The following is a 121,738-nucleotide window of genomic DNA, read 5'->3' as shown; positions in this document are numbered from 1 at the left end:
TTAGGCTTTTCTCTTCCTTATCTGAGGCGAGAACCGGCCCCAGGCGACTCACACCCCCACTCCCCGCGGTGCAAAAAGGGGCTGCTGATGCTATTAAACACCCTGAAATGGGGATGACATGATGGACGAGGCACTGCTTGGGTCTGGATGGGGAGTTTGGGCACAGTGTTTGAGGACAATGGGTCCTCACTGATTCCTGATGAGCCACCGAATGGCTCCTCTCCCACTTCCCTCCCCGGCCCCCAACGCTTCCTGAGGCTTCCTCCACTCTAAATAAATCTTCCCCCTATTTGTTATTTACATCCTTCAATTACTCGTGATGAACTATCCTGTCTCCTTGGCCTTTGTTCCCACTTGGAAAGGATGCAGGATCATTACTGGGTTCCTTGGGAAGCTTCCCGTTGGGGGTGGAGGGGGGGGTGTGTGTGTGTGGGGGGGCAGCTTGCCGCCACCTTATTTTGGGAGCCGTCCCAGCCAGAGTCACCCCTCCTTGGGGGACAGTCCTTTGTCTTCTCGAAGTAAATAGAGGAGATGGCTGGTGGGGGCTGTGCCTGATTGAACTGCCTGGCACGGGGGTGGGGGTTGGGAGTCTGCTGTGGCTCTTTTCACCCCAGCCAGCGATTTTGGGGCGGTTTCCACATGATTCTGTTTTGGGGTGGCGGGGGTGGGGTGGGGTGGGGGTGGGAAATGTGTTGCATTTGGGGCCACAGCCCAGAGGAAAATTTGGGGGGAGAAGCATGTTTGGATTCCAGGCTCACTTGCCCTGGAGAAACCCTGATACTGCTCTTAGGTCTGTCCATCGATGCATCTGTCCCTGCAGCAATCTGTCCATCCAGCAGTCTGTCTGCCCCTCCCTCCCTCTGCCCATCCCTCCATCCCTCCCTCCTTTTCTCTACCTCTCTCTCCCATCTACTCCTCCATCCCTCCCTCCCTCCATCCCACCACCAGCCCCAGATAACCCATCACTAAAGGGGGTGATGGGCGCCCCGTTTTTCGGCAGGGAGCCGGTGAGGGTGGTTTCCTCCCCGGCGCGGTGTCCGGGCACGGAAATGCCAACAGAGCCGGGAGCCGCCGACTTTCTATCTCTTGGAGATTTCCCTTTCCCTTCCAGGAGGGAAATGTTTAGCTGAGGAGTCTCTGGGGGGAAATGCAGGGACACTTCAGAAATAAAACACGGCTGGAGCCGGGGGAGGGGGAAGGGGCAGCGGGGGCCCGGACCACCCGTCGGAAGGAGATAAGGAAGGTGTTGCCTTCCTGCGGCAGCGCGGCAGAGGAAAGATGAGGAGGGAAGATAGAGGGGGGACAGCCGAAGACTGCGGGACGGGGGGGATGGGGAGCAGGACCCTGCTGAAGCTGGCAGCATCCTTGGAAACTGCTGGGAAGGCCAGGGAGCTGAGGGTGGGCTCCTCTGGGGGTGAATGTGGGACCCTCAGTCCCAAAGGAGCGATGTTTTGGTTACTGCAACCCGCTGTGTGTTTGGGCTTTGCTGGGTCTGTGGGGCATGGCCCGAGGTTCCTAGTTCATGTGGCACGGGGACGTGGTGCTGGGGATGTGGCCGTGGGGACATGGCACGGGGACGTGGTGCTGGAAGGAAGGAGTTTGTTCCACACAGGGACCCAAAGTGTGTGGGCTCCATGGGCAGGCACAGGGTGAGGGGTGAACCAGCATGGGCAGTGGGGATGGGGACTGGGACAAGGAGGGGATGGGGATGAGGACAAGGAGAGGATGGGGATGGGGACAGGGATGGGGATGAGGACAAGGAGGGGATGGGGACAAAGAGAGGGTGGGGATGGGGATGGGGATGGGAATGGGGATGGGGACAAGGAGGGGATGGGGACAAGGAGGGGATGGGGATGGGGATTGGGACAAGGATGGGGTCAGGAACCATCTCCCCCACACCCCAGGGAGCCTCCCAGCCCCAAGTTGCTTTTTCAAGCTACCAAACGGCCAGGCAGGGGGTTGACACTCCCCCACCCTCCCCATCCCGCCCAGGAGTGCTGAAATAGTTTGGCCTTGTGCTGAGCCAGCCGGTGTCCCCTTTGAAGTGATCTCCTGGTTTACAGCCGGGCGCTGGGCATCCTTCACACCTCCCACCCAAAGCAAATGGAGGGGACACGCCACATCCCTGCGCTGTGGTGGCAGGGAGTGGGGGGGGGGGGGGGGGGGGGGGAAAGCTCCCATTTGTGCTGGGAAAATGTGGATTTGGGCAAGTGGCGCTTCCTCACCACGCAGGGGAGTTTCCACAGAGCACTACCCAGGAAACAGCCATGGGGTGTGAGCTGTCAGCTTTTGGAAGCGGTGATGGAGGGGGGATCCCTGTCTCCTGTGTCCCCACCATGCCATGCCAGGAGTGACCCCTCACAAAATTTGGCCCTGATGCCCCATGGGAGCTGATTGTCCCCATGTTGGGGGAAGAAAAAAACTGGGGGGCTGTGGCAAGTGCTGGGGGCTTTGAGTGGTAGGGCCTGGCGGTGCAGCTGAGGGGTGTTGGGTTGGTGAGGGGGATGCAGAGTTGGGGTTCTTGCTCTTGTGGGTCCAGAGGCCAAAGTCCCTCCAGCTGGACAGGGTGAGGGACTGGGGGAGATGGATCCTGAGGGTCCCTGAGGGGGAGTGCAACAGGGAAAGAGGGTGCAAAGGGGGGGTCAGGGAAAATTTGGGTGGCTGGGAGAGGTTTGGGGAGGAGGTGAGCAAAGACTATGTGGAAGGGTGGATGGGTGGATGGATGGATATTGGGAGGAACATTGCACATACAGGGGGATGGAGGGATGGGTGGAAGGACAGATGGACAGACAGACAGCTGGGGGGTGGCTGGGTGGACACTGGGACGGCAGGGTGACGTGTATGTTGTGCCGCAGGATGCAGCGGTGCCAAGGCCAAGGGAAGTGCTGGGGTGCACTGAGCACCCCATGGCTGCTGAGCGGGCTCAGCCCCTGCTGCACGGCTGGCGGGTGGGCAACGGGGGCCACCACTCTCTGCAGCCACCCCCAGCCCCGCTCCCCAGGGCCGTAGGTGCCGGACAGACACAGCGCAGCCGTTGCCTGACCCCTCAGCCCTGGCAAGCCAGAATCGCCCCCACACCCCCCTGCCTGAGCAGCCCTGGGGCGGGAGGGGGGGTCCCGGGGAGCGGGGTGACACAGAGGTGACCTGGCTGCCGGCAGCTGGGCCCCGCGGCGGCCCGGAGACATTGCTGGAGGAATAACAGGAAGCGCCGTGAGGAGAAAAACACGGCTGATGCCTTCTGCAGGTTGTGGGCCACCACCTTCCCCCCCCCCCCAGCCCCGCACTCGTGTGTCCCCGACACACACGTTTGTCCCAGCCACACACGCGTGTCCTCGCCACACACAAGTGTTCCCGCCACACTTGCGTGTTCCCGCCACACACGCGTGTCCCCGCCACACGTGTCCCCACCACACGCGTGTCCCTGCCACTCACGTGTCCCTGCCACACTTGTGTGTCCCCACCACACTCGTGTGTCCCCACCACACACGCGTGTCCCTGCAACACACATCCCTGCCACACTCGCGTGTCCCCACCACACACGTGTGTCCCTGCCACACTTGCGTGTCCCTGCCACACTCGCGTGTCCCCGCCACACTCGTGTGTCCCATCACACACGCATGTCCCTGCCACACTCGCGTGTCCCCACCAAACGTGTCCCCACCACACGCGTCCCCACCACACACGTGTGTCCCTGCCAGACACACGTGTCCCCGCCAAACGTGTTCCCGCCACACTCAAGTGTCTGCACCACACTCACGTATCCCTGCCACACACGCGTGTCCTGCCACACACATGTGTGCCCGCCACACACGCGTGTCCCCGCTACAATCGCGTGTCCCTGCCACACACGCGTGTCCCCACCACACGCGTGTCCCCACCACACGCGTGTCCCCACCACACTCGCGTGTCCCCACCACACACACGTGTCCCTGCCACACATGCGTGTCCCCGCCACACTCGCATGTCCCTGCCACACTTGTGTGTCCCCGCCACACACGCGTGTCCCCGCCACACACGCGTGTCCCTGCCACACATGCATGTCCCTGCCACACTTGTGTGTCCCCGCCACACTCGCATGTCCCCGCCACACACGCGTGTCCCTGCCACACACGCGTGTCCCTGCCACACATGTGTTCCCGCCACACTCGAGTGTCTGCACCACACGCGTGTCCCCGCCACACACACGTGTCCTGCCACACTCGTGTGTCCCCGCCACACACGCGTGTCCCCGCGCTGCGCTGATGCTCTTTATTGTTCGAGGTTTGGCTCTGAAAAAGTGGTCGCCGTTTTACAAAAGTCCGCGGATATAAAATGTGCTCCGTACAAAGACCGGGGGGGGGGGGGACACACGTGGCTTTTCCCCCTCTGCCTTCCCCCCTCCTCCCACACCCCCCCCCCCACCCCCCTGGCCTGGGGGCAGTGTGGGGAGAGGAGGGAAAGGGGGGAGGGAATGGGGGGGAATAGGGTGGGAGAGGGGGAAGGGCTGGAAAGGAGGGGAGAGTTGAGAGGAGAGGAGAGGAGAGGAGAGGAGAGGAGAGGAGAGGAGAGGAGAGGAGAGGAGAGGAGAGGAGAGGAGAGGAGAGGAGAGGAGAGGAAAGGAAAAGGGAGGAAAGGAAAGGGGAGGAAAGGGGAGGAAAGGGGAGGAAAGGAGAGGAAAGGAAAGAAAAGGGGAGGAAAGGAAAGGGGAGGAAAGGAGAGGAAAGGAGAGAAGGAAAGGAAAGGAAAGGAAAGGAAAGGAAAGGAAAGGAAAGGAAAGGAAAGGAAAGGAAAGGAAAGGAAAGGAAAGGAAAGGAAAGGAAAGGAAAGGAAAGGAAAGGAAAGGAAAGGAAAGGAAAGGAAAGGAAAGGAAAGGAAAGGAAAGGAAAGGAAAGGAAAGGAAAGGAAAGGAAAGGAAAGGAAAGGAAAAGAAAGGAAAGGAAAGGAAAGGAGAGGAAAGGGAAAAGGGAAATTAAAAGAGAAACAATAAAAAGACACAGTGAAAAGACAAAGAAAAAAGAGAGAAAGGGGAAAAGCAAGAGCGGAAGAGAGGACAGGAAGACAACAATGAGGATGGGGCAGAGGGAGGGAGCCCAGAGGAAGGCGGGGCAGCCGCCCCCATGCCGAGGCACTCCGGGCTCGCTGCAGGACCGGGGTGGCCGTGCCGCGGGGACACCCATGGCCGGGCACCGGTGCTGGCAGAGTCCGACAGCCAAAGGCAGGTGCCTTCCCCCTGCAGCGGGACGGAGCGAAGCGCGAGGGCCAGGCCATTTTTTGCTTGCAAAAGAGAGAGAAGGGGTTTGGCTGAGAGCTGGGCCAGGGGGTGCTGGGCGGAGGGTGCTTGCTCTTCCTCCGCTGTCCCCACAGAAAGCGGCCAGGGCCTGCCGGTGGGGAGATGGAGCGGTCCTCCCTCTCCAGGGGGTGTTGGGCTGCTGCAGACTCACGAAAAGGGAAGGGGCGGGGGGGGGGGGGGGCGAAAAAGAAGAGGAAAAAGAAAAGACAGACAGAAGAGCTCAAGTGTCCCTGTCCAGGCTGGGGGCTGCCACCCTCCTGTGGGTGCAGGGCTTGGGGGTGCAGCTTTGCTGGGGGTGCGAGGTCTCTGTGGTCCCACAACACCCATCCCGGGACACCCCCCCAGCCAGCAGCTGGGAGCTCGAGCGAGGCCAGGTGCCCATGAGGGTCTCTCCAGCAGCACAGCAATGTGGGGGATGCTGATCTGTGGCCCCAGCCTCCTTTCAGTGCTCTTTCAGTGCTCCTTTCACTGGTCTGGGGGTCCCAACCGGGACCGGTGATGGGTGTGGCATCACGTCTCCCGGTTTCCCAATTCTGCCCCGTTGGTTTGGCTTTAAACTGTACCCCCAACACTGGCATTGGGGGGTGCAGTTGGAAAACAGACCAGCTCCTGGCTGGATCCTTCTTGGGATGTGCCGAGCCCTCTGAGCCCCGCTCCCACGCCTGACTCAGGACTGGCCGTGGAGACACTGCAATCCACGCACACGGGACGGTGGCCCCCCAGCTGGACAGAGGGGATGGGGTGTTTCCCCCTCCCCTCCCCCCTTATTCTTTTTTTCTTTTTTATCTCTTTCTTTCCTGGCATTGCTTTTGCCTTCCCACATTGGCCCAGGGGGGACAAGGCGATGGGGTCCCCCGCTGCGTGTGATGCTCAGCGCCCGGCTCGGCCCAAATCCCAGGCAAGGCTTTGGCAGAGAAAGGCGAGGTCCGGCATGTGGCCAGGACAGCACGGAGCTTGTCCTGCTGCCGGGCACAATGGCCCCAACGCTGTCCTGGCATGTCTCGGCGTCACTGGTGAGATGTGGGCATCCCCCAGGTGCCTCCGACGGGAGTGGTGGTGCCGAGCTGGATGCGGGTACTGGGTCCCCCTGCTTTTCAGGGAGGCTGGAGAGTGTGGGCAGGATTTGGAGGGGGCTCCACTTGTGGGCTGACAGCCGGGGTTTCATTAGTTTTCACCCCTGGACACTTTTGGGGTCTCTTTTCTAAGCAGTGGGGGCTGCTCCCCAGCTGCAGCCTCTGGCCCCCACTGACCGGCACTGTGCAAGATTTCCCATGGGACCCCCAGGGACCCTGCGTCGCTGCCTCCACCGGCCCTGGGGAGTGGGTATGGTGCGGGGGGGGGTCCAAGCTCACGGTGCTGGGGGTGGGGGAGGCAATCCTGGAGGGTGCCCGCTGGGGCAAGACGTCCCTGTTTTGGGGCAAAAGGAAGAGGATCCGTGCCCTGGTCGGCCCCACCATCGCTGGGCTGGTGTCTCGGGGACCGCCCTGGCACGGGGTGGGTGGGGGAGCGGTAGGGGGGGAACGAGGACAAGGCACGGTTAGGCATCCACACCAGGGTGCCCGGTGCGGGGGGCCATCGTCGTCGGTACCTAAACGTCCTCGTCCTCGCTGGCTTTGCTCCAGCGGTGACAGCAGTTGGCAGTGATGCCCAGCAGGAAGTTGGTGGCCACCGAGGCGATGGAGACGACGAAGCCAACAAAGGCGATGAAGAGATAGTCGTCCAGCGTCAGGGTGAGGTGGCAGGCCTGGAAGCTCTCCTCTGTCAGGGAGAGCAGGGGGGCTCCTGCCACCTCGGGGGGTGCCCGGCACTCAGCCATCTGCGAATCTGTCAGGGAGATGGGAGAGTAGCGTCAGGGTGGCTGCCAGTGCCATCTGCCCCGGCTGCGAGGGGGTTTTGGGGACACATGAGCACACACAGACACACAGACACACAGACACAGACACAGACACAGACACATACACACACACACACACACACACACACACGTACCCGACGCGCAGCGCTGGATGCGTCCTCGCAGCCACTTGAGGAAGGGCTCCATGGCGCAGCCACACACCCAGGGGTTGCCCCCCAGGCGCAGGCCCACCAGCCCCGGCAGCCCCTCCAGCGCGTCCAGGCTGATGGCCGACAGCCCCCCGTAGCTGAGGTCCAGCTCCCGCAGCTGCGCCAGCCCGCGGAAGGCCTGGGGGTGCACGCGCCGCAGCCCCGGGTTGTGGCTCAGGTCGAGCCGCAGCAGCCCCCCGGCTTCCAGGAACATGTCGGCCGGCACCAAGCTGAAGTTGTTGTAGCTGAGGTCGAGGTGTGCCAGGCGGTGGGCGCCCACAAAGAGCCCGGCCGGCAGCGCCGCCAGCGAGTTGTTGCGCAGGTCGAGGGCGCGCAGCTGGCCGTAGCAGGCCAGGTAGCCAGGCGGGATGCTGGCGATGCGGTTGTGGGCCAGGCTGAGGTTGCCGGTGTCCAGGGGCAGCTCGGGGGGCACCGAGAAGAGCCGCTGCCCGCTGCAGTCCACCACCTGCCCGCGGCACGTGCACAGCGCCGGGCAGCCCTCCGCGGTGCCCATCGCAACCACCACCGCCACCGCCGCCGCCGCTGCCACCAGCTGGGGGCCCAGCAGCATGGCGGGGCGGTGGCGAACCCCCAGCCGGTGGGTGCTGGTGGGGACCCCCGGACCCTCACGGGGTGGCGGGGGCCATCCCACTGCCGGGAAAGGGCCTCCCACCCACTCACACCAAGGGCTGCAGGCGGTGGCGGTTAGGGCCAGGCTCCGAGCTAGTGTGGTGATGCTCCGGCTGTCCCGGCGGCATTCGGAGGGCACACTAACCCTCCCCCAGGGGAACGGTGGTCTGCAAGCCCTGGGGAGCTGTGAGGGCCAGCCTCAGGCCGTTCTCGACTGCCTGCAGGGAAGAGGGGCAGGAGAAGGCCATGACAGCCCCCTGCACCAGGGATGCCCCACTCCTCTGAGCTTGGCCCCTCCCCACATCCCGAATTTCGGCCCCCCCCAGACCTGCTGACCTTGGTCAGCTCATCCTGGCCAACAATGGGCAGGACTGGGGGTGCCCATGCCCAGCCCCCCTGTTGGACCCTGCCACCACCAGCTCAGCCCTGTGCCGGGGACACCCTCCCTGCGCAGCTTCTGCGGGAACACCCCCCTCCCCGGCACCCACCTGGGTCCCCCCTCCCCCCGGCACGGCATCCCCACACGCGGCCTTGCTCTCATCCCTGCTGCCGAGCCATCCTTACTCCTTCCTCCCTCGCCCTCCCCATCTCCATCCTCCCCCTGCTGCCCCAGCCACCTCCCCCCTTCCCCACAGGCCCCCATCCCTCTGGCACCGCTGGGGGGGGAGTGGGGGGGTGTGGGGGAGTGGGTGTCCCCCGGTTTACTCACGGCTGCCAGGGGATGTGCAGGGCTCAGCTCCCCTCGGTCTCCAGGCCTGGGTGGTGAGACGGGGGTCCCTGGGGTGGCCACCCTCGCCTTGGAGCCGCCAAGTTGGGCGAGCAGCTCCCGCAGCCACGGCCAAGGCTGCTGCCGAGCCTGGTGATGGGAGCAGGTCTTTCCCCACCTCCTTCCTCCCCTCCTCCTCCTCGTCCTCCCTTGTCTCTCTCTTTCTCTGTCTCTCTTTTTTTTTTTTTTTTCTCTTTTTTTTTTCCTTGAGGGCCAGATACTGACGTTTTGGTGTCTCTTAGCAACTGCCTCCACATCTCTGAGCAACAGGAGAGCGGGATGCAGAGCCGCCAGAGTGATGAAGACGGCAGAGGGTAGAAATGCCCCAGCCCTGGGGACACCCTGGCCAGGGGACACACACCAGATGGCCCAGGCATCCAAGCAGGATGGAACGGGAAAGCAAGGGGGGGGAATGTCATTCTGCGCCCCCACCCCATCACAGGCTCAGCCGGTCCCCAGCCCTCCCCGCGGCCCCCGGCCCCGGGAAGCATCCCTCGTGGGATGGGGTGAATCAGGGTTTCCTGGGCTCTGAAAACAGAAACACATTACGTATCAGCAGAGGGGGAAAATAAGGCAGCTGGGATGCAAGCGGGAGCAACGTTACGGGTGGGTTTCACCCCGATGCACCCCCAGGCAGGGTCCCACTGGTGGGGGGGCTGTGGCGGTGGGGGGGCTGCAGCAGGGGTGCCTGCATTTCCCTTGAAAAACCTCCCTAACCTGCCACACAACCCCCCTCCTGCCCGTGAGACACCGGAATGTGGATGGGTTGGGCTTATTTATTTATTTTTTTTTTCTCTTTGTTTGTTTTTTTTTTTTTTCCTGCTCGTGGACCTGGAAAATGCCTGAGCTTGACACGGGTTGTTTTGCGCCACACGGGTTGAAAAATGCTGTTTCTCTTCTCCTCAGGGGCAAGGAGGGGAGGAAGAGGATCGAGCAGGCTGCCCTGCTCCCCGCGGTCGGCTTTTACCACCAACACAACCCCTTCGGATTCGTGGGGATGCCCCCGTGATGTGCTCAGCAAAACGCTGCAACACCATGGCCCTGGCATTTTTTTTTTTTGGAACGGAGGCGCTTTCAAACCCCCAGCCTGGCTGCGTTCAGGGAGGAATTTCCTCCCCCTCGTTTGCTCGGGGTTGCTTCTTTTCCCAGCTGAAACCTCCATCCCAGTGGTGGCATCGCCCGGGGGGGGAGGGGAGCTGCTCGCTCCCCCACGTCCCGCGGGACGGCTCCTCCTCGCCGCGGCGGCTGGCGAAGCAGCCGGCGTGCGGCCGCCTCTCCCCGCGGTGGGTATTAACTGGCGCTGCTCGTAGCCCTGGCTCCCAGCAGGCTGCGAGGGAAACTCCGGGCGCCGAGTACACCCAGACATCCCAGGAGCCAGCTGCAGCTCAGGCAGACACACAATTAGAGATAAGACCCAAGCCTGGCTGCAGATCTCTTCCCAGCATCTATTAGTGCTGAGGGGTTTTTTTCTGCACACATCTTCCCCCCCCCATCCCCCCCAGCCCCTGGCAGCATTTCGGGTACGTTGGCAGCAAGTGAATTAGCAAATGATCCCACCTGGGGTTTGTTCACAACGGCCCCTGGGGCCTCAGCTGACAGCCCCCCCCTTGCATGGGGACGCCGCTGCGGCAGGGCAGCATCCCTGGGGAGGCAGGCGCCTGCTCTGCCCAGGCCAGGGCACGGATGCTTAGCTTTGGGGTGGAAGCCCCCCACCAGCCCTCCTGCAGGTGTCCAGAACCCCTGTGAGAGCCCAGCCCCATCAAAACATCATTTCTGGGACAAGACCACAGCCCAGACAGCGCTGAGCCTTCGGGTCGTTGCTCTGAGATTGCTTCTAGCTGTCCCCTGGTCCATTCTTCTCCCTTCTGAGGGAGGGGCTGGCAGTGGGGCAGCCCCTCTCCCACAGTGCCTCTCTCCAGAGTGTGGTGGTCACCATCTCGATGTCCAGGCGGAGAGGGGTGACACACAGCATCCCTCAGGGATCCATGCTGGGACTAGCACTGTTTAAGATTGTCATCAATGACATAGTGGGATGGAGAGCACCCTCAGCAAGTTTGCAGGTGACACCAAGCTGAGTGGTGGGTCAACATGCCAGAGGGACAGGATGTCACCCAGAGGGACCTGGACTAGCTAGAGAGGTGGGCCCATGCAAACCTCAACAAGGACAAGTGGGTCAGGACAATCCTGGCTACCAGCACAGGCTGGGGGTGATGTGATGAGAGAAGCCCTGTGGAAAAGGACTTGGGGGTGCTGATGGATGCAAGGCTGGACAGGAGCCATCAACATGCACTCGCAGCCCAGAAGACCAATGGCATCCTGGGCTGCATCACACAAAGTGTGGCCAGCAGACTGGGAGAGGGGATTGTCCCCTCTGCTCTGCTCTGCTCTGCTCTGCTCTGCTCTGCTCTGCTCTGGGGAGACCCCCCCCTGCAGTGCTGTGTCCAGTTCTGGAGCCCTCAGCACAAGAAGGACATGGACCTCTTGGAGCAGGTCCAGAGGAGGCCACAGGGATGATCCGTGGGTTGGAGCACCTCTACTATGGAGACAGGCTGAGACAGTTGCTCTGGTTCAGCCTGGAGAAGGGAAGGGTTTAGGGAGACCTCTGAGCCCCTTCCAGTCCCTGAGGGACCTACAGGAAAGCTGGGCAGGGCTGTTTGTAAGGGCAGGGAGCGATGGGACGAGGGGCGATGGTTTAAACTAGAGCAGGGCAGGGTGAGGTGAGACATGAGGATGAAGTTCTTCCCTCTGAGGGTGGTGAGACACTGGCACAGGTTGCCCAGAGAGGTGGAGGTGGAAGCCCCATCTCTGGACACATTCAGGGTCTGGGTGGATGAAGCTCTGAGCACCCTGCTCACTGCAGGGGTGGGACTGGATGGCTTTGAAGGTCCCTGCAAACCCAGCACAGCCTGGGATTTGATGGCATGAGGCTGCAGGCGATGCCAGTGGCCGTACATCCTCTGTGCTGGTAAGCGATGGGGAGAGCCCAAGGAAGAGGGTTTGGGCACATCCCAAGTCCTCTCCAGCACTGCACTGCCAAACTTGCCCACAGGTTTCCCCAGCCGTTGGCTTCTCCTGGAGGGCTGAGGCTGGCTGGAAGCACGGTGTGGGGCTGGTTTTGCATTAGGCTACTGGCAAAGGCCCCATGCCGCTGCGAGCAGCACCTGCCAAACGGGAGCCCGAAGTTTGTGCCGTGGGGCAGGAAGGTCACAGGAAGGGCAGACAGTGAGCGCTGCGGCTGCGGCTGCGCCGAGAGCTGCTGCTTGCTCTGTGTGGCGCTGGGGCCAAGGTGTGGTGCCAGGGGCTGAACCCTTTGCTGGCCCTGCCGGGCTGACCGCAAAGCGCAGAGACCACCCATCCGCCCCACGAAGCCTCGTGACACCCACGACGCGACCAGTATCTGTGCCACCGGCACTTGAGCAATAAAACTGTGCAGGGCAGGACTGGCTTGGACTCTCCCCAGCATCACTCTCAGCACATCAGACCAGCCATCAGCGTTCTTGGCTTTTGGAATTGCTCAGCGACCGTTGAGTTGTCACTGATTTAACCCAACCTGTGCGCTGTGGCTGCGGGACTGGTAACCCTCAGGAAAATAGGAGCGTGCTGGGATCCTGGCAGCAAGAGGGCTTGGATGGCAACACCCAAAGTGCTGCTTCTTTGGCTGGTGCTGCGCAGTTGCAGATGGCGGCTGTGATTCCAGACCCGAAGCAGTGCCCAGGATTGACAGCCAAGGTGGGGTAGTGCAGCCTCAAAGCCCTTGGTGGTCAGCCACACAGGTTTGGCTCTTAAGGGCAGCTGGAGCCTTCCCCAGCTGCACTCCAGTTCATCTCCACGACCCTCGGCTGTGGCGCAGGCGGGAGCCCAGTCCCCGCTCCCCGGTTCCCTTTCGCACCCGGTGCCACTGCCTCCTGCTGAGTCATTTTGGCATTTTCGGTCTCAGAAAGCGCTGGGTTTGTTTGTGCTGTGCCTGCCCCTCGCCCAGGGATGCAGAAGCATTGCCGGGGGGAGAGGGGAAGGCCCTGCAGCCCACCCCACCGTGCCCTCCCTGCAGTGCCAGGTGTGTTTGCACTCTGACCATCGGACCGGCGCGTGTTGACAAAGCCGCATGTGACTGTTTGCTTAAGGCTTGTTTTCGTTGGCAGGGGCGGGCAAATGGTCGTGGGGCGGTTTGCAGCCCGGATTTCACCTTCAAGGTGGCCCCTCGGCCCTGGCAGCAGCTCTGGCAATCCTACTGGATCTTCCGTCTGGTTCTGTGGCAGCTCAAGTCTTTAAGCTTTTTGCTGGACAAACACGCCCGTGCCGTGAGCGGTTCCCATCGCCGGACCCCGCTGCCTGGTTAGGTCCCAGGGACGGTAGGGCCACCTCCACCTTTAAGCCAAGCTGATGGTGAGCCAGTCGACCAGATGCTGCCTTGGACATGGGACACCAGAGCCAACGTTGAGCTCCGTGGCAGGGTGAATTTCAAGGAGATGTGGCCAAAGCCACCCGCTGTACCCCCAGCCTAGCCCAGCCTCGGACATTTTAGGTCACTGGTATGTCCCAAGCTGAGCAGGACTTGATGGCAGCTGAGCTGATGCAGCCGGGTGCCGGCGTGAACTTCCTCTGTGACGTGAGAAAGAAGATGACACTAAGAAGAACAGATAAGAAAAGGTGACAAAAAGTGTAGAGATGTGCATTGTGAAAATTGACCTGGGAGGGAAGTGAAACTGCTTGCGCAGGAAACGGCAAGTGCATTTGCATGTCACCGGATTAGTCCTGTGCAGTTGATTATAAAGTCCCCACCTTCCCACACAGCACTGTGTTGACAGGCACAGTGGCACCACATCAGGGACACAGGTACCCCTGTGAAGTGCTGCTCCGCGGGAAGGGACCCTGCTCTGCCTGGGAGGTATGGTGGTGCTGGGGAGGCTGCGGCTGTGCTGATGAGGTACAGCTGTGCTGGTGTGGGATAGCAGCACTGGTGAGGGTCTGGGTGTCTGGGTGGGATATGGCTGTGCTGGTGAGGGTATGGCTGTGCTGGTGAGGGTATGGCTGTGCTGGTGAGGGTATGGCTTTACTGGTGAAAACAGGCTGCCCGGAGAGGTTGAGGAATCTCCATCTCTGAGGACATTCAAATTCTGTGGTCCTGGGTGCTGTCCTGTGCAGTCTGCTGGAGGTGATCCTGCTCTGGCAGGGGTTGGACTGGTTGTCTCCAAAGGTCCCTGCCAACCCTGACTGTTCAGTGATTCTGTGAGGTATGAATGTGCTGGTCAGGTAAGGCTATCCCAGTGAACATAGCCGGGGGGATATGGTTGTACTGGGGGGATATGGTTGTACCAGGGAGATATGGCTGTGCTGGTGGTATATGGCTGTCCTGGGGCGGGATATGGCTGTGCCCATGTGATATAGCTGTGCTAGGGGGATATTTCTGTGCCTGTGGGATATGGCTGTCCCGAGGGATATGGCTGTCCCGGGGACATATAGCTGTGCCAGGAGGATATGGTTGTGCCAGAGGGATACGGCTGTCCTGGGGGGATATGGTGGCTGTGCCTGTGGGATATGGCTGTGCTGGGGGGTATGGATCTCCCAGGGGGGGTATGGCTTTCCCAGGGGGATATGGCTGTGCTGGTGGGGACGTTTCTCTCCTGGTAGGCCACAGTTCTCCTGGAGGGACCAAGCTCTTCCAGAGAGGACACTGCTAATGTGGTGGGACATGGCTGTAGCGAGTCTTGGGTGGTAAGCGCCTGGCCCCCTCCCCTTGTGCTCCTGTCAGATGGTTTGCTGGGGGAAGCAGGCAGGGGTACAGCAGGCAGCCCCCATGGCCCCCAGGCAGCACAGCAGGGAGGATGAGGCTGGGGGCTGGGGGGGCTTCATCTATCCCGGGACAGAGGCAGCACGAATGGGAGGAGGCTGGGCTAAGGGCCCAGGGAGGGTCCCTGACGGATGGTTCCCTCAAACCTTGTCCCCCATCACAGGCACGGGGCTGTGTGTTAGCCGGGTGTTGGGGGTCTCACCATGGGGGCCTGTGGCAGCCGGCACAGTGCCCTGAGAGGAGAGACCCCCCATGGCACTGCCGGGGATCTGCTGCTCCGCACCCTGGAAGATCTCTCCGAGGTGGATTTTAAAAGGTTCCGGGATATGCTGTCACACGGAGACCTGGGGAACCGGAGACGCATTCCCTGGATGCGGCTGGAGAAGGCCGACCCGCTGGATACAAAGAACCTCATGATGGATTTCTACGGTCCAGAGGATGCCCTGGACATGGCGACAGCTGTCCTGGAGCGTATCCATGTCCGCAACGTCGCCAACCTGCTCCGGGAAAGCAGAGTGAAAGGTGGGAAGGCCGGGTGGCTCCCCAGTGAGTGTCTCATCTGGTGGGGTCCTGGGCATCGTGTCCTGGGGACTGTGTCTGCCACGGCTTGGGTGTGGGGCTGGGGGGATGCTACAGATAGGGAGGTGGGGTGGGAGTCCCCGTGGCAGGGTGAGGGGTAGGCTCTTCCAGGGAGGATGAGATGGAGGAGGATGTGGGGATGTCAGGGCCTCAGCAATGCTGCCTGCTGACACCCCTTTCTCTTACAGCCCTGGGCTCTGCTCCTCTGCTGGGTTCAGCGCCACCAGGTAGGTGCTGGTGGGATGAAGAGTGAGGGGGTCCACTGATGCTCACCCTGCGATCTGCAGACATGTGAGGTGGCCTCCCACCCTTCCAGATTACCAGAGGAGCTACAAAAAAGCCATCTGCCAGGCGTACAGCCAGATAAAAGACCAGAACACCCGGGTGGGCGATAGCGTGAGCCTGAACACCAGGTATTCAAAGCTGGTGATTGTCAACAAGCACCTTGACGAGGATGAACGGGAGCACAAGATCATGGCCATGGGACAGACACACGTGGAGGTCATGAAGGAGCAAGCCAACTCCTCCATCACTGTCAGGGATCTCTTCAAGCCCAGCCCTGATGGCTGGATCCCCAAGGTGGTTGTGCTCCTGGGAGCTGCGGGTGTGGGCAAGACCATGACGGCCATGAAGGTCATGGTGGACTGGGCGTCCGATGTGCTGTTCGCGGAGTTTGACTACGTCTTCTACATCCACTGCCGGGAGGGCAACCTCCTCACCAGCCAGGCCAGCATGGCTGACCTCATCACACAGTGCTGCCCTGGGAGCTCTCCGCCACTCATCCAGATGCTGGGGCAGCCGGAGAAGCTCCTGTTTGTGGTCGACGGCTTCGACGAGCTCCGTTTTTCCTTTGACTGTCCCCAGGATGAGCTGTGCTCCCAGCCCTGGGAGAAGAGGCCGGTGGAAATCATCCTGAGCAGCCTCTTCCGCAGGAGGCTGCTGCCTGAGAGCTCCCTGCTCATCACCACGAGGCCGGCCGCCCTCCAGAAGCTGGGCAGCTGCCTGAAGTGCGAGCGCTACGCGGAAATCCTGGGGTTCTCAGAGACAGGGAGGAAGGAGTACTTCTACAGGTTTTTCGAAAGCATGGAGCAGGCAGCTGCTGCCTTCCAGTTCACCAGAGCTAACGAGACTCTCTTCTCCATGTGCCTGGTACCCATCATGTGCTGGATTGTCTGCACCGTCTTGAAGCAGCAGCTCAGCCGCAGAAGGGGTCTCACCCAAAGCCCAAAGACGACGACGGGGATCTACATCCTCTACCTCTCCGCCCTGCTCCGGTCTTTAAGCAGCCAGCTGAAGCAAGGCATGCCCAGTGTGCTCAGGAGGCTGTGCTGCTTGGCAGCAGAAGGTGTCTGGAAGCAGAAGGTCCTCTTTGAGGAGAAGGAAGTACAGAAGTACACCCTGCACCAGCAAGAAGCCCTCCCACTCCTCCTCAACGAGCACCTCTTCCAGAGGGACATTTCCTGTGTCAGCACCTACAGCTTCATCCACCTCAGCTTCCAGGAGTTTTTTGCTGCGCTCTTCTACCTGCTGAAAGATGAAGGGGAGGCATGGGACCCCCCTGACAGTCCCACCAGGGATGTGAAGGAGCTGCTGGAGAGCTACGACAACTCCAGGAACTATTTCACGCTAACAGTGCGGTTCCTCTTTGGGCTATTAAACAAGGAGCACAGGAGGGAGCTGGAGGAGGAGATGGGGTGTGGAATCACGTCCGGGATCATGCAGGAATTACTGGTTTGGCTGCAAAACAGGCAGAAAACAGCCCTAGCTCTTCTGTTGCGGGAGACAGCTGTGATCCGCGAGCTGGAGGTCTGCCACTGCTTGTATGAGCTCCAGGACGAGCAGTTTGTGGCCACTGCCCTGGATCCTTTCACGGGGCTGTGCCTACGAGGGCTCAACCTTAACCGCTTCGATCAGATGGTCCTTTCCTTCAGCGTGAAGAACTTCTCCAAGCTGGAGTCGCTTGATCTGGGGCACTGCTGCTTTTTGTGGGACAACCCCGAGGACCGTGAGGGCCTGCAGAAGGCCAAGTGTCTGTGCTGGTGCATAAGGTCCGCAAAGCAGTGAATCCCTTAGCGGGGGGGGACCCAAAGAGGAGCCCGCAGCAGGGCTGGTTCTCCCACCACGATGGGCATGTTGGCAAGGGGTACAGGTGGGACCCAAGGATGCAGCCGGTGGCCAAGAAGCGAGGTAGACAAGGACATGGATAGGGATAGGGATAGGAACAGGGACTGGGATGAGGACAGGGATGGGGAACACGGATAGGAATAGGGGTAGAGATAGGGGTAAGGATGGGGATGGGGATGGGGATAGGGATAGGGATAGGAAGGAGTGTGATAGGGATAGGGATGTGAATAGGATAAGAGTAGGAATAGATTTAGGATAGATAGAATAGATTAGGATAGGAATAGATTAGCAGTAAGAATAGGGACAGGAACAGAAACAGAAATAGGAGTAGCAATTGCAATAGCAACAGGATGTCTCTCTCCTTTGTTTTCAGGGAACAACAGCAAGGGGAGGGGAAGCAGTCACCCATCCACCAGCTTTGTGAAGCCTTGGAAAAGTCAGGCTGTAAACTAAAGAGTTTAAGGTAGGCTGCTCCCCTCTGCCAGGCAGAACGGGACACCAAGCCAAGCCTGGGGACAAGAGTGCCCAGGGCTCTGCACAGAGCCATTGAGAGCCCACTGCTGTGGGGACCATGGGCACTGGCTTGGTGGGTGCCAGCCTGGCCACGTTCCTCACTGCCTGGTGAGGGTGATGACGTGTCGCCGTGGCTCGCTACGTGGTGTGACGGGGACCAGCCCTGTTTGTGAGCATCACTGGCAGTGGCTGTCTCAGCAAGGGCTTGGCCGGTGACTCCACGCAGCCGGGCAGCTGTGCTGAGCCCTGTGGCTCCTCTCCACTCCTCTCTCACAGGTTTGAACAGTGCCAGCTCACTGTTGCCTGCTGCGGGGCCCTGGCCCCTGTCCTCAGCGTAAACCCCACCCTGACGGAGCTGGACCTGGGTGGGAACGAAGACCTGCGGGACGGTGGCGTGAAGCTGCTCTGCCAGGGGCTGAGGCGTGGCCAATGCCAACTGCAGACGCTGCGGTAAAGGGATGCCACCGGCTCGGGGAGGCTGCAGGGATGCTGGTCCCGGAGTGCCTGGGAGAGGGAAGGGAAAAGGCTCTTTGGCTGACGCTGCTGTCGCTGATGACAGTGTGAGGCGTTGCAGACCTGCTTGTCATGGCAGCCTGAACCTTATTATTGCCTTTTCCATCAAGTTAATTTAGTTCCACATCTTCAAATGAATGAGCTTCTGCTAAGATGCTGTAGTTAAGTAGGAGATTTTCCAGCACTTTCAGTGCCGAGGCCAGACAGAGAAGCAGGAGGAGAGGTCTGTGCTGTGGTCCCTGCTGTCTGTGGGTGTCCCTGGCACCCTGGGCACATTCTCCCTGGGATCTCACCCTGGAACTGTAGGTGGTTTTGGGTCCCTGTGTTCCCAAGCAGGACAGGGCTGGCCACGCACATACAGGAATGTGGAACTGAGGGAGCAGGTTCACCCTGTGGGCCATTCCTGGGAAGGGGATGAAGTGTCATTTAGTGGTGCCAGCCATTTCCCCTCTGTTGCTTTGGTGGTGTTTACATTTCCCTGGTAGGCATTCAGCCAGAAGAATGGGACCTGAAAGACAGTCCCTGAAATTCCAAAAGCAAGGTGGGGTAATCGCACCCAATCAAGCGATATTACTTGTTTGACCCCAGAGCTTTACTCCCTGGTCTCTTCACCTTGTTGTTCTCACCCTCTGGCACAGTGGGATCACCGGGCTGGCTGTTAGCATTTTTCCCCTTGGGGTTTGAGGATTTGGGGTGCATTTTACACTTTGGAGTGTGTTGGGGCTGCTCCCAGCATCGCTGCACCCAGGGATGCCAAACAAGGAAACTCGGCAGCAGACACTGGTGAACACACTGGCTTTGGGAGAGGGGTGGGGAGGGGGCATGGAGACACTCCCCCCTCTTTTGCAAGGCAGCGTTCCCCCTGAGCCACTGCAGGAGCCACCTGGCAACGCCAGCCAGGTCTCCTCCAGCTGGTGTGACGGGAAGGAGCGCGACAGCGCAGTGGGCAGGCAGCCTCACCACCATCTCTCCGGCAGGTTGGGCTCCTGCAGCATCACAGCCGCTGGCTGCAAGGACCTGGGCGCTGTGCTGGGTGCCATGCCCAGCCTGCTGGTGCTGAACCTGGGTGACAATCCACTGGAGGACGGCGGCGTGCGGGAGCTGTGCGGAGCACTGGCGGGGTCTGGCAGCCAGCTGGAGCAGCTCTGGTATGGGAAAGCGGGGCGCTGGCAGGTCCGGCTTTCCCCCCAGTCTGTTGGGTATGATTGTGGCCAGTGTGCAGGATGCTGTTCCGCCTTGAGCTGCACTGCCTGAACAGCCTGACCACATCCAGGGCTGAAAACAGCTGTGGACACTGTTCTGGGAGCCGGGGCAGCCAGGGCATTGAGCCCGGCTTAGCCACCTCTCTGATCCCCACACAGGCTGTGGGGGTGCCGTCTGACCGACAAGAGCTGCAAGGATCTCGCCAGGGTGCTTCCTGCCACTCCCAGCCTGACAGAGCTGCATCTGGGGAACAACAAGCTGAGGGACAGAGGCGTGCGGCTGCTGAGCCAGGGCCTGCGGGATCCTGCCTGCCGTCTGCAGACGCTGGGGTGAGGGGCTGGTGGGGAGCATTGCTGGGGGGGACACCGAAGGCACTGGGGTGCTGAGTGGCACCTTTGCTTGGATAGTGCTGGAGCCAGAGAGCGAAGATGGGTGCTGCAGCCCATAGCTCTGGCCACTGTTTTACCACCAGCAGCGATGCTGAGACAAAGGGAACGGGCTGCCGTGCCCCCAGACAGGAGACGTGTTGCTGCCAGGGCCGGTGGCCGCTTGTGGGTCCTGAAGCACCTGAGAAACCCCTCGCCACTGCCAGTGCTGTGGGGGCTGTGGGTGCTGCCTGTACCTGTGGGGAGGGGGCATGGACTACAGGACTCAGGGAAAACACCTATGGAATTCAGGAGGGAATACAGGAGCGAGGTGTCTGAGAAAATGGGGGTGGTTCCCAGGGTTCACATGTCCTCCTCCCCATCACCCCTGTGGCAGACCCGAATCCAGAGTGGGTGGGGGCTGTGGGTGTTGGTGCCCGCGGAGCGGCCATGACAACGCTGCTCTCCCCGCCTGCCCCCTGCACAGGCTGTGCCAGTGCCAGCTGACAGAGGCGAGCTGCAAGGATCTCGCCGCGGTGCTCCCCACGAGCCCCAGCCTGACAGAGCTGCATCTGGGGGGCAACAAGCTGGGGGATGGAGGCGTGCAGCTGCTGAGCCGGGGCCTGCAGGATCCCGCCTGCCGGCTGCAGACACTGAGGTGAGGGGCTGGGGGAGGATCCAGGGTTGGGGGGCATTCTGCAGGGACCTTCTGCTGCTCACCCGTGCTGTCCCGGTGAGTGTCCCCATGGCCATCCCTCTCCAGGGCAGTTGGGGCGCCTTCCCGAGGGCTTCTGTAGCCAGGGTCTAACAGCTTAGAGATAGAAGGCTCCGGATTTGTTAGCGAGACGCAACTGATTGTCTGCCCAAGGCAAGATAACAGGATTCAGAGCTGTCCCTGCTCACTGCCGTGGCTGCAACCGTCCCTGTGCCCAGCACGTTTCGGTTGGACTCAGGCGTTCACCTTCAGGGAGCATCCCAGTTGTACTTGGTGGCTGAGACACAGTTGCGGGGATTCCAGATGAGAGGAAGCCCAGTTCCATCAGTGCCCATCTGAAGGGATGTTTTCCCATCCTGGGGAGACTATACACAGAGTCAGGGTCCTCAGGAGAAGCCTGGAGCAAGTCTCTGGAATGAGTGGCCCTGAAGCTGCTTTTGGGCATCTGGAGGACCTGGGCATGGGCATAGGCAGCACGGGTGAGTTTCTGGCCATGACAGACTGTGCATGAAGCATCTGATTGTCTCCTTTCTCCAAACGCAGCCTGTGGACATGCCAACTCACTGGCTCCTGCTGCGAGGACCTCTGTGCCGTGCTCAGTGCCAGCCAGAGCCTGGGACATCTGGACCTGACCGACAATGACTTGGAAGATGCCAGTGTGCAGCTGCTGTGTGAGACACTCAGGCAGCGCCCCTGCTTCTTACAGAGGCTGTGGTAAGGGACTTTGGGATTCTCCAGGCATCATCCTGGCTACAGGGCTCCTGTCCTTGTGGGCACCAGCGCAGACTGAGCACGGCCTGAGTCACCTCACACCGCAGCTCCCAGCCTTCCTGGCCAGATGGGACAGTGGTGGGGGGTGGGAGAGAATTTTCCATGAAGCTGCAGTCACTCCAGCTGCCCACTTCCCAAGGTGCCGGGCTGCTTGAGCTGCAAAGTGCTGCAATGGTGCCCAGAGCTCATGCAGCCTCCTGCCAGCCAGCAGGCAGCTGCCCTGCCATCCCCTGCAGCTCTACCAGCTGCTCACGTCTGGAGTCAGTGGAATTAGACCCACTGCAGTTGGTGACGTCTGGGGACATGCTGCTGATGCGCACATCGGAGAGGGGACATGTTTCAGCCCCAAAGCCAGGTGGCAGGGGTGATGGTGGCTCCGTGTGAGGCACCTTCTGCATCCTGAGGCTGGCAGTGCCCGCGCTGTCCAGCGCGGCAAAGGGGCTGCCCTGAGCCAGCCAAGCGAGTGCTGGGACGGTGGTGCTGGGCTCTGGCTGCCCAGATGGGACCATGCTGGGGGCTCTGTGCCTTGGGGCAGCTGCGGCTCTCCGGACGGGAGGGGTCCATGCACCAGCCCCGGCCTCAGTCTGCCCCACGCTCTCAGCTTGCTGGGGCAGAACCAGCCAGGGCACAGGCCAAACTCCAGAACTGCCCCCCTGGCCCCCTGATGCAGGCTGCTCTCTGGACATTTTGGGTTTTGGCTGTGCAATGTCACGTCTGATAGTCAGTAGCTTAGTGGGTTTAACCTCTTTCCTTCTCTCCAAAAGGCTGAAGAAGTCTGGGTTAAATGAAGAGACAGTACAGAAGCTGGATGCTCTGAAAGATGTAAAACCTGCCCTGCACATTGGATACATCTGACCAGCAGCACTCCCCCAGCAGCTCCCGATGGATCTCATACTCCAGAGACGAGGGGTCTGGGAGACCTTAGTGACCAAAGTACCTTCCAACTGGCATGGCCAGGTTCTGGGTGACCCCCTGAAAATTCCTGCCTGGAGCTGACACCTTCCTGTGTTACTGGTCCAGATTGGAGCATTCCCAGGGTCCTGGGAGGGTGGGCAGGACCGGAGTGGAGGTGATGGATCAGGCTGAGCCTTCAGCGTTTGGTCGTGGGTGCTGGCAACGCACTTTGGCTGCAGAGGTTTATCCTCACAACCCTGTGGTTCGTTCACTGTGATTTGTATGTTGATGTGATGAGGGTTTCTGTACTTCTGCCTGGTCCCGTGGTCTCCAAGGTCTTCTCCCTCTCCTTTTTGGTCACGTACTACTGTGAAGAGTCCTTGTGTTATATCCATGTTAAATAAAGATCCCCTCCCAGAAACCTTGGAATGCCGTGACACTTCCATGGGCTCCTGCGCCAGGAGCAATGCCCAGGACCAATGCAGGGTCACCCCCCCCCCCAGGGATGCTGCCCAGGACCCCTCAGGGTCTGCACACCTTGCAGAGATGCCGCCCAGAACTTCCCAGGCTCCGTGCACCCTCAGGGATGCTGCCCAGAACTCCCCAGAAATGCTGCCCAGGAACCCCCAGAGTCCCCACACCTCCAGGAATGCTGCCCAATACCCCCCAGGCTTCGTGCACCCCCAGAAATGCTGCCCAGGCCCACAGTTGGTTTCTCTCCCATCACTAGAAGCATCACTATGGAGCCAAGCAGGGAGCTGGATTAACGAAGCACAAGGCCATTTAAACTTCCCAGTTGCTCTGAGGACCGGTACAACTCTCGCCACAGGTAAGAGCAACGCTGCTTTTCCTCTCCCATGACCCTGTTCTGGCTCTCAGGCCCAGTCTGGAGCTCCAGTCCAGAGAGGCAGGGGCACCAGTACACACCCCAAAGCAGGGGGGACGAAAGCACCCAGGACCCTTCACAGTCCAGTGGGGCTCCTCCAGCACCTCAGCCCAGCCCGTTTCCCACCCTCCAAAACTGCCTCATGGCTTTTGCTGACTACCTGCCCGGGCTGGAGAGGCTCTGAAAGTGGCTGAAGTGCTGGCAGGTCCCCTCCTGGGAGCTTCCTGATTGACAAGCTTGCAGCATGAGGGCTGCTGCTTGCCCCAGCCCAGGGCTGAACCAAACCCCGCTCAGCCCTGAGCATGACGCTGACTGATGGCTCCCTTCCCTCCTGCCAGCAAACCTTCACCCCCCCCGGCAGCTGGGCACCTCTGGCCAACTCCTGCTGAGAGCCTGACCCCACGGCTCCATCCTCTGCCCGGGTCAGGAAACCATCTCCTCCCTGGTGGGGCCTAAGGAGGTAATTTGAGGATTGTGGAGAGGGACAGGAGCCAGCTGGCAGGAGCAGCCAGTCTTTGTGCCCAGGGCCTGAGGCAGCCATGGGAAATGGGCAGAACAAGAGCATACCCGGGCAGCTGCAGAGGTTAAACAAGCCCAGAGATGCCACAGGCCGCTGAAAGCACCCCAGAAAGCTGTTAGTGAGAGAGGTGAGCCTAGGAGAGCTTGGAGGAACAGGGAAAACCCCTCTGGGGGGATGCCAAGTGATGCTAAGAGAGGCCCAGAGGACCTGGGAAGCTGAGGTGGATCCAAGAGATGCAGAGGGCTGAACAAGGGCTCCCGAGGGAGCAAGGGGAACCTGGGAAACAGAGGCCAAAAACCTGACCCATCCAAGACAAGGTGAGGGAGTTGTGACTTCGGTGCAACTCAGCTGTGCAGCAGCTGGAAGGATGGGGTACAGCTGGGGTGGGAGCAGCAGAGAGCAGGAGGGGTGGAAATGTGCCAAGAGGAGAGAGGCTGCAAGACCCAAGGGACACTGAAATCCTGGCAGGACCCCAGAGATCTCAAGAGACACTGAGAGAACCCCAGAGAGCCCTGCAGGACCCAGCCTGAAGAGCAAGAGCCACTGAGAGCCCCACAGATGTCCAGTAGGACCATGAGGGAACCAGAGACAGACAGAAAAGCTGGGGGGGGGGGGTGTGTGTGTGTGTGGGGTGTGTGCCCAGGGGCAATACAGCAGCAGGATGGAGCTCCTGGAGAGCAGCTCTAAGCAGCTGGAGCTGGAAGGAGCTCTGCTTGCACCCGCTGAGCTGCTCTATGCCTCTGCAAAACTCACCTGCTGCCTCTGCCTCCACTAGAAGCTCTAAGAGACTGCAAAACACTTCCACCAAGACAGTTGCAAACTCTCCCAAGCTACTCAAACCACACCAAGCTCATGATAAAGCTCCCCAAAACCTCTCTGACCAGCTTAGGGCCAGACACCCCATTGCCCTCTCACCTCCAATGGGGGGAGAAGCACTCAGCTGTGGTCATGGTTGTGCTGAAGAGGGAACTGAAGAAAGAGGAAGGAAAGGTTATTATGGCAAGTGGGGGATGTGGCTGCATCTCTGGGACTTTCCCTTTTCATCTGAGAATCTTCCTCACAGCTCCTGGCAGCAGGGGGGAGCCTGCCCAAGGACCCCCAGCATGCTGCAGCAGGGTGGCAGGGGCAGCTGGCCCAGGCATCCCTGCAGAGCCTCAGACCCCTCTGCAGCCATCCCAAACTGCTGGGGCTGCAAGGTGCTACCACAAATAGCCCCGGAGCATGAGGCTGCACTCAGAAGGTGAGGCAAACAGCCCAACTCAAACCCTGCCACTGCTTCCACTTCCCAAACCACAGAATCCACATCAATCCAGCTCCTGCCCATGCACAACCTTAGGCTAAAGGCTTCTAGGACTGAGCCCAGGCTCCAGTTTTCCATTAGAAAAGAAACAAACAGTGACAAGACCTTGAGATGCTGCTTAAACTGTCCAAGGAGATTTTTCTCTAGCTGCAAGAGAAAAATTCTGGCTTCAGTGTGCCAAAGGGGCACAAGAACTTTCAGAGAACAGCACTGGTAAAGCATTAATCAGGACTCAGGAGGTTACAAAAACCTTATGCCCCTGGGGTGCTTAAGAAACTTGTTCTTCCCTACAGGCATTGCACAGCTTCCCAGTGCAAGAGAGATTCTGCAAGCAGTGAGGGGGAAAATAGGCAATGGTACAACATCCCATCTTCCAATATCTGCATTTCCACTTGCAGAAACCACAGTTGGTGGTTGCACATCAGCTACAGAGACGCATCATCCCACCACAGTTAGGAGAGGATAGTCAAAGAGGAACAAATTTTATTCAATATTTTATTAAAGAAAAGCTTAAAATTGTAAATCTGCTGCATACTACAAAAACAAACCGACATACCAGACTGCCCTGAGTCAGTTCCTCATGGCCTCAGCTTTTGAAGTTGTAAGAGGGGCTGCAGGGAGATTTGGTCCCAGGTGGGGAATGCCAAACCGCTGAGCTCGTGCGCTTGAAGTAGCGAGGCTTGCTCTTGCCAAAAATGTCCTCCAGCTTTGGGCTCAGAATCAGCCCAAAGAGCTGGTCAGTGTTCACTGGGTGATGGTATTGGTGTAAAATAGCCTGATTGAGTGGTGACCCTACAGGAACAAGTAGAGCAGAGAGGTAGACTTGTTACAGAGTTTTCAGTGCCCAGCTTTAGGTGCCCTGTTCCCTGTGGGACAGTTACTCCCATTCCACACCCAGAAGCTGGAACTTGCTGAGTGAGGTGTTACGAGGGCTCCTGCGTGTTGCCAAGCTTTGAGCCCTGCTCCCAGCCCCACTCCCAGTGCCAGCAGTGCCTGTTCAAAGTCACTCAGCATCCCAGGCACCCTCAACACCTTGGTGTCCCACAGGCCTTGGCAGGCCACACACACACAGGACGGGACTGTCTGGTTGTCCATCAGCACCCCCAGTTCTTTCCACACCTCTGAGGTCTCTGGTTTAACATCAGCACACACAAGAGCAGCACCAGCACTGCTGAAGTCTCACTCTGCACTGAGCAAGTTTGGGAAGCTCCAGCTTCCCAGGAAAGAAGAGAGGAAGCAGAACCAAACTCAGCACTTACCATCGGCCCAGGCAGGGATGGGCTTCCGAGGATCATTCTCATCATCGGTGGAGTCATCACTGTTCAGATCCAGTCCATAGTTATTTTCATTTGCCTTGAGGGATGTGGATTCCATCACACCCTTGGGGGGCTCCAAGCAGGACATGGAGATGGATTTCTGGAACCAGAGACAGCAGGAAGGGAGCAGGAAGCTGAGCTTCCAGCTTGCCCGGCCACACAGCCCTACCCTTGGCAGCACCTCCAAGCTCTGGCACCAGCAGGATGAAGAAGCTGTGTTGATGCACGTGCCTCTGCTCAAACACTGACACCATGCTCAACAACATGGTAACTACTTAAAGCCCTTTCCCCCCTCCTGCAAGAAGCAGGAAAGCCTCAGGACACACAGCACACCCCTAAGCACTCTGCTCTGGCTCACACAGCCCCGACCCTTTCACATTTTATGGCTTTCATAACCCAGAGCACTGATGCCAGTCACCACATGCAGAAGAGGAGTAGGGAGAAGGGGAGGAGGGATCCCCAGCACAGGCAGGGATCTGCACCTGAGCAGCCTTTTCTCCACCCCCCAGTTATCATCTCTGGCTCCAATGGGCCTCAGGGTAGCCCACAGTCAGAGTGGGTTCTGCAGAGGGCTGAGCTGACCCTCCCAGCCTGCTGCCATCCATCCTGTTGCCACTTCCAGCACTTTTCCCAAGAGAAAACACTTGTTTCTCCTTCAGGCTCCCACCATGCTCTCAGGACAGGTACCCCCCACCCACTGCACAGTCCCGGCAGCCTGCGCTCGAGGATTTTGTTTCCTGCTCTGGCTCTGATGGAGAATAAACCCGCAGGCTGGCTCCAAACCACAGGAGCCAGTAGGACACCACAGACCCATTTCCTTTAAGGGCTGTACTGGAAGCAGAACTCACCTTCATGGTTTTGCTCAGCCACATACCAGAGACCACAGTCAACACTTCGGGTTGCCCAGTTTTCTCCTCTTCTCTCCGCTGTGGCTCCCGCAGACCATCTTCTTCCTGCCAAGGCACCAGAATTAAGAGACTCCTGTCTCTGCTCAGACCAAGAACAAGGTCTCCAGAGCCCACACTCACCTTTACTGCTTTGAGCCCGGCATTAGAAGCTGCAGCAATGGATTCTGGTTGCTTGGCTTTCTTCTCCTGCCCAGGCTGCTGGTGCAGTAGTTTCCGGCTCTCTTCTTCCTAATGAAGAGAAGAAATTTCCGCTCATTAAACCCTGTTTCAATCCAGGAGTTTACTCCTCCTGTACCACTCAGCAGGGAAGAGCTAACAGGAAGCTAAGAGCTGCAGGCACCCTGAATTACATCCATCTTCTCTCTCATCTGCAGGATCATTGCCGGGGCTCCCTCCAGCCCAGGTGCTGGCACCATAGGAAGAATTTAGACCTTCATTAAAATTACATAGCACAAATAGGTGTTTGAATGTCATGGGCGCGGTGAGCGAGAGCAGTCGGAGCAAATGCAGGAGAAGGAATTTATCCTTAAGAGGAATAGCACTGGGGGGGTGGGGTGTGTGTGTGATTTCTTTTACTAATGAAGCAGGCAGAAGAGGGATGTTAATACAAAGAGGGTAGAACGAAAAGAAAATGGTGGTATTTTGTGACCAAGTCTTGACTTAAGCCACAACAGTCTCTGTGTAAGGGCATAGGAAGGTACATGAAGCCATATGATACACAAAGTTTATGGGGCTCACTATCTCCAAAAGCAATGGGTGAATGCAGTAGGGGGAAAACAATCTCTCACTCACTGCCCTGTTCACGTAAGTATCAGTGAATGCCATTTGGAGGCGTCCTTCAAGTGCCTCTGCACGTCATCGGCCTCGTGACGTGGCTGAGAAGGCTTACTGGTACCAAGGGCACAGCCAACCCAAACTTCACCCAGACTCATCTCATCCTTGCACAAAGCCTGGCTCCTCACAGCAGGGCGTTTGGCTCGTCACCTGTGTCACTGCATTTGTTCCCCTGAACAACGCAGCAGCGAGTGCCAGAGCCTCAGGGCCAGCACTCAGAAGACAAGTCTGATCTCAGAGCGAGTCCGCGGCATCCTCTGCCTCCCTAGTTTACAGTGGAGAAGATGTTCCCAGACGACTCTGGCTCCCCACCTTCACGTTTTTCCCGGTAAACACTGCTGATTCCAGCTGTGGTTGGAGGCCCTTCTCCTTCCCTCGCTGTTTGTGGTCCCTGGGGGGAAAAAAAAAACAAACCCACAGCATAGTTTAGGGGAAAGCGTGTCTGCCCTGCTTTGAGCATTCTTACAGCCTCCCACTTTGCCACCCAAACCTTTAGGGCAGCCTGTTGCTCTCACATCTCCCAGTTCCAGCAATCCCCTTTTCACAGCTCCACCACACCTGCTCCCGAGCCCCCTTCCCTGGGAGGGAGGCAAATAAGTACCTCCCCTTCGCTTGTTCCAACTGCTGCTGCTCCACAAGATTTTTCAGTTCCAAGACTTTCTTTCCTTTTTCTTTCACTTCCAACTGTCTCTTTCTCTGCAGAGGTTCTTGCTGCTCAAATTCATCTTCCTCCTGAAGAGGAACAAAGAAAACCATTGTAAGCCTCCAGCAAGCTAAGGCAGGAGGAGAGGAAGCAAATGCTTTGAGACAACCCGTGCTAGCTGTTTCTCATTCCTGCCTTCTGCAGCCTGCCTGCCAGCTGTGTGGTCTCTCCCTCCTGTCCCCACAGTACCATGGTGTTCAAACCCAACAGCAACTCTCTAGACAGAAGCCTTGTGGCACAGACCCTAAATTCAGGATCTCCCACTCCCCTGGACAGACCAGTGCCCAGTTTCCCAGTTACCCCCTTCCTTTCCTGCACATGGGAAAGACGTAGAGCTGCTCTTACCGCCCTCAGCGCTTTCTGCTTCCGTGCATCGGCTTCCCCGTGCTTCTTGGACAGCTTTCCCCGGCTCCGCTCCTCTGCGGCTTTCTCGTCCCGCACTTGCAAGAGGCGCCCCTGAGAAAGGCACACACATCACCCTGCTGCCCCAAGGGCACCTTATCCGGAGGGAGGATGAGGATGGCTTCTGATACCCCATGTCCTAACTAGACCGAGGACTCAACACCCAGCAAGCGGCTTGGCGAGCACCAGCCTCACACAGCAAGTCCGCTGTTCACCACAGGCCACGTGAAGAGACACCCATCACTTGGAGCAATGGGAGAAGGGAGCAGAGACACCGCAACATGACCCCAGAACACACATCTCCATCCTGTAAGCGTTTCTCTGTGGAACAAGGGGCTCCAGTGCCCGGGCCCTGCTCTGCTGGCAGTGCTGCAGCATGCACAGGGATGTGAAAGCCAGCTGAGCCCTACAGGCATAGTTCCTTCACCCCCTGCTGCCTTGCCCAGGAGCAGCTCTGGTGTGTCCACAGCAGTGGACTAGCTGGGGCTGGGTGCATGCTTTTGGTCAAAACTCAGGTTTTGGGAAAAGCAGAACACATAGGAATTGTGCTCCTTTCAAAGGCTGATTTTTTCCAAAGCTTGCTTTAGTCCACCCCCAAAACAAGCCACCATCCCCCTGCAACAGGCAGCGGCCGGGAGGAAGCAGGCAGAGCATCCACAGAACCCGCATGGCTGTATGAGAACGGCACGGAGCCATCAATGGCCATCTGAGCACACTCTTCGTCTCCCACCCATCCTCAAGAGAGGGCCGGGCAAGGCTTTAAAGAGCCATCACAGCACAGATAGATACATGGCCCAGGCTGCTAGCCACACACATCCCTTGGCTGCTCAGTAGCTGCTCTTTCCCAGCAATCCTCTGCAACCCCCTGCAAGCACCACGGCTTCGCTGTCCGGGATGTTCTGTGTGAGCAGCTCACTTGGAGGGGACAGTAAGCTGAGTGCAGCTGTCTCCTCTGCAGGGCCTGCTCACAGGACAGTTGAGCACCATAAGAGTGGCAAGTCAGAATGGGAGGGTTCAGAACCACCACAGAGGTGTGGAGAACAAAAGCCTCCTCTTGTTAGAGAATGTCAGTGTCTGACGCAGCCTTACCCACCACTGGATTACTCACCATCAGCTGCGGTCCTGTGCTTGCACGCATCATGCTGGTGGCCTGTTCGCACCTGTGTGGTCTCACAGCTCACCAAGACAGCATCACAGTGCCAAGCAGCACAAAGCTCGGTCACGCTTCTTACCTTCTCATCACTCTGTAAAATCTTCTGCTCCATCCGCTTTTTCTTCTCTTCTTCCATTTGCTCCAGCCGCTCCTGAGTCTGCAGTGCCTTCCTCATGCGCTCTTCCCTCTTCCTGGGCAGCACGCAGGCAAGAAGGGGTTGTTAGCCTTGTCTGCTCAAGCAGAGAGGATGACCGGGAACGGGGACTTGCCACAGGGGAAAGCTTTGGCTGAGCTTAGCCTCAGCTCACTTCTGGACTAAGCTCAGACTTCAGCAGGAGCTTTGCACCAACTCAGTTGCTACCCCACGAGCCACAACAGCGGCAGGCAGGCAGCACCACTCGCAAAGGGCTCCATCCCCACAGGAGGCACAAGGCAGGGCACAGCAGTGCCATCTGCCTGGCAAGGAAGGAGCAGGAGGTGAGGGACACAACTCACTGCTTCATTTCTGCCTGCCGACGCATCTTTTCCTCCTCCACTTTCTTCCTCCTCTGCTCCTCAGCCTCCTGCTTCTTCCTGAGGCTTTCCAGCCTCTGCCGCTCCTTCTCCTGAAGGGAGAGGAGTTCAGACTACACCAACTACCATGATGGGAAGTGAATCGGAGGGAAGAGACAACACAGGCTTGGCAGTGATGCTTATCCAAGCAACAAGAGCAGAAGAGTTGTGGGAAGGGCTGGGGGGGAGATACCTCTGTCCTTCAGCTGTGGGACTAAGTTTGGGCAAGGAACTGCACGCTCCTGTGGCAGGCAACCACCCGTAGGAAATGCTTCATGCTGGGGACAGCGTTACCCACATCAGCAGCTGGGAGAATGGGGGAGAAGGGGCACAGTGCTTGGAGGCCAGAAGGTTTCCTAGCAGTTCCCAGCCCCAGCAGAACACACCAGCAAAGAGACCCCACCACCTCACCACTGGTGTGGCCACTTCATGTATTGGAAAAGAGCTGCTTGGATGCAGTGTGAGGGGAAGAGCTGAGAGTTATAATGTTCCAGCCCCTCCAAGTAAGGGTGTTGCTACTTACGACAAAATCTCCCTGTAGAGGAGAGACAGAGAAATGTTTAGGGGGTTTGGAAGTAACACTTGAACCCCCTTTCATGGCACCCGCACCCCATTCTGGGCTCCTCACCAGCATGCAGCAGGGAACCTGCTGCCTGACCCCATGCCAGGTGTGTCTTGAAGCCCTGCAGCTGTTACTGACACAAGGACAGAGTTCTGCTGCCAAGAAAAGCTTCCCACTGTCCTGTGGTTCAGCAGCCCTGGAACATGAAATGGGTCTGCTGGCCAGAGATGAAGCAGCTGAGGTTCCTCTGCATCCAAGGAAGAGGGTCAGTGGTAAAAACCCCCAGCCAGTACCAGTGTGCACGGACAGACTAGGCTGGGCAGCACCTCCAGTTTCCCTCCCCTACGGAGGCCAAAGCAGGATTCTGAGTTGCTATGAGGGCTTATGCCTTTCTAAGCAAATGGTCCCTCCAGTCACTGCCCCAAACTTGATCCCCTCCTCCAGCCCTGCGAGGGGAGGTGGGACAGGCTGACGCACCTTCAGATCAGGTCGGGTGGGAGTATTGCGTTTGATGAAGTTCTTCACAACACCCCTATGTCCTGTAGGCCCTGGGCTTGCGAGCAGCTGGTTTCGCTGCACAGCCTGTAGGAAGTTTTTCCATGGTCTAACCACCTAAGAGGAGAAAATGGAGGTAAGTCAGTAGCTGCCAGGGAAAGGGAGGCGAAGAAGGGCCATGGTATCCCCCTCACCTTGCTAGCTGGAGAGGAGGGTGGCGGCGTGCGGTTTGCTGAGTTCTTGTGCTTGTCATCTGAAGGCAGGTTGTGCCCTTTCGCCAGCTGCTGCCCATTCCACAGAGCACCCATAGCTTGTTTGCAGCTTCTTGTCCTGATGGCATTAGCAGGAGGGACATTAAGTGACCATTATGCTCCCCAGCCATGCCCAAAGCATTTCCTTGTGCTGCGTGCTTCTCTCTACTCACTGCCAGCAGAGGACATGGCTGCTGCTGAGCCCTGCCAGCCCTGGGGCACCATCCAGCCGTGAAGGAGGGTAGGGCAGCCCACACCAGCTTGCAGGGAAACACCCAAGCAGTACCTGGAGTGAGAAGCTGGGACAGGACAGCAACCACCCCTGTGTCTGCAACCAGTCGGTTTGGCTCGCCTCACCAGTGGCATTTCACATGCTTTGTAGAGACTGTGGGTGCTCAGATTTATCTGTGTCAGAGTGACTTCACTTACACCCCCTAATTCCAGGGCCGCGCAGGGGGGGGGATAGCATCACTGCACCATCAGGGTCCGATCCACCAGCAGCCCCAGGGAGGCTGCAGCTCTCTACCCATCATGTGGTGCTAAGCATCCTTGTAAGAACAGAGGTAGCTGTTGCTCCCTTTCCCAGACACTACCCGCAATAAATTCACACCGGCAAAACCAGGACAGGAGGCTGGGAGCAAAGCTAAAAGCAGTGACAGAGCAGCGAGATAAGCGGTGAGGAAACAAGCCAGGTATTCCAGACACCAGCACAAGATAAAAATAAGTAGATCAGTCACCTACTCGTGTTGCCTACTCTGGGACCACCCCTTTGTGAGCCAGAGTCACATCTACACTGCAAGTTAACTGTGCTAATCTTAGTCAACTTTGGTTTGTGCGTGAGCTCATGTGTCTGCTCCCCAAGCCAGACCCGGCTCCCAGACCCAAACAAGGCTCAGGTCCGGCCCAAGGAGATCTCAGAGCTCCACCTGAAGAGGGAAGGAAGGCAGGGAAACCAACACCCAAGGCTTTTGAACCAAATTGCTAAGACAGCCAGGCCCAAGACCTTCCAGAGCACATCCCTTCTCCTTGCAAATGTCTCATACCAGATGCACGAGGTATTTCCCTGGGCCTTGGCACAGTGGGGTTGCTCCTGGTTCTCGCTCTGGGGCTCGCTGCTCGGATTTACAGAGCTCCCTGTGAAGAAACCTGTAGTTAGCACCCCATACAAGGCTCCGGTTCTGTCTCTGGCTCACAGCCCCGTAGTATGTAAGCAAGCTGAGAAACCAGAAGCCTGGATGGCCACCTGGAGTATCAGTGTTGTATACTGCACTGTGAAGCATACTGCAGTACTCATCCTGTAGAGACCCTTCTCAACAGGCATGACCTGCCTCACCAAAAGGCCTCCAGGTACTCTTCCCACCCCTCCAGATACTTATCAGACCCAAACAGAAAGCCTGGCTCTCTCCACCTCTTTGGTTTCAGGCAGTGTCAGCAAACAGGACTGGTAAATCCTCAGATAACCGAACCCAGAGGGAAAGGGATATCAAGGTGCTTTAACAAGACATCACACTGCAGGGAAGATTCCAAAGTGAGGAGCCATTTCCTTCCAGTGTGCCCGCTTACTCACTGCACAGACCAAAGCTGGACAGGCCAGCATTAGTCTTGAGGCTTAGATGCATTTAGAAGATGACCTTGCTTATCTATTTTTCTCCCTCAGCTCTTAAGGAGATCAAAAGTCTCCCTGAAGTGTTACCACCTGGTCAGAGGCAGTTTTGTTTAGACCCAAGTCCCAGATTTTCCACGAAGCCTCATGCTGACTTCCTGGTCCTTGTGTCTTTGGGGCTTTATGCAAGAAGAGGGAGACCAACTCAAAGTTACCTTCCTTCTTCCCAGGCTGCTGTTCAGGAGGCAGCAACTGCTGTGCAGGAGGGCTGGCAGCTTGTGTGCTCTCACTTGCAATGAGGATGTCTTTGGGAGTCTGTAGGAAAGGAAACAAGCAGTCTCATAGTACAGCTGCTCCAAAAAACACAGCTACCATGGCCCTGCTGCCCTGAAAGAGCCTGTCACTTCCAAATGCCATCCAGCCTGCTCCCTCTCAGCTGGAACTGCACTGTACAGACACTGAGCAGCTCATTTCACTAACATGGAGTGAGGGGAGGGGTTTGTTTGTCCTGTTAGCACTGCAGGCTTACAACAACCTGTTCCAGCCAAGGAAAGCACGTTGGCTTGAGCCACCCTCCTGATTTTTGCAGCTCAAACCAGGCAGGCAGCAGAGCTGGGCTGAGAACACACTATTACCATGCACAGCCCATAGGCAAAAGCCTGCTGACTCCTGGGAACCTGGCCAAGCACCTCTAAAAGCTCCATCCTGAGGAGGTCTTAGCAGGGCAAAAATGATTCTTCCCCCCAGGAGCCAGAGAAAGAACCAGCTTTACTAGCTGCCCAAGCATTAGAAGGGCAGCATCTGCCTAACTGCCCTTTGCAGACCTTGAAGGGATGGGACAGAACAATCCCTTGGCCACATTTCCCACTTCCATGGGCAACACACAGTTGAAGTTATCAACTCAGGCAAAAAGATGTCCAGAGTCTGTATGTTGTTCCTCAGATCTCACCTTGGCACTTGGGGGATCCTGTTGCACTCCAGGTCTGTAAAAGAAGAACTATTTTAATTATTTCAACTCTACCAGCAACAAAAGTATGCTGGAGCCAGCATACAGGACCCCAGGGAAAGCACAGGGAAATCCAAGGACACCTAGGCTGCTCTGTTATGGGACCAACATCACGCAGATGAGCTTTGTTCCCTTCTGCAGAACTTCCAAGAAGCTCTTAAACAGAGTCTTGCCGCTGGCTCCGAGCACAGCTGACCGATCCCCAGCATCACCGGCCCTTTGGAGGCCGCTTACAGCCAGGAATCCCAGGATATAGTTCCAGGATTATATCCTCTCGGACCTTGCAGCAGGACCCACCTTGATGCAGCACTAAGCTCCCCGTGCTCTGAGTGCACTTCTGTAGAGGAAGGGCCACACTGAAGTGCCACCCAGCCCCGGATGACACCACCACCCATACAGGCTGTTACAAACATCTGTGACACAATCAGCAACCCGTGCTGCTTCCTCACGGGGCTGTGTGGTTTCTGCCTGCCTGCTTTTTATGTGGCAGCCTCACCTCATGCTGCTGGTCACATCTTCTTCCTCAGAGACCTCTGAGGAGCTCTGACCTGGAGAAGAAAGACACAAGCTAGCTCAGGGATTTCATTGCGAGGCTTCCTGAAGAGCCGAGGTCTCCGTGCAGGCTTTCCTCCCCGGGAACACGCCGATTGCTCATCTCAGCTTTTCCCCACCAGTACTTCCACCTCCCTCAAGTGTCACTGACAAACTGGTGTGGGCTGGGAAGGCAGAGATCTGAAGCAGCAGCTCCTCTGCCTGCAGACTGCTCCAGCTGCGCAAACACGCTCTCGTCTGTGTCAGTGACAGCATTTCCCAGTCAATCGACTTTGGCTTCTCCACAGTTCTATGCAGAGATCATGTGGATTTAGGCTGATTTCACCCCCCACCCCCCTCCCTCCCCGTAACAGCACTTCGCTGAAGTGTTCTAACAAATGCCTGGAGACTGCGTGACTCAAAGCTGACAGAACTAAATACCAAAGGCCTCAGTGCATTATTAGAAGCCAACCTGACTTCAGATGCAACAACATGAGGAAGCCCAAATAGCAAAGCCTTCCCAGGAGCAGTGGGAACAGAGGGGGTGAGGAGTGCGGCGCTGCCGGGAACAGCACGGATTTCTGAACCTTGCTCCCTCCATGACTGTGCTATATTTGGTTTTCAGTTCATCCACTCACCCAAAGAGCACTTAAGTTCCCCTGAAGATTTTAGCTAAATCCAGTTCCTATAGATCTTTGAGAGAGTTGGCAGAAGACACAGAAATTAAAGCCCCTCCCCAGGGAATGCATCAGCCTCTTCTGAGAGGCCACATGGCACGTGTGGCTAGAACCAGATCGCAGTTTCCCTTTCCCTCTTCCCTACACCAGCAAACCTCTGATCCCCGTGCCAAACCTCAGCAGACGCTTCCTTCACCTGCTGTAGCAAGACATGGCCCAAGGCTCAGTCTGACAGCAGATGAGGACCTGAAGATTGCACCTCAAGGAGACTATGAGGAGCCAGAACCAGAGTTAACAGGTGCGAGCAGCTCCAGAGCTGCTTACCCCTCACACCAAAGCAGAGAAGCTGGTTTAGCCAAATGAAAGCACTCAACAACTGAGAGAAACTTACAGCTCACACTGCTGGAAGCCGAGGATGATTCTCGTGCTGCTGCCTTCTTTGACGTGGCCCTGCTGAGAGACCTCCGGATCACGCTCCCTCTTTTACTGGCCAGTGTATATTTTTTTGCCAGGGAAGCCCTGCGGCTCTTGTGGGGGCCACCAACAATGCTGCGGCGCCCAGAGCAACGGCGCGTTTTGGGTTGCGCTGCATTTGTCGTGCTGTCAGAGTCCTGGAGGAGCACCTTTCCCAGGCCTTGAGCAGACCAGTCTTGGAGCGCGTCACGATCTCCATCTCTAGCAGCCTCAGGAGTGGAGCTGCTCACTTTTGTCTTGGGGCTCTCCTCCCTGTCCCCAGCTGTCAGGCCACCAGGCAGCACGGTGACAGAAGAGCCGTCCTGCAGGTCAACACCCGCATCCCCCTTCGGCAACAGCTGCCCCGTACCAGCCTCGCAGGCTGCGTCGCCACTACCAGCATCCCAACCGTCCATCTCTGGCACAGGACCTTCTGCCAGCTGTGTCCCAGCCAGCACTGGGAGCTCGGTTTTAGCAGCACCCGCTGCAGAGCAGGGCACAGACACCTCTTGTCCCTGACGGCTCGGGTGCGGGGCTTGCTCTCTGCTGAGGCGCCGCTGGGAACTTGCCTTGGAAGACACCAGCCTGACGCTGCTTCTCCTTCTGGACAACCTTAAATAAAACCAATTTAAAATGAAGGGATGAATGAGTCTCCTGCTCCCAAATGACTTACTGGGCAGGGAAATAAATAAATAAAGAGGCAGACAAGAAGTTTTCTCCTTCCCCCATTCCCCTGCACAGCCCATCCCTTATCACTGGTGAAATGCAGGAGCTGAACCCTCCCAGATGCGCTCTGGCCGATTTATCTGGAACAACTTAGGAATCACTGCTGGCTGCAGGCTGGTTTTGCTGCACAATGCCACTTACACCTAGGCAGGAAAGCAGGGCACATACCCTCACGGCAGCTGTCCCAGCTGACTCACAACCATACGCCCATGTCATATGGACACAAACTGTTTGCCCTGCACGATGGTAGCCCACAGCCCCAGGTGGAGCTGACACCAGGGGACAGCAAAGTCACGCCGATACAACCAACGCCGCTCTGCACTGAGCAGAGCGCAGGCATCCACCGCGGGGAGGGGTGTGGGATCACAGGCATCGCCGGCTCCCAGCACCAACCCCAGGAAGTCTCTGCTGAGAGCAGCTACGAAATCCCGATAGAAAGAAAATGCTCTGCTGCTCCCTGGCAGGCTGCTCCGTGTAAGACACACCACGAGCAGCCCCAGCTCTAAGCATGGAGCTTGTGAACCGGCTGGGAAACACAGTAATACCACCAAAGGCACGGTACCTGACAGCACAATGCTGAGGAAGGCAACAAAAAAAATACTTGTACAGTAGGGACTCACAAGTTCTTTGGGCTACTGTTATTTAAGAGGGGGGGAAAAAAAGTAGTTCTCAGGCACGGTAACCACCTCAAGCTCTTGCTGCTTCACTGAAACCCCAAGAGACTGCACAGAGCCTCGAGGAACCGGCAGCGAAATCCTCTTCGCTCCATCAGGTAACTTGCCACAGGAGGATGAAGCCCAGCACTTGAGCAGCAAGGCACAGAGGTCAGGCAGGCAAATCCCAAAACTGAAGGACAACTTTGGTCGCCCAGAGAAAGGCAAATTGACCCAGAGGTAGCCAGGTGAAGGAGGGAGGTTGGAGACAAATATGGAGTGGGGAGCTAACATGGAAGCACACAGCAGCTGGAAAAGGCAGCTAAGAAAACACACCATGGTCTAAGAACATGGTTCTACAGCCACTGGTGCTGGAGCAGGAGCAAACAGAGGACGTCCTGCTGCCAGAGAGCTAGGCTGACACTCTCTGGCCTCTTAATTTTCAACCACTAGCAAGAGAAGGGACTTTTCTCTAGAATTAACAAGGGTCTATTAACTAGGAAGTGTGTAACTAACAGCACACTGAGAAACATTTGAAAACACACCCTAGAAAAAAGGGAGTGAGGGAAACAACCATGGCCTGACAGTGCAGGATGGAGCACAAGGTGCTCAACAGCAGCATGAGCTTCCTGTTGATGAATAATCATCCGCCTGGGCAGTTTTCTGCATCAGCCAGTCTTTCTCAGAAAGAAGTTTAAATGAGGAAAAACACACTCAAGCCTTGCCTTCAGGGGAGCAATCCAGCTGCTACCTGAGAACTAACTGGATGTCTGAAGAGCTCCCCCCGCTTAAATCGGCAACATTTTCTTCTCCTGCCCTCCTTCACCACACACATGTGAACTTCCCATGCTCCCTTACTATTCTTGCTGTTCTCTCCATCCTCCATGTCTGGTTTCTGGCAGTCACTTAGTTCTAACTCTTCCTGCCCGGCTCCTGTGGGCTTTTCACTGTGGTTATCAAAGTTTAAGCGCCTCAACGCACCACCAGTGCACTGTGGCACACCCAGTGACAAGGTTATTTTAACAGCCCCACCAACAACCACAGGACAAGAGCAGGTACCAAGCAGTGGCACAGAGGAAGTTAATCAGCACCACAGCCATCCCTGACCACATGTGCAATTACATCACACCCTATGCCATCCCACCTGGGCATCCGTCTGCAGGTGACTGTGCTCTACTCCAGGCTAGTTTTAAAATTCTCAAGTATGCAATCCCTCACTTAGAAATTCACCCCAGTTTCACCACTAATCCCTCTGAGCCTTTCTGCTCTCCAGTTCAAAAGACGACCATCAACATGCTGGTTCTGTTGCTTGTCTCAGACACCAGCACAAAGGTTTAGGGACTGAACACCACTAGCACCCTCGAGTCAAAAAACCGTGCTGAAACAAAACCAAACTGAATGGAAAACAAATCCAAACAGACAAGGAAATAAGATCATTTATTGTTGCTTCTAACCAGAAAGAAAAAAAAAAAGTGAAGGAAGCCAGCCACTTCTATCTTGCACTGTCACCAGAATCAAAACACTGGTCAATCTTGACACAGTCTCAGGGATTAGATGGCAGTTTCATGTTTTTGTGTACATGGAAACAGTTACTATTTTGTTTCAGCCTTGAATGGCCTGCAGAGCCAGAGCAAACTGACTCACCTACCTCCTCCTGTTTGGCTCCTTGTTTTCATCTCTCAGGCAGGAAGACTGCCTTTTCTTGGGACGTCTCCTCTGCGATGGCGTCTTGGGCATTAGTTTGGGTTCAGCCCCAAAGCTGCTGTAGGGCAGACAAAGGCAAAAAACCCAAGAGGTTCCCTCCCCACACTGCCTAAGGCAACACCAGCCGCAATAAAGGGCCACTCATCCAGAGCTGGCTGAGAAACAAGCTGGGGAGATGCACCAGCGAGCTCAGCAGTGAAAGCTGAGGCCTGCTAGGCCTTATCCCGGTGCTGGCCCAGCCACCGGCCAGCTCCGGGTGGGGGGAGCGAGGGCGGGGAGGCGCCCCGCGGGTAGTCCCTACCTATCCAGCATCCTCATGCCCTGCTCCTCAGCCTCCCGCAGCCAGGCCAAGTGCTTGTGCTCGGCGTCGTGGAGGAAGCGGGAGAGCCTCTGCCCGCACACCTCCAACAGCCGCCTGGGACCGTCAGCCTCCGCCATGGCTCTGCCTGGAACACAGACAGGAGAGGCAAAGGCTGGCCGGCGCCCGGGGACGCACGGCCGGGCCCGCTTCGCGCCTCGGAGGGGGCGGGAGAGCAGGTCGGCCCTCGACGCTGCACCCTGGGGACGCCCTGGCCCGCCCTGCGCCCCCTCTCCACCCCCACCCCGCCACACCAGGCCACGGAACCTCGACCGACTGCGCCACCGCCCGGCCAGCGCGCCCGCAGCGCCCCAGGACAGCCCGTACCCCCACCAATCACAGCGCGCTCCACCCCCCCGCCCAAGACAGGGCCTTCTACCGGCCGCTGCCCGCGTCTATCCCGCCTCCGCCATTAAAGCCCCGCAGCCTATTTGCCTGCTCCCTCAAGTCCCGCCTTCCAAGCCGAGGCCTCCCTGGCCGCAAGAGGCCGCAGGAGGGATAGGCCGCCGATTTTGAGCGTGCGCGTGTGGGCCGGCAGCCAATGGGGGAGGCGGGCCGTGGGGCGGCGGCGGCGGCGATAGGCTGGCGCGGCCGTGGCGTCGGCGGGGCGGAAGGCGGGAGCTAGGTTTGAATTCCAGGCGGGAGGCGGGGTCGGGGGGCGGGGGGGGTGTCGCGCGCGCGCGGGCGGTTGGCTGGGCCTGGGGCAGGGGCAGCTGCAGCGATGATGGCGGCGGCGGACCTGGCGCAGCTGCCGGCGGTGTGTAACCGCCGGCTGGCCGAGTTCCTGCAGCAGGTGGACGACATCGACCTGGTGTGGCTGGAGGAGATCCGCGAGGAGGCGGCCAGGATGTTCAGCAGGTACCGTTCCGCAACCCCCCCCCCGCCCCCAGCCCGCACCGGGCCGTGGCCGCCGTTCCCCGCGCTGATACCCCCCTCCCCCCCCCCGCCTCCCCCCGTCCCCTCGCAGCCACTACAGGGACGAGCCGGAGCTGATGCCCAAGACGCCGTCGCAGAAGAACCGGCAGCGGAGGAAACGCTTGTCCGCCCTGCAGGAGGAGAGCCGGGAGCTGGGCAGGAGGAGGTAGGCCCCGCGGGGCGCTCCCGTGAAAGGGCCCGGGCAGCCCCGCCTGGGAGGGGGCGGGGCGGGACGGGACGGGTCGGCCGGGGGGAAGTACCGAGGCGGCGGTACCGGTAGCGAGACAGGGGATCGGGGCGCGGACAAAATCCTCGATAATTTCCTCCTTCCCCCTCGCGTTGAAGCTCCGCCTGGGCCGTTTCCGCTTACGGCGTTTTCGGCCGGGGACCCGCTTCTGGGGACCCAGTTCTGGTAGCGGTTCTAGACCGTTCCTGAGCCCCGGGCCAGGCTAACGCACGGTTCTGATTGTTAGGTTATCTCGGCGGAGGAACAGTGGTCTCAAGCTGGTGTCCTCCGTGCGGTGCTCTCAACCAATCCGAAATAAAGAAAACCTGGAACCTGCCAGGGCTGGGGCCAAACAAGTCTCAACACATCAACGTGTGACGAGATCCCAGACAAGATCCCAGATTGCAGCATCCGCTAAAAGCTCTGAGCCCCTTCCTGACCCCCTTCCCGCCCAGCAAGCAGAAAGGGAGGTTCTCTCAGTGGTGCTCGATGTCAGCAATTGCATCAGCACTGAGCTTTGCCTCCAGAAGAGTGCAGATCAACTGGTGGAGAAGCCCTCTGTGACCACCGCCTTGAGCTCAGGTGATGGCTCTCCCAAGGAAAGCAAGGCTGCCAAACAGTCGCCTGTGCCTGCACCTGCATCCTCCGAGCTGCTGGTCCTTTGTACTCCCGAGGTGAATGAGGCGGGAGAAGAAGAAAAGAAGGCTTCGCCTGAGCTGAAGGCAGCAAGGGCAGCTAATGCTACCATCATTTTAAATAAAGAGTCCTGGCTGGGGGAGGTAGATGACTCCCCTCAGGTACAAGAGGGGTCTGATAAGAAGCCTTCCCTGCAGGTAGGGGATATCCCAGGGACTCCCACGGGCTCTAGGCTGAGCCGTCGCTCCGTGCGCAGGAGCCTGATGGGTAAAACTCCTGTAATGCGCAGAACCTCCTTGGCAGAGAAGTACTCTCTAGCTGGCAAGAGGGAAAGCATGATCCGGAAATCTGTCACCAGGTCAGCGACCAAGAGGAAGGCAGCTCGGAAACCGTCTGCCTCCTCCAGTTGCACGGATGGTAAGTTGGAATGTCGCTGCGTGAGTTTGCTTTGCGCCTTTCCAGCTCGTCTGGTTGGTCTGCTGCTTTTTGCTGCTGAAGGGGATCACTGTTGGGGGGTCAGCTCTTCGCTTTGGGGGCAGCAAGCCACTCTTCCTAGACTTAGACAAGCTGTGGGTAAGCAGGGATGTGCTAACTGCCTTTCTAGACACCTCAGTGAGTGGAGAAACCCAGGTGACAGAGCTGTCTGGCAGTTTGTGCTGTACGGATTCAGCTGGGGCAACAGCCTTGATATCTTCAAACCAGGGAGGTGATCATCCCCCTGCACTCGGCTCTGGTGAGGCCACACCTTGAGTACTGCGTTCAGGTTTGGGCCCCTCACTATGAGAAAGACATCAAGGCCCTGTGGCACATCCAGAGAATGGTGATGGATGAGGCTGGTGAAGGTTCAGGAACACAAGTCTGATAAAGAGCATCTGAGGGACCTGGGACTGTTTAGTTTGGAGAAGAGGAGGCTGAGGGGAGACCTTGCTTTCTCCAGCTCCCTGAAAGGATGTTGTGGTGAGCTGGGGCTCAGCCTCTTCTCACAGATAAGTAGCGACAGGACAAAAGGCAATGGCTGCAAGCTGCTCCAGGGGAGGTTCAGGTTAGAAATCAGAAGAAATTTCTTCTCAGAGTGGTTGGGGATCAGAGCAGGTTGCCCAGGGAGGTGTGGAGTCACCATCCCTTGGGGTGTTCAATGAAAGCTTGGATGAGGTGCTTAGGGATGTGGTTTAGTGAGTGATATAGGTGGTAGGGGGACGGCTGGAGTAGACGGTTTTGGAGGTCTTTGCCAACCTCAGTGATTCTATGATCTTCCAAATTTCTGCAGTTGCAGCTTGCAAAGCTGAGGAGGAAGCTGGTGAATGGGGTTTGTTGCTGCTTCGAGGGGATTATGGGCGTTCAGACTTGTGTGTTTACCAGAAACGAGGTAACTATCACTAGCTCACTGCTTGTGAGACAGAATCTGGCTGCTAGTTGTGGCGCCTCTCTCGAGGAGGGAATTTTGAAGCTCAGCTCTGTAAATTTAAGTCTTCCAAGGCTTTGCAGTTCACGAGAGAGGCATGTTTTTGGAAAGAACAAAATGATTTAAATGTTCAGAATGTAAATGTTGGATTTGGTGCAGGAGAACGCAGTGATGGGCAGTAACCTCACTATGTTTTCAAGCTGAGGGGAAGAAGCAGCCAGTTAACAGTGTGCTAATAAACGGCTCTCGAAATGCAGGGGGACACAGGAAGAACCTCTTCTTTCCCACAATTTAATGTTGAGGAGAGGTTGGCTCTTCCACACAGCGTGCTTGTGTATTTGACAGGAGAACTAGTACAGTGAAAATAACACTACTGCAGAGCACTTCTCTGCAGCGTTCTAGCTGTGTGGGATTTGTGCTGTGTAAAACTGGCTTTTCTTGAGTTATCCTCCTATTTTTGCTGCAGAAGGATATTCTTGGACAAGCACTGTAGTATTATTTTTTTTTTTTCTGTATCAGTTTCTCTGTTCTAGTTGAATGTTTTTGCAGAACCAGAGCACCACAGTACCCAGTACGGCATTTGCGGTGCTGGTTACAGGGTGTAGCATGGAGCACTCTGTCAGTTTAAGCTGGTTACAGGTTGTAGCATGGAGCACTCTGTCAGTTTAAGCACAGTGTTGAGGGTTAAAATATGAGAGTGTAGGGAGTCTTCTCACCTGTAACTCTGAAGAGGCACCGAAGTAGCTTTATCTACCCAGTTTCTGTGGCTGGTCTGTATTCTCTGGATCACCTGGCAGGTTTGAGGAAGGATTTATTTCTTCCCTGTGTGCTACTTGACTGTTCTTCTGCCTAGTCCAAATTTCTGGGTGTAAGGAGAGAAAATGAAGGGGGTTCAGGCAGCTCCAGTTGAGCTCGCTAATGCCTGGAAGCCCAAAGCATGTTAGCTGCCTGCAGAGCATACATCTGTTGTGCATGCAAAGGCTGCCCTTGTGTACTCTGCTTGGGCTGAAGCTGCAGTGTCTTCTTAATAATTAACATCAGTTTCTGCCTGTGCTGGTACTTAAGAGCCATGGAGCCAGCCGGAACGCGTAGCAGACACAGCGCTCGGGCTGTAAATAATTCTGCCTTTGACAACTGCTGATACCTGGATGTGGCCCCGTGAAATGAGCCTGAGCCCAGCCCCTCTTAATGTACACGCATCAAGTAGCACTTTGAGCTCATCTGTATTTGAAAGTGTCTGTTTTCCTCTATTAAAATTGCAGGGAGCATTTTCTTGGGGCTGTTTGGGTACGCCCAGCTGCCCTGACTCGTGGCGGCATGCGTTGGGACCGCAGGTGGTGACCCAAGCCCACCAAGTCTCGACCTGCACCGACATGTTACAGCTCTGCAATGTTTTTTCTTTTCCTGCAGTCTCCAGCTCTGGAGAGGCACAGGAGGATGAAGAAGCAGTTGTCGTACCCGGGTGAGACTACTTTAAGATATTTATGCTGAATATCCTGCTTGGAGGATGTTTTTATAGTGCATTCTTGGTATAAAACGCCCAGCTTGCAGAGAACAATGTTCCTTAATGTTACTAAACACCACTGTGCTTTTTCTTGTTTTTTTCTCTAGACCTACTCCTGGACCTTGTACCCCCTCCAAGCTGGTAAGAGTTGAGCAGGGATTAAAATGATTTCTATTTGTGCGGGCTTGTGAGCTAAATACGTTGAACACACCTCTCATTTGTTAGTGGGGACTTGGGGAGCTCTGGCCATGGTTTGCTGGACTTGGCTGTCCTGCTGCAGAACAACTAGAGCAGCATCAAATGCTCAGCTTGCCTATGAGCATGAGCCCATCCATACCTTTGTTCCCATACACAGGCTAGAGAGAACCTGGAATTGTCAAGCCTGTTTTAGTCACGATGTTCCAAACTCAGCAAAACAAAACCCAGTCAGGTTTGATTTGGAAAATGAGCACGTGTGACCCAAGGCTTATTTTGGACACAAGGAGTGATGTTCTGTCAGTCTGGTGTTAAAATCTCAGACACTTTCAAAGCCAAGGCTGGCTTTGACTAGAAAACAACACTTGCTCTGCCACTTTGCGTAAAGATACTTGAAGGTCAGTGGGGTGCTGACACGCACTGGGTGCAGGGTGCTGACTTTGGGATCGTGAGCAGAGTCCTGCTTCCCAGCTTCTCTCGCTGGAAATTGCTTCTATGGAAATTCAGTCCTGATTCTGTGCAGGTAAAAAACCCTCTGTATAATTCAGGGGAGGTTTTTTTCAGCTGGCCAGAATTTGTACACTGTTACTGTTTCCATATTTTTAAAGCTGCTTTTGACCTTTCTGTTAGTCCTGCAGATGTCTCAGAGCTTGTCAGTTTGTCTTAAGACAGCTGCAGAAATTTGTGAATATCGTTCAAGTCAAAACATATCCCTCCCTGCTGCTCGCTGCCCTCCTGGGGAAGAAACCCCAGGATTCATGTCCAGAATAATTTTCAATAAGCAAAGACTGAATTAATGGCGCAGAGCTTGCTGTGGCCTTAAGCGCCTCTGTAAGTGAGGACAGGCTTTTATGCTGTGCTTGTTGCTGGCTCTGCAGAAGGTCACGTAAGCTCAGGGTTTTGGCTCACATGAGTTTCAGTTGTAGGAAAGCTTTGAGGGAAAATGAAGAGAAGAGGAAAATGGACAGAGTGCTCTGCAGATCTGTGACTGGAGGACTTGCAGGTTTTGTTTCCGTGCCCCAATCAATGAATTCATAAATCCAGTCTGGTCTGCATAGTGCGTTTTCTCTGTCCTTGATTCCCTGCTTTTATCTCCGTACTGCTGCTGAGAGTAGGGCCTTGCAGCCTTGCCCTAAGTCACCAGGTTACTGTACCCTCTCTGTCTGTCTAGCGGCAGTTTTGTTGGCAAACCAACTGTGGTTTGGTTTCTGCAGGAGGCAGGGCTGTGAGCAGCGTGACAGTGCAGTGACTCAGCAGCCTCCTCGAACCAGAAAACACCTTTGTGTGTAGCAGCCTACGAAGTCAGTACCTGTACATGTGCTGCTACTTATAGGGCAGATTCCTCTCAGGCCTGTGGTCGGATTAATTAGATCCGTGTCCTTATGATGGGCTACAAGGTGTTTCCTTCACCTGCCCTTAGGAGAAGACTCTAGAGAAGCATTTGGGGAGGATAAAGTACCCATACTTCTTTCTTCTGCTCTTCCCCAGCCTTTTGTGTCTGCCAGCCTACACGGTGTGGGGAGTGGCTCTTGCAATCAAGCCGTTGTCAGGGCAGAGTTTTGCAGCAGCGTGGCAAATAGTGATGCAAACCACATTCATAACAGATACAACAAGGAAATGAGCTCTTTGTCTTTGCTGTCTCCGTGTTTGTCCAGTCATCACTGCTAAGGCAAACAAGCACTGTCTGACTCTGCCAGAAGTCTGGCAAGCTGAAACTGATTTCCAACCTGAAATGCTTTTCTGCTTAATAGTTTATGAGTTTGTTCAGCTGAAGTGGTCAATCCCTCCCTGCAGATGCTGGTGTTTTGTTAAGGTCCATGCTTCTAGTGATGATACGACTTCAAAGAATTTATTAAGCTGGTGTCCAAGGTATTTTTCACAGCTGGAGGTTAGGGCTTGACCCTGGGTCCTAGCACCCATACTTGACGCTCTCCGTGGGGTTTCGTGTGCTGTGGCAATATTGCAGGCAGTGTGTTTGTCAGAAGGATGTCACCACTTGAACTGGTACTTGGCTGTTTCCGCCTGACAGTTGTGCTGAAACCCGTTTGCTTTTCCTACAGAATCCCCAAAGTCCCCAAATGTCGCTTCACTCTCCAACCACGAATGGAAACGAGCAGCCACAGGAGACCAGCGCCAACGGTAGCTTCCAGAGTGTTTTTATCAGCCCTGTTGTCACCCTGTTGTTGGGAGGCTGACTGGAAGATCGAAAGATCAGCCAGTTAATTTGAGAGCTCAGTTTGAAAGACTAATCTAATCTTTGTTGAGTGAGGATTTGTCTTGGAAGACTAGCTGTTAGGAAATTCTGTACTGGAGTTGTTTTCCACCCTGGGAAGACCATGGATGGGAAGATGAAGGGCTGTGTGTTTGCTGGGAGGCCCAGTTGAGCCCCTGTTTTGGAGATGAGCAGTGCTCTGTATCTGCAGGACACAGTGTCAGCACTCGTGGCGTACCACAGATGGCTTTATTTTGTGTTTCTGGGTTTGAACGGCGCGGGGCGGTTGCTTGCTGAAAGCAAGGACAGTCCTGCCATACGTAGTTCATGGTGGGTTTTGGGGGGGCGGGGGGGTTGCCATTTGATGAGCTGCTAAATGTCATCTGTTTTCAAAGCTGTGTTGGGGGGGATTTTTCTGTGCTATAACTACCTGTAACTTTGTTTTCTTTCAGAACACAACTTAAATGGGAAGTGGGAGGCCCAGGAACCTCCGCAGAGTGCCAGGTATTGTTTTAGGATCCTTTGGGTTGGAAGGTGTCTCTGAGATCCAAGACTGAAACTTTGTTAAATGGCTTCAGTGTTTTCTGACTATGAAATTTTTGCAAGAAGTTTTCTCTCTCTACTCTGCCCTGGTCATGCTGCACCCGAAGTATTGTGTCCAGTTCTGGGCTCCTTGGTATAAAAAAGACAGGGATCTCCTGGGAAGAGTCCAGTGGAGGACTATGAAGATGATTAAAGGCCTGGAGTATCTCCCCTAGGACGAAAGGCTGAGTGACCAGGGGCTGTTTAGCCTGGAGAAAAGAAGCCTGAGAGGGGATCTGATCTGATGTTTATCAATATCTCAAGTGTGGGAGGCAGAGGGGAATGGCCAGCCTCTTCTCAGTGGTCTGTGGGGACAGAACAAGGGGTGATGGCCTCAAGCTGGAGCACAGGAAGTTCCACACTTCTCCATGCAGAAGAACTTCTTCTCAGTGAGGGTGATGGAGCCCTGGGACAGGCTCCCCAGGGGAGTGTGGAGTCTCCTTCTCTGGAGATGTTCTTGGCCTGTCTGGACACTGACCTGTGTGACCTGTCCTAGGGAACCTGCTTTGGCAGGGGGGTTGGACTCGATGCGCTCTGGAGGTCCCTTCCAACCCCAACAATTCTGTGATTTTCTGCCTCTTTGAAAAGAGGGTTTAATTTCTAACTTCATTAGAAGTTTTTTATTGTGTATCTGCTTGTGTATCCACAACAGAACACCTTCTAAGCTGGGATAGTCTTATGACCTTTTTTAAACCTGACTTTGATTCAGTCAGGAGGATTTGCCATCTATGCTGGGCTGTATTTTTCTCACAGGAGAAAGCCAAGTTACAAAAGAGCTGTGGATGAGTGCTATGACCATCAGCAAGCAGAAGATGGAGGGCTTTCTCCTCCAAGAAGAAAAACCCCATCCCCGACCCTTCCAGCCAGCAAAGTAAGATCCTCTTAACCCCGATGCACTTCATCAAGACCTGCTCCTTACTCAGGCTCCTGAGGGTTGGCTTTGTCATTCCTCTCACAGGTTGTACGTCCATTCAAAACATTTTTGCACACTGTGCAGAAGAACCAGCTCCTAATGACACCGAGCTCTGTGGGGAGAAATGGAGTAATAAGATCTTTCATCAAGTACAACACTCCTCTCCGGTCTGATCCCAAGGTAAGGTGAGCCTGTATGTGATTGTCTGATTAGTGTTGAAGTTAAAATGCCGATGTGAAAAACTTTTCAAGCCTTGTGGAACTAAGAAGTAACGCTAAGCTGTCTGCTTACACTGTCACAAACTGCATAAAAATCTGTCAGTCGGCTTCCCAGAGAACTCCAGTTTAGAGTCTTAAGCTCTGTTCCTGCAGCATTCCCCTGTGGTGTGAGCAAGTAACTGCTGGGAAGGGAAAATTAAGGGGATTTTGAAAACCTGAGGGAACGGCGTGAAGCTGTGCCAGGGAGGTTTAGGTTGGGTGTTAGGAAGAGGTTCTGTGCTGCGGGGGGGGGGTCAGGCACTGGCACAGGCTCCCCAGGGAAAGGGTCACAACCCCGAGCTGGGCTGAGGGCAAGAAGCATCTGGACAATGCCCTCAGTGCCATGCTCTGACTGGGCTGTTTATATGTAGTGCCAGCAGTTGGACTTGATGGTCCTTACAGGTCCCTGCCAGCTCAGGAGATTCTGGGATTCTATGACACTTGCGTCGAGGTGTATAGGTATCTGAAGCCTGTGTATCCAAAGTCTCTTCCCCAGGACTTTTCTAAGGAGTGAGATCTGAGCAAATGCCTCTTAAATCCAAACTTCCAATGTTGGGAGGCTTTTTCAGACCTTTGGAGCAGGGAGTGACACACAGCTGTCCTGAGTAGGAGACCGCTGGGTATGCGAGGCAGGCGTGCCAGCATCCAAATCTAACAGGCATCAATATCAATGGAGCATCGCTGTTGCAACCAGCAAAGACAAAGAGCACACCTTTGCTGGTTGTGATACCTCAGTGAGGTTTACAGCATGGCAGGGGAAGCTCCTGTACCCTCAGCAGAGCAGTTGTTTGGGTGGATGGGATTTGAAAAGATCCAGTTGCGGATTTCCAAAGGGAGTTGTTTTTTCCCTGTTCAGCTTACACAGGAAAGACAGTTTGGTCACAAATCATGATCATTTAATTACGTGGGCTGCCCTTCCAGCAGGAATACTACCTGCTTCACTGCCCTCACTCTTCCCTGATCCTACATTTAAATTTGGTATTTAATTCGGATTCAAGCCTGTGGCCAAGGAAGAGTAAGTTTCCATTGGGGTTCCTGTTCTGGAATGTCGGGGAAGGCAATGGGCCTGCCAGCAGCCTGACTCTCCTCACAGACAGCATAGGCCTTGACAATATACTCACGTTCCTGTGAGACAGGGAAGTTACTCATGCTGAAAGGTCTTTGGTAATCACATTCTTGAAACATGGTGGCCTTGAAGACAGGGGTACAAATTGCCCTAAACCAAGAAGGAGCTGTGGGAAGCTATTTGGGAGTAAGTGAGCATGTCACGAACCATCCATAATAAATGGTCAAAACAGCAGGCGTGCAGATAGTTTTAGACATCAAAGGTAAACTAACAATGTTTAGCTATAAGATATGCTTATCAGAACCCGTTATAATTTCTAACCCATCAGTGTGGTGTGAACAGTGTGTGTAACCAATTTAGCTTGCCACATTTGCAGTAACAAATTTATATAATCTGTGTGATTTCGCTCAATAAGTGGATTCACCTTAATTCATATCGAATTGTGTGTTGCCCATCACTGGTCTCTGCACTGGAATAGGCTCTGACGGTGTCGGGCAAGGACAAGGGTGCAGCTTCCATGGATGCGTCTCGATGGCGAGCGTGGTACTTAGTACCCGGCAACTTTCCTGCAACATAAGTTAGTTCTAGGGCTTGTTTTCAGTTGTGGAAGAGTTGAGGAGGGCATTCTACCCAAGAAACTGGTTTTCCTGCCTCTGGCTTTTGCCTGGCAACCCCTGCTTATGCTGTCAGGATGGTGCTGTGCAGAGCCGTGCTGTACTCCGGCAGACGGAGCGAAGGATTTGAGCTCAGTCTTGCTGGTGCTCCTGCGGATGGCACTCTCTGTGTGGGCAGAGGAGGTGACTGGGTGAGAGGAGCCCTCTGGCCAGCGCATCCTTTGCTGCTCTCAGTTCACAGAACATTACACTTTAGGCTTCATTCCAGTGCGGGCAACTTCCCCTCGGGGCTTTTTCCATGTGGGACCAAAATTAATTAAATAGCACTAGACAAAAATGTATAATCATTAGCTTTAAATTAGCTAGGTTAGGTACTAATAACACCAACCGTTACCTTATGCTTGGCTCCACACTGCGAATCACGTGCCTATTTCACCGTGCTTATCAACGGGTCTGTATGAAGACCAGGCCTGTCATAATTAGGTGCCTGCAGTAACAAACCTGGCATTAAATTAATCTATCTTCATCTGTTTGCCGTGGCTGTAGCGATGGTTGGTGGATTCCTCTTGTAACTGACAGCATGCCGAGGCGGAGTTAGCTGCGCTGTTGAGAACAAAATGGGAAAAATGCCCCATGTTTCTGTCTGGATGCCATATGGGGCTGAGCGTGCGCGTGAAACAAGCTGCAAGCACCCTGCCTAAATGGTGCTGGTTTACCAGGAGATAGAGAAAGCTTTGTGGGAAGCAAAGGCACCAGTGGGAGCTCTGAGTGGAAGCAAGCAAGGTGTTTCCTAGAGCACCATCTGTCCCCCACGCTCACTGCGGGAAGTCAGTATTGTTGCCAAGCTTTTCCACTGCTGCTTCGGCGGTTCTTAACCGGCATGGATCACTGTGGTGTCTGTCTGCTCTCTCTGCAGAAGCTGCCTGAGCTGCAGGAGCTGATGCTTCTGTTTCAACTTCCCAGCTTCTTCTCTTCCTTCTCTAAGATTGCCACCAGTGCCTTGTTTTCCATCACGTCTGTTCCCAAACATCCATGACCACATCACAGGCTACCCAAGCTCTGTTTCAGGGTTGTTACCCTCCCTTTGTTCCGGCTGCGGTTCCTTAGTGTTACCTCTGGGCCCTTAACCTGAGCAAGTGGAGGTGGAAAGAAGCTCTGGTAGGTGGGTATAACTGCCTTTCAATCTGCTTCAGGAAAAGGAGAGACAGAAGCTAGAGATGCTGAGAAAAAAGCAAGAAGCCGAGCAGCTGAGAAAACAAAAACTGGAGGAAGAAAAGAGGCGGCGACGAGAAGAGGGGAGGCTGTGAGTATATGCTCCCTGCCTTCTCTGTGCCTGTGGGTCCCCATATTTAGGTCTTTTCTCTTGTTAAGAGTCCATACGTGCGGCAGAAGTTGTCATTGGCTTGCTCTGGTGCTGCACACAGTAGTTGTTCTCATAGTATCTCTCTAGAGCGCACATAGAACGTTAACTATCCCAGCTGACTGCTGTTTCAGCTTCTTGGCCCAAGTCTGTCTCAGAGGGAGCTTAAAGATACCTCCAGTGTTTGAGCGAGCAGTGTGTTGGTTCGTGAGATTTCTGTGCTGCCCTAGAGCTGTTTTTCTTGTGTCTGAGTTGCAAGGAGCTCCTCTGGCTGGACTGCAATGATGGAGTTGTCCTGTGTCCTATAGGAAAAACGAGGAGCGCCTGCGCAAAGCAGTGCAAGCTCGTCAGCGGGCAGAGCAACTGGAGGTGGAGAGGAAAAGGCGTATTGAGCAGAAGATGGCTCTGATCGATGAGAAGACTGAGAAGGTAAGGCCCAGGGCACCTAGAGAGTTTATTTGGCAGGGTAAATAACCGGTTGAGGTAGATGATGCCACGTGAGTGTGCCTTCCAGGAAGGGAGGAACTGAGCCTGCTCGAAATCTAGAGAGCGAACAGGATAATGGTTGAATAAAGAACTTTCCAGAAACTCAGTGCTTCTGAGCGACTGCCTTTTCTTAGTTACAGCAAATGGCAGATGAAGCCTCGTATATTACAGAACTATGAAATCTAAATGGGCTTTATTAAGGCTCTGTTAGGCAGAGAAGAACCTCATGTAGACAGAGCCAGCCTAATGGCCCTGAGGCTCAATTTTACTTGGAAGTTCTTCGACCATCTGACTTAATAGATGAAGAGGTGAAAATAAACTTAGTTCCTCCAGCCCCTGTCTTGTGTCTGAGACTTGCAGGCGATTTGCGCACACGGCCACAGCAGTCATTTGCCTGCTTCAGTTATCTCCATCTGCTTGTCTTATTTCATGGTTCTGCGAATATATTCGGATGGCTTCCGTAGCGTTAGGCATGTAAACACCAGAATAGAATCTGCCTTTCCTGTGGAGATGCAAAAGAAGGTCGTTTCCCTAAGTATTACCCTTTAAAAATAAAGCGGGGCACAAAAGGAAGGGGGTGGGAGTGGTGCAGAGAGAACTGTCCGATCTGAGGCTGGGGTGTTCAGCGAGCTCTGTCTGTGTGTCGTAGGTGCGGGAAGAAAGGTTGGCAGAAGAGAAGATGAAAAAGCAAGCAGCTGCCAGGAAAATGGAAGAAGCACAGGCCCGACGCAGGCAAGAAGAGGAGGCCAGGAAACAAAGAATGCTGCAGCAGGTCTGTGCTGGAGCCCATCCTGTTGCCCCATGTGTAGTTAGAACGGCTGCAATCTGCCGTGGCCTTTGTCAGCAGGGAATCCAGTATATGAGTGAAAATTAGCGTGGCAGAGAGAGAGAGAGGGGGGGGGGGGGGGGCTTTGTCCTTAGAGCTCACCGCATCGCAGTCCTTCCTCTCACAGTATGCCCTGAGCTGAGAGTGGTGTTTGTGACCACGTTTCTTCCGCAGTTCCGGGCAGATCCTTACAAACCACCTTAAAATCTCTCAGTTAAACCCATCTCTCAGCAATCCAGGGCATGGTGGGGAAAGGGTATCTCCCAAACTGCTGGAGAGATGAAGCATACGGGACTTTAGCCCTGAGTTGTTTCCCTGCTGTGCCAGGAAAAGGTGCTAGAGGCTTGGGTCAAGTAAGGTGTTCCTGCTCCTTTTCTCTGGAGCTGGTTCCTGTACAAGGTAAGGTAATTGCCTCGTTGGGATTTTTCAGGAGGAGGAGGAACGTCGGCACAGAGAGCTAATGAAGAAAAAGAAGGAAGAAGAGCAGGAACGTGCCAGGAAGATTGCTGAGCAGAGACAGGCAGAAAAGGAGAGGGAGAAACAGCTGGCCGCGGAGAGGGAGAAACAGCTGGCTGCTGAGAGAGAGCTGGAGAGGAAGAAGGAAGAGGAGAGGATCCAGGCGGAGAAGTAAGATAATACCTATTTATGTACTAAAGTCTGTGGTGGGACTTTGGAAAGGAATGGGAGCAGAGGGCACCAGTGAAGGGCCCAGGTGGTGAAGAGCTACTTTGTGCTGTCAGCACAACTCTGGACCATCACGGGTGCTGCGCTGCAGAGTAGTAGTTCTGGGCTCAATGTGGGAAGGACGGTGGGGTGTGCTTTGAAAAGCTGTGAGGAAAAGGGCTTTGCAGCAGGGACTGGACAGGAGGGAACCCCTAGGTAGAGAGTAGCCCCAGTTTGAGAGTTGTGGTCTGTGGCTTTGGTTCTCAGGCTGCGTGAAGAGCGGGAGAGGGCTGCTCGCCTGCAGAAGGAAGCGTTGGCTGCTAAAGAACGGCTCCAGAAGGAGGTGGAGAAGAAAGAAGTAAGTACTCTTTTTTTTGTAGGTGGGTCGAGCTGTGTGGTTCTGACTCCAGTAACTGTTACTGTTGGGAGCAGCTGGGCTGTGATGCTGAGAGCCCTGATGAGCAAGTCGAGCCACCCAGGGGTGCTTGTACTGTGCCCTGTCCATTTTGGAAGGTATGCCTGCTCACTTGAGATGGCAGCAGCGCAGGAAGAAAGGACAGTTTGCCAATTGTGTCCTGGGCTGCATCCTGCCTGGCATGGCCAGCCGGCCCAGGGAGGGGATTGTCCCACTCTGTCCTGTGCTGGGGCAGCCTCACCTCGAGTCCTGGGGCCAGTTTTGGGCGCCACAGTACAAGGGGGACTCAAAACTACTGAAGACTGTCCACAGGAAAGCAGTGAGGATGGGGAAGGGTCTGGAGGGGAAAGGTTTACGAGGAGAGGCTGAAGGCCCTGGAGTTGTCCAGACTGGAAAAGAGGAGGCTGAAGGGAAACCTCGTGGTGGTCCGTGGGTTTCTGCTGAGGGGAGCAAAGGGCAGCACCGATCTCTCTCCTCTCTTTGGGGACCAGGGATAGAACCCGAGGGAACAGCGTGAAGCTGCACCAGGGTAGGTTTAGGCTGGATGTCAGGAAGAGATTCTGTACTAAGAAGGGGGTCAGGTAGTGGCACAGGCTCCCCAGGGAAGGGGTCGCAGCCCTGAGCTGGGCTGAGGGCAAGAAGTGCCTGGACGATGCCCTCAGTGCCAGCTCTGACTGGGCTGGGCTGTGTGGAGCCGGGGGTTGGACTCCATGGGCCTTACGGGTTCCTTCCAGCTCAGGAGATTCTGGGATTCCATGACAGGTAATGCACACCCCGAATTGAAGTGAGATTTTCAGCTTTTCTCCCTGTCATCTCTACCTCTCTTGAGATCAGATAAGCATTAATCCCAGGCTTTTCAGAAGGAACATCTCAATTTTCTGTGTGTGCCACCTTCAGCAGAACCACAAGCACAGGCTGTCCAACTCCATCAGGTTATTTTCCGCAGCCTCATGCCAGCGCAGGTTAACTAAGCAGGCGTCTCAGCTTGTGGTGTTGAGGAGGGAACTCTTGATGCCTTGGCAATTAATTTTACTTGACTAAAGCAGCTGGGGTTGGTGTGGGATGGTTCCTGTGCAGCGGGATGACTTGGCCTACAAAGTAGGCTGTTTATCAGTCTGACATTTTATCAGTCTGAAGAGAGGTGAAGAGCGGTAGCATGGGCTTTTCCACCTGCAGATGGTCACCTGGTTTCTGATGTTTGTATCCTAAAGAGAAAGTCAGAGGGGTTTTCGAAGCGTGAGGTCACTGCAGGAAGGGCAGTTTGCTTGTGGTGCTTTGTGGGGGAATCTCAAGCCGCGGCGGTGTGTTTGCCCGCTGCCCGCTCTGTGCTCAGAGTGCTCCTCGGCATCGCGAGCGACAAGGGACTCGAGATTAGATGCTCAGATATTGCTTTTACATACTGAAAGGATGGATCCCTGGAGTAACAGCGTTGCTTAGTTCATAAAATTAATCTGTGGTGTGGGCTTGCCAGCAGGAGCAGAAGCTGATAGAGGTGAAGATGAAGGAGGAAGAACCGAAGGCACTGCCGAGAGAACAAGAAGCTAATGATACAGCCCAAACACTGCGCCTGGGAAAGAAAGAGGTAATTCTGTGCCACCTGGGGATGTGGTTGGGGACCTTTGGCTTCAGTTGCAGCGGGTGCTTTTACCCTTCCCTTTCAGCACTGAAGGCATTCTCTAAACTTGTTTTTTCCTGGCTACCTGCAGGTGACTTCTGGTGGCCTCGAGGATTTAAGTGACTTTTGGGGAGTGAGGAGGAGGGACAGAAAGCAACGGGTGCTTGTCAGGGTTTCCTTCTCGGGGTGAGGCACTGGCAGTTAAAGTTGCCTTGACCTTTCTAAGCTCCTCTCTTAACGCCTCCGAGCCTCGCAGGCAGGAGAGGTGGGGAAACAGTGTTATTTAAATTCCAAGTCGGAAGCAGCCACGGGATGGCAGCACAGCCTGCGGAACAGCACGGCTTTTGGGTCCACCCGCAGGTCACTGTGCCTCTTCGACATGGAAAACAGAGGAACGGGTCCTTTTCTCCTTGGAAGCCCTGTGCCGTTAGGCACAAGCCAGTGCAGTACGGGTTACCGTTCATGGGCACGGAGCCGTGACTGCAGCCCCTTACAGGGACAAAGAACTCACTCTGCTTCTAGAAATGCTTCATGGGTGATGTCATCAGTGGTTTTAAGTTTCTTTTTCGTTTCTCAGGCATGCTGTTCCTGTGAGCAGCACAATACAGCTTGTCCTGAGCTGAGTTGTGTGCGTTCTCCATGCAGTGGTAATCAGTTTCGTATTGCTAAGTCCAGAAGTTTGGCTGCAGAGTACTGAAAGCAGGTTCCTCAGCTTTGAGGACACAACCACTCCCTTTAAGCCTCGCTTGAATTGAATGGAACTGCCTGGATTTGATGCATCCAGTGCTGGCTTCTTTGTGTCAGACACAGCCAAATTAAGCAGCCTCATTAAACAGGAAAAGGCAACACGAAGTCATAATTGGGTCAACGTTTTAGAGCTTGGGTCAAGATCTTGCATCAAAGCTTCTGAACTGCCCACCTCTGGGGTTTGCAGTGGAGTGGTAGAGCAGGAGGTGGGACGTTGAGGTGGGACATTGAGGTGGTGTAGCCAACATGCTCCTCTGCATCTAAACCCCATGGAATATCTTTTCTAGAATTCACCCCCCTGCAACTCGTACCAGATGACTCCACAGGCCCCGAAAGATCCAAAGCCCACCACAGTAAATCCAAACAACTATGGCCTGGATCTGAACAGCGATGACTCCACTGACGATGAAAGCCAGCCTCGCAAGCCCGTCCCTGCCTGGGCCACTGGTATGTGTCAGCAGGCTGGTTTCTGTCCTGAGGTTCTGCTCCTCAGTGAGCCCTACTTTGCGGCACCAAGTATTAAGACCCAGTTGTAAGATTTTGCCCAGTTCCTCCTGCTTGCACGCTGTAGTTAGAAGTACTCATCTTGAGCAGCGTGGCTGGACTGCCGAGTCCAGGGCTTCTCTGCCCCTTGGGGATTTTCTTGAGGCCTTGTGCTTGTTTTTAAACTGCCCTAACAGCGTTTTGCTGATGTGAAGGGAATAATTATGAGCTAGTGCTCTGGCCTTGAGTCTGCCTGATGTGGATCTGGCTTAAAATCAGAGGGGTGCCAGGTGTTGCAGTCCAGGTTCAGACTGTTGTGGGTCTGAAATGCTCGGTTCCATCTCTTCACATTCTACCTGCTCCAGAGGAGCTAAGCAAAACTCTGGTACACTTCCCAGCTTTGCCTTTTAAAAACCTGTCGGGTTCCTGGGCAGAGCCCAGCGCACGCGATACTCGCCCTCCGAGGGCTCCGAGTGTACTTCTGGCTGACACAGGGTGCTCTGAGCCATGAAAGTACCACACAATTTCTCCCCTTTGTGATCCTGATGTGATCAGAGATGAGGAGATCGGGGGTGTGTTGCTGAGGCGGGAGTTTTGATTTAAAAAGCCGAGTTACTGAAAATCTCAATTTATTCTTTCTCCAGGGAATCAGCTTAGCCAAGCCGTGATCCGGCAGTACTACAACCCCCCCAATGTGGACCAGCTCTTTGGGGCGATCGCCAGCCCCAAGCTGGAGGACATCTTCTACAAAAGCAAACCCCGGTACTTCAAGCGCACGAGCTCTGCGGTGTGGAACTCCCCACCGGCCCTGGGCACCAAACCGGTCCTGGGGCTGCCATGCAGCCTGAACAAGAACTGAGGTGGGCAGTGGGTAGGCACGTCTGCCTCCAGGCAAGAAAAGAGTTACCGTGTGGTGTCTGTACATATTTAGATATTAGCATTGAATAAATGTCAGCCTTTACTGGGCCTCTTGCATTTTCTGTTTTCAGAGCTGCTTTTCTCGCTGCCAGGCTGGCTCTTGAGAGACACAGCTTCGGAAAGACACAGCTCCTTTTACCTTTAGCTTCAGGGATGCATCTCCTTTTCCCACAGCTTCAAGCTGGGAAAGATTTGGACCTTTAAGCGCATCACCTGCAGCTATACCATCCTCCCCTCTTCAGCCGGACAGGTGTTGCTGGTAGCTGCCAGCAGCAGATGAAAGCCGTCTGTGTGTCCTGTCCCTGCCCATCTTGCAGCTAAGGACTGCTGTGCACAGCTCTGGGCAAATCCCAAGCTGAGTGCTGGTCAGGATGCGAGCAGGCGCAGTGTGCATCATCTCCTGCAAATTGCAGAATGATTTAATTGCTGTAATTAGTCATCCTTTATGCAAAGCACAATTATGGGCTTTAAGCTACATCGATACTGTTGTTAATTCAGCTCGGGCTGAAATGCCCTGAGGATTTAATTCAGTCACGTCCATGAGTGTGATCCTGTCTCCAGGAAGGCCTGGAGTAGCGTAAGGAGGCTTCGTTGTCCTGGTCTTCATTAGGAGGCATTGTACAAAGGCTCCAATAGAGCATTCCTGTGTATATACAGCTCGGTCCTTTCAAACTCTGCGGCTGTACGGAGAGTACACAGTGTGTGAGGAGTCTCCTGTCTTCCCTTGGGCGTGCTGTGCTGTTAATGAGCTGTTTGCAAGCAAATGCCTTCCAAGCGACACAGGGGTTTATATTTAAATACCTCGACTGCTATTGATCTGTGTCTGTATCTGCAAGATGACTGTACTTTGATAGTTGCTCTGTAGGTGAGTGGTGTATCTCAGGAGGAACGTAACCTTTTTGTAAGAGGCCTTGTTGAAATGGCCAAAAACTTATTAAAGCAAGTGATTGAATGTCTGACATTTCAATAAAAATGAGTTAAATAATTTGCTCTGGGCTTCTCTGGCCTTGTCAGGGCTTTTTACTAGACAAACCTACGGTGCTGTGGAATCTGTCCCTTTGGGGTGCACTCTGCCCCGTTTCCTTACGATACGGATGTGCTCTCTAGGAAGAACTCCGTTAACTCTGGCTGCAGTGGAAGGTGTTTGTGCTTTGGTCGCCCTGGAACTTGCTGATTAACCTCACTGCTTTTGTTTCTGGAGGCAGGAAGAGGGATGGCTTGGCATGACTACATTCCCAGAAACCTTTCCTAAGGAATCGGTGACTCAAATTCACCTTGAAGTGACCCATGTCCCTGTAATTTGGGGCTTGTGTCACTCCAGAAAGTGTTACGGATTGCTCCCACTGGATGGAGCAGGAACTTCAGTCCCAGGACACAACCAAAGCACTGGTATTTACAAACCCACAAACAAAACACCACAAGTGGAAAGAAAAAAAGCCACCCTAAAATCTTGAGGTTGCAATTTCCTGTTTAAGAAAGCTGTTTTCACTCTTGATTTCAGGTGTTTCATTTTCACCTGTATTAATCTGAGCCAGCCTGGGATTCTGTGCTACTTTGTCATTTCTAGAGCCAACATGGTTTCCCTGGAGTCAGAGAAACTTGTAAGCTTGGTAAACCTGAAGTCTCAACCCTAAAGCTGCTCCAAGAAAGAACAAGTAAAAGCAACACTGTCTCTGGTCAGGGCGTTGCAGGGCACATCCTGCCTGTCTTTGCCTCTCCTGCACCTTCCCAGCCATGTGCACTGATCCCCTTGTTCTCAGAGGCACCGTGGGGCAGTGGTGGTGCTGGCTGGCAGTGCTCAGGCTGGGGTACAGCTGAGCTCTGGGGCTCTGAGCACATCCAGGGCCTCTGAGGACGCATCCCACCAAATCCGCCGGACTCTGTCCGGCTTTAGGATGCTGGTCTGGGGTGGCGGGTTGTGGTGCAGAGAGCTGCATGGAAGGTGGTACAGTGGTGTTGAGGAATGGCTTGAGAAGCAAGGCCATGGTTCTGTGGCCTCCATGGAGAGCGAGGTAGCCTTCAACTTACTATTATGCTTTTTAGAAAAGCGGGGAGTAAAGGAAATTAACCTTATAAAAGAATTAGGAGGGTTGATAGCGTATGGACAGAAACAAGGACTTTTTAAGGACTTGGGAACATTGTTTCAAGCATTAGAATGGTGGGATTATGGGGATAAATTGTGGAACATGGTAATAGATGATAAGAAAGAGGCAAAAAGACTCATGAAGCCATGGCGAGCAGTTATAAACTGTCTAAAGCAATATCAAGCAGAGAAACACGTAGCAGCCGTAGCGTCTGCCCATTTAGAAAATCAAGGGGATAAGCCAGGGAAGCTGGTCTTGGGAAGTGATTATGTACCTACCCCCCCAACTGGGCTATTGGTAACAGTTGAACCCTTGAAAACATCAGGGGCTTGTGAGGCACCAGTACCCTCTGCCCCACCACTGAATGAGGATGAGGGAAACCCTGACGACTCTTTGTTGGAAAGTGAAGAAAATGAGTTGGAGAGTGAGACTGTGGCATACCATGGAGATGTGAACAGGCAGGTTAGCCAAGCAGCGCAGAAAATGAAGGGGGATAAACAAGGGCCAAAAGGTGGTCTGGGAGCAGGAATAAGTTGAGTGAACTGGGTGATCCCTTTGCATTTCCTGTTGTGTATCATGAAGAGGGGGGTAACGTTGAGGCAATATATAGTCCTGTTAATTGGAAGTTGTTCACTCAGTTGCGGAGTATGATTAATGAGTCTGGGCTACATAGTGAGCCAGCCAAACAGATGATAAATTACATCTGGGCCAGTGGAATACTTTGTCCTGAAGACGTTAAAACAATATTGAGGATGATTATGTCGCAGTCACAACTGATGCTGTCGCAATCCCACTGGAATAGATTGTATCATAGAATAGAATCACAGGGATTGGAAGGGACCTCCAGAGATCATCGAGTCCACCCCCCCCTGCCAAAGCAGCTCCCTAGCTCATATTGCACAGACAGGCGTCCAGATGGGTCTTGAATATCTCCAGAGAAGGAGACTCCACCACCTCCCTGGGCAGCCTGTCCCAGGGCTCTGTCACCCTCACTGGGAAAAAGTTCTTCCACATGTTGGTGTGGAACTTCCTGTGCTCCAACTTGCAGCCATTGCCCCTTGTCCTGCCTCCACAGACCACTGAAAAGAGACTGGCTCCAGTTTGGAGCTGTGCTGAAACACGACAGCTTCATTTCCAGGGACCTTCCTCAAGGCAGAAGCAGGAAAATTTCCAGAAGTGGGGCTGTGTTTGCCAAGGGTCTGAGCACTTCTCTGTGTGTACCAGGACAGCCCAGCACCTGACACGAACTGTCCCACCTCTCTGGTTCAAAATAATTTAGGTTTCTCATCACAATAAAATTAATTAACTGCCTTAGTTCGTGCACCTTCTTAATATGTAGAATTTAATAATTTACTCTGTCATCCTTATCAGCTGCCTAACCCATGGGATACAAGTGGTCACCGCAGTATGTACACATTAACACAGAACACAGAGAGAATGTGTGTGTATATATATATATATATATACACACACACACACACTATTGAGTTACACCGAGTTACACACCATGAAGAGAAAACAGGAACTGTTCTTGAAGGAGAACATGGGGGATTTTTACAGTCCTGCCTGTCTCCCTGCGCTCCCAACACCACGGGCAGACCTGATCACTACAGCTCAGGATGGGAACACGCTCAGAGGAAGAAAAGTCCCATGGCACTGTGGGTCCCCTCTGGGAACGGGGTCTCTGGCGTCAGCTCCAGCATGAAAGATAATAACAGGATGGTTGGTGGCGGAGGGAAGGACTCTCCTCCCACCCATCAGAGCCTCTCGTTAAGCTGCTGGCCGCTGATGGCGGCCAATCTGCAATTCACACTCGTTTGAATAGAATTACGCACGTTCTTTCTTTCAAACCAGGAGAACATGGAGAGCTTCCATCGCAAGGGCAGCCGTGTCCCCTCCCAGCGGGATCGGCTCCAGGGATGTCAAAGTCTGGACAAGCTCCCTACCAGGGCAGCTGGGTGGCAAAACCTCCAGAGCTCTGCAAAGGGAACTTTGTCAACTCGCAGCTCAGAGGTGGAGGAGCTGTGTCACGGCTCACGGACTCACCCTGTGCCCTGGGAATTCCGCAGTGCTCTTGTCACCTTGTGCTGCGGTGACCAGGCCCCCCCTCCCAGAGAAATAGGATCAGGACTGGGCTGGATAGGTGGGGGGCTCGCTGCTCCAGCAAAGCCAAAGGCTGGAGGGTTGGCTGAGGTCTAGCTTTTCAACGGGCACACATTTCTTCCTTCCAAAGCTTGGGGTGTAAGGAAGAAAGCTGCAGCTGAGTAGCCAGCAAGATCCCTCAGAGCTCCCAGCACACCCCTCACACCTCTCCTGTGGTCCTGTTGCAGACAGGCTGGTGCGTGCTGCCAGGCTGGTCATGCTCAGCATCATGGATTTCTCTAAGCTAAACCGAACCTGTGCTCTAAGCCATCAGGAACATGAACCCCCTTCCCTCTTCCCTGCAACTGTCTGCCAAAAAATCCCACACCCACAGCCAATAAAACCATCCCAAGGGCTGCATGGCTTCCACTTGTGCTGCAGAAGAAACACTTCAGTGTGTTACCCAGAGCATGGCCTTGTCACATGCCACTCGCTTGCTGCTCAAAAGCTGTTGGAACAGCTTTCTTGTCCCCTTGGAGGAGCTTGTCCATACCCTTGTATCAGCACAGGCCCCAAAAGGGATCAAGGGGTACAGCCAGAGCTGGCGCGGGCAGTTTCTCCGTGCCTCGACAGGGCACGCCTGGCTTGGCTAAGAGCAGCTGGAAAGCTGGCCAGAAGCTATCAGAGATGTTCTTCTGTAACATGTGGTTACTGTCACTCACCCATCAGCCCGTGCTCTGTATTTATCTGCTTATTCCTGGGTCATGGCACACGATGCTTACAAAGACAGAGCTGGAATTACAGCAGGGAAGCGAGAAGAACAATAGAGGAACCATTATGGAAGACAAGTGGCAGCAGTTCTGCGTGAAATCACGTCAGAGGCCTGGAACGGCTGGGAAACGCCTCTGATGAGACGGCTTTGTGCCAGTTGTTGGCACTGGGACAGAGCGACGTCCCTGCTCACACCACGCTGCAATCCGTGGCTGCCCCCCGTGCGATGTCACAAACTCACAGAATCACAAGGTTGGAAAAGACCTGCAAGATCATCAAGTCCAACCGTTCCCGTCCTGTGCTAACCCATATCCCTAAGTACCTCATCTACCCTTTTTTTAAACACATCCAGGGAAGGTGACTCAACCACCTCCTTGGGAATGTCAGAGCGGCTCTCACCGAGGCAGTGCTGCAGTCATTGTCTAGTCACAGCGGGTGACAAAAGCAGGGACACTGCCGGTGGGCAGCAGAGTGTGGTGGCTGTGGAAGCACCATACAGCACCTCTGCATGTGTGGAGGCAGGTGGTGACAACGGGCTGGGCAGCTTGTCACCATGTCTCCAAGCTGGGGTGACGCGGCTGCGAAGGACAGCATGATGGAAATGCATGTGAGCAAATGGCCTGGGCTGTCAGCATTCTCCACAGCCTGCAGCTTCTGAGGGCGGACGAGGCGCCCAGCAGAACGTGATGCGCGCCACGGAGCCAGTCCTACCAAGGAAGGCAGCCCACGGAGTATGCTTTGGCACAGAGGAGCGCCTGGCAGTGCCCAGGTCCTGCTGAAGGACCACACCAGGTCTTTTGGAAGGCTGCATTGGCACGCGTGTCTGAAGGAGGTGGAGGAGAAGCAGAGGAGAGCGATGAAGCCGAGGTCTTCTCTTCGAGCCACAGAGGAGGAGGTGCTCAGCCCTGTGTGCATCCCAGCTGGAAGCTCTGAAGCTCCATGGGGTTTTGCAGCCCTGTAGCCCGGGGCCAAAGGAAGGTGTGTGTTTGTTGCGCATGGGAGAAGCACTGGAGAAACAGCAGCTCCCACAGGTTCAGGGGTGACCTTGGTCTTGGGCTTGGGGAGCCCACAGATGGGCTGTGCTGGAGCCACAGACTTCCCACCCCTGGGAACAGGGGATGACACAGGACCAGGGATACATGGCTACCTGTGGCAGGAGGTTCAGCCTCGCGCTGTGTATGCAGGGACTTTGGGGGACGGTGTGCCAGGCGACCCAGGCAGAAGAGCCTGGGAAGGGGACGGGCCTGCGGCCATGCACGCAGAGCAGGTTTGCCACCAAGCTGTTGGAGCTGCTGGCCTGGAGGGGGTCCATCCTCCCACGCCCTTCTTCTCCCTGAACGGGAGGTACAAGGCCTTCCAGCAGTGCCGGCACCGTGCAATTCATCGCAGCGTCCCCAAACCCAGTATCAAACCCGAAGCAGTCGCTGAGCCAAGTGTAAGCAGAAGTAAAGGTCACCTGGGGGATGTTCTGCTTTCCTGGAGCCCTGATCGGAAAGAGATGGAAACTTTGCTGCTACTAAGGTGGGCAGCGGGGAGAGAAGGGGAGAAAGAAGGAGAAGCAGCACAGGAAGACAATGGGGTGAGAGCACAAAGCTCTCCTTGCAGTTGCTTCGGCTTCTCCGTTTGAGGGACCCCAGGTCCCTGACACTCCTCTGACGACCCTGACCACTCCCCTGTCCCTCTGTCCAAGTCATTTGAGGAGTTGACGGTGACTGGGCTTTTCGACTTCCATGCCTTGGAGACAGATGAAGTGACTTTCCCAAAGTCTTGCTGGGAGGGCTGGGACCATGATGAAAGGATTGATCCTTCCCACCGCACCTGTAGCCCGTGAATATTTATACCTGCAGGGCAGCCACTGAGTTACTGACCCTCCCAGTCACCCAGTGCTTTGTTTAGTGCCCACCAAGGTTCCCCCAGGGTTCAGGACCCTTTTGGGTTCTTTCTGTGTCTCTCATCACTGTTGGTGCGTTGCTGCCTCACCCTGACTCAGCCTTCCAATGCGCTGGCTGTCCCCGAGCTCCACCCACATCTGTCACCCCAGCCCCGAGGTGGGGAATCCCTTCCCTGACCACATGCTGGGGGCTCTGCCTGCGCCCCTGGCCCCGTCCTAACCCCTCGACCCCCCTAGGTTCCCAGCAGGAGCTGCACGAGCTGTGCCGGCCCCAAGGTGGGGCAGCAGCTGGGGTGCGCAGGGAGGCAGCCCCCATGCTCCTGCGAGGCCCTGGGTACCTGTGCGAGGTGGTGAGGGGCCAGGGCTGCCCCACTCCCCCCTCGGGACAGCGGTGGCCAAGGGCCAGCGCGTGAGTCCCTTCACCGCCCCTGCTGGCCCCCAGGCTTCTCTCCCTTTGTGCCCTCCCCCCCCCCCCATGGAGGACACGAGGCACAGCTCACAAACGCTTTATTTATTGTCCCCGAGTGTGACAAAGGGCCAGGTTGGAGTGATCCCAGGCATGAGGGCTGTCACCAAGGTGGGGGATGACATGGTGTGTCACCAAGGCTGCAGGACAACATGGGGTAACAGCACACGCTGAGGGTGGCACTGGGGTAGGGGCACAGTGGGGGGTGTTACCAGGGCTGGGGGCTGACAACACAAGGTGACCCTGTGTGGGTTTAGGGAAACAGGAGGTAGCCCTGCACATTGCTGGGGGTAGGGATAGGGGATGACGTCCTTGTGTGTTGCAGGAGGGGGAAGGATAGGTGGACATGCGGGGACTCAGGGGGTACGGGTCTGTCCCCAGGTACGCAACAGGACTGAAGACGTGTCCCCCTCCCCGCTGACACCGCCCCCCTCACACCCCTTGTCCCTGCCTCCCCCCCACAATGCGATGCCGCACGCCAACCCCTACCCTGAGTGTCCCCACGTCCTACCCGCGCTCGCAGATGAGCTCGACGACGCTGTGCTCCATGGGGACAGGGTCGAGGCAGCGGTGGGCGGCGCTGGCAGCCACTTCGTCCAGCAGCCCCTGCACCACCCGCTCGTCGGCGGCGAAGCGCCAGAGGTAGAGCTGCAGGTAGTGCCCGTCCACCTGCACCTGCTGCAGCCCAAAGCGCCCCAGTGTCCGCAGCCGCACGCACTCCAGCAGCGTCTTCAGGCTGATTTTGATGATCCCCGTCAGCACCGACACCTGGGATGTAGGGAACAGCAGGGACGTGCTGTACAGGGATGTCCCCAGGGTGGGAAGGCCTCGAGTCACATCTGCACAGGGGTTTGGGGACATCAGGGATACCCCTCTCCAGGACATCAGCTCCTTGGATACTCTCATCCTGGTCACTGGTTCCCAGGGATCCCCCAAGTTATGACATGTGGGGACAGCAGGGATGTGTGGCACAGGGGTGGAGGGCTCCTTCCATCTGTCAGGGAGGCCCCAAGTCCCAACAGCATGGGGACATGGGGGACACGTGGCACAGGGGGATGGGGACACCTTTGGTCTGGCTCTTGGCAACAAGGGGAGGCCCGGAATCAAGTCAGTGTAGGGACATAGGGACACCCTTGCCCATCTTGTCAGATGCAGGGACCCCCAGGTCCTGGCACCCGGGACAGGGGAGACTAGGGATGATGGGAACATTCTTGTCCCACTCATCAGCTCCTGTGGATCCCTTGGATCCCAACTCCTGGGTTGTGGGGACACCAAAGGTAGGTGAGAGCCAGAAAGGTAGCAGTTTAGGTCCCCTGGGGACACGGGGATGTCCCCGCGACCTCACCTTGTTGAACTCAACGGGGCTGAAGATGTCAATGCGCTCAGAGAAGAGCTTCTGGATGTTGCTGAGCAGGTGGGTGTCCATGGGAGCGCTGGGATGGGACATGGGGACAGTCAAGTATTAGAGAAAGCCAGGGGATATGGGGACAGGGACGTGGGGGTGGGGACACAGAGATGGGCAGAGGATGCAGGAACGGTGTGGGAACACAAAGACAGGGAACACAAGGATGGGTGGTGGATGTGGGGACAGACAGGGAACGTGAGTACGAGCACAGGACACCAAGGGACGAGACAGTCATGGGACATATGACATACTGAGACAGTCCAGGGACACAAGAGGGTCATGGGAAGACACAGCAGTTACTGCAGGGGTGACACAGGGAGGAGAGAGGTGGCAGGACGTCCCCGGGGGGTGGCAGGGCTGACCTGGGGGTGTAGCTGGGTGCGTAGCGCCCGGGGGCCCGTGAGCTGCTGTACACGGAGAAGGCGCGCCGGCTGGAGTCGCTGCTCTGCGCCCGCCGCACTCCCTCCTCAAAGAGCTGCCCCACCTGCAGCAGTGCGCCCTCAGAATCCACCCAAAATACCCCCTGGGACCCACCCCTGCAAAACCGCCCAGGGTCCCCCAAGATCCTCAAGAACCATACGGAGACCTCAGACATTCCCTGTTGACCCTTGGGGACTTCAGCCCCATCCCCAGGACCCTGTAGGACATCTGGGATCCCAGAGGGTTTGTTAGGGACCTGAAGTCCTCAAGGACCTTACGGTGACCTCAGGGACCCCCCTGAACCCTTTGGAGACCTCAGGATCTCTGCAGGGACCATCTGGGACCCCTGGGTGGACTTCAGCCCCCTCCCTGCCCAGCCCCTCTGGGCTCCTGGCGTTGTCCCAACCTGGACGTCGATGGCGGTGATGTCCTCCACCACGCGCTTCATGACAGCACGAACGTTGCGGGGCTCGACAGTGCCCAGCCAGTCCCGTGTCTCCACGCTCTTCCTCAGCATCTGCGCCACCGCTGCGCCCTGGACCTGCACGTAGTGGTCGAGCAGCCGCTGCGCCGCTCCTCGTGCCTCTGCGCACAGCGCCGGCCCCGGAGTTACCGCCGGGCCTGTGTCCTGGGGGTACAAGGCACACGGGGACATGTAGGGTGGCGTGCAGCAGTGCTCAGGGACATTCTGGGAGCAACTGGAGCCATCTGGGGGTTTACCTGGGGTGGAAACTGCTCATCGGTGAGCGTGAGGATGTAGCTGATGGTGGTGGCCTCATAGTCGAGGCAGAGGCGGGCGAGGAGCAGGAGCAAGGCGGGGGGGGCTGCAGGAGCCCCCCGCTCGGCTGGGCCATCGGCAAAGCCCCGGGCGGTGCGGCAGAGCCAGCGCACAAAGGCCACCACCAGCCCTTCACGCACCGCCTCCACGCAGAACTCCCCCTGCAACCAAAACCAGGGTGGGGGGCTTACACCCCAAACCCACCACCCTGAGGCCCCCAAACGACCCGGTGTGAGCTCTAAACCGTCCCCATGTCCCCCAAAATGCCTTGTGCAACCTCCAAACTGCCCATGATGCCCACCACCAGTCTGCCTCATGCAAGCCCTGCCCTGCACATCCCCTAAATGTCTCAGCGCCACCCCTAGACTGCCCCAGCGACATCCCCCCCCAAACTGCCCCATGCCACCCTGTGCCCCCACCCCCAGCACACCTTGAAGTAGGGCAGGCTGGCGAAGGCCACATCCTTGGCGGTGAAGAGCTGCACGTAGGCCAGGACAGCCTTGAGCTGGCCCAGGACCGAGGAGGCGAGCGTGGCCAGGAGGTCGGGCAAGCCGGGACCCTCCTTGCCGGGGGGCCGAGGGGCTGCCAGCGCCTGGCGCACGTCACCCAGGCACCCCAGGAAGAAGGTCTGCAGCGCCCGCAGGTAGCGATCCACACGTTCGCGCGCAGCCCGGGCCACCAGCGCGGCGCCCGCCTCAGCCCCGGCCGCGGGCAGCAGCTCGAGGAGGGCACGGAGGCGGCGGTGGAAGCGGTCGAGCGCCCGCACCAGCAGCGAGGTGTCGCCCAGGCCCCGCTCCAGCGCCAGGCGCCGTTCCAGCAGCTCGAAGTAACGGGCGGTGAGGGCAGCCGCAAAGGTTTCCAGGCGGCCGTCTCCAGGCCCTGGCCGCCCCTCGAAGAGGCTGCGGTATGAGGCCGCGAGGAGGCACAGGTTGCCCACGAAGGATGAGCTGCCACGGTCGACGAAGTCGAGGATGTCGGAGGCAGGGGGTGGCGTGGCGGCGGTGCCGGAGGGGTCGGACGGGGGCAGCTCGGCCTCCAGCACTGCCAGCTCAGTTTCGAGGCGGGCACCAGCGTGGCTCAGGAACTCCTCGCACAGCTCCTCGGGCGGTTCTTCCAGTTGCAACAGCATCTCCACGCACTCGGTGAGCTCCTTGGGGTCCAAGGTGTCATCCCTGCGGGTGGGGGAACGCCGGGGGTTACTGGGAATGGTGGGAGGTTCCAGCGTTAACAGCAGCACCAAAAGAAAACTGGGACTAAGCAGTGGAAGGAATCAGTAGGCTCCAGAGTAAACAGTAACTGTTAAACCAAAGGGCAAAAGCACTTTGTAGCATCAGCACACTCCCAGGGAAATGCCCCCTCCCTGGGATGCTTCCTTGAGGCTGGTACCATATGGTTCCAGGTGGAACAGCCCCAAGCTGCACCCTGCAACTGTTACCGGTAGGTTTCAGAGTTAACGTACCACAATCCCCATCACCTCCGGGAAGGGGTTTACTGGGAGGGCTGTTGTTAGTCTCCAGAGCAAAAACCTGTCTCCCAGAGCTGCCGTCAGCAGGTTCCAGAGTGAACCCCCCGCCCCCATTTCCCAGAGCTGTTGCCAGCAGGCTCCAGAGCAGACGCACCGGAGGCGCGCGCGGAGACGCTGGGCCAGGTCAGCCATGATGGCGTGGCTCTCATCCTCGATGGCGCGGAAGGAGGGCAGGTGCCGGTAGTGGCGCAGCACAGCGCGGGCGCGAGCGTGGCAGCGCAGGGCCCGTGCAGGCTCTGCTCCCGGTGCTGCCCACCGCCGCAGCCGCCCTGGCACCTCCACGAGGGACTGCAGCTTCCGCAGCAGTGCCTGCACCCCTGGGGGGGCGGGAACAGAGTTGGGGGTGAGGGGGTGGAAATGAGAAAGGGGTGGGGTCAGGAGCTGGATTTTCCCCCCTGGGGTCCACCACCCCCCTGTTATATGCCCTCACATCCGTCCCCCTTGGGGTCTCCCCACCCCCTGGATCTGCCCCTCCCCATTATCTGCCCTTCCCCCCTCCCCCCATCACCACCAGATCCACCCTTCAAGGTCCCACCAGCCACCTTCCATCTCCCCTGCCCTCAAGGTCTGCCCCCTAGGGTCCCCTTGACCCCAGGATCTGTGTGTGTGCGTGTGCCCCCTCACAGATTTGCTGCCTGGAGTCCCCCCATCTCTGTACCAGCAAGCTGGGCGCCGCGGCGGTGTCGGTCCTGCAGCGCAGCGCTGACGCGGGCGCTGGAGGTGCTGATGGCAGCCATGTTGGCAGCCAAATCGTCCATCTCTGCCTCCATACGCCGGAAGTCAACCTTCATCTTTCGGATGGTGTCTGGGAAGGAGGAGCAGGATGTTGGGGTCCCTCAGCTGCTCAGGAACTCCCCCCCAGTCCCTCCCAGAGTCCCATGTCCCCTCCACTGGGCGCTCACCGGTGGCAGAAATGAACTTGTTGTAGTTCTCATAGAGCAGCGTCTGCATGTCACTGTCCAGGGCACGGATCTCCCGCCCCAGCTCGGCCTCACGGGCCAACAACTCCCCTAGGGGACACTCGCTGCGCACCTGGGTGGGGGGCAACAGTAGCAAAACTGCCCACCAACCCCACTGCCCACCAACCCCACTGCCCACCCTGTGGGCCCCACCATCCCCCGCAGTCCCCCATTTTACCCCTCAGAGGCTCCAATCGCCCCCACAGGACCTTAACTGCCCTCCATAGCCCTGCCAGGACCCTCAGCTGACCCCAAATCCCTGACTGACCCCCCCGAGGCCCTCCCTGGTTACCAACTGCCCCCCCACAAGAGCACTAACTGACCCCGGGCCCTTTACCGTCCCCCCCCGCCCCGGGTCTTGAAACGGCTCACAAGAGCCTCCCTCTGCCCTGTGGGGTGCCCCCCAAGGAGTGCCAGCCGCCCCCCGCCCCCCCAGCCGAGCCCCCGGGCCCCGATACCGACTGCACCGGGTGGAGAAGTGCACAGCGGCTCGGAGAGACCAATGGCACCGGGCCGCCCCTCCTGGGGTGCCCTGGGGGGGTCTGAGGGTCTTCCGGGGGCCCCGCCCGCCCGGACCCCTTCGGGGTTCCCGGGGGAAGGGCGCCCACCCGGGCCGGGTGTGCCGGGACGCCGGGGAAAGGGAGCCCATCGGGGGTCCCTGCCAGGGGCCTCCCGCGGCCGGGCCTGCACCGCGACCCCGGGGTCCGCGGGGGTCAAAGGTCACCTTCGTCAGGAACACTTCCGGGTCGAAGTTGGGTCCGTTGATGTCGGCGGGGTCCGGGGCCACCGTCTCCGCCGCCGCCTCGGCCGCGGACGGTCCGTAGTACCGCTGGAGAGGGCCGTGGGGACGCCGCCACCCGCTGCCGGTGCTGACGCTGCCAGCTTCCGGGCTACCCCCGGCCGCGGGCCCCGCCGCCGCAGCCTCCAGCTCTGCCATGGCACCGGCCCTTCCCGGCCCGCCCGCTGCTTCCGGCCCGCCCCCCGTAACGTCACTTCCGCCGCAGCGTCCCCGTCGCCGCGGCAACCGGTCGCCCGGGGCGCGAGACGTCATAGAGCCACGGAACGGCCGGGGCTGGGAAGGGCCCTCAGACCCCCCCTGCGCCCCCCTGCCATGGTCAGGGACACCCGCACAGCCCGGGGTGCCCCAAGCCCCATCCAACCCGGCCTTGAGCCCTGCCAGGGATCCCGGGGCAGCCACAGCTCCTCTGGGCACCCTGTGCCGGGGCCTCCCCCCTCCCCGGGAAGGATTCCTGCCTAACGTCTGACCTACCCCTGCGTCTCCCAGCTTGGAGCCATTGCCCTTTTCCCATCCCTGCACTCCCTGGTGAACAGCTCCTCTCCCGCTTTCCTGTAGGAGCCCTTTAATTATTGGTATGCTGCAATTAAGGCACCCCAAGAGCGAACAAGCCCAACCTCCCATCCATCCATCCATCCATCCATCCATCCATCCATCCATCCATCCATCCATCCATCCATCCATCCATCCATCCATCCACCCACCCATCCATCCATCCACCCACCCATTTGTCCATCCTCATATCCATCCACCCAACCATCCCTACCCACTGCGTCCCACCTGTCCCTCATTTCCCTGGTGTGTCCCCATCCTCATTTCCACATGACACAAGCAGGTCCCCATCCCTACAGGGCCACTCCTGGCCAGTCCCTCTCTGGGTCCCAGGGGTGCTGGGGACACTGTGGGGACTGTACAGGGGACGCAGCCCAGTGCCCCATCTCGCCCCAGTCACTCCCCATCAAGAGCTGGCAATGTGCTCCCAGCTGATGCCAGCTGCTGGGATGCTGGGGAGGCTATGGGAGGGCTGTGGGGAGACTGGGGACAGGGCCATCAGCTCAGCCACAAGCTTGCAGGTGGCACAGGCATGTCACTGTGTCATACACAGATCTTTGCTTTGAGTGGCTGTGTGAAAGCACTCCAAGGAAGTATTTTACTAGCCCTTGAACTCTTTTTGTCTTGCCCTCGGGCTCCTCCCCAAAAGGGGAGGAAGGCTGCTCAGTAGCAGGAGCAGACCAGCAGACCAGGCTGACATGGGAGGTTTCCAATGAGCGTGCCACAGGTTGGGGCCGTAGGCTGAAAGCGCTCGGCAGAGCACGGCAGTCGGGGACGCACGCCCATCAACTCCTTATGCCAGATGGCCTTGGCTGAGGACAAATCACAGGGCACGGCCATCCCCTCCTCTCCCTTTCCACATGATGCTGGTCAAACCCCGGGCACCTACAGCTTCCCGGAGACCCACAGGCCCTGTCCTCCATCAATTCCCAGCAAGCGACGGTGAGCGCATGGGTTTGGAGGGTGAGCGCCACTGGTATTTCCCCTCACCTCTTTCTTACCAAAAGCAGTTTTCCCACAATCGCTACAGCTGGACTCCTGTCCTGGTTTTGGTCAGGATGGAGTTAACTTCATTTGTAGCAGCGGATGGAATGCTGGTGTTTGAGAGTTAAAATGGGAGCAGTGCTGATAACACCCTGATGTTTCTAGTTGCTGTCAGACAGTCAAGGACTTTCTCAGCTCTTCGTATTTCCCTATTCATGAGAAAGGAGGGGCGAAGCCAGGACAGGTGACCCAGACTGGCCAAAGAGAGTATTCCATGTCAATTACGTCCTGCTCAGTGCAATGGGGGGCTGAGGGGAGGAAGAACAGGGGCAGCTCCGGGACGCGCGGTTCTTGGGGGACAGTCGGGTTCTGGGATGGCTCTGGGTGTCACGGCCTGAGTTGTGGGTATGGTGAGAAACTGCATTGTGCATCAACAGCTTCATATATTTTTGCTTTAAAGTCCTGTTAGCATTGTCATATTTTATCTTTCTGCTATTTTAGTAAACTGTCCTTATCCCAAACCGCGGGCCTTTTAGTTTCTTGGTGTTGGGGTTATTTGCCCCTTCCTTTTCCCTTCCCTTGCCTCTCGCCAGCGCCCCCCCTCCTCCCCCCTTCCCCCTTCCCCTGCTCTTTTCCTTTAAGGAGCAGGCAGCTGCGTGGATCTTGGCTCTCAGCCGGGATAAAACCACGACAACTCCTCAGCTGGTGGGTCCAACCATGGCAATGGCGTTCACGAAAAGCCTAAGCTACCCTGTACGTAACGGTTTGGAGACATGGGTTTAGACCACGCTGCAAAACCAGGCTTAAAGTAATGCTTTGCAGCTCAGTTCCAGCTCTTGGGTTTGTTGCAACTTCCAAGAAAAACACCCCCAAGCCGTTGGCATATTCACCTTGGTCCGGGCAGGCATGAGGAACATCTGCGCGCTCTGCTTCCTACGCCTCCGAAAAACGACTGCAGTATCAGGCTCAAAGCTTCAGAGGGTTGAGCACTTTCTACATGGTGCTAAAATTGGTTCCTGAAACGAGCCTCAGGACACAGATAAACTATCCTCCAAGTGGATGGAGGAGGCTCCCGCTGCACTCCTTGTGCCAGAAGCCTTTGCTCCAGCTGGTTTAATAAAAGGGTTGTAAAACATACCTAGTTATTGGGCTCTGGAGGGATTCGAAGGGTCGCAGGGCAAGCCGTAAAAATGGAAACAGTCTCCTCTGCAAAGAAAGGCTGGAATACCGGAACAACGGAGGGATTTGGTCTTGGGATTTAGCCCTGCTGACATGTAAGCAACAAGGGGAAAAAAGCAAACAACTTGAGCTAAAAATTTGAAATGCAGAGCTTTATTTACAGCAGGGAAAGAACCCAAAGCCACCACTGTTACAAAGACCAGGCTGTTCCGCTGGCCCTTCCTCAGAAGTCATCTGCTGCAGAAAACCAAAAGTCCAGCGATCCACACATCCTTCTTCCAAATGGAAAGAGTTTGAGCTGCCCTATCTTACAAGAGAAGCAGGAAGAATTTCCTCTGGGAAGTCACTGCTGCATCCTTTCTGCTTGCTTTCCTTGCACATTTTCCCCCAAACATGGGGTATAAAAGAAGACAGCTAATGCAGTTAGGTAGTGTTGTGCAGTAGAGCTGGAACAAAGCCCAACACAGGCCCTTTGCAGGGCCAAATTTGGGCTAGTCCAAGGACAAGGGAATTCCGAAGGGGTGCAGGGCAAGGCTGAGGAACACATCCAGCCTCTGGCTGGAGAGGAGGTACACTAAAATCGGGGGAGGAATGCTTTAGTCCTGCAGAGGCAGTTGTTGCAGGAAGAGAACCAAGTGAGCAAAGGCTTCCAGCAAGGAAAAACCAGAGCTACCAGACAGTTGGTGCAGAAAACAGACAAGATGAAATGCGGTGGCTTTGCTCAGTTGCTCTGGAAAGCAAAAAGTTTGTACAACAAGCAGCAGAAGTTTGAAGAGAGAAAGAGGGATTTCCTTTAAACCTCTGCTCCTTTCTCCCACCAGGCACGAGATTTTTAAAGTTCCAGATCTCTTACTTCAGTCATGGGTGGACTCAAATCATTCAGCTATGGAAGAACACAGCGTGGGGCGCGATGCGAACGGGCAGCCCAGAGACAGGTGAGGACGGTAAAGGGAAGACAGAGCTCCCAGCTGCTGCACCCCAGAGCTGTGCGACCGGCCTCGAGAGGAAGTCTGGCATGCATCGCGGGTTCGTCAGCAGCGATGGCTCTGTTACCAAAACCAGCAGGGAAACACCTTGCCACAAGTCTCGCATGAGCACTGCAGGCAGGGATCCCACCACGAAAGGCAATGCAGGGAGTTCCTGGCTTCCCTTTCACATGAATAAACAAACTAACAAATCGACCCTCGCATCGAATCGCACCACCAGCAGCACCATTTGGGAGTTCTGCATGACCTCAACCTCAGCTTTTAGTTGCACAGCCTGTTCTCCACGCGCTCTGACGTCAGTGTAACGTAACAACAGGATTTCACAGAATCACAGAACTGTAGGGGTTGGAAGGGACCTCCAGAGCTCACTGACTCCAACCCCCTTGCCAAAGCAGGGTCCCTAGGACTGGTCGCACAGGTCAGTGCCCAGACGGAGCTTGAGTATCTCCAGAGAAGGAGACTCCACACACACCCTCCTGGGCAGCCTGTCCAAGGGCTCTGTCACCCTCACTGTGAAGAAGTTCTGCATATTGGTGCAGAACTTCCTGTGCTCCAGCTTAAGGCCATTGCCCCTTGTCCTGTCCCCACAGACCACTGAGAAGAGGCTGGCCATTTCCCCCTGTGTCCCACACTTCAGGTATTTATAACCACTGATCTGATCCCCTCTCAGGCTTATTTTCTCCAGGCTGAGCAGCCCCAGTTCATTCACAGAAGGTTACCAGATGGAAATGCTACATCAAGCACTACCCAAATGCTAGTCGACCGACAATGGCTCCCCATGGATGGGCTGTGCCAACATCCAGCGCCTCAAAGCCCAGCACCACTTCCAGCCAGACCAGATTACACAGAAGCAGTGCGGGGCACCCCTCACCTGTCCGGTGGCCTCCACCCCATCGCCTTCAGGCCCGGCGCCCATGAACTGCTACAGCCCTGTGGTCACATTCGTGCCTGAGCAGCAGCAAGAGGCCCTGGGCACACACATCCACACAGTGACAGCACAAGACACAGCGGCCACAAACTGAAATACCAGAAGTTCTACCCCGTGAGAGAACAAAGTGTGTTTATTTAGAAAGAGGTCAGGCCCTGGAACAGGTGGCCTGTACCGGTTCGGTGGTTGGCAGGCTGTGCTACCCGGCCCTGTGCCTGGCAGGGCTGTGGGACTGGAGTCGGTAGTGGCTCCTTGTTTCATGCTGGTTGCTGGAGAAATCCCGGCCTGCCCATTGTTGCCGTGTCCTCCTCACAGAGACTGCCAGGACAGCCCTTTGGGGCCTTGGAGGTCTAGTCTGTGGCTGCCTCCTGCTTCTCCTGGTGTTGTATCACAGAGCCTGCTGATCCCTGCTGTGACCATCTTGCTGCAGCTGCTCCAGGGCCCTGCTCTGATGCTGCTCCAGGACCCTGCTCTGGTCTTGTTCTGGGGCCCTGCTCTGGTCTTACGCTGGGGCCCCGCTGTGGTCTTGCACCAGGGCCCTGCTCTGGTGCTGCTCTGAGGTGCCAGCCTGGCCACTGCTTTCCTCACTACTGGAAAACTCACCTTGCAGAGTGTCTGAGGAATCACCCTGCCTCGATTCTGGAAAGGGGCGTAAAGATAGCCGCCTCCTCCTCCTCCTGTCTGGGACGACCCTGTGCACCTCATATTCATCGACTCCCACCTTGTGGAAGACGTACTGGAAAGACCCCTGGCAGACTGGGCACACGCTTTTCACATGGGCCTCCTCCTCCATTATGCAGGCAAAACAGAAAAGGTGCCTGCACCAGCTCACGCAGTCCTCGTCAGTGATGGTCTCCTGACAAATGGGGCAGGTTGGGCTCTGCAAGGAAGCCGGCAGCATGGGCAGGACCTCCTGGCTGGGGCTGGCAGCAGGGGAAGAGTTGCTGCATCCCGGCATGTTGTCCTCCGATGCCATCTCGAGCTGCAAAACCAAGAGGCACACAGATGATGACCTGCCCTTGGAGATGTGACCTGAGGAAGCAGCAAAGCTGCTGAAGAGGCAAGTGCTTGGCCCTGGGGCTGTGCTTGTGCTGCCACAAACTTGGGGGGCATCCCAAGCCAGACACCCAGGTGACACCAGGGTCGTCTGTGTGTGCTCCGGCTCTCCAGGTAGGATGGGAACTCACCTCTCCGACACAACAGGCACAGGCAGCAATTGGGAAGGCAGGAACGTGGTTCCTGGCCTCTTGTCAGGGGCAGCACAGATGTTGGGGTGCAGCAGGTCGTGTCTGGTGTCCCGGGCCTGCTGATGACCCTGTCTGACAGACCCTCTCTCCACTCTTGGCAGGGAGCCTGCGGGATGGGAGTCCTGTGTCCCCCCTCACCTGCAGACCCTTGTCTGCTGCATACGAGGACAACACTGAGCCCCGGCAGAGCTGTCCCCTCTTATAAAGTGGTGATGTCACAAAGGTCTCAGTGACTCTCCGGTGACATCACAGTTCTTCCGGGGACCACACCCAGCAGACAAAACCCCTGGTCCCTGGGGAACAAAACCCAGAACCCATTTGGCAAAAGTGCTCAGCGCAGGGTGACCAGAGGCAGGACTTCTGTGACCTCCTGGTTTCCCCCTGGCACTGCCAGCCCGTCTGCATCATGTGTATCACTGACAGACTCTGCACCGTGAGCAACAGCACCTTCTTCTACTGCCTCGACATCCTGCTCTTGACTGCTGGGGTGTTCCTTATCGCCACCACTCTACACCAGCAGGTACAGGGGCACCTGGGGCCAAGGGGGCCACTCGAGGCGGCAGGGACAGGGGCTGGCCCTTGCTGGGTGCATACTATACTCTGCTTCTCTGCCCGCAGGTTGAGAGATTCAACCAGCAATGCCGGAGGTGGTGGCAGCGAGTGACAGCGCTGAAGCCCAGTAAGTCCCCTCAGGTCCACTCTGCGCCCCGGGTGTACCTGGGAATGACCCCAGGGCAGGGCTTGGCCCCTGGAGCAGGCGGGGGGACAGTCTCTGGGGGGTATCGGTGTCCCCAGCTCCATAGCTCAGGCACCCCTCCCTGTCTTGCAGTTGGCAAAGTGCAGGCAGACCACCACTACCCTCACTGTGGTGTGGCTACCCAGGAGTGGCAGCGACCAATGCTGTTGGCATGGCTCAGGTCATGGATTTCACCAGGCTCAGGCTCCTCGGCCACGCTGGACCCTCACATCCAGCAGCTGCCAAAGCAGGATCGGGAGAAGCGGGGATGCCTCTCCCGCCACACCTGCAACTCCATTTCATCTGGGAGCCTCAGCACCACTGAGAACCAGGACAACATTGACCTGATCCTGGAGAGAGCAGCCCTCGTCGAGATGGAATCCGTCTGCTCGCTCGGACCCGTGCGTGCTGGCGCAGCCTGGTCAGCTCTCAAGATGCACGTGGCAAGGAAAAGACTGGAAGTGCAGCTGGGGGCCCTGCCCATGCCAGTGCAGCTGTCCCAGGAGCAAGCAGCGCAGCGGCAGGGCCGCCGCATCCTGCCAAAACTCATCCGTCCGGGACAGAGACAGCCCTTGCCACGGCGCACACTGTGCCCCTCAATGCAGAGGAAGGCAGACGCCATTGTAGGTGTCATCAGAGCCAAGGAAGACCGAAGGCTGTGGAATGAACCCAGCCCCACTGAGGAGTCCCTGGCTCTGCTGGTGCCGTGCCCCCCAGCAATGCCCAGTCCTCTGGACCTGCAGCTTCCCCAGGGGCACAGGGCATGGGGACTCCAGGCCGTGGGCTGGGCCAGCACAGCACAGCACCTTGCCAAGGAACAGCAGGAGTCTCACAGCCAGTGCAGCTCTCGGGAGGCTGTGCTTCCTCCTGCACCCATGTGCAAGAAGACGACCGCCACGCAGACATCTGCCCCAGACCTCTGTGCAAGCAACCAGCAGCTGGATGCTTCACTGGGTGCCAACACCAATGTCTGCTCCGACTGCCAACCACCAGTGCAGGGGATGATCATGCGTGACAGCATCCTTCTCCCCAATGCGAGGCTACTACAGAGGCAGGGCTTCCCCCGGCTTCCTGCTTCATCCCTGGACAAGGAGGAAGCAGAACCAGCAATGGGACCAGCAGCAGCTGCAGCTTCAGTCCCGCCAAAGGAAGATGCTGGCTTTTGGACCACCTCCGCTACCACCCAAGGCAGGCCTGAGGTTGACCTGGCGGGCACAAACCGGCCTGATGCTGCAGCGCCTGACAGAATCTCCAGGCTGGAACTGAGCCCAGAGATCCAAAACAAACTCTTGGTGCACACCGCGAGGCGATGCCTGGAGGTTAGGCTGCAAAGTTTCCCTGTGGCAGTGAAACACTCCATGAAAATAGTGCATCAGTCACTGTCCAAAGGCCTGTCGACCGGCACTGGCTCCACATGGATGGGCCGTGCCAACGTCCAGCTCCTCAAAGCCCAGCACCACTTCCAGCCAGACCAGGTTGCGCAGAAGCAGCGCAGGGCACCCCTCGCCTACCCGGTGGCCTCCACCCCATTGCCTTCAGGCCGGGCACCCACAAACTGCTACAGCCCCACGGCCACGTTCGTGCCAGAGCCGCAGCAAGAGGCCCTGGGCATGCTCATGCGCGCCAGGAGGCTGCAGCGCTGCCTGTCCCTGCTTGGCATGATGGGGCTCTCAGAGCGAGCAGTGCCCAAGAAGAAGCACCAGTGAGAGGAGGCCTTGAAGAGGGTCACAGAGGAATACAGCTGGGAGGACAGCAGGGAGAAGAGGAGCACAATGGGTTTCTCCTACACTCCTGTTACCCTCTGGTTCTGCCGCACCACAGGAGTCGTTCCTTGTCCCTGAAGGGACGGCCAACTCAGGGCAGGAGATGCCTGGAGGCCGGGGGGCAGCCAGGAACAGGGTGTCCCCGTGGCAGGGCGCTGCTGGCTGCTGGGCTGTCCCTGTGGGTGACACCAGCTGCTGCCCCTCGCCATGGCCTCCTGCCCCTGCCTGCTGGAGCCTATGGGCTTTTCCTGTACTTTAATAAAGCCTTTTACACCATTTCCCACAGCGTTCTGGCGAAATTGGCTTCTCAAGGTTTGGTCGGGCCTAGGCATTGCTGCAGAAAGAACTGCTGGTATGGCCAGGCCCAAAGAGTTGGGGTGACTGGAGTGAAATCCAGTTGCCGGCCAGTCACAAGTGGTTGTGCTGGTTCTGGTCAGGCTAGAGTCAAGCTCCCCAAACAGTCATCACAGGTGAGCTGAGTTAGCCCAGGCTGTTTTCTACACCACCTGACATCACTCCCCCATCAAAGTGGCTGGCTGGGGAGGGTTACTGGCTTGGTGCCTCTAGGCTAGTCTGAGTGCAGCTAGTCTGGTGTTGGAGGTCAGTCCTTGGGTAGTGATATAAGGGCACCTGGGACTGAAGGGAGGAGCACGTTTTGGCCAGCAGAGCATTCTGCTGGGCTTGGGCACATCCATTCTACAGCAGGAATGGTATCAGCCAGCACCTTAGTTTGGCAGAGAGAGCTGCTAGAGCAAGACAGGGCATAGCTGGGTGAAAGATATTCAGGGGGTACTGGCTACTCTTAATAAATTGGTTTCTCCCAGGGTAGTCAAAGGAAATGAGATGTGCAGAGCTGGTGTAGAGACATGGGGAGCCCTGCAGCTCCTGGTCAGGAGGGAGATGGTGGGACATGGAGAGCACACGGGTAAAAGGGATGGGGAACCCAAGGCAGCCCCAGGAAACTACATCATTTAAAAAATGGGAAGGTTCCTAAGAAAGTGAAATACCAGAAGTTCTACCCCATGATTGTACCAACTGTGTTTATTCAGGAGGAGGTCAGGCCCTGGAACGGTTTTGGAGACCAAGGCACCATTCTTCTTGTTGGCAGGCTATGCTACTAGGCCCTGAGCCTGGCATGGCCGTGGGACCAGTGCCAGGATCGGCTCCTTGCTGCATACACTTGTCTGGAGGGATTGTGGCCTCCCCGCTGGCGGCATCCCCTTCTCCAGGAGGAAGCTGGGACATCCCGTTCTGGGCTGAGAGTTTGTTCCTCATCCCAGTCTCTCCTCCTCTGCTGCTCCCACCATGCTCATGCTCAGGCCCCAGAGCTGTGGGACCTTCACCGAGGTTGGCACCTCACCAAAGAGGCCAGGACGTGCTGCTGGGCCCTTGAAGCACCATCTCAGCACCATCCCTCCTGCTCCATTGCTGTTGCCTCGCAGAGTAGTCATGGGCCGCTGTGCCTGGGCCCGCGCTGGGCACCTCCCAGCCTCACCAATGGGACCTGCTCCAATGCCTCTCTGGGCATGGGGAGGCTCTCTGGCCCTACCCTGTCAGTGCTGTGCTGGCCAGCATTACTTCCAGCCAGACCAGGTTGCGCAGAAGCAGTGCAGGACACCCCTCGCCTACCTGGTGGCCTCCACCCCATCGCCTTCAGGCCGGGCACCCACAAACTGCTACAGCCCCACAGCCACGTTTGTGCCAGAGCAGCAGCAAGAGACCCTGGGCACACACATCCACACAGTGACAGCACAAGACACAGCGGCCACAAACTGAAATACCAGAAGTTCTACCCCATGAGAGAACAAAGTGTGTTTATTTAGAAAGAGGTCAGGCCCTGGAACAGGTGGCCTGTACCGGTTCGGTGGCTGGCAGGTTGTGCTACCCAGCCCTGTGCCTGGCAGGGCTGTGGGACTGGAGTCAGGATCAGCTCCTTGCCGCATGGCCTTGCCTGGAGGGATTGCGGCCTCCCCGCTGGCAGCGTTCCCTTCCAGAATTGGGGCTATCTCTACGCCACCTCGATTCTGGAAAGGGGCGTAAAGATAACCACCTCCTCCTCCTCCTGTCTGGGACGACCCTGTGCACCTCATCTTCATCGACTCCCACCTTGTGGAAGACGTACTGGAAAGACCCCTGGCAGACTGGGCACACGCTTTTCACATGGGCCTCCTCCTGCATTATGCAGGCAAAACAGAAAATATGCCTGCACCAGGTCACGCAGGCCTCGTCAGTGATGGTCTCCTGGCAAATGGGGCAGGTTGGGCTCTGCAAGGAAGCCGGCAGCATGGGCAGGACCTCCTGGCTGGGGCTGGCAGCAGGGAAAGAGTTGCTGCATCCCGGCATGTTGTCCTCCGATGCCATCTCGAGCTGCAAAGCTGATGACCTGCCCTGGAGATCACAGAATCACAGAATCATAGGGGTTGGAAGGGACCTCCAGAGCTCATCGAGTCCAAACCCCATGCCAAAGCAGGTTTCCTAGGACAGGTCGCGCAGGTCGGTGTCCAGATGGAGTTTGAATATCTCCAGAGAAGGAGACTCCACACCCCCCTGGGCTGCAAAACTGGACCTTTTGCTACCAGTGTTTCTTTTCCCTGATTTAACAGTCTGTGGGCACATATTTGCCAGCGTGGGGGAAGGTACTGGAGGATACTCTAAAAAAGGTTCGTCCCCAGCTTTATGGATGATAAAGAAGACCAAGCTAGCATTCAAATAGTCTTGTCCCTCTGCAACTCTTCGCTGCAACAATTAAGAGAGTTTCAAGGTCCAGATTTGCTGGTAGTTTCAGTTTGAAGCGGCGCAGGCTTCGTTTCAACTTGGGGACACCCAGGATATCGACAGATCTCCAAGTCAAGGGGAAACTGAGACCACTTATCACCTGAATGGCCACTCTGGAATGTAAGTCACACATTCACACTTCCAAACCTCATAAATCGGCATCCTGAACTCTACAGCTTCCCAAAGCTCAGCTGGTTTATTGAACTGCTGAGCATTGACAAGTCTCTGGATTTATTCACCACATCTCCTCACAAAGCCTGGTACCCTGTATCAGCAAGGGAGGTAACAGAAATTGCCCCTTAAAAACGGGCTGCCAGGAGAGGACAACGAGGCAAGAGATAAAGGCATAAGCATCGAACATCAGAATCATATTAATACATGAAAATCCATTTAGAATCAAACCTACTCCCTTGTAAAGAGATGTCTGAGACCAGCTGCAACAGTGACGAGAAGCTGGTGGGAAGAAAAGTTATTGGGAAGGTCTGTCCGGAACATCTCCCAGACTTCTCAGGGAGACTGAGAAAGGTGTTGAGGGAGTCTGTGAGTCGTTGTGGGTTTTGTTCTGTACAGCTTCTGGAACAACAAGCTCAAGTCCCTGCTTTGGACACAAGATAGTAAAGGATGAAGAAAACAACAATCAGTCCTGCTGAAACTGAACAGAGCAACTTGCGATTATCCCTCCCGGATCGCGTCATGGTGGAGAAACGCTTCACACTGCCGGTTAGCAGGCCAGTCACACTCATAAAATCTGAGTCCTGAATGAGAAAGAAAACAAAGATGGGGGCATTAGAAACAGATGAAGATATCCCTGAAGAATCTCCCACTTCCTGGCTAAGTAACATTTGAGCAGGGAGCTGTGTGGTGTCTGCCTGTCTGTCTGTGTCCATTACGCCTCTGAGGTCTGTAACCTTCCTGTGCTCAGGCTCCAGGCACAGCGCCATTCCCACCGCACCCGGAGTAGGTCTGCCCCAAATGTAAACCACACTGCCTCCCCCGTTCTAAAACACGGTCAAGCTACCAATTCCAATTCTACCTGTGCAGCTCATCCTGCCTGGAACTGCTTCTTAACTGCTACCCCACAAACTGAGGCTTCATCCAAAGGTAAAGCCTGTAGCAAAGCCAGTGCCATCAACGTACACCAGCAGAGGCTCACAAGCCCAGAGAGAGGTGCTGCTGCCTGACAATACTCCCACGCTTCCTTCCGCATGGAACAGCACACATGTGCAACTCTGCCAGAGGGTGGCAAATTGTTTGGGATGCCCAGCTCAGGCATTTATTTTCTGACTCCTGGTTTCTTCCCCTTATTCATGAACTATGTGGAACTGCTGCTCATGTTGCTCCTGAAACGCTTCAAAACCTTCTCTGTACGAGAAGCACAATTCCATGCTGGCTGAGGGCTTTTCCTTTCAGGGCTTTTGCCATCACACCTTTTATTCTGATTCTCCATTCTCATTCTCGGGCTGAACAAATATCCATTTCAGACACTCCAGTACACACCATTATTCAGCTTTGGAGCTGAGCTTACACCTTTGACTCAAAATGGTTTCAACACTACAATTATCTTGTCTCTCACTTCTACACACCAGCTTTCCACCAGCCAGCGCGTGCCAAAAAGGCTCTCCAAGCACCAGTGTCATGATGCTAATCTCCCTTCTCAAGTCCCTGGGCTGGATCCCCTTCCTCTCACTATTAAGGAATTCCCTTTCTACTACACAGCCTCTTCTACAGGAACACACTGTTCCAGCCTTTCCCCAGTGCACTGCAGTTTTCCATCTGCAACCAAAGCCAAAGAGGCAGATTACTCTGGCAAGCGATTTCACTTTTCGGGTGTTGTGCATCAGAAAGATGACAGAATAGGGCACCAAACAACTGGAGCTGACCTGGAGCATCAGCTCAGCTCCTTCCAAAGACATCAGCACACTATAAAGCCCCACAGGTAGTCCATGATTCAGGTGTCACAGTAAGTAACCCTGGCAGATTGATACGCCACCAAAATCACGGGAGCAGCTGAGCACCCAGCTCGTCTCCCGGCAGCAACCACAAGAGGCAGCTCTTTGACCCCAGCATGGATGTAATCTATGTCTCTATTTCTGAAGTCCTACACAGGTCTTTCCAGATGCTGGATGCCATCTGGACAAAGTGATCCCGGCAGCCACTAACTCTCTGGTGTTGATACATCACAAAGTCCACTGGAAATAGGTTTAGTTCCATTCCCTGGTTTGACAAACCAACCACAGGACCTACCTTTGTCTGCTAACTTTGAACTGTTAAAACTTTCACAGTTCATGTGACTGCTGAGAGCCAGCACAAAAAAGTCATGCTTTTGACATTTCTCTGGTTCCTGGTTCCTTACCATGCCATCCAGGTAACGGTTCTGTTCATCAACATCTTTGTCAATGTCCAGAGCGAGCTACATGGGGTAAGGAAGGAAATGGTTATTAGTGGACTTTTAACGTAGAGAGAACCTCTAGGCATTTCGTGCTGGGACAATCCGAAACATGGATTAGAAAAGGTATCCACTGCTTCCCCATCTCCCACACAGAAAGACAGAGTAAACCCCCAAGATTCTCAGCTTGGTTTCAGGTTGTTGAACATTTTCAGCTCTGAAGTGCTGACAATAAAGCTTTCAGGCACAGGACAGGAGCATTTAAGCACTGGGAGACAACAGCAGGAACTCCTGACTCTTCCTTTTACAAGGTGAGTCACTCTAAATCCAAGTAGTTGATGTTTGCAGGAGCAAACACCACTTATGTACACACACACGTATTTTTCAAAACTAATCTACTCGCCTTTTTATGGCGACTTTTCTCCTGAGCAATCTGTAAAGCCGTCCCCAGCATTTCACCACTGACAGTTAAACCACTGCTTCACCAACAAGTCAGAGCCATTAGTCCATAGGAAGCCCTCTCCCCAGGCTCACGTCTCCCACAAGATCCTGCACGAACAACCACGGAAACTGATGCTCTGCAGCACTGGACGCAAACACGGCAACTCACCGACTTCAGCCTGGTCACCTTGCTGGCCAGACTGTCTGTCATACGTTTGTTCTCTACATCCAGCATATCCTCCACGGCATCTGGACTCTGACCTGGGGGAGAAATAAAAAATTAAATTAAAAAAAAAAATTCAAAAAGGATAATGAGTTTTATCTGGGCCAACACAAGCACTGGGGTATTTGCTCACCCAGAGTGGCAGGACAGGCAGGGCAAGCTCGTCATCTGACCGGTCTCAGGCTTGCCACGATGGCAGCTCCGTCCTCACACGGACAGCCTGGGTGTGTGCCACGCAACTCCCCCAAACGCCTTCTGACAACCGCCCCGACACACGCCCCAAGCAGCACCGGGCTTCGCGCCTCAGGACGGGCCTGGGGCGAGCCGAGCAAAACACTTCGCCCCCCCCGGGTGCTGCGCGGCCCTCCCGGCTTTGCCGCCCCCGGAGGCGCTGGACGGCCGGGCCGTTGTGTGTGTGTGTCCGGGCCAGGCGGCGGGGAACCGACCGACCGACCGACCTTCCTTCAGCCTCACCCCACACGACAACGACAAAACCCCCACCCAACCCCGCCGACCCCTCACCTCGGCCCCACTCCGCCATGGCTGCACCCCGCCCCGCCTCGCCGGGCGGGGCCTCGCCGGCCCCCGCCTCCACAAAATGTCCACCGCCCTCCTCGCTGCTCCCCCCTTTCTTCCCCCCACGGCGGGGCTCCTCGGTTCCCGAGGGGACGGCCGCTGCTGCTCTCCCGGGTGGTCCCGGGCGCCCTCCGGCCTATCACGCCGGGCCCGTCGCCGCCGCCCCTCGCTGCCGCTTCCCGCGGAGCGCCGCCGGGGGAGGGCCAGGAAATGAGGCAGGAAGCCGGGGCGGCGGAGAGGAAGGTAGCGGCGCTTCCCTCCCCGCCCCAGCTCGCTGGCCGGGCCTGGCCGCCTGCCGCTCCCGGGGAGGGGGCGGGGGGGGGAGGGGGGGGGGGGCTGGAAGGGCGGTGGCGGCCGGAGGCCCGGAGCGCCCTGCCCGAGCGCCGCGGGCCCGGCCGCCTCCGAGGGATTGCGTGCCGCAGGTACCGCCCGCGCTCGCCCCGGCTGGTTTGGTTTGGGGGAGAGGGCGGCAAACCCGGGGCTTGAAGGGGCTTTGAAAGGCACGAATGGCGGGGAGGCAGGAGGTGACGGTAACGCCAGGCGGGGAGCGGGGTCGCATGGTGAGGGGGCTTTGCCGCCTGCCTGTCCGTGGGGAGCCGTTCAGCCTGTCCCCGGGAGACCCCCCCCCGGCAGCAGGAATGGCCCTCAGTCCCGGCTCCTCTCCGTGGGTGTCGGAGAGCCACTCCCCAGCCCCGAGGGCGGCTCGGGGTCTCCAGGCACGACCCGTGCTGGGGCACGGCGGAGCAGGGGCAGAGCCGCAGATGTGCGAGCAGATGTGCTCCGGGGCTCCCCGGTGCTGGAGCTGGAGCCCAGCGCCGGCCTCGCATGGCTTTGCGGGCTGGGGAGCCTGTGCCCGTGTCCGGGCGCTCTCGCCCATCCCCGCGTCTCCGTGCGCACCTGCTCATTGGCATTGCTGTCATGAGGCACGTTCTCGGCTCTGGTCCAGCTTTGAGACACCAGCCACCCCCCCTCCTACCCCCCCCCCCCCCCGCCCTCCGTCCGTCCGTGTGCTTTTACTGCATGGGTCTGCCAGGACCCGGAGTGCTGACTGCAGTGAAGCCCTAATGATGCTACCCCCTCCTCACCACCTTCTAAGGTAGCTCTGCCTTTCCTCTCCATCCCTTTCTATGCCGCAGGAATGTCCCTGGATTTTTTGGGGTTGGGGTTCGGTGGGATTTTTTTCCTCTCTCTCCCTCTATGGTGACAGAAATCAGGCCAGCCGGGGAGGAGGAGGAGGAGGCAGAGAGCTATTTCAGGGAGCTGCTGTTATCTGCTCTGTGTTAATCCCTTGGCTGGGTGGGGGGAAGGCTTTCCCTGAGTGCTTTGCTGGGAGGGCATATATTAAACGTTGAAAAGCAAAGAGAGGAAGAAGAGGATTAGCGGGAGAGAGAAGAGCCTGGCTGCTGGTTTTACTCGGGTTATCCATCTGCTCCGCTTTTATGGGCGCAGCAGCGTGAGCAATCTCACTTGGAGGTTTTGTGTTCAGGTTTTGCCTGCCTGCCTTCCTTCCTTCACCCCTTTCTCTCTCCCTCTCAGATTCCTGTGTATCAAGGTTCTTTCCATAACATTATCCAGGAGCCCTGGAAGCCTCCCATCACTCCCCGTCCTCCTGGTTTCACTCCTGCTGTAGCTGAGCTGCTGCAATAATGGAGCTCAGGACTGTGGTAGCCACCGTGGAAAGCGGGGAGCAAGACACTGTTCTCAAGGTGCTTCAGATCTACAACCGGGAGGTGAGTGAGTGTCAAACCTCTGCCTGACGTCAGCCGCTGCCGTTTGCAAGCCTGGAAGCAGGCTGGCCATGTTGTGGGATTTCTGTGCCATCCCTTCTCCCAGTCTGTCTCCTCTGCGAGCATCTGTCTCCGCATTACTGCCATGAAAATGCTATGGGCTGCTTCCTCTCTTACTCACAGATGGTTTACTGCTTGATGTTTTGATAGGAAGCACCTAAGCAGCCTCCCTTTATCCTGGTTCCTTTGTATATTGAAAGTAAAGCATGTGAAAGGGATTTCTGGCTTAAAATTTAAATTATTGTTATCCAGATTCCAAGTAAAACCTGGCAGAGAAATAGACATCAGTGTGAAGAGGGAGCAGGGGGAGCTTTTATGTTAGGATGGGGCTTGTAGGTGTTGAAAACCAAGGCCTGGGGAAGAGCTGCTGGTGAAATCATTGTGATTTGCAAGTAAAAGATCATTAGAGCTGGACAGGGTGGTCTGCTGGAATCCGATACAGGTGCCTGATCGTAAGGCTGACACTAAGTAGTAAATAACGAAGGTAGAATGTAAAAGAATAGTTGGGAAGCGGAGATGGAGGTGTTTGTAGCCTTAAAGTGGCAAAAGATTATCCGTGGGGGTAAATCCTTTTGAAGTAGACTCAAGTTGTCAGGGAAATTTCCCCCAGAGGGTTCCTGCTGGGATAGGGCTGGCCCTGCGGATCCCCATGACTCATTCTGCACCATTCTGGAGTAGGTGGGAAGCCAGCAGGGAAAACCTGTGAATGTTACACGCCACAGGGAGAGCGTGCAGCTGTTCCCAGTCTGAAAAAGCAGGAGGTATTAGCCATGAAGGAGCGGGTCCCTGTTAAAGGCGGTCAGCAGTATTAGCATCACCTACAGCAGCTGCAATGATGGAGACGTTAGGAGTGTGGAGGGAGTTGGGTGCGTAACCAGCTTGAGGCAGCAAGCCACGATGCTTTCTGTCGAATTCCTCCAGCTGGATCCCTTGTTGGTGTATCAAGCGTAGGAAGCTTGTGGGAACGCCGGTGGGTTTGCTAGAAGGGGAGCGATCAGAGAGGGTTATGGAAGTGCAGATCAACTAAGCAACTTGCTGGCGTCGCTTTATTTCTGTAAAAACTGATGGTCCCGATGCTTTTTCTGGAGATGTATTTTAATTCCCTATTGCACCTGCAGTCAGCTTCTGATTGCCAGGAATAAGCTACAGCTAAGGCAACACTACAGGTATGGCAAAAATATGTGTGAAGGAGATTACGGGAGCCTGTGACGAGGATGTGATGGACGGGAAAAGAGCAAGCGGTGTAGTGGTCTGCAGAGCGCGTTGGTTTCAGGACTGAGCCACCGGTTCCTCCTAACGTGGTGCAGCAGCCGGTGCACAGGTCAGCTCGTGGTCCCACCGCTGTGCCTGCGGTTTCTCATGCGGCGTGTCAGCATCGCTTTGTCTGTCACAGCTTGTTCTTGGCTGGAAAGACCAAAGGCGTCCCTGGGATCTCGGTGACTGACGCAGCTAATCTGCAGGCTGTAGCCTCGGCTTGTAGGCAGACAGGAGCTGGCAGCACGTGAAGGTGGCAGTGAACGACAGGGGAGACTGTTTGTGGAGTGAGTGAGTTGGGGAATCCCTGTGATCCCTGAGAGCATGGTGCAGGCTTTGCTGGGCAGGGTCTTGGGTAGAGCTAAGGAACTGGGCAATACGGGAGGTGATAAACCAGCGAGAGATCTGGAAGTGGGATATCATTGAGTTGTGGTCACCTGGAGTCCGCTGTATAAGAATGATTGATTGTGGTATGGTTAATTGCTGTGGCTGTGGTATGGTTAATTAATTGCTGTGATTGAGCAGGTCTGTAAGTGTAAGCAATGTAACTCAATACAAGGTGACAGTGAGCACGAAGGACCAGATGGGAGAGCTAGGATACAGCTAATTCTCCCTATCTCTCCCTGTGTCTATCTGCACATAGTTAGCAGTTTATCAATTTGAAACCTTTCCATTCTCAAAGCTTGGGCCCAGCGCTTTCGGTGTAAACGAGGATTGCAGCATTCATTGGGAAGAGTGGCCTTTTACTGAGGTGCCTGTGGCATGCTGCGCTGCCCAGCTCATTGGAAGCAGACGTACATAGGCAGGATGAGACTGTCCCTGGAAGAACAGCCAGCGTAGTGAGAACACAGGAGTGTTTCATGTGAAAGGAGCAGGACTGTTTCTTATGGAAAATGACATGAGGAGGTGCAGAGATCAGGTGTCCCGTGTTTAAAGAGCGTCACCTGAATAACCACAAAGATCTGTTTGTGAGTACCAAGGAGACAACGCTTTTGGTCAAGAAAAGGAACAATAAATACCAAGGGGAGAAGTGTGTGGGCACAGCTTGGTGGTGGCACTGAGCAGAGGAATCACTGGCTCTTAGAGGATGTTTGGATTGTGTGGAATCCCCACTTTACTGCTGCGGTATGTAAAACTAAGTCCATCTGTCAGATGGGCAGAGCCTTGGCCTGCAGCATTCACCCTCCACCGCAGGAGAAGCGGGAAGTGCTTCAGGCCTGGTGGCACAGTCCCTCTCTGGGCTTTCCAAACTGGTGTTCCCTCTAGCTGTGAAGCACAAAGTTGGGCTTGCCTAGATGGGAGCAGTCTTGGAAGGAAAAGCCTGGACTGAAGCCAATACCTCCATGGCAGGGAAGCTCTCCTTTCGCCTTGCTCCTTGGGAGCTTGTGCTGCTTGTTGCGAGCCCCACAAACACCGCTGACCTCCAAGCACCATGGCACTCTTTGCTGTGCCGATCGATTCCCGCCCGTGTGCCGGCGGGCACTGTTCCTGGCAAGATGTGCTTGCTTCTGTAGTAACCTTTTAGACCTGCCACTTTCCAGCTGAATAACCCCCTCCTCCCAGCTCTGTGGATTTTTAACCTATTGCTCTGGTTGTTTTTATCCGCAGAAATCTCAGTGCTTCACCTTTGACGATGAGGAGCGGGAAGAGAGGAAGGTAGGCATGTTCTTTGCTTGTTTCCTCTAGCTCTGTGCCAGGCTTGGTGGTGGCAGCTCCTGTGGAGAAAGAAATTAGTGTTTTTCACTAACTTGGCTAGGAACTGGCATGCTCAGGGTGTTTGGCTCCAGTGTTCCCGTCAGTGGCTGGTGTTTAGGTTAACAGACAACATCCTCCCAGCGTTACCAAGCCTTTGGGTTCTGTGGTGCATGTGGTCTTGACCGCGGGTGTATAAAAGGTGTGATCCTTTGTGTTTGTGGCCAGGGTCCTGCTAGGTAAAGATCATGGCAGCGTGCAGGCTGCCAGAGGGTAAGGGTTTCTGCTGTGAGCCAGCTGCCGGATTTGACCGCGGCTGTAGATTAACTTTAAGCTGGCGTAATCTGGCACTCAGTGGAAAGAGACACTCCTGCCTGTTCATGCAGCTCTTGTGTGCCAGGACAGACCTTTGGTGGGCTGAGCTGTCTGAAGTATAATGTTTTTTCCCCCTCTCTGGATTATTTTCCAGCTGGATCAGTTTTGTGGTCCAGTGCATTGGCTGATTGCACTAATCTCTGCGCTAGCATAGCAAGCATGGACCAGGCAGGCAAGGTGGAGAATGGGACCTCTTGTCTGTGCCAGTTCCCAGTTAATGCTAGCATAAAGCTTGTCCAGGTACAGCCTCACATGTAGAACTGGGTCTTGCAGGGTCCAAGCTCTGTCCCTTGTCTGCAGTTTGAGCTGGGACAGTCACACAGGCCGTGAATTTGGGCACAGCCTTGGGGTGTTCCACTTCTGGGGTGTGCTGTGAGGCATGAATTGGGCATCACCATCTACTTCCTGTGCTCCGTTCTGCTGGAGGTTTAGCCCTGGACACATGGTCCAAGATCTCTAACCTGAGTTAGTCAGGGGTTTTGGGTACTCAGGACTTAGCTCTAACTCCCGTGTCTGCCTCCTCATATGGAAGGAGAGGAATGGCTGTACTTTCCCACTTGTGGGGTGTGATCACCGGGCGTACTTCATGAGTGAAAGCTTGTTCCATTCTGCCAGCCTCACGTTAAGGACCAAAATGAGTTTCTCCTTCCCTCAGTGCTTTTGTTATTGTGAAGTATAATTGATGAGACTCTGTTAAACCAGGCACCCTGGGTGACAGCAAGCCTTGCAACCTCAAAGTCCTTTGCTGTTGTGGTGTGCATGGGAAGAGATGTGCTCCAATGTGGTGGTGGGTTAGGTGTAGTGAGATCTTCTCTCACCGTGGCATGAATGCCTATGCAGTGGAGCACCAGCGTAACATGAAGTGTTGCTGTGTGTGGCTCTGATTAAGTGCTGCCTTTGTTCTTGTACTCTTCTGTCGCTTGCTGTCACGTGTGGTGCTGTTATCCCCGAGGGTTAGATTTCCAGCTCTTGTGAATCGGTGTTAGTGGAGCTCTGCCTGTCTGTACCTGCTGAGGATCTGGGCTAGTGGATCTCCAGACAGCACGGAGCTTTAGGGGGATGCTATTTCAATCTCCTGAGACCTTCTCACCTTCTTTCCTAGGGCATTACATACTCTTCTTGTCTCGTTTGGCCCTTTGACCCTCCCTTGGTGATTTTTCTGATCATCTCTCACCCTTTTCAGGCTGTTTCAGGGGCACCCAAAGCAGATGCCCCCCCTGATCTTAAAGCGCTGGGCAAGAGTAGAGTGCCGCTGTTGAATTGGTTGCTGCTGCTCGGTGGAGCTGTAAGGGATGTTTTTTCCCTGCCCTCTCCTTGCTTAATGTGGTTCTCAAGTAAACCATGTTTGCCTGAACCACCCAGCCACGGGTGAAGTTAAAACACGTGGTGGTACAGCCGCCTGTCCAGAACATACCCCTTACACCTGGTATGTTCTCCTGGCCATTCCGTGTTTCTTGCTGGGTGTCCTTGCCTGAACTGGCAGGATCAGATGTCAACTGCGTCCTGAGTGCACGCCGTGAGGTCCATCTCTACACGACGCTCACGTCTTCTGGGGCAGAGCAGTGCAGGGTGGTGGGAGAGCACTGGGAGGTGTTGGTGTGCGGGGCCTTACTTGTTCCCAACTGCACAGAAAATGGCCCAGCTGCTGGTCACGTTCCTGGAAAGAGAGCTCCAGCCATCCTGCCAGGTCGCTTGTTTGGAAAGCATCCGCATCCTGTCCCGGGACAAGTACTGCCTCGACCCCTTCACCACCAAGGAAGGCCTGAAGACCCTCTCCAGGCACGCTGGCATTGACTACTCAGAGGAGCTCATCCGAGAGGTCCCAGACTTGGATGTAATCCTGGAAGCCCTCAAATGTCTCTGCAACATTGTCTTTAGCAGCCCTAGGGCGCAGGAGCTGACAGCTGAAGCCCGGCTGGTGGTGGGCCTGGCGAAGCGCATCAAACTGTACAACGAGAGGAGTCTTCCTCACGAGGTCAAGTTCTTTGACCTGCGCCTCCTGTTCCTGCTGACGGCGCTGCGAGTGGACATCCGGCAGCAGCTTGCCCAGGAGCTCCGGGGCATCAGCCTGATGACAGACACCCTGGAGCTGACCCTTGGTGTAAAGTGGATGGACCCCTACGAAGTTGCCACTGAGGAGGGCCTTCTCCCACCTTTGCCTCGGCAGGAGACAGAGCGAGCCATGGAGATCCTGAAAGTGCTCTTCAATATCACCTTTGATTCCAGCAAGAGGGAGGTGGATGAGGTAAGCTGTGTAGGCGTCATGCCCAGCTGTGCTCCGGGCTGCGGTTTGGCTGCTGGTTTTCTCCTCCGCTTGCATTTCCTCCTCCTGGGCACTGCAGTCCCCAGGTGTGTGTAAGGAGAGGAAGACACTTTGTGTGCCTGGCCTGGCACAGAGCAGAGCATTGCAATTTACAAGTTGGGTGTTTTTAATGACGTGATTTATTGCGCAAGTGAGAGAGCGGAGCTCCCCCCAACTTGCTTCTGTGTGGCCTGGTACTCTTCCACCTTCTGGGCAGAAGGAAAGTGTGATGGAGAACATCTCTGGCTTATCTGTGGGCCTCTCCTGAGGCCTCTTCCAGCCCTTGGTTCAGCCTCGTAGAGTGAGGGGGGGAAGGTGTGGGGCAGCAGGCAGACTGCTGACCTCAAAGGGGGAATGGGGAGGCTCCGTCTGCTTGAACGCCCTGCTGCTGGTTGTCAGGCTGCTGGCTGGGGGGTGGGGGCTGCAGGGCAGCAGGCTCAGGGTGTGGAGGAGCCCCTTCCCTGATCGAGGTTTTCATTTTCTGTTTTGGGGCCAGGAAGATGCTGCGTTGTACCGGCACTTGGGTGCCCTCCTGCGCCACTGCCTCATGATCTCTGCTGACGGAGAGGACCGCACAGAGGAGTTCCACAGGTCTCTGTTAGATAACTAGGTCCTGGTCTTCACTAGAAACAGGTCCTGCCTGGTCTTGGCATTAGCATCTATTCTTGTTTAGGGATTGCTAAGGTTGCTGCTGACAAGCAGCACCTTTAGTTTGGCCTGCAGTGTTTCTCCTGCTAGAACTCAGGAGCAGCTGTACGCTTCCTGCAGTCAAGTTGTGTGTGATGATGCCACGGCCTCCTGGCCTGCATGAGGAAGTGTTTCCTCTAAACCTGCCTGGCTCTGAGAGCTGCACTGGCCATCCCTTCAGGCTGCTTCAACAGTGCTGCCTGCTTCAGTGGGCAACTCGCTGGAGCAGATACTTGGTACTTAACTGGTTTGCAGTGTGGCCTTAATTAACTGTCTCTTGAGCCACGCTGGAATATTGCCCTTGTCACGCTGCTGAATGCTGTAGGTCCAGGGGTATCAGCTTTGAGCAGGTGACACCATCCTGTCCCCAAGCAAGCTATCATCAGAGGAATCCTAGGCAATGCGTTGCTGTGACTGTCAAGGTGAGGAGGAATGGTGCAGCAGGACGCCCTAAAGAGAAATCTGTGACCACCGCAATCGGTCCTGCTTGGCCTCTGTGTCAAGATGGATCTGGCTTTGCAGTTGTCACTGAAGCCTCTGGACTCCTGGCAAATAGTTGAGGTCCCCAAAGAGCAGCTCATGTCCCCCTCACAGTGCAGAGAGCTTGGGATGCAGTCCAAAGACAGCTTGGGTCTTGGTATCCTCACGAGGCTGGAGATTAAGCATGAACCGTTATTTCTGGATAGCCAAGGAACTTCTGTGAACAAAGCTCTGCCACTGTGTTCACCTCTCTTTTATGTGTGCAGTCATACAGTTAACCTCTTGGGCAACCTGCCCCTGAAATGTCTGGATGTTCTCCTGACCCCAAAAGTCCGTCCGGGCTCACTTGAGTACATGGGTGTCAACATGGATGCAGTCAGCATCCTGCTGGACTTCCTAGAGCGACGCCTTGACAGGGTAAGTCATGAGGCTGCTGTGTCACTTGGTCACTGCAGGGTTCCTTTCCTTTGGCCTTCAAAAGCCCTGCACTGCAGGAGCACCAGCAAGGCATGCCTGGTTTGGGGACAGCCCTTTGTAGAGGGTGCAGATTTAGGAGAGGCAAAACTGTTTGGGTTGGTAGGACTAAAGCACCATCTGCCAGCTGGGAAGGTGACTGTGCCGTTGCTTTAGGGTGGGGAGATGGGTGGAACAGCAGATGACTAGCTGGGCCATCACTTGGGAGTGATCCAGCGTGCAGCTTCTGGAAGCCAGAGTTTGTTATTTCCAAGCTGGCTGTGGTTTTCCATCTGTGGAGTTATCCCAAAGGGCCACCAAACTTTACTGCTGCGCTTCCCTGCTCTGGATGCCCTACACAGGTATTCCTAGTGCTGCCACAGAGCAGGGCTTGGAGAGCTATGACATGCTGAGGGGCTGGAAAGCTTGGGTGTCCAAAGTTTCCCTGGCACTCTGTTCTCCTCTAGCAGGCTGGGCAGAGTGAGCTCCATGTGACTAACCCGCTGCTTGTTTTGTGGGTGCTTCCGCAGGGACACAAGCTGAAGGAGAGCTTGACCCCCGTGCTGAACCTGCTGACAGAGAGTGCCCGAGTGCACCGCCAGACAAGGAAGTTCCTGAAGGCGAAGGTGCGCTCTGGGGCAGCCAAAAGTCAGACGGTGCCACAAAATAGAACAGAGAACTGCCTGATTATTGCAGAGAGACAGTCTCACTATGCTAGGTTCTGATATGCAGGTGGCTGAGGCTGGTGGCCTTTTTCCCACACCTCCCATGCCCTGAGAATGTGTTAGTTGTAGCTGATTTGTAAAAAAACACATGTTTTCCCCTGTCTGACTTGCCATTGCTGGTCCAGCTCCACTGATAGCCTCACACTCTGGCCTTGTAGGTGCTGCCTCCACTCCGGGATGTGAGGAATCGGCCAGAGGTGGGGAACTCTCTGCGGAACAAGCTGGTGCGTTTGATGACCCACATCGACACCGACGTGAAGCACTGCGCAGCGGAGTTCCTCTTCGTGCTCTGCAAGGAGAGCGGTAAGGTGCCAGGGCTTGTTTTGGGCTTTGATGGGGTGTCCTGGAGCTTGGTGAGCCAGAGAGTACAGGATGGGTGACCCTCTGCTGCCTCTACCTTCCTTGGGCCAGACACTCTACTTTTTCCTGCCCAGTTCATCCCAGTGCTCTGTGGGAAGGAGTTTGTTATGAGTGCCAGAGGGCACCCCAACATGTATGGCCTGGCCTGTGTTCAGACACTCACCCCACCCATGGTGTCCTTGCCATTCTGGTGGGGGATCCTTGTTTCCTGTCAGAGTGCAAAGAAGCCTTGGCATTCCTGGGTCTCTATGGCCCTTGTGCCGATTTTGCCATCGGGGTGGGAAGGGCGGGAGGGGGAGCACAGGGTGATGTCCTTGTCCCGACAGTGTCGCGGTTTGTGAAGTACACGGGCTATGGGAATGCGGCTGGGCTCCTGGCAGCACGAGGCCTCATGGCTGGTGGTCGGGAAGAGGGAGAGTACTCAGAAGATGAAGATACAGACACTGAGGAGTACAAAGAGGCAAAAGCCAAGTAAGACATCTGTTCCCCCTCAGTACTACCCCTCTTACCATGCCTGCTCTTCATCTGCCGCCCTGCCATCTCCCTCATCCCGCTCTTTCCCACCTTCCTGAAGTTTTGCCCTCAGCCTTGGTGTCTGTTCCACCCTCTACCTGTGCCATGGGTGGAATGCATCTGGCTGAGCAGCTCATGGTGTGGGTGGTCACTGCTGTGTGTGTGAGGTCCCTGCGGCCGGGTTAAGGCTCTTGAGCCAAGTGGGTTCCTTCACCCAGAGCCCATCAGCACCAGACCTGGCTGTTGTGTGCACGGGGCAGCATGTGTCCCCCCCCAGTCCTTGTCTTACACCCTTTCTTTAGCAAACGCACATCTGAGTACAGGCTATTCCCATGTGCTGGGGTAGGGGTGGATCCTTCTTGCAGCAGGCTTGGGAGTGCCGGTAATTCCTCTTCCTCTGGAGAGCATTGTGCTGTTGGAGTGAGCTGCGTTTGGGGGATTTTCTTCTCCTTTTGTTGTTTTTTTCTTCTTTGCCTGCTCAGTGGGTGGTGGTAACCAGGTGTCCAGGGAGAGCCACAGGACCATGCTCTGCTGTGGGACCTGTACTTCCTAGCACCCTGTTCAGTGTGGTCTACAGGGTGGGGTGTTTGGATTTTTGTGTTAGCTTTTTGCCCCTGACTTAAGGAGAGAGAACAAGTGTTGTCTGCCCTTGTGCACCTGGTTTAAAGCAATGCTGTGGAATTGGTGGAATGGGGGTGTTGCTCGCACCAGAGAAATGGGAGGGACTTGTAAGAAGGGGACAAATCTGTGTAGGACTTAGAGAAAGAGGAGGGAGGGAAGCAGCATGTTGCGCTGTAGTGCTTGGGGCTGACAAGATGAGCAGTGTTGCTGGAAGGATTTTAAACAGCCCTCTTCTCTCTCCTCGGCTTTACCTCCCTCCTTTGCTCTGCCCTCGCTGTTCTCCACGCAGCATTAACCCTGTGACGGGCCGTGTCGAGGAGAAACTACCCAACCCCATGGAAGGGATGACTGAAGAGCAGAAGGAATATGAAGCTATGAAGTTAGTCAACATGTTTGACAAGTTGTCCAGGTACTAGGAATTTGTGTATTCTCATGTCTGTTAGCCCCAGCGTACCACAGACCTTTGAGCGCATTCCCAAGGCCGCCATGAACCGAAGGGATGGGCGAGTGGGGGAGCTACATGGGGAAGTATTTCCCGTAGCTGGGCCCCACTGTGTGGGGGTGAAGGTGTTGCGAGCCCCACATGTGCCTCGGTCGTGATGGCACACTGTGCAATCCCTCCACATGCCTCTGCTGAGTTTTTGGCACTGCCACCTCACTGGGTTTGGCCAGGAAGAACTGTAGCTGCTGGCCTGGCAAGGCTGCCTGGTAGGACATAGCGTTTTGGGGACAGATGGCAGCCAGGGCCAAAGATCCCTTTCTGTGCAGGAGTGCCTTCTCCAGTCATCTTTCATTCCCTGAGAATAGGTGCCTTGGAGGAATGAGAGCGTGCCAGGGGAGCTTGGGCAGCACCCCAGGCTGGTAAGGAAAAGGGCAGTGCCTTTACTGCAGTGTGTTTCCATTGGGTGTTAGAACACTGATGCCAGCACTAGTTTTCCTCCAGCAATGCTGCACCCCACAGCAGAACCCTAAGACAGCCTGTTCTGGGGAGCCTATGCTTGCAGCCATCACCTAGCTATGTGATGGCTGGAACTGTCTCCCCCTCATAAAGAGGGATTCTTGGTGCTGGCCTGGGGTGGTTATGGGCTGCCTCAGTGAGGTCTCCAGAAGCCCAGTGCTTCTGCTGCAGTTCTTGTCTGTTTTGGTGGATGCTGCTGCTGTGTGACCTTCTCCATCCTGTGGCTGCAGGGAGCAAGTCATCCAGCCCATGGGCATCACACCGAGCGGCAACCTGGCCCCCATGGAGAACGCCATCCGCGATATGGCTGATGAGAGGTCATCATCTGACTCAGACCTGGGGCTGGACTGATCCAGACCTCTTGCCCCAGCCTCGGAGAGCTGGGGAGCCTCCATCTGCTCTCCCTCCAGAACTGGTGCTGTACCCAGAGGCTGGTACTGGGCCAGGACACTCCCTGCGGGATCTGGATCCAGCCTGGGCCGCTCGCAGTCCACACCAAGGAACACCTCCTGCCTCTTCCCAGCTCCATAACCACCACTCTGTCCAGAGGATCTTCATGGCCTGGCTCCACCTTGGTCTCTCCCATCAGCAGCCTCAAGGTTTTCATACTCCAAACTGCTTCCAGGACTTTCCAGTAGGACTTTTGTTTTGTTTTTTTAAAAACATGTTTGGGGAGAAGGGTGGGGGGGAGGATCTTTCTGTCACACCGTCAGGGTTCAACGATCTGTAGAGAGTCTTGGGTCTGTGCCGGTGCTTGTGCAGCCACTTGTCAGTGTGTGGCTGGTGCTGTGCAGGGCAGCTGCTCCGTGGAAACGCAGGTGGGAAGCAGGGGGGACTGCCAGAGAGGGCTGGGAGCAGTGGTTCCTGGTAGTTCTTGGGGAGTGGTGTCTGCGGGGTGTCTCGGCGTAGAGCGCCCGTTTCCTCAACAGATAGCGGTGTGTGTGTGACAGCGCAGGCCTGGGGGTGTGCAGCCTCGGGAGTGTGTATTTGAGTGCAGAGGGAGCAGCCGCATGCAGGGAGGTGAGCAAAGCCTCTGTGTGAAGCTTCCAGCATTCCCATTGGCCCCAGGAGAGAAGCACGTGGCCGATAGCCAGGAGCACTCGGCTGCTCGGTCCCTGGTGCTGTGCAGTGCACCTGCCACCCCGGAGTTTAGTTGTGCCACCAGCCCTTCCCCATCTCACGCTTCCCAAATTAAAGGCCAAGATCTGTGCTTCATCTGCTGCCTCCTTAGCTTCCCCACAGCCCCGCTGCTGTCTGCATCCGGGCTGGTGTCAGTCCTGTCCCTCGCTGTGGCTGAGATCTGTCTCTTTTATTTGTTGGTTTTTTTCTGTTCTGTTTTCTTTTTAAGAAGATTGTTTTAAAGAAAATCTTATGGTTTGTCTCCTATACCAGAGTTCCAAATGTTCCTCTCACAAGTAGGAATGCAGAAGTGATGCTAGAATAAAGAAAACCTGACAAACATGCGTGTGGCGGTGAGTCATTGACCGTGAGAGCTCTGAGCAAGGAAGGAGCTGTCCTTGGCTCTTTCCGAGTAGCGCGTGGTTCTGCTCCATCACCCTGCGCTTCACGGCCTTATCTGGGAGGTAAAATTGTCACATGGAACTGGGGCGAAGCCAGAACCTCTCCCTGCACTGCAACCAGGCTACAACCAAGTGAGGCATCAAGCGCTGGCGCTTGAGCACTGCAAAGCCGCCTTACCCTGAGCCCCGCGATGCGAGTTTGCCAGTGTCCTGCCCGTGCCTTTGCAGGGCTTGGCGCTGCTTTTCCCCGTGAGGTGAAAGAGAAGTTGTCTGGAGACAGCAGCTGAGACGAGGGAGGGCGAGAGGCTTTCTTCAAATAGACAGTCGAACACAACAACTAGCAAAAACCTCACCCCAGTGCAGAGCGCTTCCCATGCACAAGGAGAAATTGGGCGTGCATCGTTAACGCAGTGCTCCTGAGATCACTGTGCTCCTACTCTCATGCCTTGCAGTGGAGGAGCCTGGCCAGGGGTTGAACTAGGCCTGGGGTGCTTCTGTGGTGGGGGTTCCTAAGGGCCTGGACTGAAATGGCACGTCACCACCGTTTTTTAATGTGAGACTTCTGGAGTGATGTGGGAGAGCTAGCCACCTGCTTTTCCTGAGGCCACGTGTTCCAACGCACCGCAGATGACTTGGATGGACAAGTCTACTTGTCCAAGTGGGAACTCGCTCGTGGAAGCAGCTAGGACACCAAGCACCCAGCTCTTCTTTTTAGCTTTCACTCCCTCTGCTTGGGCTTTCTGGTGCAGCGTTAACTGTGACAGTGCCACAGCAGGAAGCACTCTGGCCTTTGTGGTGGTTTAGAGCTCCTGCCCCGGCATTGCCTCTAGAACAGGTGCTGTGACAAAGGATGCACCAGCCAGGGCCACCTGGGTGTGACTTCCCCACAGGCAAATTTGGGTGCTGGGGAGATAAATTAATCCCTTTTTGCAGGGAAGAGGCTCTGCCACAGCTGCAATAGGCAAAGTATGTGGCTTGGGCACACCTGGGGTGGAGTGGGCTGTGGCTGTGGTTCTCCCAGATGGCCTCTCCCTGGGACCAAGTTAAAGAGGAAATGCACTTGTCTGTGTTTAAAGATGAAAAAAAGGAATAACAAAAGCAGGGGTGGGGGGGAACAGGATGTGTTCCAGCACTCGGCAAGGTCAGAAGTTTACAGAAAAACCCTCAGGTGACACTGGCAAAAGAATTAGAACTCTCTTTATTATTAAAATAATTAACACCACTGATTTAAAACTCTTCCAGCAGACTGAGTTGGCATTCCTGGCCATTCTGCATTTGTCCCCTGATTCACAGAGATTTTTTTGCCTGAAGAATAAACACTACAAGTCTGCAGCACCTGAAAGGTTGGGACCAAGAGACAAGTATGAGGAGGAGGCGTGGAAGGAGCTGGGAGATGCTCAGTCAGGTGGAAGGAGCTGGAAAACTCCCTCCAAGGCAGGAGCCCTGCCCTTCACAGGGTTTCAGCTCCTGCTCCTTGAGAACCAGGCGCTCTGAGGTTGGATGGCTGAGGAAGACCCAAATGGCAAGCAGGATATGCGCCCCTTGGCCGACGGACAGGCACGAGCTCCCAGCCACTTACTGGTAAAGCTTTCATGGCTGGATGTGGTTGTGGTATGCTGGTGGGACAGCCTCTCCTAGAGGGTGCTGCAAGGAGGCAAGCTGAGGAGGGAATGGTGCTCAGTGGCTACATCAACAGTCCTGAAGCCTCAGGTAGTAGGAAAACCTTCATGCCCAGAACCAGTCTGCAGCTTGGGCTTTGCTGCCTTCAACCTCCCCTCTTCCATTGGCAAGGGTGTCCCTGCTTCCAGGCTGGATTGAGCTGTGAGTGTTCCCTTGTCCCCAACCCAGCTCTGCGAGGATTTGTGCAAAGCTAGATGGCCTCTTCCATGGCTCCCTGCCACAGTCTCTTTCTCCAGGCACGATGTCTCTCTTCTGAGCTCCATGTTGCTCTCCAGCAGCACGCTGCCAGCTGTCCTATTTGTCTTTTGCATCCAGCTAAAAATAGACAAGGGAGCGTTCGCTGGGTGTTTCAGACCTTCTGGCCCCGTCAGCTCACCCACGATGCTTCCTAGCACCAAAACCCCAGAGCAAGGAGGAGTTTGTTTTTTCATTCCCACCCACATTTGCATCAGCTTTATCCATCAGGGATCTGGAGCAGCACAAACCTTAATACCAAAGGCCAGTTGAGCTCCTAAAACGCAAAAAATCCAAAACCTGACCAAAGGGCCAATAGAGTCACTCCTATCCCATAATCTGATGGAAGAGCAACCTGAACACTAAAAATCAGGATTCTTAAAGCCAGATTTTCTCTTGGATCAGGAGAAGTCCTGTATGGACAGAGTTATGTATTAAATACAACTGCCTTTGTGGTACGGTGAGTTGGCAGAGCCCTGCTGTGGGCTACAGAGTTGGGCCTTTTGACATGAGCAAAAGGGTTGGCCCAGCCCACAAGTTCCAACTTCTGCTTAAAGAAAATACAAGTTTAAAAAGCCTTTGACGTTACGTGTGGAAAAATCCTCCCAGCAGGTCTGGAGTGCTGTCATCATTAACCTTGGCCCTAAATCATGAGTACCAAGGACCCTGCTCCCCTACGGTTTCTCACTTCTGAGGATGTCAGAAGAGTGGCACAGCTGGGGAAGAGTCAAGTCCCGCTGGAGCGCAGAGCTGAGTGCTGTCTTAGGAGACTGTACTGCAGCAATCAGATCTGGGCACCAGGATTTTATGGTTGGGTGTCCCAGGAAGCTACCTTTCTCAGCATGCTTGGCAACAAGCCAAAGAACCAGATGAAATAAATAGAAAGCTGCTCTGCAACCAAGGGGGTCGCTGCTTGAGGCAGCCCTGAAGCCTTCTCGTTCAACCCAAAGCCTGGTCCTTCCTATTTCAGCTGAGATTGGCAGATCTGCATCCTCTGTACCTCCCCTCAACACTACAGAACCCACTGTGTAACAGCTTTGCTTGGTTTTTTTGTTTTTAAAACCTTTTTTGCACTTTTCTGTGATCCTTTTTCTTGGAAAGCAGACTGCAGGTAATGTCTTTAGTGCAGGTCTAACCCCAGACCTGCTCCCCCCTAGAATAACCCCAGCACCAGGAGAGAAGCAGCTGAGGGACAGATGGAGCTTTCAGCCCCTTCCCACCTTTTTTCTTTCCTTCTGAATGAGCGTTTGCATCTCTTCAGTCCAGCCCAGAAGCTCCACCAGCCTCTGGACCCCGCTGACCACATCCCCCAGCTGGGCTACGTCATTGTAACGTTGCTGCCAGGCAAAGGGTCCCACGAGATCTCGGTTGATCAGGACTCGAGGAACGGAGCCTCGAACAGCCCCAGCCAGGCTGGCAAAGGGTTCCACCTGAGGGAAGGCAAGCCGAAGGAGCAGAGAGGATCACCCTGCCCAGGGGCACTGCGGACTGAGCTTGCAGCTGCCATGTTTAACTGCTCTCCCACCGTGCACTAAGCTACCCCAGCTTTTGAGTAGCTCACGGGTGTCACCAGTTACCTGGTGGCCTTTGTGCTACAAAACTGGCCTCTTGCTCTCTGGATTTTGTAAAGTGCATGCACCCCGTTTCTTACCCTGCCACCCCAAACTGCACCTCGATAAGCCAGTGTCTCGCCTTTGACTCTAAGCCCTCTCTCTCTCCTCCTAAATCCCCTCTTCCCTGCTGTGAAGAGGTTCCCCTCAGTGCCAGACCTCCAGGGATGTTCCGATGACGAAAAGCAGGTCCGCCATGGGGAAATCTGCCACGTGCAGGAAGAAGCGCTGTGGGAGCTCCTCGCCAAAGAACACGATATCAGGCTTGACAACTCCAGTGCAGACAGGACAGTGAGGGATCTTGTCTGCCATGACATCTCCCTGCAATGAGAACACCCACCAATGCTCGTTATGGGGCAGCGTGTACCTGCACAAGCAGGGTGAGAACCACAACACGTCCTTACTGCCCCATCCAGACCCTCCCCTAAAACCTCTTGACAAAACAAACATCTCAAAGAACTTCGCACTAATCTATGTGGCCACTCACCCTGAAGTCCTCTCCTGGGAACGTCCTGCGGCAGACCATGCAAGTGGCAGTGGCAAAGGTGCCGTGAGCTTCCACCAGTCTGTCGGGAGGGATCCCAGCAGCTGGAAGACAGGGTGTGGGAGAGGACCGGCTCAATGTGAGGTGACTGAGCCGGGAGTGCCGTGTTCGCTGGGCGCTCCTCTGGTCCTGCCTCCCGCTCTGCTTCTGCCCCTTATCTATCCACGGTGTGCTGCTACTGCGAGATGGGGAAGAGAGCGCTCACCTCTCTCCAGCCCATCAATGTTCTGGGTGTAGAGGCGCAGGAGGAGCCCTTTGTCGTGCAGGAGCCTCAGGAAATAGTGGGCGTAGTTGGGGCTGTAGTTGCCAGGGTAGAGCTCCTTGGCCAAAGTGAAAAAGGGCTTGGGGTTGGCAAAGAAATACGACAGCTGGAAGATGGCTTCTGGGTAAGGGATGTTGTACTGCTCAAGGTTACTGTAGAGGCCGCTCCCTGGGGACCTGTGAAGAGCAGAGAGCGGGGCCAGCACTTGGGATGTGGGAAGAGGTGCCAGGCCACGACACGACAGAGCAGCCAGCCAGGCCCTTGGGTTCTCTCCAGCTGCTTTGAGCTGCTGTGTGGCAAGAGCGCGGCTGCAACCGCCTCTGCGCAGAGGGAGAACCCGCCTCGTGTCCCTGTCCTGCTGCTACCCAACCTTCTCCTGGCTGTGGATGCCTGCCCACAGAGGGAAGGGCCGGGCCAGCTGGGAGAGCACCACATTCTCCTCCAGCTGGGCAGATGAACGAAATGAGGGGCGTGAGGAGCAGCAAGTGTTCTTGTGCTGAAGCTCTTTGCCTTCCCTGTACTGAAAAAGGACAGATGGAAGGGTGGAGGCGTTACCGAAAATCTGGGATGCCACTGGGGGTGCTGATCCCGGCGCCAGCCATCACCACCACTCGGCGACAGTCCTTCTTCTGCATGAGCTCTGCCACGTCCCGCAGGGTGAGCTGCTGCTTCCCACCATCACCTCCCCATCTGCCCCCTCCGAAAAGGGCTCTGGCCGCAGCAGACAGCGAGAAGGACCTGATCCCTGGGAGCCAGCTGGGAACAGAGGGAAAGCACAGCGGGTCACGTGCTGACAGCACCTGCAGCTGAGAACTGCTCAAGGGTGGAAAACCACCACAAAAATTTCAGCTGGCAGGACTGTGTGCCAGTGCTTAACAAGGAGAAACCTAAGCCTTAGTCTAACCCCCGGATAGATACCTTCCATGGTGCTTCCCTGGTACCCCAATGGGGTGGGTAGTGTTGGCAGGGCTGAACACAGGGCTATGGGAAGGGTAGTGCTGGGACTTGAGAGTCTTGCGGTTGATGTACACTGCTCTTAGGGTAAGGAAAATTCTTTCCTCCATCCCAAGGTTGGGAAAGTTTCTGACAAGGTGACGCAGTCACCCTGGGACAGTGCTGCTGGCTTTCGTACTGGCATTTTGCCAGTCCTGTCTCCTATGGAGGGCTCTCCCCTGGTGTAAATGCCAACACCTTAAAGGAATAGTGTCGGGATGGGGCTGAGAGCAGTTGCTATCGGCTCCGGGAGCAGCTCTCCCCGGACAGTCAGCAGTGCTGGTGCAGGCCCTTGGCGGGGGAACAGGAAGAGCCAAGAGGAGCCCCTGGCAGCTGGCTTCAGCCGAGCTGAAAGTGCCGACGGCGACCTTGTCGTGGTCGCTTCCCTGGAGCCGGAGCCACGACCTGGCAAGCACGGCTCCTTCTCTGGCGCGCCAGGCTGCTGCCCGAGCCCCCAGGGCTGCCGGGGCTGACCCTCTGCCTCCCCACGAGAGGCAACGTCCTGGCCCCGTCGCAGGTCTCTGGTTCCCTCCCGCCGCAAGGCCCGGCGGGGCGCGATGCCGGACGGCCCTACCTCGGTCCTCCGGAGCCAGCCGCCCCCCGGCTGTCTCCAGCGCCGAGGGAGAACCGTGCCGGGCTCCCCGGGCCGCCGCCATCCCCGGGGCCGCGCTCCCGCAGGCTTCTCCGCGCTGCAGGAAAGCGCAGAGCCCGTGAACGGGGGCGGGAGGAGAGGCGGGGGGGGGTGGGGGTCAGAGGCCCTCTCAGGGCCCGTACCCGCCGCCCGCCCCTCGGGCCTCACCCGCCGCCAGCAGCCCGCAGCCCCGCCGCATGCCCCGCTCCATGGCCAGGCAACGGCCGCGCCGCCACTACCGCACTGGCCCGAGCAGACAGCGGCCCGCCCTGCGTTTCGGGGCGGTCGCTTCGGGAGGCCGGGGGGAGGCGGGGGGAGGCGGGGCCGGGCCGGGCTGCGCCGTTGCTATGGTAAGCGGGGGGGGGTCGGTGCGCCCGGCGCCGCGGAGCCTGACGGTACCCGGCGCGCCCCGCGCCCGCCGGAAGTGAGTGTGCATTTCCGGCGGCGCGCGGGGCCGTAGCGCGCTGCCCGCCGTCCCTCTCTCTCTCTGTCTCTCGCTCCCCTCCCGCCGCCGCCATGAAGGACGTGCCGGGCTTCCTGCAGCAGAGCCAGAGCTCGGGGCCGGGCCAGGCCGCCGTCTGGCACCGCCTGGAGGAGCTCTACAACAAGAAGTGAGGGGCGGGCGGTGGGGGAGGGGGGGAAACACCGGCCCGGGGAGGAGATCGCCGCGGTCGGCGGGGCCGGCCCGGCTCCTTCACCCGGGGCGGTGCTGCGGGGCCGCGGCCCTCCGCGCAGCTCCCGCCCGGGCCGAGCGGCCGCTGGCGCGGCCTGGCCTGTCCCGTCCCGCGAGGAGCGGCGATCCGCGGCCCTACCCCGGGGTGCCGAAATGCGCCCCCCCCCCCCCCCCCTTGGGGCTGGGCATGGGTGGGACCCTCTGGCCCCCAGTCACTCGGCAGTCGCTCGTACAGTGCTGTGGGAAAAGGGGGTGCCCGTCTCCTCCCTGGGGCTGCCCTGTGTTGTCACTCTGAGGGGGGCCTCAGCCCCCCTTTTCATTTCTGACCGGTCTCCACCAGCCTTGGAGACAGGCTCTGGGAGCGATGTACAGCATGTGTTGTGAGCTGGGGGGCTGGCGTGACGTGTGAGCTTACTGAGTGACCTTCTTTTCCCTAAGACTCTGGCACCAGCTGACTCTGCAAGTTTTGGACTTTGTCCAGGACCCCTGCTTTGCTCAAGGAGATGGACTCATCAAGGTGAGGTGCCTCATTGTCTCCAAGTGCTTTACTTTTCTGTAGCAAAGGCTGGTGGTGCTGTTCTTATACTAGGGAAAAACAAGCCGCCTCTGACAGGGAAAACTTTGAGGCCTTCTGGGATTTGTGCACTGGATGTGAGTGTGTGGGGTTTGTTTGGTGTGTGAAAATCCTAAAATTAGATGTGTCTAACTGTCAAAGCTTCAAAACAATTCTTTGTTTCATCACTTAAGATTTGGGGCGTGGGGGGAGGCAGGGGGAGCCTTTTTCTTTCCCTTGTGTAAAAAATAGTTTGCAACTGCAAGCATAGGATGGATTGTTGGGCCCTTGCAAACCCTTCAAAGCATCCGGGTGCTTTTTCACCCCCTGGAAAGTACGTCACAAGTATTTCCCCTGGTGAAGATAATGGCACGCTGACCCAGCGTCCCGAAGCCTCCGTATGCCCCAAGTAGCCTCGGCTTTCACTCTCCTTGGTGTTTTGGGGCTAAAATTCAGTTTCACAGGAGACACTTATTCCTGCATTGAAGAGCTGTGGGTTTTTAGAGACAGACTCTTTTCCAGACGTCCGCAGGGAGAAGAAGCTTGAAAGCTTCAGGCCCGTGCTTACTGTACTTACCCCGTAGCAGGGAGGGGCTGTGCGGTAGTACCTGCTAGCTTGTGAGCTGCTTGAGTCGCTCCTTGCAGTTGGAAGGAGGCTGCAGAGATAGAACCATCTAAAAGGCAACAGAGTTATCTGAAATGAGCGATTTGTTGCTCCCGGACTCGGTACAGCAGAGACATTTCTGGTTTGGATGCCTGCTGTGGGAAAACAAAGGGGAACGCAGCGCGAGGCGGGTGTTGTAGCTGAAGCAGGATGCCCTTTTGCCCTGACTGTCGGTATCTTTGTGCCTACAGCTCTATGAGAACTTCATCAGCGAGTTTGAGCACAGGTGAGTGTGTGTGTGCCCGCAAGTTCTCGGGTAAGCTGCCCCTGAGGGAGGCCGTTCTGAGGGAGTTCTTTGTTCCAGGGTGAACCCCTTGTCCCTGGTAGAGATCATCCTTCACGTGGTCAGGCAGATGACAGGTAAGTGTCCTGACCTGTTCCTTACAAGCATTCTTCCAGACGGTGCCTATCGATTTTAACTGGTTAATAACAACAGCTAAATCTTCAGTATTGAGCTGTTGCCTTCCCAAAGAGGGAAAGCGCTAGCTTAAGAGAGTTTAAGTAATTGCTGCCAGGTGGAGTGGCAGGTCTACCGCTTCACTGGAGAATGGGCTGATAGCAGAAAGCCCAGCCTGTGACGGTAGCACCTTCTGACCGTTGAGCAGCGTGCTGTAGAAAAGCTGTATTCCAGTCTTCATGAATCCACTAAAAGGATATATTTCTAGGTTGAGATGTAGTTCCACTGGAATTCCTGATACTGATGTTTTGGGTTTGTTTTTCCCTCCCCCCAACTCCAGATCCCACCGTGGCCCTCACGTTTCTGGAAAAGACTCGAGAAAAGGTATTTCTGAAATGGCCCTTTCTGGTAGCCCACCTCCAGGAACCACTTTGCACGTGAGCTCATGTGGTATATAGTGCATGTGGAAACCTGTGCTGGGGAATCCCTGCTCCTTTTCCCTGTGGATTACCGCAGGAGCCCGTTACGAGTGAAACGCACCCGGCGCAGCCGTACCTGGCCCCCTGAACGTGTCGTCTTTGTGTGACTGCAGGTAAAAAGCAGCGACGAAGCTGTCATCTTGTGTAAAACGGCCATTGGGGCGCTCAAGCTGAACATTGGGGACCTGCAGGTCACCAAGGTGAGGCGATGGCTTGGGTGGCTCAAGCCTTTTGGGGGTTTGGGGCGCTGGGACACGCTGCGGCGGGTGGTCACCGCAGCGTGGGTGCGCACTTCTGTTTGGAATGAGCAGATGGGCAATCTGCGGCTCCTGGGTTTTCCTGGGAGGTCTGTGGTTCTGCTTCACAACTTGGGGGCCTTATGCCTGCGTGGGTAGTACTAGGGCCAAATCTCTGAAGTATCAGAGAGCTCCTGATGCACATGGCGAGCAGCTAATTGCTGCTGGTGTGCGTGGTTTGGAAGAGAGGGAGGAAAAAAAAATCTCTTGATAGATTCCAGCTCACAGCTTGGAGGGTCTCACAAATTCAGTGGTGTGCACGCCACTTGCTGGCGCGCTGCTAACGACGCCCCAGTTAGTGTACTGGTTCCTGTGCTAAGCACGTTGGTGGCTTCGTCTCTTGTCATGTTTTGGAACTGTCTCTTAGAGCTGAGATGAGCTGCAGGGCAGCTGTTTGTCTCTCGGAGCAAGTACAGGGTCTGGTGGGTGTAAGTCTGTGTGTTCATGTGTGTAAGGATGGCTGCAGGCCTGGCTGTGGGCTTTGGGGTGGGGTTTTGGGTTTTTTAACCTCGCTGCTGTGTAAAGGGAGAAGGCCGTTGTGTTAACGCTGTGATTGCAGCTTGGGCTGTACTCCTGAGAGGATGTTACTTCTGGGCCACACCGGAGTGCAGCGGAGAACTGGAAGGCTTGGGAGCATGCATGTGCATGAAGTGAACCTTCTCCTCTAACAAACAGGTTTTCACCCTCTAGGAGACCATCGAGGAGGTTGAGGAGATGCTGAACAACCTCCCTGGAGTGACGTCGGTTCACAGCCGCTTCTACGATCTCTCCAGCAAGTACTACCAGACGATTGGAAACCATGCCTCTTACTATAAGGATGCTCTGCGGTTTCTGGGGTGCATTGACGTTAAAGATCTGCCAGGTAACTCCTCCTTTGCCAGCTGTAACTTTCCAGTTTTCACTCTCTGATTCTTCACTTCGGTCCAAATAAACACACTGACAGAGAACAGCTTTTCTCAGCGTTACTGGGAGTCTGATGTAGTCAGGCCAGGATCTAGCTAGAAAGAGGAGGAACCCACAGGAAGAGTGGCTGAGTAGGGTTCTGCTCCTGAGCTGTCTTGAGGTGATAGGAAGGGGGAAGTGTCCCTCCAAGAAGGGATAGTTTGTTCTACTTCCCTAAATCCTTTGCTGTAGTTTCAGAGAGTGGCCTGGTTGGGCAACTGTTGTGCTTCTGAACCTCAGGCTTGGGAGGGGATGAGGAGGGCTGGGAAGGGTTTAATTCCGGCACCGAGAGGAGGGTGAGGGAGAGGTTGGCGGGTTTATGCCGCTGTTTAATACAAACTGGTTTTGTGTTGGTTTTTTTCCCCAGTATCAGAGCAGCAGGAGAGAGCCTTTACGCTGGGACTGGCAGGGCTCTTGGGAGAAGGGGTGTATAACTTTGGGGAGCTGGTAAGTCGATGCTGCCTTGCTTTGCTTGCTGGGTGTCAGGGATTGATTTTTGCCCTGTTAATGCTCTCCTGCCTGGTTTCTCCAGCTCATGCACCCTGTTCTGGAGTCCCTGAGAAACACGGATCGGCAGTGGCTGATTGACACGCTTTATGCCTTCAACAGTGGAAATGTGGAGACCTTTCAGGCTTTGAAGTCGGCATGGGGTCAGCAGGTGAGTGAGTGGCTCTGTTATTAAAGCCTATTTAGGGAGGACACTTCAATTCTGCAAGCCTTTCCCTTAAGGATTCCTGACTCTGGTGCATTGATAGGATTTTAACCATAGCAGAGTAACGTCTCTTTCATCTTGATATGTATCGTCACTTTCCTCTAGGCTCCCCTCCATATCTGGTTGATTGAAAGCTGTAAAGAGAAATCTCTCACCATCCAAAGGGAAAGCAAACAAAACCATTGTGCAGTCCTGTGCAGGACAATGATCTCTGATGTAATTTCCCTAATGCAGAAGGCTTGGTTTGCTCTCCTGTTCTGGGAAGTTAGAAGAAAACAACCGCGTTGGATATTAACCGCACTGACTCTACCAGAAATTATTGAGATCCCAGTAACTTTTGGGGTGACTTGTCCAAGGCTGTGACCTTGGGTAAGAGGTTGCCTGCCTTGTGAAGCGCTACATTTAATTCTGCCGTTCTCGGGTTGGCTTTGCCCACCGGTTTCCAGGAGGTGGGTGGGTTGTAGTGGCCTCCTCCCTTCGTGAATGAAGGTAGTGGGTCCCCAAGAGGCTTACTCCTGAGTGTAATGCACTGTTTCAAATAAATTAACTTAATTGGTGCTGTTCTATCCTCTTACAGCCAGATCTGGCTGCGAATGAGTCGCTTCTGCTGCAGAAGATTCAGCTGTTATGTCTTATGGAGGTGAGTGGAGCTCTGTGGGGTGAGAAATGGGAAGGGACCGCCCTGACTGCCTTTTGGTGGGGGTAGCACTGTGAAATACTCCCTTCTCTGTTGGGTACGTTTGTGTACTGACAGAATACTCCGAGGGTGTAAACTAGTTCCCTGCAAATTTTGCCTCTAGATGGTGCCAGAAGGCACAGACTGCTACCAAGAGTCTTGAGGGCGTCCTTAGCTATAGTTTCAAGGGAGTGCTGGGCCAGGCAGGATGTGGAGGTGGGGAAGTAAAGAGCAAGCTTGGTATCTGACGTAGTAACTCTGGAAGTGTCTTCCAGCGTAACGGAAGTTTCTAAAGCGCAGCTAAAATTGTAGTTTCCTCTGAAAACCTTTTCCCTGGTAGGTAACCCTGAATGAGAAGCTGTTTCTTTCCTGTTGCTTGGAGGCTTATGTAACCAAATAATGTTGGTGGATAAACCTCCCTGGCCTTGGATCTTTTTCAAAACCTTGAACACTGAATTGCCTGAAGTGTGTTTATTTGCACCCGTGTACCGCTGCGTGCGTGTTAATGCACGTACACGTTCCGTGTCTGGTGTTGTGCTGTGAGTGAGTTCCACCACCCATAGGTACTCTGCTACTAGGGGTTTGCTGCACACTGGGATGTTTCAGCTCGGGTCCATCTGCCTTATTTCTGTTTGAATCTGCTGGTTGGAGCAACAAGGTGTGTGTGTGTGGGGGAGCAGTACTACTCCTTTCTGCTGCCGTAAACTCATTCCCTTTGGAGTGTTGCTGCTGCAGATGGAGAGCCCAGCGGGGCAGTAGGAGGGATGCTGTGTGCAGTGTTGGGGGGGGAAAACCACCTGGAACTGTGTGGGATTAGTTTGGTTTTGTTTTGTTTACTTGAATGCAGATGACGTTCACCCGCCCAGCCAATCACAGACAGCTCACCTTCGAAGAGATTGCAAAGAGTGCCAAAGTCACTGTGAATGAGGTGAGTCTGGGCTTAGGCAAACGTACCCCTGTCTTCAATCCCACAGGTGTCTGGATAGACCTACCCCTGCAGGTGTGCTCCGGGTAGAAACGTTCTCCCCTCAGGCGTTTGGAGGGTGGTTTAGAAGAAGATAAAAATGAGCTTGTGAAGGTCGTTAGTCGCAGGCGTGGGTTGGAAGGGAGCTCTGAGGCTGGCTGTTCCCACGCGCTCTGGAGGGCAGGCCTTTGGGTGAGGTTACGCAGGGCCCTGCCAGGCTGTCTGTGCTATCTCCAGCAAGGGGAAGTGTCGCTGGTATTTAGTTTTTCTCACGGTGAAGACTTCTTTTTTTCCTGTTAACTGAATGGAATCCCTGCAGAAGCAGGTCCTGCCTCTGGTCTCTTGTCCTTTCAGCCTGCATCCTTGCAAAAGTAGTACCTCTTCCCCCCTGTGCTGCCACCTTTTAGGTGCAGGAATACTGGGATGATATGTCCCCAAGCTGCCTCTTAGCTAAGCTGAGCAACTAAAATCTCTTAATGACATCATGTTCTCAGCCTCCCAACCTTGGTAGCACTTTTCTAGACTCCAGTTTGGCAGTGTCCCCCTCCCATAAACCAGAAGAGAGTGATGCAGAACCAGATATGGGTTGCAGGTATTGTCTGACAAGTGGCGTGTGCAGTAACCGCATCCTTTGACCTGCTGGCTGTGTTCGTGCTAATGCAGACCAGGACATGCTTCCCCTTTGCTGCTGCAGGGGTACAGTGCTGGTTCTCCCACAGTTTGCTGTGCCCCCTGCCCCAACTCTGCTCCTTTCCATCGGTGTCTGCCCTGCTGAGTACATTCATAGTATATCACAGACCTCTCTGGCAGAGTGGGAGACTCTGTGCTTGCCTTCACCTTATTGATTCATGTTAGCCCAGTGTCTCCAGGTCTCTCTTCACAGTAGCTCTTAGTTCCAGTACATCTGCCTCTCCCTGCTGGCTCAGTGTCATCTGTGGAATTGCCATCCAGCTACCTTAAACATCATTAAAGATAATTAAATAGTATTGGAGTCGGTATCGACCCCTGAGGAGCACTACCCATGAGCAGCTGCCTGCTCAACTTCAAGCCACAAACTACTGCTGTTTGAGCTCAGTAGTTCAGCAGCTTTTCCTCTTGTCTTGTGGTCCTTCTGTCCATCCTGTAGCTCGCCAGCCTGTCGGCAAGGATGTGGTAGAAGGTCTTGTTGAGCTCTTAGAAAGGAAGTTACAGGGGCAATGGTTTTAAGCTAGAGCAGGACAGGTTTAGATGAGACATGAGAAAGAAGTTCCACATCGTGAGCGTGGTGAGACACTGGCACAGGTTGCCTACAGAGGTGGGGGAGCCCCCATCCCTGGAGACATTCAGGGTCTGGGTGGATGAAGCTCTGAGCAGCCTGCTCTAGGTCAGGGTGTCCCTGCTCACTGCAGGGGTGGGACTGGATGGCTTTGAAGGCCCCTGCAAACCCAGCACAGCGTGGGGTTCTACAGGTCACCTACGGTGCTGTCTTCGACCGCTGGGTAAGTTCGTTAATTTGAAAAGGTGGTCATGCTGGTTGAGCATGTCTTACCTGCAGTAAATCCATGTTTACTTACCCAATTACCTTGTTTCTCCTGGGATTTCAGAGTAAGGAAAAGAAATCTGCTGTTAGGGAAAAGAAACCTCCCCTGGGGATTTAGACGGTGAGTCTTGAGGCAATGTTAGAAGCTGAGAGAGGCGGCGGCTGCCCTTGGCTCTGCTGTGTGTGCTGAATAGTCTCCCACAGGCTAGTGCCATTCAGAGAGAAACAGGGTGACTCCTGACTGTCTCCTTGAATCCTTTCTTGTATTTCCAGGTGGAGCTGCTGGTGATGAAGGCGCTCTCGGTCGGCTTGGTAAAGGGCAGTATTGATGAGGTCGATAAGAAGGTGCACATGACATGGGTGCAGCCGCGCGTGCTGGACTTACAACAGGTAACGAGCGGCTCGGGCGTTAAGGCAGTGCTAACCTCTTTACCTGGGCAAGGTGACCTGGAAATCAAAGAAAGAGCTGTGAAGGATCACTGCCCAAGAATCAGGCTTCTCAGTGCTTCTTGGTGGTGCTCGGGGAGCAAGGAGGCATGTCTGCCTTCCCTTGTCCCCTTTGAGGCTGCTGCTTTCAGCTCTTTCCCTGGGCACTGGGTGTGTTTTCTGTGGGTGCTTTGCAGCAGGCAGGTAGAAACCTGACAGGAGATTGAATAGGATATTAGTGACGGTTCTCTTCCGAACGCCACGCAAACCACCCTAACCCGCCAGTGCTACAAGTGCGATTTCCAGGAGGGTGCAGACATCAGTGTGGCTGCTTCAGGCCTGAATACATGAAGCAGAAAACCTTGGGAGTTTCTGGATTGTGGGTGGCACGCTTGTCTTTGGGAGAGAGAAGAGTGGGGCGATAAAGAGTGCTGAGCTTCTTGAGTCCATCTAAATAATGCTGTAGGAGACTGCATAGGGCAGGGCACCTTTAGCTTTTAAAAACCCAACAGAGCAACATGTGGAACGCTAGCTGCAAATAATCCCTTTTGTGTGCTTCAACTTAAACATGAACATCACTGTTTTGATGGTAGAAGATAACAGGTGGTGTCTTTTGTGGAGGTGTGGGGTTTTGAGAACTTGTTTGGGATCTCAAGTGCTTCTCCTTGAAGGTGAATGTTCTATTGCCAGTCATCAGGGCCATAAAGTTACTGTGGACTTGCCTTGCAGATCAAAGGGATGAAGGACCGCCTGGAGTTCTGGTGCACAGATGTGAGGAGCATGGAGATGTTGGTGGAGCACCAAGCTCATGACATCCTGACCTAGAGGACCTTGCACTAACCCAGGAGAGTAATTTCTGCTGCTACTGACCCTGGCAGCATGCGGACCGCTGACTGTACTGAATTCTGTTGAAATGGGGGGTGGGTGGGCAGAGGGCAGAGCAGCTCTTTGATGCTTGTTCGGAGGAGTAAGTGGCCTTTTGCCGTGTAACCCTTTGGTGCTTGGAGTCAAGATTTCCCTACGAGCCAACATTAGTGGCACTGACCATGGGAGCTCCCATCCTGCACGCGTCAAAGGAGGATGAAGGCTCCACAGTGGTTGATCTGGGAGGATGTTGTTGGAGGAAGCGGTAAAGGGGGAGTGGAAGCTCTTTCTGAGAAGCTTGAGAGGTGCCTGCGTGGTATTATTTGGTGGTGTTGGCCTTAGGAGGATGTGACCTCTCTGTCCCTGCAGCAGCCTGCAGGAAGTGCTACTGAAACCATCTTTCTCCCTTTGCCCTTCTTCTCCACATCCCCTCCTCCTTACCTGCAGTAAAGGGAGTGTTTACTCCATCAAAGGGTTTCTGCCAGGATGGTTGTTCAGTGGATGTGGGGGTTAATCGCTTCGGGGCGTGGTTGTCTTTTTACGAACACGTTGTGCTGAGTGAGGTGCAGCAGTATCGCTGGAATAAACTTCTCTGCCTTCCCTTTTCTGTAGTTCCGTGTGTGTCCCCTTGGTAAGGTGCAGCTGAGCCTCTGGTCCCTTTAGCAGTACGCTTCCCCCTGAAGTTTTCCATTACAAACCCCTCCCTGTCCACAAACAATGTGGGGGGTTTGAGTGATCTGTTTGGCACCCCAGGGTAGGTAACCCACTTGGCGTGTGGCGCCTTGGTACGCTCGCTGGTGTCGGGCTGCTTTCCTGGGAGGGAAACTGTGTCACAATGCCTTCTCTCGGGTTGAGGAAGCATTGCTGCCTAGGTAAAGCCCGAAAGGATGAGTTCTGTGTTCTGCTTTTCCCTTGTAGTCACTTACTGTAAAAGCTTTCTGATGTAATTGTTCCGCCCTGCTACTGCTGCGGTGTCTTCAGAGGGACACAAGGTAATTGCGCCTGTGGAGAAGTCGCAACAGGTGGATCTGAGGTGGGACTGCCTCCCAAGTATGCGGTTGGATGCACTGTAGTGCTCATTAAGGCAGTGATGGCCAACAACCCTGAGGTTTGACAGTAAATTGAACCCTACCTGGCTGAACATCTTGGGACATCAGTGGAGCTTTGAACTGCTGCTGGGTCTGCGGTTGGCTCTTGCTTCCCAGTGCCGGTTTGATTGCCGCTGGGATTCGAGCTCTCTGGGTGTCAGTGTGACTCTGGTGTCACTCGGACGGTTTTTATTCAACCTTGGTGAGCTTTGTCTAGTTTGTGGTCTTGGCTCTGTGGGTTTAATACCAGCGATGGGAGATAAGAAAGCGAGCATGTGGCTGGCAGCTGCTCAAGGACAAGGGTGTCTCTGGCCAGGGAGACTAAGCTTTTTAACACCAACAAAAATCAAATTGTCAGACCTTATACCTGGTCATCCTCTGCCCGCCTGCCTCCCGGGTCACCTCTGGCCTAAATTTCTTCTTGGTCTGGAATTTGGCTCTGAATGCCTGCCCATTCACTGCCCAGCCCATGGCATCCATTGCCTGCTCTGCCCCTGTTTGTTCAGCTGTTGGAGCGGGCATTAAACCACATCGCTTTCTCTTCCTCTGTTGTGTGGTTTGACTTCCCCAGTTCGCGTGTCATCTCTGCAGAGGCTTGTTCCTGATGTCACTTTTACTGACCTCAGAAGTGCAGGGTGGGGGAGGCAATCAGGAAGAATGTTTATTTTCTACCAAAGGACGGGAGAAGGGCTTTAGAAAGGACTGTCTCCATGGCAGTGTCATGTCTCCATATGTAAGGAGCAAAGGAAATGCCAGCCCTACGCAGAGCTGAGGCCTGGTAGGGGCTGCTATGGCCTTAGAGTATCACAAGCACCCGCAGCATTGCTGTGAAAACACGCTGAAGGCTTCTCCCTGGAGGGTTGTGACCGCCCTCCTGTGTGGCAGTGCTGCTGGTGTGAGTGTCCAGCAGCTCCCTGGAGTGCGGGGGAAGATCTGCGCTCTGCATGAATATCCTGAAATGGTCCGCTCGTCGCCCAAGCTTAGCATCCAGGAGAGACCCTCCTTGCACCAGGTCCTTACCAGCCCAAGGAACCAGAAAGCTCTCCTGGAAGGTTCCCAGAGACCATTGCACGCCCATAGAAGCCCCTCAGTGTGTGTGGAATGACAGTTGGTTCCAAGAATTAATGCGTATGTACGTAATGGCGATGCAAGCTTCGGGCAGATGCATCAGGGATAGAGGTCCCCCATGTCCCCAGTGCCAAATACAGCAATGCCTGCTCTTTTACATGGGATGCTAAAGAGTTTCATTCCCTGTTTCGGTGGTGGTATGATGGGTATTTTGAAGGTTTTTCCGAGGTACTGGAATTAAGATTTGCTACCCAAACCTCCCCATGTGGCGGCAGGCACTGGCTGCCCTGAGGTGTGGTGCATGTCTGGGGGTGGGGAGGCTCTTCGTGCAGAAGAGGGGTCCGATGCGTGGCAGCCCCCCTGTAAATGTCACTTACAGCCCTTGAGGATTTTCTCATTGGGGGTTTAGCTTGATTTGGCTTCCTAGCCCGTTCAGGGAGTGGTGCCTTGGGGTCTGGCCTGTAGTTTGCTGTGACTGTGACAGGTCGAGGCTCCTGCTGGAGCCCACCATGGGTTTAGAGCTGCCAGGATGGTGTGCTGCCTGTGGTACGGGGTCATGGAGCCATTCCCTTGGGAACAAGCCCGTGGCTGAAGCAAAACCAACAAGCCATTACGCTGAATGCTAGTGTGAATTTTAATGCACAGGCTCTGAGGGCTCCTTCCTGGTGAAGATCTGTTCGGTGGTCGGATCTTCACCCATCCTTCTGCTCTCAATGGCGTGCAGGTGCTTCGTGCCAGGTCCTAATCCGATCTCCCCTTGTAGTGCTCTATGTGCGCCAGGATCCAGGCAGATGGTATCAGTAAGCACGCGGACATCACGGAAAAGGCAATGGCTTGCTCCTGCCCATGGGAGAAGAGACAGAATCAGAGGGGTGGCAGCACGGTTGGGGGGGGTCCTGGCAGCTGCTGGTGCCACATCCAGCTCGATGGATCGAGTGCACTCAGCCATGCTCCACGGTCTTCCACTGCCCCACAGAGCATCCATCCGACAGCCACAGGGCAGGAAAGGGGAGTTTGGGGCAGCACAGCCGTTTCCACCAGCAGTGGCTGGAGCTAGTTGCTCCCTGGGTGTGTTTCCATCTGTCTGTTTCACTGTCTCTGTACTCCCTGGGACTTCAGAGCAAGTTGTGACCTTCAGTCAGCAGAGGCTCTGCTCTCCTTGCCTGACTTTCAAATGATCTTGAGGTGTGAATGGCAGCCAGCAGCTGCCTCTCCTATTTCTGGTGCATGAGGGCAGTGCTTAACCCTTTGCACCCTCACTTTTCTCCTCTCTTTTTGAACTTGGCTGGAAAAAGCGCCTCCGAACTCATGGAGAGCTTAGTGTCCAACCTCAGGCAGGCAGCTGGGGAAAACCTCTGTGAGGAAGGGGAGGAGGTGAAACCCAGACAGGGTTTCTGGGAGAAAAGCTCCTTTTTCCAAGCTCATTTCTCCCAGTCCCAGAGGATCCATGTAGCAGGAACGGCTCCTGTTTCAGTGGGGATCATCCCCAAAAGGACCTATGTGCCCTGGCTCTGTGACAATGTGGACCCCAACCCTGCTGACGGGGATGCCTACTTTGGGGTGAGTGTCCCATGGAAATGGGGGGAGAGGGGCCCAGGTCTGTCCCTGAGCTGGCAAAATGCCTTGGGGGACAGCCAGTGCCACTGCTGCCCCCTCCCCAAGGTCCTCATGCTGCGCTATGGCTTATCCTCCCTGGGTACCCTGGGCAGCCAGGGACCCTCTGCAGGTGCCCTGAACCCCAAAGGTTAGAAAAGGGGGCTGAAGGTTAGAAAAGCAGGAGCCTGGAGGGCTTTCCCCTCCTTTTTTTTATTTTCCCTCCCCCCTTTCTTTTCTCCTCCTTTCCCAACAAAAGTGCTCTGGCTGTAAGGCAGAGAGGGTTTTGCGCCCTTCTGACTGGGGCATCCCCTGGGAAGCAGATGGGTCCCCTCTCCCATTTCAGCCCCCCCCCCACCAGCTACTCACAGCAGCAGAGACCGGATGTTCGGGTGGCTTGGAGCTGATCAGCGCCCGGGGGACCCTCGGGGTCCGCAGCACGGCAGCCAGCAGCCGGGATCCCCGCTGAACGCCCCACATGGCAGCGGCAGGGTGAGCGCGCCGCTCTTCCCACCACGGCTGGACTGCAGCTGCCCAGCCTGTCACTGCTGTCACCGCCCCCTCCCGCTGCCATCCCTGAGCACGGCAGCAGCGGAAGCCCCTAAATGGCAAGGTGTTCCCAAATCGCCCGCTGCTTGATGCTTAAGGGAAGAAAAGAGAATTCCTCTTTTCCTTGGGACTACCCAGCTTCACACACCCTTGAGTACAGAGCCCACATCCTCAGCTGGCATGCTGGGACCCCGTTGCCATGCTCCACCCAAGAGCAGGCCTCTTCTCTCAGGCTTTTTAACACCTCAGAACGCAACATCTGTCCTTCTGAAGGCAGGTGCAGATGTGGTGCCTGCTCCTTGCTGTCAGCCATGAGCAGGACGTCGCTTGTCCCTGCATGGAGATGGCTTCTTGGTCTTCCTTTGTGGCTTGCTGTTGGTGCAGGTTTTATCTCGTGCATGGCGTCTGTCCGCCAAGCCTGGCGGTGACAGACCCGCCCGGGTGCTGCTGAGTCTGTCACTGGTGTTGGATCATCTGATTGTGAGACCCCCTGGCAGTGCTGCCTCTAACTCAGGGGTCCCCAGGACAAGGAGGACATGGAGCTGTGGGAGCCAGTCCTGAGGAGCCCTGGAGATGATGGGAGGGCTGGAGCCCCTCTGCTCTGGAGGCAGGCTGGGAGAGCTGACCTGGCTCAGACCAGAGAAGAGAAGGCTGCTTCTGGTGAGAGCTCCAAGCCCCTTCCTGTCCTTCGAGGGGCTCCAAGAGAGCTGAAGAGGAGCTGGTGCCGAGGGCAGGTATTGCCAGGCCCAGGGGAACAGCCTTCAGCTGCAGGAGGGCAGCTGGATTTGAGCTGGGAGGCAGAGATCCTTCCTGGGGATGGGGGAGGCCCTGGCACAGGGTGCCCAGAGAAGCTGGGGCTGCCCTGTGATCCCTGGCAGGGCTCAAAGCCAGGTTAGATGGGGCTTGGGGCACCATGGGCTGGAGGGGTGTCCCTGTCTGTGGCAGGGGGGCACTGGAGGTGAGGGCTGAGGGCCCTTCTATCTCAAACCAATCTGGGGCTCTGTACATTGAGCTTCCACCTTGCCTGACCTGGGAGCAGAGGTGGCTGAAAGCCTTGAGCACGGATCCTGCTCCTTTGGTGCTGGACACTCGTCAGCAGAGGAACCTGTGTCCTTTCAGCCTCAACATGTGCTTGTGTCGCTGAGTAGCCCACCGTGGTCCTTCTCGCCCTTAGAAACTGCTCTGCAAGAAGCATGCCAGGTTTGTACAGTCCTGCTTGGACTTCTTCCCAGAGCTGGGAATGCCACTGTCCGCTCCCTGACCCTTCTGGGGCTCCATGGTTGCTGCAGGCTCTTCTGTGGGATGCAGTTGGGTTCTGTGGGAGAGGTTGGAGCTCTTTCCCAGAGCAACCCTCTTGGCAAGGTATGGGGTTTACCTTCAAACCAGCCCAATGGGCTGCAGGGACCGTGACTGGTCAGGCATGCATTGTTGATGAAAGATGCCTCCTGAGATGTAAAAGCAGTCCCAGCACTCCTCACCTCCTGTCTGCTGCTTCCAGATGGCTTTCCAGGGGGGTTTCCCTTTTGCTCCCTGCACATCACTGCCTTCTTCCCAGCACCACCTCCCTCTGCAGCAGGCCCAAACTGAGGGCAAGGAATGGTAAAGACTTCTAGAGCAAACCCATTGTCTGTTGTGCCACGTTACACTGCTTTTAGGTGAAAAGACAGCTGGGAGCAAAGCATCTGCCACTTGGGCTGCTTTCCTGGGGAACCTGGGCAACCAGCGAGCAGAAGAGCAGGAGCAGTTGACGTGAGAGAGTGCTTTGACCCTTCCCACCCCTTGTTTTGGTAAGGAAGGCCTTGCTGCTCCTCCTCTTCCTCAGCTGCTTCCCTGGGTGTTTTTGGCAGGAAGGCCATGCCAGGACATGTTCCCATGTGTGCCTGTGGAAAACCCTCCCCTTGGTGGAGTTTAGCGTGGTTGGACAATCAGCGCTGCTCCCACATAGAGCATGCTCAGTGACACTCAGGGGGTCTTCTGGTGGTCTTCAGGGATGAAGGCTGGTCGTCTTCCTCTCTCTCAGCACATGCTCTTTACGGTTTTCTCCAGTTTCCAAAACACATTCCTGAGCTCAAAAACACATTCCTGCACAAACTAGTTAGGAACCCCTTTTAGTTGAAAACAAGATACACTCTGTCTCTTAATTGGCCGTTAGTCTCATTATTTATGACTCCCCTATCTTCACTGTCTTGAGCTTCAAGGCTGTTAGGCTGTTATGGCTCAGTTTTGTAGCCACTTTCATGAAACAGCCCACGTGGTTAAAGCCATATTCTACTAACATCCAAACCAAAACTATTCTTAAAATACACAAATTAAAGTTATATTAATCCATCTACATCAATCTATTCAGCGTTATTACATTTCATTGAATCATTGGCCCTGGGTAAAAGGCTGCTCAGTCTTAACTGGGCTTTAGTGGTGATGGGGTGTAGGGGGGCCGGGTGCCAGCGGCATCCTGGCAGTGTGGGAGCTCCAGGTCCTGTTTGCTGGCACTGGTGCTGTGCCTGGAAAAGTGTGCTGAGGGGGTCAGGGAGAGGAAGCCAGGGAAGGCAGTGCTGATGCCGAAGCCCAGACCTGCTCCCTCCGAAAGCAGATGAGGAAAAGGGTTGGAGCATGGCTGGGGCTGAAGGATGGTCATCAACACGAAGCTCCTGCAGGAAGGGTCTGTGCTGCTCCCTGCAGAGCAGCCGCTGCTCGTGCAGGGCTGTTGCTGCATTTTTTGGGTGGCTTTTAGATGAATCATCACAGACCGGTTTTACTCTGTTACTTCTTCCCCAGGACCCCCATCCTGCAGGCAACAAGCTCATCGGGGCCCTCACCTGCCTGTCAGGATTTAATTTGTC

At 55.8% G+C, this 121,738-nt stretch overlaps 9 protein-coding genes and 1 long non-coding RNA gene across 13 annotated transcripts; 4 read left to right on the top strand and 6 right to left on the bottom strand.

The window, feature by feature from the left end:
- Positions 1 to 6,857: 6,857 nt before the first annotated feature.
- LRRC55 (leucine rich repeat containing 55) lies at positions 6,858 to 7,886 on the bottom strand (the record flags this gene model as incomplete). The annotated part of the gene is made up of 2 exons (XM_084262720.1): positions 7,259 to 7,886; positions 6,858 to 7,093 (listed from the first exon to the last, which is right to left on the bottom strand). Exons 1-2 carry the CDS (start codon positions 7,881 to 7,883, stop codon positions 6,858 to 6,860), a joined length of 861 nt encoding a protein of 286 aa, XP_084118846.1. The 5' UTR covers positions 7,884 to 7,886.
- Positions 7,887 to 13,335: 5,449 nt separating this feature from the next.
- Positions 13,336 to 22,602, top strand: NLRP6 (NLR family pyrin domain containing 6). Of its 2 annotated transcripts, none has more exons than XM_084264171.1 (11): positions 13,336 to 13,355; positions 14,660 to 15,018; positions 15,264 to 15,302; positions 15,392 to 17,123; positions 17,573 to 17,662; positions 17,989 to 18,162; positions 19,203 to 19,373; positions 19,587 to 19,757; positions 20,281 to 20,451; positions 21,052 to 21,222; positions 22,044 to 22,602. In XM_084264171.1, the coding sequence occupies exons 2-11, from the start codon at positions 14,700 to 14,702 to the stop codon at positions 22,132 to 22,134; spliced, it is 3,129 nt and encodes a 1,042-aa protein (XP_084120297.1). In that variant the 5' UTR covers positions 13,336 to 13,355; positions 14,660 to 14,699; the 3' UTR covers positions 22,135 to 22,602. The 2 variants fall into 2 exon arrangements, with proteins under 2 accessions (XP_084120297.1, XP_084120296.1); XM_084264170.1 differs by lacking the exon at positions 13,336 to 13,355 and adding an exon at positions 13,787 to 13,939.
- A 2,743-nt stretch (positions 22,603 to 25,345) lies between these two features.
- LOC311191583 (inner centromere protein-like) lies at positions 25,346 to 35,339 on the bottom strand. Of its 2 annotated transcripts, XM_084263805.1 has the most exons (15): positions 35,161 to 35,339; positions 34,608 to 34,641; positions 33,874 to 33,973; positions 33,099 to 33,189; positions 31,999 to 32,134; positions 31,787 to 31,921; positions 30,691 to 30,800; positions 30,275 to 30,386; positions 28,986 to 29,096; positions 28,539 to 28,669; positions 28,250 to 28,328; positions 27,224 to 27,331; positions 27,044 to 27,148; positions 26,139 to 26,295; positions 25,346 to 25,671 (listed from the first exon to the last, which is right to left on the bottom strand). In XM_084263805.1, the coding sequence occupies exons 1-15, from the start codon at positions 35,163 to 35,165 to the stop codon at positions 25,466 to 25,468; spliced, it is 1,620 nt and encodes a 539-aa protein (XP_084119931.1). In that variant the 5' UTR covers positions 35,166 to 35,339; the 3' UTR covers positions 25,346 to 25,465. The 2 variants fall into 2 exon arrangements, with proteins under 2 accessions (XP_084119931.1, XP_084119932.1); XM_084263806.1 differs by lacking the exons at positions 33,099 to 33,189; positions 33,874 to 33,973; positions 34,608 to 34,641; positions 35,161 to 35,339 and adding an exon at positions 32,229 to 32,421.
- A 5,148-nt stretch (positions 35,340 to 40,487) lies between these two features.
- INCENP (inner centromere protein) lies at positions 40,488 to 57,800 on the top strand (the record flags this gene model as incomplete). The annotated part of the gene is made up of 17 exons (XM_084263078.1): positions 40,488 to 40,624; positions 40,734 to 40,847; positions 41,155 to 41,960; positions 44,356 to 44,407; positions 44,557 to 44,590; positions 46,705 to 46,783; positions 47,309 to 47,360; positions 48,192 to 48,309; positions 48,397 to 48,531; positions 51,482 to 51,591; positions 51,957 to 52,077; positions 52,784 to 52,906; positions 53,391 to 53,587; positions 53,891 to 53,981; positions 55,510 to 55,620; positions 56,688 to 56,847; positions 57,528 to 57,800. The coding sequence occupies 17 exons, from the start codon at positions 40,488 to 40,490 to the stop codon at positions 57,740 to 57,742; spliced, it is 2,655 nt and encodes an 884-aa protein (XP_084119204.1). The 3' UTR covers positions 57,743 to 57,800.
- Positions 57,801 to 65,566: 7,766 nt separating this feature from the next.
- On the bottom strand, positions 65,567 to 71,129 carry VPS51 (VPS51 subunit of GARP complex). Its single transcript, XM_084263437.1, has 10 exons — positions 70,907 to 71,129; positions 70,126 to 70,255; positions 69,882 to 70,028; positions 69,318 to 69,540; positions 68,129 to 68,870; positions 67,641 to 67,859; positions 67,327 to 67,548; positions 66,863 to 66,984; positions 66,441 to 66,528; positions 65,567 to 65,863 (listed from the first exon to the last, which is right to left on the bottom strand). The coding sequence occupies exons 1-10, from the start codon at positions 71,117 to 71,119 to the stop codon at positions 65,603 to 65,605; spliced, it is 2,367 nt and encodes a 788-aa protein (XP_084119563.1). The 5' UTR covers positions 71,120 to 71,129; the 3' UTR covers positions 65,567 to 65,602.
- Positions 71,130 to 82,410: 11,281 nt separating this feature from the next.
- Positions 82,411 to 85,735, bottom strand: BET1L (Bet1 golgi vesicular membrane trafficking protein like). 2 transcript variants are annotated; one of them, XM_084263460.1, is made up of 4 exons: positions 85,701 to 85,735; positions 85,125 to 85,216; positions 84,482 to 84,538; positions 82,411 to 82,883 (listed from the first exon to the last, which is right to left on the bottom strand). In XM_084263460.1, exons 1-4 carry the CDS (start codon positions 85,717 to 85,719, stop codon positions 82,716 to 82,718), a joined length of 336 nt encoding a protein of 111 aa, XP_084119586.1. In that variant the 5' UTR covers positions 85,720 to 85,735; the 3' UTR covers positions 82,411 to 82,715. The 2 variants fall into 2 exon arrangements, with proteins under 2 accessions (XP_084119586.1, XP_084119585.1); XM_084263459.1 differs by lacking the exon at positions 82,411 to 82,883 and having other exon boundaries at positions 84,280 to 84,538.
- Positions 85,736 to 87,370: 1,635 nt separating this feature from the next.
- RIC8A (RIC8 guanine nucleotide exchange factor A) lies at positions 87,371 to 98,593 on the top strand. Its single transcript, XM_084263090.1, has 10 exons — positions 87,371 to 87,484; positions 90,404 to 90,451; positions 92,493 to 93,107; positions 93,661 to 93,755; positions 94,598 to 94,748; positions 95,315 to 95,410; positions 95,668 to 95,812; positions 96,196 to 96,340; positions 97,293 to 97,412; positions 98,192 to 98,593. The coding sequence occupies exons 1-10, from the start codon at positions 87,401 to 87,403 to the stop codon at positions 98,310 to 98,312; spliced, it is 1,620 nt and encodes a 539-aa protein (XP_084119216.1). The 5' UTR covers positions 87,371 to 87,400; the 3' UTR covers positions 98,313 to 98,593.
- A 2,057-nt stretch (positions 98,594 to 100,650) lies between these two features.
- SIRT3 (sirtuin 3) lies at positions 100,651 to 104,436 on the bottom strand. Its single transcript, XM_084263416.1, has 6 exons — positions 104,367 to 104,436; positions 103,755 to 103,987; positions 103,493 to 103,593; positions 103,165 to 103,326; positions 102,616 to 102,825; positions 100,651 to 101,476 (listed from the first exon to the last, which is right to left on the bottom strand). The coding sequence occupies exons 1-6, from the start codon at positions 104,411 to 104,413 to the stop codon at positions 101,456 to 101,458; spliced, it is 774 nt and encodes a 257-aa protein (XP_084119542.1). The 5' UTR covers positions 104,414 to 104,436; the 3' UTR covers positions 100,651 to 101,455.
- Positions 104,437 to 105,860: 1,424 nt separating this feature from the next.
- PSMD13 (proteasome 26S subunit, non-ATPase 13) lies at positions 105,861 to 115,211 on the top strand. Its single transcript, XM_084262678.1, has 13 exons — positions 105,861 to 106,046; positions 106,547 to 106,625; positions 107,517 to 107,551; positions 107,630 to 107,685; positions 108,063 to 108,106; positions 108,315 to 108,401; positions 109,188 to 109,359; positions 109,807 to 109,886; positions 109,972 to 110,097; positions 110,729 to 110,791; positions 111,675 to 111,755; positions 113,584 to 113,700; positions 114,466 to 115,211. Exons 1-13 carry the CDS (start codon positions 105,952 to 105,954, stop codon positions 114,559 to 114,561), a joined length of 1,131 nt encoding a protein of 376 aa, XP_084118804.1. The 5' UTR covers positions 105,861 to 105,951; the 3' UTR covers positions 114,562 to 115,211.
- A 2,161-nt stretch (positions 115,212 to 117,372) lies between these two features.
- On the bottom strand, positions 117,373 to 118,883 carry LOC311191747. The gene is made up of 2 exons (XR_014617300.1): positions 118,719 to 118,883; positions 117,373 to 117,596 (listed from the first exon to the last, which is right to left on the bottom strand). It is a non-coding gene; the product is annotated as an uncharacterized lncRNA (long non-coding RNA).
- Between the last annotated feature and the right edge of the window lie 2,855 nt (positions 118,884 to 121,738).

This window comes from Gallinula chloropus (genome assembly GCF_964237585.1).
Source record: "Gallinula chloropus genome assembly, chromosome: 4".
Classification (NCBI taxonomy): Eukaryota; Metazoa; Chordata; class Aves; order Gruiformes; family Rallidae; genus Gallinula; species Gallinula chloropus.
This window is presented reverse-complemented; position numbering and strand designations above follow the sequence as displayed.

Excerpts from the sequence above, each read along its gene's own strand:
- NLRP6 (XM_084264171.1), top strand. The coding sequence starts at position 14,700 with ATGGGGGCCTGTGGCAGCCGGCACAGTGCCCTGAGAGGAGAGACCCCC. Across the intron at positions 15,019-15,263 it reads CCGGGAAAGCAGAGTGAAAG|CCCTGGGCTCTGCTCCTCTG; the intron begins GTGGGAAGGCCG and ends TTTCTCTTACAG. Across the intron at positions 20,452-21,051 it reads TGCCGGCTGCAGACACTGAG|CCTGTGGACATGCCAACTCA; the intron begins GTGAGGGGCTGG and ends CTCCAAACGCAG.
- LOC311191583 (XM_084263805.1), bottom strand. Across the intron at positions 33,190-33,873 it reads GCAGCCTGGGAAGAAGGAAG|GGAGCTCTGTAAATCCGAGC; the intron begins GTAACTTTGAGT and ends GTTTCTTCACAG. Across the intron at positions 30,387-30,690 it reads CGGCAGGCAGAAATGAAGCA|GAAGAGGGAAGAGCGCATGA; the intron begins GTGAGTTGTGTC and ends CGTGCTGCCCAG.
- VPS51 (XM_084263437.1), bottom strand. The coding sequence starts at position 71,119 with ATGGCAGAGCTGGAGGCTGCGGCGGCGGGGCCCGCGGCCGGGGGTAGC. Across the intron at positions 68,871-69,317 it reads CGTCTCCGCGCGCGCCTCCG|GGATGACACCTTGGACCCCA; the intron begins GTGCGTCTGCTC and ends CCCCACCCGCAG. Across the intron at positions 66,985-67,326 it reads TCACCGCCATCGACGTCCAG|GTGGGGCAGCTCTTTGAGGA; the intron begins GTTGGGACAACG and ends GCACTGCTGCAG.
- BET1L (XM_084263459.1), bottom strand. Across the intron at positions 84,539-85,124 it reads AGGTGACCAGGCTGAAGTCG|CTCGCTCTGGACATTGACAA; the intron begins GTGAGTTGCCGT and ends TACCCCATGTAG.
- RIC8A (XM_084263090.1), top strand. The coding sequence starts at position 87,401 with ATGGAGCTCAGGACTGTGGTAGCCACCGTGGAAAGCGGGGAGCAAGAC. Across the intron at positions 90,452-92,492 it reads AGGAGCGGGAAGAGAGGAAG|AAAATGGCCCAGCTGCTGGT; the intron begins GTAGGCATGTTC and ends CCAACTGCACAG. Across the intron at positions 95,813-96,195 it reads CGTGCTCTGCAAGGAGAGCG|TGTCGCGGTTTGTGAAGTAC; the intron begins GTAAGGTGCCAG and ends TTGTCCCGACAG.
- SIRT3 (XM_084263416.1), bottom strand. The coding sequence starts at position 104,413 with ATGGCTGGCGCCGGGATCAGCACCCCCAGTGGCATCCCAGATTTTCG. Across the intron at positions 103,988-104,366 it reads AGTGGCATCCCAGATTTTCG|GTCCCCAGGGAGCGGCCTCT; the intron begins GTAACGCCTCCA and ends TGCTCTTCACAG. Across the intron at positions 102,826-103,164 it reads TCATCGGAACATCCCTGGAG|GTGGAACCCTTTGCCAGCCT; the intron begins GTCTGGCACTGA and ends GCCTTCCCTCAG.
- PSMD13 (XM_084262678.1), top strand. The coding sequence starts at position 105,952 with ATGAAGGACGTGCCGGGCTTCCTGCAGCAGAGCCAGAGCTCGGGGCCG. Across the intron at positions 106,047-106,546 it reads GAGGAGCTCTACAACAAGAA|ACTCTGGCACCAGCTGACTC; the intron begins GTGAGGGGCGGG and ends CTTTTCCCTAAG. Across the intron at positions 109,360-109,806 it reads TGACGTTAAAGATCTGCCAG|TATCAGAGCAGCAGGAGAGA; the intron begins GTAACTCCTCCT and ends TTTTTTCCCCAG.